A 122,030-nucleotide genomic window follows, 5' to 3' on the forward strand; every position below is an offset into this window, starting at 1 on the left:
ATACTTCAGTTTCAAAACCCTAAACCATTTTGTTTCAGAACCACCAGACCTCTGACGGGGAGTAGCATGGGGGACAGTGCTATCTAGTGGAATATAAATGAAACTATTATTCTAGATATTATTAAATGAAGAATATTGACTTTTCTATTAACTCCTTTTCAACTCATGTATATTTAACATGGTTGTTTAATACACATTTCAATGTTCACTTATAAGAATGATAACGTTTTTGAACATGTACTGATTGCATGATTTATTTCATTTACCCACCTTGGTAGAGTGAGTACCTATTTACAATTATAAACTGGGTAATTTGAGCCCTGAATGCTGATTGCCTGAAAGCGTGGTATATGAGACCGTATACCACAAGTATGAAAAAAAAACATTACTTTTGACTGTTCTAATTACTTTGGCGAGCAGCTGTGTTTGCACAAGAACAACCCTTAGCCGTGTTATATGGTCATACCACACCACCTCGTGCATTATTGCTTAAATAACCACTCGATCTGAACAATGAGCCCCAATACCTCCCCAAATAGCATGAACGGGGAGGGTAGGATCAGAAAAATAGAACGCATCTTGAAACAAACTCAATTTCAAGAAAATGGAGGACCTTTATTTTGAAGCTGTTTGCGCGATATCGGACCAGTTAATGTCGCTGATTTCACGGAGCTGGCGTGAAAAGAGTAGCTGTGTTCGAACACTCATACTAACATACTATGCCAAACATTCCCGGACGTCGTACTAAATTCGACAAAATACGAAGTATGCAAGCACTGGACACTATTTCCGTGTTTTTAGGGACCGTAATGCAATTCTTCAGAAAACGGGCGCGGCTTCACAACGTTTTCAGATTTGAGGAAAATATGCAGCCGATGTCCGACAAGAGCGGATACAAATGTATTGATTTAACTAGTTATGATACATTTTAAGACAATGTTGAGCAAGGTAATACATGAATGACTTTTCAATAATACATTTTAACTAACCAGAGAGTATATTAACTATATGCTATCTAACGAACTACCCAACATTTATTGACTTGATTATTCACATCCTTCTTAGCTAAGTGGTATAGTCGTGCGTTTTCAATGGACATAGTTCATTCTGGCTATCAACTCTGATTTCAGAGCACTCTGAATGTGCCAGAGCACAGAATAATACCCGTTGAAAATGGCTGTGTCAGTAAACGTTGGCAAACAGAAAGCTTAATTAAATTGGTGCCAGCAGCACAGTTACAGTCACCAATGCTTTAGTTAACATGAAAACAGCTCTGCCAGGGCAAGTAAAATGGTCAAAGTGAGATGTTCTCTCAGTTGTTTCTGGAAGTAGCAAGCCAACGTTAGCTTGGGTGCTTGACTGCTGTTGTGAGGTCAGAACGCTCAGATCAACCCTACTCCTCAGCCAGAGCGTCCAGTGTGCTGAAAGCTCCAAGAGCCAAACGACAATCTGACAACTCTTGATCTAGGAACGCCCAGAGTGCACACTGGCACTCCAGATTAAATGTACGAACACACCCAAAATCGTTAAATGTCTGGCTAGCAAGAGGTTGCATAGCAACAGCATCAACTTCCGGTAGAGAGGCGAAGCGCTCGTACGCTCAACTGAAACGATAACGTTCATTTACAGTATATTACAATGAACTAATAGTATATAGTATGTCGGATATACTTATAAATTATTTAGTATACAGTATGAAAGGAATGGGTATTTGAACACAGCTTGTGTTTCTCGTTCATTGCTAATCAGTTGCTTGTTCCACTTCCCACTCGCTTGAAGTCTCATGACAAAGTTACCAACACCCACTTCCGGAATATAGAAGTAATACAGATGGGTACAAGATTTAGAATATGGTTCTAAATTTCCCTCCCTAGCCCTACGAAAAAGCATAAAGTTATCTTCAAATGAAGCATGCTGATGTTGTGGTGAATATCTCTAATTATACATTAGCCTGTTATAACCAAGCAATGAATCTGTCTATGTGTCATATTTATCACTATCTCCCTCTCTTTTCTATGAATTCAGATTATGTGGTGGAAAATTTGCCCTCTCCCTTGCCAGAAACGGCTTTGTTCTGTTCCTTGGCTCACAAGTTGGCTTCTGTAAATCACAATTGAGTGACTTGAGTTTAGGCTATGTCGATGACTGAAGTTGGGATTGGAATGTGACGGAAGATGGCAGAACATGAGGTTTTGTTTGAAACTGCTAGTGAGTCTGGTGAAGCTAATAGTACAGAAAGTGAGAATGAATGGGTTACAATTGGTGAAGAAAAAGAGAAACGAGAATTAAAGCTATGTTGGAAAACAGGAAACCAGTAGACTCGTTTTAGTCGGTGTCAGGGTTTTGGATCAATGCTACAGGAAAGCAGTAGACTCGTTTTTAGTCGGAGTCAGGGTTTTGGATCAATGCTACTTATCTGTTTACCGTCTCCAGGAAAATCTGAGTTGGAGTTGGAGGAAAGTGGAGTCGGTGAGAGTCACAAGACATGGTCTTATTTTGATTTTTGTGGGTCTGCGGAGCGGAAGAAGCATGACTCAAAAAGATATTGGAGTGGAATCTTTCCTGCATGGATTTTCATAGCAGGGTGCCTATCAAGGTTTTTTTTTCTAGGGTGGCGCAAGAAGTAAAGGCAGAGGATATAACTGAATACATTGATAGAGTGGTTGGTGCACATCGACTGACCTGTATGGTGGATGGAGAAAATAAATTAACTTCATCCATGCTACTGTTCTTTGATGAAGAGTCTCTCCCTTAACATATAAAGTTAGGATTCATGAAATACCCTGTAAGAGCTTTTGTGCACAAGCCCCTTCAGTGTCATAAATGTAAAAGATTTGATCATGTGTCAAGTGTGTGCAGAAGGGAAAATAATCGTATGCCAGATGAAGGGAAATGCTGTAACTGCAGGTGAACATGCACCTGAATTCTTGGAGTGCCCTGAGGGAGAATGAGGTGGCAAGGTTAAGGAGTGTCCAGTATATCTTCTATCTGGAGGAGGTGAGAAGATTGGATGGGAACGAGTGGCAGGGAAGAAGCAATCGTGTTAGAATCACCACGACCAGTGAAAGGTTTCTCATCAACCGAGGGATAGTGGAATGCTACATGTTAAAAAGATGGACTTTGTGTTATGTATTGCAATGGTCATAAACTGTACGGCACAAGTAGAGAATAATTTTAAGAAAATTGGAATCATTGTGAATGCTGCTGGATGTTTTTTGGGTCTCCTTGATTTCACAGCTGAGGCCATGCAAAAAATCCTGTCGGTGAATGTACCCTCATCACAGGCCCCCGAGCCTGTGTAAGGATGTATTTTGTAGTGGGCTATGATTGAAGAAGTGTGATGGGTTTCCTTAGTTGACATGTTTATTTTGTATGATGTCGTTTTCCACCTTTCCCAAAATGTTTTTTTTTAAATTCAGTACCCCGTCCAGCTGGTGGCGGTAATGCACCATTAACATTGGATGCCAACCGCCGTTAACCCCATCAAAGAAGAAGACCGAAGTTGGGGACTCAATGCCATATTACTCTCTGTAGACTATGTGAAAAAGCCAAATGTGTTCTCAAATGGAGTGTGTTAGTCTGACTTTTCAATGTACTTTATGTTTTTGGCAATGTTCTACTCCTTACCCAGTTTTATATTTGGTGTGGGCCTATGTTCCAGATAAATGGCTTCATTCAGTAGGGCTTACTTACTGGCCTCATCTGATGCGGCAGTCCACCACTCTCCTTCTTGGTCAAATAGCCCTTACACAGCCTGGAGGTGTGTTGGGTCATTGTCCTGTTGAAAACAAATGATAGTCCCACTAGGCACAAACCAGATTGGATGGTGTATCACTGCAGAATGCTGTGGTAGCCATGCTGATTAAGTGTTCCTTGAATTCTAAATTAATCACTGACAGTATCAGGAGCGAAACACCCCCACATTATCACAACTCCTCCTCCATGCTTCACGGTGGGAACCACACATCAACCGTTCACCTACTCTGCGTCTCACAAAGACACTGTGGTTGGACCAAAAATCTCAAATTTGGACTCATCAGACCAAAGGATAGATTTCCACCAGTCTAATGTCCATTGCTCGTGTTTCTTGGCCAAAGCAAGTATCTTCTTATTATTGGTGTCCTTTAATAGTGGTTGCAGCAATTCAATCATGAAGGCCTGATTCACACAGTCTCCTCTGAACAGTTGATCTTGAGATGTGTCTGTTACTTGAACTCTTTGAAGCATTTATTTGGGCTGCAATTTCTGAGACAGTTACCAAACTCTAATTAACTTATTCTCTGCAGCAGTAACTCTGGGTCTTCCTTTCCTGTGATGGTCCTCATGAGAGCTAGTTTCATCATAGCGCTTGATTGTTTTTGTGACTGCACTTTGTGACTGCACTGTCAAAATTGACTGACCTTTTGGATTGACTGACCTTCATGTCTTCAAGTAATGATGGACTGTCGTTTCTCTTTGCTTATTTTAGCTGTTCTTGCCCTATTTGCCCTATTTGGTCTTGCCCTATTTGGTCTTTTACCAAATAGGGCTATCTTCTGTATACCACCCATACCTTTTCACAACACAACTGATTGGCTCAAACGCATTAAGAAGGAAAGAGATTTCACAAATTAACTTTTAATAAGGCACACCTGTTAATTGAAATACATTCAAGGTACCTCACCTTTCTGAGTTTGAGAGAATGCCAAGAGTGTGCAAAGCTGCCATCAAGGCAATGGGTGGCTACTTTGAAGAATCTCAAATATAAACTATATTTTGATTTGTTTAACACTTTTTTGGTTACCACGTGATTCCATATGTGTTATTTCAAATTGTTGATGTCTTCACTATTGTTCTACAATGTAGAAAATAGTATAAAAAAATAAAAACTGGAATGAGTAGGTGTGTCCAAATTTTTGACTGGTACTGTATTTGATAGACCCAAAGTATCAGATCACACCATGTAAAGGAACAACCTCTAATACTTTTTTTCTCTCAATAAAATGCAACTAACTGGATTTATGTAAACATTAGATTATTCAAATATGTAATACAAATCTCCAACTGATTTTTAATTTATATAGCGCTATATACAGTGCATTTGGAAAGTTTTCAGACCCCTTGACCTTTTCCACATTTTATTACATTACAGCCTTATTCATAAATTGATTAAATCGTTTTTTCCCCCTCATCAATCTACACACAATACCCCATAATTCAAAAGCGAAAACAGGCTTTTAGACATTTTGTGCAAATAAAATAAAAAATACAAAACGGAAATATCATATTTACATAAGTATTCAGACCCTTTGCTATTAGACTTGAAATTTAGCTCGGGTGCATCCTGTTTCTGTTGATCATCCTTGAGATGTTTCTACAACTTGATTGGAGTCCACCTGTGGTAATTTAATTGATTGAACATGATTTGTAAAGGCACACACATGTCTATATAAGGTCCCACAGTTGACAGTGCATGTCATAGCAAAAACCAAGCCATGAGGTCGAATGAATTGTCTGTAGAGCTCTGAGACAGGATTGTGTCGAGACACAGATCTGGGGAAGGGTACCAAAAAAACGTTGAAGGTCCCCAAGAACACAGTGGCCTTCCATTCTTAAATGGAAGAAGTTTGGAATCACCAAAGCTCTTCCTAGCCGCCCTGCCAATCTGAGCAATTGGGGGACAACGCAGGAGTGGCTTCGGGACAAGTCTCTGAACGTCCTTGAGTGGCCCAGCCAGAGTCCTGACTTGAACCCGATCGAACATCTCTGGAGAGACCTGAAAATAGCTGTGCAGCGACGCTCCCATCCAACCTGACAGAGCTTGAGAGAATGGGATAAACTCCCCAAATACAGGTGTGCCACACTTGTAGCGTCATACACAAGAAGAATCAAGGCTGTAATCTCTGCCAAAGGTTCTCTAATATCTGTTTCTCTGAATCTAGTAACCTTGACTATAACCTGCAGCCCACGTTATTGTCTTGAACAGATGTCTATGCCAGAGGTCAGAGGATGGATGACTGCCAGAAGAGGGCCATACACAGATTAAACAATGTCTCCGTCAGTGAAGTGAACATAATTTTCTATTTATCACCTCAATGACAACAGATTTTTCACATTCTGTTGGAAGAACTATTTTTGTATGTTTTTATTTAACCTTTATTTAACCAGGTAGGTCAGTTGAGAACAAGTTCTCATTTACAACTGCGACCTGGCCAAGATAAAGCAAAGCAGTGCAACAAAAACAACGACAGAGTTTCACATAAACAAACGTACAGTCAATAACACAACAGAAAAATCGATGTACAGTACAGTGTGTACAAATGTAGAAGAGTAGGGAGGTAAGGCAATAAATAGGCAATAGAGGTGAAATAATTACAATTTAGCATTAACACTGGAGTGATAGATGTGGAGATGATGATGTGCAAGTAAAGATACTGGGGTGCAAAAGAGCAAGAGGATAAATAATAATATGGGGATGAGGTAGTTGGGTGTGCTATTTACAGATTGTGTACAGGTACAGTTATCAGTAAGCTGCTCTGATAGCTAATGCTTAAAGTTAGAGAGGGCGATATAAGACTCCAGCTTCAGTGATTTTTGCAATTCGTTCCAGTCATTTTCAGCAGAGAACTAGAAGGAAAGGCGGACAAAGGAAGTGTTGGCTTTGGGGATGACCAGTGAAATATACCTGCTGGAGCATGTGCTACGGGTGGGTGTTGCTATGGTGACCAGTGAGCTGAGATAAGGCGGAGCTTTACCTAGCAAAGACTTATAGATGACCTGGAGCCAGTGGTGTTTGGCGACAAATATGTAGTGAGGGCCAGCCAACGAGATCATACAGGTTGCAGTGGTGGGTCGTATACGCAAAACGTGTGGCACTGTGATAGACTAAATCCAGTTTGCTGAGTAGAGTGTTGGAGGCTATTGTGTAAATGACATCGCCAAAGTCAAGGATCGGTAGGATAGTCAGTTTTACGAGGGTATGTTTGGCAGCATGAGTGAAGGAGGCTTGTTTGCGAAATAGTAAGCCGATTCTAGATTGAATTTTGGATTGCAGATGCTTAATGTGAGTCTGGAAGGAGAGTTTACAGTCTCACCAGACACCTAGGTATTTGTCGTTGTCCACATATTCTAAATCAGAACCGTCTAGAGTAGTGATGCTAGTCTGGCGGGCAGGTGCGGGCATACGGCACTAAGAAGTATGGCATTACCTCAGTGAGGATGCTCACTAAGAAAATTAACAAATAGCTGATGCTGTTTTATATGTACTGCAATAATAATTGCTTGACATAAGTATGGTATGTCATATGATACTTATTTAGTATTCGTCGAGCACTATCGCTTTGAAGGGGTCCCCTTACTATTGTAAATGTCTTATTTCATTTTGACATTTTGTTTGGGGATATGAATGACTTCAGCCTTGATTCACAAGTTGTCTGAAAAAACATCTAAGAAGCTCCTCAAGAAGAAAGTTCCTGAGAAAGATATTAAATGCAATTCCTGAACATGTATCACCAACTTCACACATTTTCATTTTAATAAGTTGAGAGGACACCAACTTAGGTTTCATAATAATGTCTGTTAAAACCATGTGAACTGATCTTAATGATTATATTTGTGTGTTTTGGTTTAACTTCAATAGTACTCCTGTAGATATGCTTTTCTCAGAGAAAAGTCAGTTGTCTTATCTTGCTATCTTTCTCACTCCCACTATTTGCCCTCTTATAGTCCATTCGAAGCCTGCCAAAGGTAACTGGAAGTACAGCACAAATGTAAATTCTATATGCAAAATGTTTCAATATGCTGCTGAGCTGAGGGTAGACAACCAATTTACCTCTATTTGCTGCATATTTTTTTGTTTTGTTTATTTAGTATTTTAACATTGTTTATTATAATTCAACACTGTTGATCAATTGTATTAATCCTGCTACATACCTGTGCGTTATAATTGTCCACCATCCACTGTGTTGAGCCAGTGGTCTTATTTGAAGGCTCAGGGCAAGCAGAGGGCAGTTTTGTCACCATAACTGGCATCTCTCCTCACCGTGGGAATTTGCAGAGGTTTTAGATGCACCTTTTCCATCACTTGTGACAGGACAAAGATCTGACTTGTATATGAACCCTGGGAAGTGAGGTGACCTGACCACAGCAGCTCGCACATCATTTGCTCTTCAACCTCTTGTGATAATCCGTCACCACAGCCCCTCAACTAACTAATGAAAATGCAGATAGAAAATGTTGTGTAATGGAACATGTAAAATTAGTGGTGCTGTGTGGAACAAGATTAATTAGTCTTATATTTATCCAATGACTATTAATATTAATCAGTCAAAAATATGAGCTCAACAACTTCTCGATTTTATAATGCTTAAGCCTTTGGGTGATGTAAATCATGCATTGTGCCTGTGCTTCTACAGAATGATGTGCTTTTTTCAGTTTGGGTGAGGTCATTAGGTTTATGACCTCCTGAACTTGTCAGACTGCAAGTGAAATGGCCACAGCACTATCTTCTCCTCTTCAGGATTTCGCTGAGACTCCTCATTCAGTCTGCTGCCCACCTCAGTGACCTAGCCACCCACTGGGGACTGACAACACACAGTCCCCATCCCCTCTCCCCTAGCCTGTCCCAGCCAACCCACCAGACGGGTCAGCCGGCCACCTCAGCCAGGCTGCACAGATAAACCATCATAAACAAACAAGAGGTTGGGATCAGATGGCTGGCCAGTGTTTAACCTCTGGAGGACCACCAGATCCTTCTGCCCTGTTCGAAAGCCAAGCTGGACCTGATGATGGAGAGCCCTGGAACTATACTGTTCCCTGTGTGCGTTCGTGTGTGTGTTTGGGGGGGGGGGGTCATGGATTAGGAGTAACTGATTACATGTAATCTGACTACAAAACAATTACTGCGATCAGTTACATTTACTATCAAAAAATATTGAAATCAGCTTACTGATTACTTTTAAATTCAGAAAGGATGTTTGCAAAAAAATATGACACCTTTCTGTTTTCTCAATGAAATTCAATTCAGCATTAAAAAAAGCCGCAAGTTTAAATTTGTTCCAGCTGAACGAGTCTGACCGCAAGTCAGACCACTATGATGACACACCAAATGGTTGGATGGATCCTTTTTGTCTTATTCTAATGCCTTTCGGAAAGTAATCCAAAAAATAACCGAAAGTAATCAGATTACATCATTGAGTTTGGATAATCAATGTGATTACAATTTTGGACAGGTAACTAGTAACTAACAGATTACATGTAGAAAATAACCTACCCAACCCTAGAGGGAAGGGATGGTGCCGGTTGTTTGAGGGCTAAATTTGCCCCCAGGCTCAACCTCAGCCCAGGCTTTGATCACTGGACCCAGTGTCATTAGGAGTGATTAGGAAGTGACCGATTCGACTTATTTCCAATGGTTTTCCAGCTGTTTTCTGATCTCTCTTGAGTTCCAGGGAAATATTCAATGGTGGACCATAATATTTAGAAGATCCCCTATAAGACCACAACTTTGGTCACCTTAAATGGATGAGGTTTGGGGTGCTTATACTATTTTTCTGCCATTGAAATTCACAATATGATTCATGAGAGAGATGTTCTTTTATATGTACTGAAAGAGTCAGTTGGTTTGCACTGACTTACAGTATGCCTGACCTTCATGATCTATTTTTCTTTTACTTGTCAGGGTTCATTGGGTCTGTCTCTTCCCCTTGCAGCATGAGCCTGTACTGGCGTGTCCTAGTGGTTAGCGCGGCCTTCTATGACCTCAAACCCTACATTTTGATAGGTTCATGCCATCTTATTCTATTTTCCCTTGTTTTGTATGCACTGTACTGTCACTTTCAAGCATTTTAGAGTATTGGTCAGCCAATATTAAATCATTTATATTCACTGTTGTTTTTGCTTAGGAGTGGGTTACTTACTAGTTTACTCCCAAATAGGAGTAATGTGAATAGCAAATACCTCAATGAACATGTGAATTGATCCTGAACAAAAGTATAAGTCCACATCCACAAGAAGGGTAGATTATGATTTTGAAATAAATGTTTATTACTTAACTAAAATGATATAAAATCAAATACTTTTACATTTCACTTGGCATCCATACCAACATATTCACTCACTAGCTAAGCCCATAACAGTAATATTCAATTATATGCACATACATTATTTACATTTCAACCAACAAACCATCTACACAGTAACTCATACGTCCAGTAATGTATTACACACACTTTGTCATACACACATAAAAAATTATTATAAATACAAAACATAGAAAGCATAGAAAATGTTTCACTACAAACAAAAAGAAGGGACCAGCACAAAGCCAACTTGAGTTTGCGTGACAAGGTCCTGAGAACATAGGACGTTGTCAAGGAAAATGGCCATATCCAGTTTAAAGGTCTGTTGACGCTGAACTGGTGTAAACAGAATCACCTCAGTGAGGCCACATGCAGCCAGTGACCTGGCCATCCCCGGGATTTCTGTGGCTGTCTCAGGTGAACACATTGGGTCCTACTGGACACTCACCATGGAAGTGACGTGTCTCCTGTGACCTGCTGCACTGTCCGTCTCCCTTGTCTAATCACACCTGCTTGTTTCCAAAACAGTAAAGACTTAGCTACCTCTCTGAATTCTCTCTGAGTGGATGGGACCTGTGATCCAAACTGTGTGAATGAACCTCCAGCTCTTCCTCCATATCTTCATCATCCTCAGAGCTGGAGTCATCGTTGTAGAAGTGGAGAGTGGCTTGGACAGGGAAACTGTCCAAGACCTTCTTCCCCAAATGAGACACATATTCCTCAGTCCTGGACTTGGGCATGAAGAGCCTACGGATCAGATTACTATATTAAGTATTTTAAAATACATCTGTTTTACTATTCGAAGAAATTAGCATACCGGTATACAAAAATGGTCTTCATGAAAGTGATAACATCAAATCATAAAATGTATTCACAACACAGGTCTTTTCCCCAAATTAGTCTAAATGTAGTAACTATTCCAATATACTATCTTCTCTCAACTGCTAACAGTCTACATACCTGACAGGGTGCTGGAATCCATGGGCACCTTTGGACATCTGTCTGGTTCTTGATGACACATTCCCTTGGACAAACTAAACAGGACAAGTAGGCATGTTCATTTTCAACTTAAATACCAAATACAGCATTTCTAAGGACCTGTGTCAGTAAAGTATTGAATAATCTTGTTAACTAGGTTACAGGTTTCTTGTGATGATAGGTTGGATCAAATTGAATTACTTCATAATCTAATAGTAGGCCTAAAGTAATTGCATAATGTCCTTACTTTTTCTAGACATCCAGTTTCTCTATGACAGGGAATCCATGGTCTCCATATCACTGGAAAACTGCAAAAGTAGAAATTTGTTGATTGAACTGGTTTTTATTTCCATATTCCAAACTAAATATAACATTCATACCTTAGGAGTGGGTCTTCAGACTGCCTGTATCTTCCCATGGATCTCATTAATTGGTCTTTCACTGCGAGCAACGGCAACTGCATATCCTGACCAAGAGGGAGCATCTTCTGTCTTCGACTGACTCACTACCTGCAAACTCCTAGACTGAGGGACACGGTCAGGTATGCTGTTTATCAAGGCTTTCCCATCTTGACTGTTCACTTGAATAAACAAAAGTGGATTTGGGTGGGGGGAGTCTTTGAGATCTGTCTTCGGCTGTCAAATTGCAGGTCCCCTTCCTCCACTGAATTTAAGCGTTTCAAAGATGGATCATGAAAAGTTAGTTATTCAGATAAACAATATTTTTTGTTATCTTTTTCATGTTGTTATGGAACTTTAAGGTCCTGGCTGTCCTTCCATTTATTTTACAGACCTATCCTATAGTTCTTGGTACGTTTACTGGTAATATGCATTTGTACTGGGTACATTTAGATTCAATTGAATATAATTAGTTTAATTCTCATTTAAGGAAGAAACTGTATAATAATTTGTATAACATTTGTCGAGTTAAGGGATATGCAAATAGCCTCTCACATTATGTTCTCCTAATAGATATTGAAGTTTTTCTTTCCCTGAGTGTTTCAAATTCTTTCACTCATATGGCCTCGGCCTCGCACAGTGAAAGTTTGTGCTGCAGTCTGCCCCAATGCCTGTATATACAGTATGTCTGTACTAGTGATGGATGGGTTGACTCATAACCCGTAGTCCCCGAGGTTATATCCGCCGGGCGCGTGGGTTTAAGGTCATGACATATTGTGTGGATGAAGGGCGGGTGGATAGCAGGCGGGCTGAATAAAGAGAATGCCTTTAAAAATCCATAAAAATATAATTATTGTGTAATTTATATCTATAGGCTACATTTTTTCCTTTCATTATTTTAAGCTCTCTGGCAATAGTGGGTAAGCCTAAACTTTAGGGCCTAACTTTATGCGTGCCAAATAGCCTACAGTCAATCACCAAACGCTTTTGAGAACAGGCAGAAAAAGTAAATCCACTGAGGCAAGAAGGACAATGTCTTGGTTTATTTCAATAAGAGAAAAGCTGCGATATGTTGACTTGAAAATAAAGACAAGGGACGGCCAGAAAAGTAATGTTTGGAAAAGGTTTGGTGAAGTGGTAAAAGAGGATGATAGCAGTGTGTGCAATGTTGTGCGATATGAGGCGCTATACAAAGTTGACAGTCACAAGACTGGACTTCAAATAGGCTTATGGAACATCAAGGGAACTACAGTTCAGATGGGTTCAATGGAAACTGAAATCTGGACACTGACTGAAGGTCTATAACCTCACACAGCCTTAATATTAACTCCTGCAGAATTAAGCATTTTTTGCAGTAAATTTATCCAAATGTAGGCTAAATTTTGACTCGGGAAGAGGAGTGGAGAAAGATGTCTTTCTTTCAGCATCTTGAGAGAATGGGAATGCACAGTTAGATACAGTCTGTAGAGGCGCTATCAGCATCATAAAATCAGTATTTAAACCACATAAAATAGGCTATGCATCCAAACTGAACTGAAATCTTATCAAACAATATTTATTTTAAGGCAAGTCAGTTAACAACAAATTATTTTTACAATGGCGGCCTACCAAAAGGCCACCTGCGGAGACGGGGGCTGGGATTAAAAATACAATTATAGGACAAAACATACATCACGACAAGAGACACCACATCCCTACATAAAGAGAGAGACCTAAGACAACATAGCATGGCGGCAAGACAACATGACAACATGGTACAGTAGCAACATATAGCAGCAGCACAAAACATGTTACAAACATTGGGCACAGGCAGCACAAAATGTTGGGTCGTTTTCACAGCTTTTTATTTCTTTACAACAAGTCAAACTGATGTCATTTGGACATTTTGATCAGAAAATCTTTCCAGTTTTTGATTGCATTTTCTCCCCGGTACGTAAACGTCTTTGCTCCACAAAAGCAGAGATTACAGAAAATCTAACCGATGTCAACCATTCATTCTATCGATTTATAACATTCTGGTGAGCAAGGGTTTATTTAGTCTTCTAGGAAAACATATGGACTAGGCTAATGACAGAAGATAAGCTGCATGTATTTGCACTGAACAAAAATATAAAACGCAACATGATCATTACAGAGGTGCACCTTGTGCGGGGGACAATAAAAGGACAATATAAAATGTGTAGTTTTGTCACACCACACACCATGCCACAGATATCTCAAGTTGAGGGAGCATGCAATTGGCATGCTGACTGAAGGAATGTCCACCAGAACTGTTGCCAGAGAATTTAAATGTTAATATTTTTACCATAAGCCACCTCCAACATAATTTTAGAGAATTTCACAGTACGTCTGTCACAGTTTAGTGTGAACCCCTTTTCTCGCCACCCAACACAGGATTTCATGTTTTCCAGCACACAACCAAGTTTTATTTTAAATTCATGGGTTAACATGGATCGGACCCCGTTTCCCCACCTCCCACAGCAGACTGCACGATTTCCCGGACTGTGACGAGACAATAAGGCCTCCCCTCAGGTAGGTTTCGCTCCTCCTGACTCTCTCAGGTATATTGGCCATGCAAAAGATCAGCTGCACACTGAATTATTTTAATATGTCACTGCAAATCTCACACCACTGAAGTATTATATGGCACTGCAACATGATAGTTATTCTAAGGGAAGGCACTGCAAACAATATGGTGAAAGGCACTACCATCCCACTCTGGAGCTGTAGACAATATGGGACCCACCCTTGGCCCTGCTCTAATCTGCCAACCCCTCTAACGGACGTTCTACTATAGGACAAAATAGGGAGGACAGACAAGACAACAGGGTGGGGATAGGTTCTTGATTTCTAGGGCCCGACAAGAAGCATATTCCCACAAAATAAACCTCTGTATGGTGATATCCAGATCCCAGTCCTGGAACGCGCCGTTCTGACACGGAACCCAAACCGGCTGCGCACGTGCGCCATCACGCATACTTTTATTTTGGCCCCCCACACCAAATGCGATAACGACACGCAGATTAAAATATCAAAACAAACACTGAACCAATTACATTATTTTGGGGACAGGCCAAAAAGCATTAAACGTTTATGGCAATTTAGCTAGCTAGCTTACACTTGCTAACTAATTTGTCCTATTTGGCTAGCTTGCATTTGCTAGCTAATTTGTCCTGGGATATAAACATTGAGTTGGTATTTTACCTGAAATGCACAAGGTCCTCTACTCTGACAATTAATCCACACATAAAACGAATCGTGTCTAGTCATCTCTCTTCCTAGGCTTTTTCTTCTCTTGACTTTATATTGCGATTGGCAACTTTCATAAATTAGGTGCATTACCCCCACTGACCTTGTTCGTCTTTCAGTCACCTACGTAGGTATAACCAATGAGGAGATGGCATGTGGGTACCTGCTTCTATAAACCAATGAGGAGATGGGAGAGGCAGGACTTGCAGCGCGATCTGCGTCAGAAATAGAACTGACTTCTATTTTAGCCCTTGGCAATGCAGACGCTCGTTGGCGCGGGCGAGCAGTGTGAGTGCAATTATTGAATAATATTTAGATTTCTACATCTAGTTATGCAACGCTCATGCATGCGATGCGACCGGTGAAGTCAGCCTGTAAGGGGAACACAGGAAGAATCACACCCCTTACTTAGAGGAGCTAAAGCTCCCAGATGTGTGTTGTTCCAATGCCTCTCTCGGTCCTCTGCTCTTGGATCACCATTTTAGCTCCAGTTCGTCGTCAGCGCAGCCACCCACTTCCTCACTCGAATTTGCCAGTAAGAATTTGCATTCCCCAGACACTGGTCCATTGCGATCACAGCAAACACCCAAACAGACTAGACATGGAAACTTGCATAGGGGACCACTCCCCACGGAGAGACATTCCCCCCTAAATTCCCAGGCCTGAATACTTCTACAATATCATGGCAGTCCGCAAACAATCGTTTAAGTGAATGCCGGGACCTACTGTGCTGGAATGTACGATCAATCATGATCTGCCCAATTCTGTACTACCATGAAAATAAAATTCAAAACCAAATATATATCTAACTTCTACCACACCAAAAACTACTTCTACTATGGTATATTTGCGATCGCACAATTTAATGTGCTTTACACCACCTAATGTGCAGGTTGGAATAAAATACAAAAAAATACAAATAAACTACTTTTCTGTTAAAAAATAAATAAAACAGATTTGACACAGGCTCAAGGGGAACCTGAAAGGTCAGGTCTTCCAGGGCCCTTGCAGGTCTTCAAATGTAAAATCCTTAAGTCACAAAAACCTTTCTGCCGCAGCCACAATAATGTCCAGTTTCTTAGATTTCTTTGAGACGTGCCGTACAGTTTAACTGTAGCAATGAACTCCACAAAATCCACCTTTTTAACACTAACATATCTTCCCTAGCATCAATGTTTTCTCAATTATTTTAATGGATCCGCATAGGAGATTCGATTCACTGCTCTAACTTGCCACCTCAATCTCCTTCACCCTTATAGCACACTCCAGGAATTGGGGATCATGATCCCCACCACAATTGCAACACTGTCGTCCTTCTACACATCATTCTTCAATACTCTGTCCATCTGCACACATTTGAAACATGGCCAAATCCTTTACAATTCTTACACTGCAATGGTTTGGGGACAAAAGCTCTAACGGCGTATCTTACTTAACCAAGCTTCACATGCGTAGTTATTTGCTCTTTATCAAAAAACAGGACCGACACTTTTTCACTCTGAGACTCCACTTTTCCCAGCGCAAACTTCACCATTTTCGACATATCAAATGGGTCTCCAACATATTCATCCTTACTCAACAAATGCATCCCAACAAGTGCCCCACCACCACAGAAAGCACTGAGCTAGGCTGAAACACCTGCATTTTGGGGCTGCCTGTTTGTATGCGGCTTTCCTCTTTAAACCTTTAGTTTAAGGTTTTAATACTTAAGTAATTGTAATATTTCAGCTGTATTTTTTATATATACATTTGCAAAATTTTCTAAAATCATGTAGATTGATAAGGGCAAACAACTATTTAATGCATTTTAGAATACAGCTGTAACATAACAACATTTGGAAAAGGTCAAGGGGTCTGAATATTTTCCAAATGCACTGTATCTGTGACCAACATATGCATATCTGTATTCTCAGTCATGTAATCCATAGATTAAGGCCTAATTAATTAATTTATGTTGACTAATTTCCAACTGAACTGGAACTGTAATTGTTGCATTTATATTTTTGTTCGGTACAATTATAGACAAGTTGACTAGCAAATAGTCTACCAAAAAAATCGGAAATTATAAGCAAAACATATCTAAATCAAGCAACCAAAAAAAATGCCCGCCATGTCAAAAAAATCGTTCCGCTGTCTCTGACTGTAGCCTACTGTGCACTTTCGATTTTAGCGGTTGGGTCTGTTGGGAGCTTCAGATTTTCACTGTCTCATTGGCCTAGTCGGGCGGTTGCGGGTGAGCAAACAGCTGACCCGAGCACCACGAGCAAAGACATTACAGTCCAAAGATAGACTAAAAGTGCTCGCTCCAAACTGCGCATGTGCAAACCGTCTAATCAAAGGCTCTCCTTCGATATAAAGTTGTTTTTACGAAACTGAATATCAGTTTGTTGTTCTCATGTGGTTGGAGTAATAACAAGATCATATACTTAAAAAATTGGTTTGAATCTAGGATATGCTTTTAATTTGAGAGAAAATTAATAACTAAAGAAGATGTGTTCACTTCTCAAACCACAAAACCCCAGGCAGGTCTGTTTAGCAAGTCTTGTTCTCTGAAGCCTCGCGAGGTTGTGCCTCTGGGTTTAGAAACTGTGCCACTCGCCTGCACAGACTGCGAGCATGCGTAATGACGATTTGTAGTGGGAAGAGCCATTCTGTCAACAACAGGGAAGCCACGGTCGGGTCGAATCTGAGCAGAGAGGCCATACCATATGGGCTCAAAAACGGCTTTCCAAATGTAAAGAAAATGCTAATAACGTTGTGCTACGTCTACCTTTGGGTGCGCTTTCAAAAGTGCTACACAGTGGTAATTCGGAGCACCCTGCACAAATTGTGCGGGGGGAGCAAAACCAATGCAAGTAACGTTAGCTTCACATTCTGTGCCTTGAATCCACTGGGGAAGCCTCGACTTCAGAAAGGACAACCAACCTGCCTGCAAAGTGTCAATAAGCAGCTCAGTCCACCTCTGCCTGAGGAGGACGTTTTTCTCAAGTTGGGCGACAAGGCTATTTACATAACCGAACCTCAGGTGACACGTTTGTTTGATATAGCTAGCTAGCGAGTATGTTAGCTACCATCCGAGGCCTTCACTTGTCAAAAAACATAAGCTACTCCGCTATCAATGAATGGGCAAGATCAGCTTGCCAGCTAATTGACAGGCGTGAAGGTAACGTTACGCATTCTGCTGCTCAGTTCCATTCAGAGCACGAAATGTGAAATAGGCCTCCTCCGTTATTAGCTTATCAGTTTGTGCATGCTCTAAGGTGAATAGCTAATCCGTCAAAAACCAGTCAATTTTGATGTGAATTTGTTATATATTTTTGGTGCACATTAACTTACATGATATGTTAGTCATTTTACATAGTTTTAGTATATGTAGTCTTACTAATGTCTAACGATCATACTAACTTTCAAAAACATGCTTTAATATCTATCCATACCATCAGTGTCCATACTGTAGATCAGTGTATATGTTGTCTGTATTATTGTTCCTAGGCATGTGAGGACCTCAGCAAGTGGACTCTTTTGTGGGGGTCCTCTCTGAGTTGTGGCCCACGGATAGAGAACATTTCTTTCATCATAGAGGCTACATCAGGACAAAGAGTGGGCAGCCAGGCTCATCACACTACAGAAAATAAAAAAGTATGGATCACAAGTATATTTAATCGAGAAGCAAAGAAACTGTCAGTTTTGTAGACTGTCAAGCATTTACAGTGGCTTGCGAAAGTATTCACCCACTTGGCATTTTTCCTATTTTGTTGCCTTACAACCTGGAATAAAAACAACAAAAAATGGGGGTTATCATTTGATTTGCACAACATGCCTACCATTTTGAATTTGCAAAATATTTTGTGAAATAAGACAAGAAAACAAACATGACTTGCGCATAACTAACCCCCCCCCCCAAAAAAAGAAAGTCAATACTTTGTACAGCTTGGCACATCTAGCCACTGGGATTTTTGCCCATTTTTCAAGGCAAAACTGCTCCAGCTCCTTCAAGTTGGATGGGTTCGCTGTTGTACAGCAATCTTTAAGTCATACCACAGATTCTCAATTGGATTGAGGTCTGGGCTTTGACTAGGCCATTCAACGACATTTAAAGGCTTTTCCTTATACCACTCAAGTGTTGCTTTAGCAGTATGCTTAGGGTAATTGTCCTGCTGGAAGGTGAACCTCAGTCCCAGTCTCAAACCTCTGGAAGACTGAAACAGGTTTCCCTCAAGAATTTGACATCCCCACAGCATGATGCTGCCACCACCATGCTTCACTCTGGGGATGGTGTTCTTGGGGTGATGAGGTGTTGGGTTTGCGCCAGACAGCGTATTCCTTGATGGCCAAAAAGCTCAGTTTTAGTGTCGTCTGACCAGAGTACCTTCTTCCATATGTTTGGGGAGTCTCCCACAAGCCTTTTGGCGAACACCAAACGTGTTTTCTTTAAGGAATGGCTTTTTCTGGCCACTCTTCCATAAAGCCCAGCTCTGTGGAGTGTATGGCTTAAAGTGGTCCTTTAGACAGATACTCCAATCTCCGCTGTGGAGCTTTGCAGCTCCTTCAGGGTCATCTTCAGTCTCTTTGTTGCCTCTGATTAATGTCATCCTTGCCTTGTCCGTGAGTTTTGGTGGGGGGCCCTCTTGGCAGGTTTGTTGTGGTGCCATATTCTTTCCATTTTTTAAATAAGGGATTTAATGGCGCTCCATGGGATGTTCAAAGTTTTGGATATTTCTTGACCTGTTTGGAGAGCTCCTTGGTCTTCATGGTGTTGCAGACTCTGGAGCCTTTCAGAACAGGTGTATATCTACACAGATCATGTGACACTTAGATTGCACACAGGTGGACTTTATTTAACTAATTATGTGACTTCTGAAGTTAATTGGTTGCACCAGATCTTATTTAGGGGCTTCATAGCAGAGGGTGTGAATACATATGCCCACACCACTTTTCCGTTTGTTATTTTTTGAAACAATTTCACTTCACCCATTTGGACTATTTTGTTTACATAAAATTACATAAAATCCAAATAAAAATCAATTTAAATTACAGGTTGTAATGCAACAAAATAGGAAAAATGCAAAGGGGGATGAATACATTTGCAAGGCACTGTATGTGATAAAACTAACACTGAACAAAAATATAAATGCAACAAGTAAAAAATGTAATGGGTGGGGATAGGTCACAGATACCTTAAAGGTAGTGGCGTGGATCAGAAAGCCAGTCAGTATCTGGTGTGACCACCATTTGTTTCCCCTCATGCAGTGTGACACATCTCTTTGGCATATAGTTGATCAGGCTGTAGATTGTGGCCTGTGGAATGTTGTATCACTCCTCTTCAACGGCTGTGCAAAGTTTCTGGATATTGGCCTGGAACTGGAACACACTCGTACACGTCGATCCAAAGCATCCCAGACATGCGCAATGGTTGACATGTATACAGGCCGTGGAAGAACTGAGACATTTTCAGCTTCCAGAAATTGTGTACAGATCTTTGCGACATGGGGCCGTGCATTATCATTAGAGGACGACCGATTATGATTTTCCGATACCGATGCAGATTATTGGAGGGCCAAAAAAGCAGATACTGATTAATCGACCAATTTTTTATTTTTTATTTTTTTTTTACATTTATTTGTAATAATGACAATTACAACAATACTGAATGAACACTTATTTTAACTTAATATAATACATCAATCAAATCAATTTAGCCTCAAATAAATAATGAAACATGTTCAATTTGGTTTAAATAATGCAAAAAGTAAAAGTGAAAGTAAAAGAAGGAACAAAGAATGTAAAAGTGCAATATGTGCCACGTAAGAAAGCTAACGCTTAAGTTCCTTGCTCAGAGCATGATGAACATGAACATATGAAAGCTGGTGGTTCCTTTTAACATGAGTCTTCAATATTCCCAGGTAAGAAGTTTTAGGTTGTATTTACACTGCGCAAAAAAATAAAGGGAACACTAAAATAACACATCCTTGATCTGAATGAAATATTCTTATGAAATACATTTTTCTTTACATAGTTGAATGTGCTGACAACAAAATCACACGAAACTTAGAAATGGAAATCAAATTTATCAACCCATGGAGGTCTGGATTTGGAGTCACACTCAAAATTAAAGTGGAAAACCACACTACAGGCTGATCCAACTTTGATGTAATGTCCTTAAAACAAGTCAAAATGAGGCTCGGTAGTGTGTGTGGCCTCCACGTGCCTGTATGAGCTCCCTACAACGCCTGGGCATGCTCCTGATGAGGTGGCAGATGGTCTCCTGAGGGATCTCCTCCCAGACCTGGACTAAAGCATCCTCCAACTCCTGGACAGTCTGCGGTGCAACGTGGCGTTGGTGGATGGAGCGAGACATGATGTCCCAGATGTGCTCAATTGGATTCAGGTCTGGGGAACGGGTGGGCCAGTCCATAGCATCAATGCCTTCCTCTTGCAGGAACTGCTGTGGCACTCCAGCCACATGAGGTCTAGCATTGTCTTGCATTAGGAGGAACCCAGGGCCAACCACACTAGCATATGGTCTCACAAGGGGTCTGAGGATCTCATCTCGGTACCTAATGGCAGTCAGGCTACCTCTGGCGAGCACATGGAGGGCTGTGCGGCCCCCCCAAAGAAATGACACCCCACAGCATGACTGACCCACCATGCTGGAGGATGTTGCAGGCAGCAGAACGTTCTCCACGGCATCTCCAGACTGTCACGTGCTCAGTGTGAACCTGCTTTCATTTGTGAAGAGCACAGGGCACCCATGGCGAATTTGCCAATCTTGATGTTCTCTGGCAAATGTCAAACGTCCTTCACGGTTTTGGACTGTAAGCACAACCCCCACCTGTGGATGTCGGGCCCTCATACCACCCTCATGGAGTCTGTTTCTGACCGTTTGAGCAGACACATGCACATTTGTGGCCTGCTGGAGGTAATTTTGCAGGGCTCTGGCAGTGCTCCTCCTTGCACAAAGGCAGAGGTAGCGAACCTGCTGCTGGGTTGTTGCCCTCTTACGGCGTCCTCCACGTCTCCTGATGTACTGGCCTGTTTCCTGGTAGCGCCTCCATGCTCTGGACACTACGCTGACAGACAGCAAACCTTCTTGCCACATCTCGCATTGATGTGCCATCCTGGATGAGCTGCACTACCTGAGCCACTTGTGTGGGTTGTAGACTCCGTCTCATGCTACCACTAGAGTGAAAGCACCGCCAGCATTCAAAAGTGACCAAAAACATCAGCCAGGAAGCATAGGAACTGAGAAGTGGTCTGTGGTTATCACCTGCAGAACCACTCCTTTATTTGGGGGGGTCTTGCTAATTGCCTATAATTTCCACCAGTTGTCTCTTACCATTTGCACAACAGCATGTGACATTTATTGTCAATCAGTGGTGCTTCCTAAGTGGACAGTTTGATTTCACAGAAGTGTGATTGACTTGGAGTTACATTGTGTTGTTTAAGTGTACGCTTTATTTTTTTGAGCAGTTTATTATAGGAATTATAGGACTATTTCTCTCTATATGATTTGTATTTCATATACCTTTGACTATTGTATGTTCTTATAGGCACTTTAGTATTGCCAGTGTAACAGTATAGCTTCCATCCCTCTCCTCGCCTCTACCTGGTCTTGAAACAGGAACACATCGACAACAGCCACCCTCGAAGCAGCGTTACCTATGCAGAGCAAGGGGAACAACTACTCCAAGTCTCAGAGCGAGTGACGTTTGAAACGCTATTAGCTCGCACCCCGCTAACTAGCTAGCCATTTCACATCGGTTACACCAGCCTAATCTCGGTAGTTGATAGGCTTGAAGTTATAAACAGCGCAATGCTTGAAGCATTGCGAAGAGTTGCTGGCAAAACGCACAAAAGTGCTGTTTGAATGAATGCTTACGAGCCTGCTGTTGCCTACCATCGCTCAGTCAGACTGCTCTATCAAATCATAGACTTAATTCTAACATAGTAATGCACAGAAATACGAGCCTTAGGTCATTAACATGGTCGAATCCGGAAACTATAATTTCGAAAACAAAACGTTTATTCTTTCAGTGAAATACGGAACCGTTCCGGATAGCACCCCTAAGTCTAAATATTGCTGTTACATTGCACAACCTTCAATGTTATGTCATAATTACGTAAAATTCTGACAAATTAGTTCGCAATGAACGCAAGAGAAGTGACACAATTTCACCTAGTTAATATTGCCTGCTAACCGTTCTTTTACCTTAATATGCAGGTTTAAAAATATATACTTCTGTGTATTTATTTTAAGAAAGGCATTGATGTTTATGGTTAGGTACACGTTGGAGCAACGACAGTCCTTTTTTGCGAATGCGCACCGCATCGATTATATGCAACGCAGAACACGCTAGATAAACTAGTAATATCATCAATCATGTGTAGTTATAACTAGTGATTATGATTGACTGATTGTTTTTTATAACATAAGCTTAATGCTAGCTAGCAACTTACCTTGGCTTCTTATTGCATTTGCGTAACAGGCAGGCTCCTCGTGAGGCAGGTGGTTAGAGCGTTGGACTAGTTAACCGTAAGGTTGCAAGATTGAATCCCTGAGCTGACAAGGTAAAAAATCTGTCGTTCTGCCCCTGAACAAGGCAGTTAACCCACCGTTCCTAGGCCGTCATTGAAAATAGAAGAATGTGTTCTTAACTGACTTGCCTCATTAAATAAAGTTGTAAAAAATCATTTTAAAAATAGGCAAAATCGGTGTCCAAAAATACAGATTTCCGATTGTTATGGAAACTTGAAATCGGCCCTAATTAATCGGTCGACCTCTAATTATCATGCTGAAACATGAGGTGATGGAGGCGGATGAATGGCATGACAATGGGCCTCAGGATCTCATCATGGTATCTTTGTGCATTCAAATTGCCATCAATAAAATGGGGCACTCTGTTCACAACGTTGACATCACAGCAAGCGCTCGCCCACACGACTCCGACTCCATACATGCTATCTGCCATCTGCCCGTTACAGTTGAAACTGATTCTTCCATGAAGAGCACACTTCTATGCCAGTGGCTATCGAAGGAGAGCATTTTCCCACTGAAGTCCGTGACAATGCTGAACTGCAGTCAGGTCAAGACCCTGGTGTGGATGACCAGCACACAGATGAGTTTCCCTGAGACGGTTTCTGACAGTTTGTGCAGAAATTCTTCAGTTGTGCTTATGGAACATTTCTAGGAAGTTTAATTTCATGAAACATGAGACCAACACTTTACATGTTGCATTTATGTTTTTGTTCACTGTAGCAAGTGAGGAATGTGCAGTCTAATGTTTTGCTGCTCGTTTCATAGCAAAGTTTGTAAATAATAGATGCAAATGATTTACTTCTGCCAGGTAAGTCTACTTTGCAGTTAACATTTTAATTGAGAAAGTTTTGGGGAAAGTATTTCAATCAACCCACAAGACGGTTATCACATTAACTTGGCTACACATAGAGTGATAGACAAACGCGTGCACCACACAGACAGACGGGCAATATTGCTGGAAATTAATTGGCAGATATTGTGTTTGGCTTTTAAGCCAGTGGTGCTTATTAACCAGGTGTGGCGGGATAATGTCACTGTTGCGTTGATTAGATAGTAGCTTGTGGTGTTGGATGCTTGTGAGATTTCTTTATGACAGTTTGCGGTGGAACAGGTGAAAATTGCACATACTTTTAGAATTGTTTGGCGAGCTACTCATAGGTGGGCTATCAGCTACTGGTACCTTGCAATCGACTGGTTGGAGACCCCTGCACTAGTCACTGTTGCCTAGGGTTGGGTTTTTGAGACTATGCTTGTATAGTTCAGGGGGATGCTCTCTTTTGCTGACTGGACAGAGGATTTGAACCTTAGACAGGTCACTTTCTTTCCTTCTGAGTGTTTGCTTCCGCTCCATTGTTCCTCACGTGTGGGTGGGACTGCACTGGGCAGTGAAACCCCACTCTGCTCGATTGGGCTGTTTTCCTTCAAAAGGCTCAAGGGAAGAGAAAGACTCTGGCCTTTTGGAAGTCATGCTTTAAAAAGCAGGTCTTTAATATGGAGGGTTAACTGACACTTGAGATGCCATGTTAAGATCCTGGAGCCAAAATGTTTTGGATGGAGAGGAAATCCTTAATTCCCCTTCAGCCATTTAAAGGTCCCTTTAAACACACAAATTGTTATTTTACTCTTGGGCAGCAGGTAGATTTTGCTTAGTGCAGTATCAGTATCTATGTTTTCTGTTGATTGTTGAACTAATCCCGATCCCAACTAATCTAGAAAACTAAGTCTGATATGATCCTCTTTTCCTTCCACCGTCCACTAACAGTTAAATCCTACTGACCTGTGTACTATGCTGTGTTGTCTAGGTGCTGAAGTGGTCAGACTACTGTCTCCCTCTGGCCTGTAGCCCATTGCATCCGTTCAGGGCCGTGGCTCAGGCCAGCGTTGACAACTTCAGCCGCCTTGGGGTGGCGTTTATGGAAGATCGCCTTCAGCTGGACAATGGACTAGTGCCTTCAAAGATAGTCTGTGAGTGTCGTTATTGCAAAAATGTCAATGGTTTCTCATCTCGTGTGTGTATATACAGTTTTATACCTATCCTCAACTTTATTGTAAACCTAGGATATTTAAAATAAAAATGTTAGTATTTTTAAGGCTATTTTAAAAAAAGAGGCCATTTGTTTCCTAACAGCAGATAAGTTTCAGTTCTTGGCCAATGCCATCTCAGAACTTCACTTAGCTAGGCTATATCCAAACACATGATACAAATCAGTTTTCCAAGTCTATTGTGACATTTTTTCACATTGCTTAAAACTGAGAGGGACATATTTTGCAATTCAAATATTGCCCTTTGTACTAATTTCCCCAGCTGTCCTGCTCCGAGAATCTGCGTTCAAAGAACTTTTGGAGAAAGGAAAGTTGGAAAAGCACATCACTTCCCTCTCCCTCAAAAAACAGACTGAGATCATACTCTCTGAGCCTTCTCCCTGCGAGTGTGAGCTACTCTCAGTGAGAGGCGACCTCCAGCTAACACAAAATAGGAAGTGCAGCCTGCTCCAACCGCCAGAGATCCAGAGAGCTTTAGTGGAAAGACAAGGCTCCGAGCACCTACGAGGAGCCAGCCCTGGGGTGGACAGCGGGGACAACTCACTTGGCATCAACCACCAGCACATGGAGGGCCACGGCCGCCACCTCCACCTCTCCAGCTGCCACGAGTGCCTGGAGCTGGAGAACAGCACCATCCTCTCCGTCAAGTACGCCTCGGTCGACAACATCCCTGACCTTCCCGACGACTACGCCACGTGCACGGACAGCGGGGACGAGACTCTGGACGAGTTTGAGGAGGATGAGGCAGAGAGCTTTGTTGGTCAAAGCCGGCGGGTCAATGTTACCGGGAAGCCCCCCAACGTGCTGGTGTTCACGGGTGGCTGCCAGGAGAAGTTCCAGAGGGTGCGTTCGCTGCTGGGCGAGTGCATCGACATGGACAGCTACACGGTGTACCCCCTGAGGCCCCAGCAAGCCCTCAGTGAACCCTGGCTGGAGAGTGCCACCCTGCTAGTGCTGGCCTCAGACGAACCCCTTACCCCCCAGCTCCAGGCCCGTTTCCTTGCATACCTGGAGCAGGGTGGCAGGGTCCTGGGGCTCTCCTCCACCCTCTGCCCCACGGGGCTGGCCCTGGTACCCAGGAAGAGCAGGAGGAGCCAGATCTGCAGGCTAAGCTTCACCAAGGCTGATACCACAGAGCTGGATCTAAGCGTGCTTGCCAGCGGGAGTGTGTTTGTCAGGGAGCTGCAGAGTGGTGGGGTCCCTGGAGAGACGGAAGTCTGGGGGGAGCTGAAGTGGGACGGAGATGGTGGAGACAAGGACATGGTCATCGTCAGGGTGACGCGTGGAGAGGACCGAGGGGAGGCTGTGCTGTGTCAGGTTTGCACTCCACTGTCTCGATCAGTCAAAGATGTCATTTCACATGTAAAGCACTAGATTTGTAAATAAAATGCTCTTTAAATGGAAAGTATTGCTGCTGCTCATGTTAACTAACTTATTTAGCAATTAATATACAGTATTCATTCATTTAGATGAATGTGCATTTTACAGCCACTTAACCTTTCAGCTGACCTTTGCCCTCTCACCACTGACCTCAGGTGCACCTGGAGACGGCCCCCAACTCTGAAGATATTGCGTCGTCTCAGGGTTTTGACGAACTGAAGATGAGCAATGCGCGGCGCTACGAGGTCCTGACGGAGATCATCACCTCCCTGGGCCTGAGCTGTGAGCAGAGTCAGGCCCCGTCTGCCAGCCCTGTCTACCTCCTCGCCACCTCTGAGGTACGTACCTGACTCCTCCCTTGCTACCTATCCGTTAAAGCTAAGGCCTCTCCCAGCCAGGGCCGTGTTCAGTATGCACAAGGTTTTTGGAATGTACAAATATTTATTCAGAAATCTATTGTGTGCACCTGACCAAACGTGACCTAGCCCCCCCCCCCCCCTACATTTGATCAGTAACAAATTCTATATTTCTACGTTGGCCTGTGGTGTGAACATGGCTGGCTAGCCTGCCCCACAATATCCAGACAATTGGGTATGGAAACCTTCAACTCTCTTGTCTTTTATTCGAGTTCTCACATTACTCCTGTCCTCAAGTTGGATAAAAAAAAATATCCTATTGCTTTAGCAATGTTAGCTCATCAGTCTCTCTAGATATGCCGTGAGGCTGACTGCTGATCAAAGGTCTGTCCTAGCTCTACTGTTTGTGTTCTTGTGGAGCCCTGCCCTCACTTATTTTGACTGGCCCTCTGGACACATAAACCTGCTCTAAGCCTGTTGCATATATTGGACATACATTTGCATGTATTAAGAATGAAAATGGTTTCCACATGTTCAGACCCGTCTGGGGCGTGTCTGGACTAGGGCTGCCACAATAAACATTTACCCAGGCAATTATGGTCTGGTGGGGGGGGTTTGTGTGTGGCCAAGAAAAGGCCTGACATGGACACAAGTCTCTCTCTCTCTCTCTCTCTCTCTCTCTCACTCACTCACTCACTCACTCACTCACTCACTCACTCACTCACTCACTCACTCTCACACACACACAATTGCTCAGTGCACAATGCAGTTTCTGTATGTGATGTCAGTGGTGACAGTTCAAAAAGTGCCACCAGTCTGTGTGCACCCAGTCGCTTACTAGCAGGCTGAGGCTATTAATGCTATTACCCCCAGTCAACTTGCTGCCTGGCAGGCTGAGGCTATTACCCCCAATCAACTTGCTGCCTGGCAGGCTGAGGCTATTAATGCTATTACTCCCAGTCAACTTGCTGCCTGGCAGGCTGAGGCTATTACTCCCAGTCAACTTGCTGCCTGGCAGGCTGAGGCTATTACTCCCAGTCAACTTGCTGCCTGGAAGGCTGAGGCTATTACTCCCAGTCAACTTGCTGCCTGGCAGGCTGAGGCTATTACTCCCAGTCAACTTGCTGCCTGGCAGGCTGAGGCTATTACTCCCAGTCAACTTGCTGCCTGGAAGGCTGAGGCTATTACTCCCAGTCAACTTGCTGCCTGGCAGGCTGAGGCTATTACTCCCAGTCAACTTGCTGCCTGGCAGGCTGAGGCTATTACTCCCAGTCAACTTGCTGCCTGGAAGGCTGAGGCTATTACTCCCAGTCAACTTGCTGCCTGGAAGGCTGAGGCTATTACTCCCAGTCAACTTGCTGCCTGGAAGGCTGAGGCTATTACTCCCAGTCAACTTGCTGCCTGGAAGGCTGAGGCTATTACTCCCAGTCAACTTGCTGCCTGGAAGGCTGAGGCTATTACTCCCAGTCAACTTGCTGCCTGGCAGGCTGAGGCTATTACTCCCAGTCAACTTGCTGCCTGGAAGGCTGAGGCTATTACTCCCAGTCAACTTGCTGCCTGGCAGGCTGAGGCTATTACTCCCAGTCAACTTGCTGCCTGGCAGGCTGAGGCTATTACTCCCAGTCAACTTGCTGCCTGGAAGGCTGAGGCTATTACTCCCAGTCAACTTGCTGCCTGGAAGGCTGAGGCTATTACTCCCAGTCAACTTGCTGCCTGGAAGGCTGAGGCTATTACTCCCAGTCAACTTGCTGCCTGGCAGGCTGTTTCATGATGAGGCCCCTGACTCTTTCATTGACATTTGAAAAGGCCTGCCAGCAAAGTGCTGTGCTCTGCTGTGGTATGTGGGGAATTAGCTCTGGGAGTTAATCAGTGTTTGAGATGGATCACTGACCGTTTACTCACCCACTTCAGAGGGTTATGCCAGGCTCTCGCCACTGATTGGCCTAACAGGCCTCTGAGAGCAGGAAGTGAAACGCCTCAGGACCACACACCAAGACGCCAGGGTTCCGGTCTAGAAGCATGGTTTCGACTGCAACTACAGTCTTGCTTCGGTACTGCAGTTTAACTGAGGCCTGGCCAAGAAACACAATTTCCATTGACGGCCACATAGAGAAGTCAGATTAGAAAATTCCTAATAAGACACTTTAGTCATCACCTTTGTGCACAAAACATCCATTGAATTATCCAAATGATTGTTGCTGAGGTTGATTATTTTATTTTCTCTATCGCTTACAGCCAAAGATATCAACATTATGTTGAAAACTATGGTCGGAAGTCTTGGATGCTGTTTACATTTCTATATACCTCCAAGCCACAGACTGCCAGGCTGTTTCTGGAGGCTTCAGCCTTAGCAGTTATGTGTAGTCTAGATACATTCACAATGGCTATAGAGTCTAGAGTAGGTCTGTCAGATAGGGAGAAGTGCTGAAATGCAGCACTTGAGTTGGGAAAATATTGTGAAAATGTCATTATTTCAGCCTGGGTCTAAAGACTGCAGCCCAGGTGTTATGTTACTCTAGTCTGTTGTACCCTCTTGGCAGGGGATACAAATGACAGCAAAGTTTTCCTATGCACCTGTGGTGAAATAACTCTCCACAAGGTGGCAGAAAATCTCTATTTTGCGCCTTATGAGTACTACAACTTCATCTCTGGTATTTCATAGTGTTTGTTGTGGTGATTCGTCTTAGCAAAAAGCAAATAATTCAGTCACTTTATCAAAGTGTACACTTACTGAAAAATAAATCAAAGAACGTAATACCCCAGTACAGTTGTACCTCAAAATAAAATTCACTTTGCCCGCGATTTGTGAGCCCCAAAACCAATGCATTATCTCATAATGCCAGATAAAGACCTCAATGTACCCTGGACAGGAGAGATGTCACACACCCGTTGCCCTCCACTTGGCAAATCTTATGGTCCCACTTGAACGACTCTGTTAAGTTACTTATTTAAGTTAAGTCACTGTTAAGTTACTTATTTATCCATACACTTGGCCCTAGTTGGCCTCCCTCTGCCCGACAATGCAAAAGTGTTTCCGAAAAGGCCTAAAATGTAGTTTAATTATGACTGTTTGGTGTGTTTGGACTGGGCTGTGACTTCTTCACCGCACTGCCCCAGCAATTTTAAAACATACACCAGGATGATGAAAGCGAGGGCATGCAGGATCGCTTCCAGATTGTTCTTGGAAAATGGAAGGTGCTTTGAGGAATTGGAGGGGATTAGATAGTGTACCACAGAAATAGAATGCACTCTATAGAGTGTATTCTGTGCACCTTGGCTAGACTGTGTGCATCTGTCAATGCTACCTCTGGAATTTGTAGTGGAGACCCTGGTGTTATTGTTATTACCCAGGTTCCTTTGCTCTAGCCCATCACATGGCATGGGCTTGCTCAGAGGAACTCTGTGCTCAGACAGATTCATCAAGGGAGCGTTTATTTCCCTTTACCCCTCTACTGCTCACTTCTTCCCTCCCTATCTCCTTACTCTCTCATCCCTCTCTGATTTCCCTGCTATTCTTTCTCTAATCTGACAAACCAATTATCAAAATCAAATTTTATTGGTCACATATTTAGCATATGTTATTGTGGGTGTAGCGAAATGCTTGTGTTCCTAGCTCCAACAGTACCGTAGTATATAACACTTCACAATAATACAATAATCTAATTAAGAAATATTTAAATATTAGTTCAAGCAATGTCGGAGTAGCATTGAATAGAATACAGTATATACATATGAGATGGGTTAAGCTGTATGTAAACATTATTTAAACATTATTAAAGTGACTAGTGTTTCATTATTAAAGTGGCCAGTGATTCCAAGTCTATGTATATAGGGCAGCAGCCTCTAAGGTGCAGGGTTATGTAACCGGGTAGAAGCCGGCTAGTGATGGCTATTTAACAGTCTGATGGCCTTGAGATAGAAGCTGTTTTTCAGTGTCTTGGTCCCAGCTTTGATGCACCTGACCTTGCCTTCTGGATGATAGTAGGGTGAACAGGCCGTGGCTCGGGTGGTTGATGTCCTTTATGATATTTTTGGCATTCCTGTGACATCGGGTGCTGTAGGTGTCCTGGAGGGCAGGTTTTCCCCCGGTGATGCGTTGGGCAGACCACATGATGATATGATCTTTAACTAGAAGTGAGTGCTATGGGGCGATAGTCATTTATTTCAGTTATCTTTGCTTTGTTGGGTACAGTAACAATGGTGGACATCTTGCAGTAAGTGGGGACAGCAGACTGGGATCGGGAGACATTGAATATCTCTGTAAACACTGCAGCCAGCTGGTCGGAGCATTCTCTGAAGACGCAGCTAGGGATGATGTCTGGGCCGGCAGCCTTGCGAGGGTTAACTTTCTTAAATGTCTCAACTCACATCGGCCACGGAGAAGGAGAACCCACAGTCCTTGGTAGCGGGCCATGTCTGTGTCACTGTGTTATTCTCAAAGCGGGAGGTGTTTAGCTTGTCCGGAAGCAAGACGTTGGTGTCTGCGACGTGGCTGGTTTTCCCTTTATAGTCCGTGATTGTCTGTAGAACCTGCCACATGCGTCTCGTGTCTGACCTGTTGAATTGCAACTCCACTTTGTCTCTGAACTGACGTTTTGCCTGTTTTGATTGCCTTACTGAGGGAATAACTACACTGTTTGTATTCGGCCATATTCCCAGTCACCTTGCCATGGTTGTATGTCGTGGTTCGAGCTTTCAGTTTTGTGTGAATGCTGCTATCTATCAACGGTTTCTGGTTTGGGTAGGTTTTAATAGTCACAGTGGGTACAACATCTTGTATACACTTTCTGATGAACTCAGTCAGCGTATCCGTTTATTTGTTGATGTTATTCTCAGAAGCTACCCGGGAACATATCCCAGTCCACGTGATTGAAACAATCTTGAAGCATGGATTCCGATTGGTCAGACCAGCATTGTATAGACCTTAGAACGGGTACTTCCTGTTTCTGCTTATAGGAATGGAGGAGCAAAATGGAGTTGTGCACCTACATTTCTTTTCTTTGTCTTAAATATTACTTAGATGTTTTCAGTTCGAACTAGTTAGGTTATGCCATTTTTAAGATACAACAGCAGACACACTGGCAGTGCTTTCAATAGAGAAACCTACTGAGCTCCCTGCTCCTTATCCCTGTAAGCCCAGAGATGTCAGACTTGTTAAGTGGCCCAACCAGTCTCCAGTGACCGCCCTCTCCTTTGTGATTGGCACAAAGCAGATAATTGAGGCATGCAGATCAGCGACTCTAATTGATTAACCATCACTGTATTTGCTAAATATGGATTTGGGCTAATTAGGCCGTCATCCTTGTCCTCTCTCATTGCCAAGGGGGTGCTAAACACATACATTTGCGTAGCAGATGGTGCCTTGAGAGGTTAAAAAATGACCTAATTTGAGGAGATGAAAGGAGCACCACGTATCCTCTTTACTAAACCGAGTATCTTCTGTGGGTGTGGGGTGGGAGAAATGACTATTAATCCACTCACTCAAAATTCTAGTAACTTTCCCCAAATTGGAGGATTAGCTGTCCATTTTCACTTCCCCTAGTTATTATATTATGAGGAAATATAAATAAATGAAAAGGAAACCTACAGAACACCACTAGAAATGTGCATGTATTCTTTTCATTTATTAGTAACATGGATACTGAATAATACTTGATGGGATACTTAAACTGCATTTAGCTGAAAATAAATAAGAATTAGTCAAATGTTTGAATGACCATAACATGATTAAATAGCAACATTATATACTTTAAATTGGTAGCTACCAGAGATGTGGACTTGAGTCACGTGACTTGGACTCAAGTACCACCCGAGTTGCAAATTTTGCGACTTGACTTTCACTTGAGCATCAATGACTCAGGATTTAACTTGGACTGGAACTATCAAAAGACTTGATACTTGGATTACCCCCTCCTAAAAGAGCAGCAATTCTGTTATTACACCGTGAACTTACATTTCTGGCAGTTATGTTGCTCAAAGCTGAGAATTGCATTGGGTTATATGGAAAATGACTGTTAAATTCTGTTCTGCCTAGCGCTGCTGTGCCGGCAGGTGGGGAAAGGCAAGGGGAAAAATAGAGTACTGTCCTATATTTTCAGCGCTTGTCACTTGAAAATATGTGCTCTTAGCAAGAGTTTCCTTTAATATTTATTCTGACCTCTCAATGTGGGCGGCAGGGTAGCCTAGTGGTTAGAGTGTTGGACTAGTAACCTGAAGGTTGCAAGTTCAATCCCCCGAGCTGACAAGGTACAAATCTGTCGTTCTGCCTCTGAACAGGCAGTTAACCCACTGTTCCTAGGCCGTCATTGAAAATAAGAATTTGTTCTTAACTGACTTGCCTAGTGAAAATAAAGGTAAAATAAAAAATTAATACAAATGTGCATGTAGTGGGCAGGCGGAAAACAACACTTGATTCTAATTGGAGATTTCAAAATGTCAGTCAAACTTTAGCTGTACTATTAACACGAGCTGTAAATTGTCATTTGGATGGCCTTTCGATTAGTAATGATTCAAAAAGCATTTATTTATTCATCTGTTAAGTTTATTATGTAGGCCTATGTACTGTACAAGTATGCCTAGTGTAAGGTAACCGGATAATATAGCCTGAATTAAAAAAATTGCATTAAAATTAGTATAACACTTAACAGAGTTCTCACCAAAGAATGTGCCACTATGCCTGTCATTTTTTTAATATACACTTTAAAATGAATAAAACCAACTTGAAACTGTGTATAAATGATAATGGACCTACTGAACATTCATGCAGTTTCTTGACTGTGTCCAGCTCGCTAATAGCCTGCTCACCCAAATGAAAGCTAGACAGTCAAGGCGCATCGACAGTTCCAAAAACGATGGATAGAGGAATATATATTTTTTAATTATACAAATTACAGCAAAGAAATATAGGCAATTTTCAGTGTAGTCTTCCGGACCTTGTTGAAGACGGAATGCTGCCCCTAGGGCAAAATGAGTTTGACACCCCTGATTTAAAGAGGCAATCAGCAGTAAAACAAAGTTCTGCCTGTTCCTGTTACGATAGAAAGCTGAGGGAAGAGGCTGGGGAAATGGAACCAAACTCAAATTCATAGACAGCTATGTAAGCAAGGACTGACCACCCCTAATAACATGGTTAAAACAATCATTTTGATATTAGTCTATATAGTGTTTGTTTACATCTACTTTGTTTACAAACATTGGCGTAAAACAAGCTTATTTTTGGGGTTCTGATGGGGGTATGACAGTTAAACAAAGCTACTGAGGCATAAGTTCTATCCTTTAAGAATCAATGGGTACATATCATATAAGTCCAAAAATGGATGTAGCAACTGCAGATTGGCCCTTTAAGGCTCTAGATTGCAGGAAATGTCACTTACAGGTGCTCAAAAATCTCTTAAGTCTCCCTCTGCCTTACCCATCAGCACCACCTTATTAAACAATCCTGGGGAGAACCTTGACTTAACCATATATTTGAAGACTCAAAACACAACACTTGTGACTTGACCTGAGCTCTGGGACTTAACTTAAGACTTGCCCATTATTACTTGGGAGTTGACTCGAGACTCAAAGGTTAAGACTTGCTTCGGACTTGCTAAATTGTGACTTTGTTTTAGTACCGTCTCAGATAGCTATTTCTTTCTTTTTTAACCCGTGTCTGATAAAATTCATCAAAGCAACAGATTACTTTTAATACAGACAATTCACTTTACTGTTCTTGGCTGAGTACAAATGATCTAGCCTGCGGCGAATGCAATGGAAGAATTCCCTGTCTGCGTAGCATTTGTGTACAGCATCATATTAGATGAGGATCATGTCAAATCCCTCTGTGGAGAAGGGGCTTCCTCTGACTTCTTCAGCAACATGTTTGTAGTGTTACGCATTGATCTAAAACACGGGGGAGATGGTTTCTGGTGGGAGTCAAAGTGTCTGATCCTTTTGATGGATGAGAAGTGACTGGAACAGAATGTTTCACTACTCTGGGAACCCGCGCCTAATTAAGCCATGTAATTGATTATCAGCAGCCGTTGATTATCTTATTTAGGCTGAACTTCGCCTTGGCTCTTTAACTCTATACTGTAAATGTATATAATTGAAAAAGATGCCATCATAATTGTCTGTTTTATACGTTTTCATGGAAGGATGGGAGCCATTAGGATATGAAGAAAAATATATTTCATTGAAATGAGTGAAGTGAATGGTAGTGAAATCACAGAGGATTTATTCAGTCTCTCATCACACCGGCCTTGTGTTCCTCTGTCCCCAGGAGCGCAGGGCCAGCTTCCTCAAGTGGCTGCACACCCAGTTGGACAAGGAAGGGCTGCTCAAGTGTTCCAAGGCATTCCTTAAAGTGGTCCCCAGCGCCGAGCTTCAGGCTGGCCCCCCCCTGCTGCCCAAGGGGACCCTGGCCCTGGTCACAGATGCCCCAGAGGCCCAGAGCTGGGAGCAGTTCAGCCTGCAGACCTACAGCCAGCACCTGGAGACCCGCACGCTGGGACGTACCCTTCTCTACACTCAGGTCACCCCTACCACCATGGACCTACTAGAGGGGTAAGTTAACATTACCTGCACTTGGCTCTGGGACAGGGAGGGAGTGGGGTAGTCTGTAAGTAAGGGCCAAATCCTAACCTACGAATTAGTCCAACTCAAAGTTTGACAGAACTCTCCATTGACATCGATGCATGACTTAAGCAGAAGTTTGAGTTGGCTGCACTCATATCTCCAGTTAGCATCTGGGGTTTATCGGGTGTGGGTGGTTTCAGAGGTAGATGTTCAGTTTACAGTCATTGTTAAAGTAACATGGACACATACGATGACATACGCACTGTGATACCCTTGTCAGCGTAGCGCCACGAGATGATTCCGGGTTTAGTAGTGGTGTCTAAATGAAATTGAAGTTGTCAGACACCAGTGCGGCGTGAGAGCGATAAAAAGAGAGGAAGCAAATTCGATTGAGAGTGAGTGGTTGGTCCACCAACCATGCTGTGGGGTGGGGGGGTGGGGGGGCATTCCGCTGGGCTGGAACTAATTTAATGGCTGAGTGACCTTACTGCAGCAGAGGCAGGCTGTACCTAATACAGGTCTTTGTCTATATCCCACATCTCATTGGGAACTTGCCAGTCAACAGGCGGATCCCAGGGACAGGTGGAAGCTATTAGAGCTGTCATTAAGTTTGAAAAATGGATTCTGGACCTGCGCAGAATTGATTGGAACTGACAGTGTTGTCATTAAGGTTGTAAGGTAACGAAAGAGGGAGGAAAGAAAAGGACGCGTGAAAAAAACAGTTCTTCAGTTGTGAGTTTTGATTTCGCTCCCTCTGATTTTTTGGCGGTTTAATTTCCAGATGGTCCCGTTAGTCTTGATTAAGTGGGATTATTCTAGATGAAAGCCTGTTGTTGGAGTCCTTTTCTTTGTTTTAGCCTATATTCCCTCAAGCACATGTAGTTATTTTTTATTTAACCAGGCAAGTCAGTTAAGAACAAACTTATTTTACAAAGACAGCCTACCCCGGCCAAATCCTCCCCTAGCCCGGACGACAATGGGCCAATTGTGCACCACCCTATGGGACTCTCGATCTCAGTGTCTAAGACACTGAGATGCAGTGTCTTAGACCGCTGCGCCACACGGGAGCCCGAGTCAAGCATAGTCATTATAGGATGACTATGGGAGGATTGTCATTGTTTATCTGGACTGCTCTTGCTCCTATAAAAAGGGAACACCTGGGTTGTGTTCATTAGGCACCAAAAGGAAGAAAATGCTCCGAAACGGGGAGGTATTATCTGTACTTGTTCAATAAGAAACTCTCATTTTCTTTTTCCATTCCAAAATGTTTTTCTACGCTGTGACCTAATGAACACGGTCCTGGTAATATCAATATAACTGACACTAACCATATAGGCAACTGTCTTCCTATTCAGTATTGAGTGTGTTTTGGCATTCTGATATGGACTGGTGGTGATAGTGAAACTACTGTAGGTATCAAGTATGTATGACTCTCATTTGTACTCAATAGGTCTTTATTTAGTCTGTACAACATGCTTTTCTCAATTTGTTTGCTGGCCTGTTCTTAGCTGTGGGGTCTGTTTTTGTGCAGATGGTAGTGGAATACCACGGCAGTTTAGGAGCTAGTCAAGTATAGCTTTTCAGTTTTCTTTGGAGGGCCACCAGTACAGTGGATTTAATAAGCATTTCCTTTATTTGAAACTATTTAATTCAAGAGGGACTATTTTTGATGCATGGAGAGAGAGAAAAGGACCCACAGTAAATGCAAAACCAATTATATAACTGTTATTCGTCCAAAAAGCAGATATTTTGTTTTTCTGTTATAAGCCAAAGTAAGACAGGAAGTGAAAATAGGCTGAATAATTCATGGTTATAATTGAACTGGCATAAAACAACAATTAGCTGCACATTCCTATGTAAATACTTTTTTATGGTGGTGTAGTGCTCAGTGTTGGCAAGGAAATGTAAATTCAAATGAGTTGCCGCGGGCAAGAAATGTTCTGACCAATGTATTACTCAAGCAAAAAATAAATAAATGATGGAGTGTATTCAAATGTTTAGTTTGACATATTTTACTTGAACTTATTGTTCAACAAAATGATGCTATTGTTGTCTGCATATCTTTTAGCATACAGTAAAATGTCAAAAACAATTTGTTGCACCTCTTCCTCAACTGAAGTTTATTTAATCTTAGGCTATCCATGTCACTTTCAATAGTATGTATAATTTCCAGATAAACTGTACAATCCGTTAGACATTTTTTGTACATTCTTAATCAATATTTTAGTTCACAAATAAATGAGTTAAAGCAGTGGGAAGACCAATCCTGAGGATGTAACAACCTGATTAATATACGAAAACTAATAATAATATACGAAGATATATATTTTTTATTTCACCTTTATTTAACCAGGTAGGCCAGTTATGAACAAGTTCTCATTTACAACTGCGACCTGGCCAAGATGAAGTAAAGCTGTGTGACAAAAACAACAACACAGAGTTACACATAAACAAACGTACAGTCAATAACAGAAAATAAACATTTTAAAATCTATGTACAGTGTGTTCAAATGTAGTGAGGTAGGCAATAAATAGGCCATATAGGTGAAAATAATTACAATTTAGCGCAATACTACTGTTCAAAAGTTTGGGGTCACTTAGAAATGTCCTTGTTTTTGAAAGAAAAGTAAAAAAAATCTGTCCATGAAAATAACATCAAATTGACCAGAAATACAGTGTAAACATTAATGTTGTAAATGACTATTGTAGCTGGAAACAGCTTTTTAAAATGTATTATTATTCATTTTTTTTAAATGGAATATCTACATAGGTGTACAGAGGCCCATTATCAGCAACCATCACTCCTGTGTTCCAATCAAATCAAATCAAATCAAATCAAATTTATTTATATAGCCCTTCGTACATCAGCTGATATCTCAAAGTGCTGTACAGAAACCCAGCCTAAAACCCCAAACAGCAAGCAATGCAGGTGTAGAAGCACGGTGGCTAGGAAAAACTCCCTAGAAAAGCCAAAACCTAGGAAGAAACCTAGAGAGGAACCAGGCTATGTGGGGTGGCCAGTCCTCTTCTGGCTGTGCCGGGTAGAGATTATAACAGAACATGGCCAAGATGTTCAAATGTTCATAAATGACCAGCATGGTCGAATAATAATAAGGCAGAACAGTTGAAACTGGAGCAGCAGCACGGCCAGGTGGACTGGGGACAGCAAGGAGTCATCATGTCAAGTAGTCCTGGGGCATGGTCCTAGGGCCGCGGTTCAGTTGAAACTGGAGCAGCAGCACGGCCAGGTGGACTGGGGACAGCAAGGAGTCATCATGTCAGGTAGTCCTGGGGCATGGTCCTAGGGCTCAGGTCCTCCGAGAGAGAGAAGGAGAGAATTAGAGAACGCACACTTAGATGGCACATTGTGTTGGCTAATCCAAGTTTATCATTTTAAAAGGCTAATCTATCATTAGAAAACCCTTTTGCAATTATGTTAGCACAGGTGAAAACTGTTGTTCTGATTTAAAGAAGCAATAATACTTGCTTTCTTGAGACTAGTTGAGTATCTGGAGCATCAGCATTTGTGGGTTTGACTACAGGCTCAAAATGGCCAGAAACAAAGACCTTTCTTCTGAAACTCGTCAGTCTATTCTTGTTCTCAGAAATTACGGCTATTCCATGTGAGAAATTGGCAAGAAATGGAATATCTCATACAACGCTGTGTACTGATCCCTTCACAGATTTGTGCAGGGTAAAAGGGATCTTGAAGGAAGGCTATCACTCCATTTTGCAACGCCATGCCATACCCTGTGGACGGCATTTAATAGGAGCCAATTTCCTCCTGCAACAAGACAATGTCCCAAAGTTCCAAACTATGCAATAACTATTTAGGGAAGAAGCAGTCAGCTGGTATTCTGTCTGTAATGGAGTGGCCAGCACAATTACCGGATCTCAAACCTATCAAGCTGTTGTGGGAGCAGCTTGACCGTATGGTACGTAAGAATTGCCCATCAAGCCAATCCAATTTGTGGTAGGTACTTCAGGAAGCATGTGGTGAAATCTCTTCAGATTACCTCCACAATCTGACAACTCGAACGCCAAAGCTCTGCAAGGATGTAAATGGAGGATTCTTTGACGAAAGCAAAGTTTGAAGGACACAATTTTTATTTCAATTAAAAATCATTATTTATATCCTTGTCAAAGCCTTGACAATATTTCCTATTCATTTTGCAACTGATTTCATGTATGTTTTCATGGAAAACAAGGACATTTCTAAGTGAACCCAAACTTTTGTGTGTGTGTGTGTATATATATAAACCTTTCCTCCAAATGCAGCTTTAATTATAGATCAGTTTTTCAACTCAATGGTGGAGCATTTCTTTTATAAGTAATAAGTAATAGGCCATTGAGGGGGAGCTTATTAAAAGGGGAATTGGTTGGGGGGTAAAGTGCCTGGCTCATTGGCTGGGGGAGCTGATGGAGGATTGGTATAGGGGGTGGGGGAATATATTGATGGCCAGGCTGGGTCTGAGCTCAGTGGGGAGGCGGTGTGTTTGTCCAGAGTATTAGTGCTTTGTTTGGCCAGTAGCAGCTAATAATAGGCTGGCCCCAAGACAGATCACAAGGTCACAACCAAGCTAGAATATCAATGCCCTTAGCCAGGACCGCTGGGTTGCGAGCAGGTTACACACTTCCTAACCCCTCCGTTTCACACTCCCTAACCCCGCCGCTTCACACTCCCTAACCCCGCCGCTTCACACTCCCTGACCCCGCCGCTTCACCCTCCCTAACCCCGCCGCTTCACACTCCCTGACCCCGCCGCTTCACACTCCCTGACCCCGCCGCTTCACACTCCCTGACCCCGCCGCTTCACACTCCCTGACCCCGCCGCTTCACACTCCCTGACCCTGCCGCTTCACACTCCCTAACCCTGCCGCTTCACACTCCCTAACCCCGCCGCTTCACACTCCCTAACCCTGCCGCTTCACACTCACTTTATTTATCTGTTATTTTACCAGGTCGGTTGACTGAGAACATGTACTCATTTGCAGCAACGGCCTGGGGAATAGGTACAGGGGAGAGGAGGGGGATGAATGAGCCAATTGTAAACTGGGGATTATTAGGTGACCGTGATGGTTTGAGGGCCAGATTGGGAATTTAGCCAGGACACCGGGGTTAACACCCCTACTCTTACGATAAGTGCCATGGGATCTTTAATGACCTCAGAGAGTCAGGACACCCGTTTAACGTCCCATCCGAAAGACAGCACCCTACACAGGGCAATGTCCCCAATCACTGCCCTGGGGCATTGGGAAACTAACCCCGCTGTTTCATACTCCCTAATCCCATCGCTAGGCAGCTACTCACACTTTCTAACGCTTCTCATACAGTCTGATAGATTACAGAGAGGCTAGATACCCATCACAGTCATATTGTATAATTATTATTCAATTGCTACTCAATTCGCTACTAAAACCCGTCTCATGACTTATCAAACCGAAGGCCTTTGAGACATTTTACAAGGACGCAGATATCTTGCACATACAGTTGAAGTCGGAAGTTTATATACACCTTAGCCAAATACAATTCAACACAGTTTTTCACAATTCCTGTGAAATGTGAGAATAATAGTAGATAATGATTTATTTAATGTTTTATTTCTTTCATCATATTCCCAGTGGGTCAGAAGTTTACATACACTCAATTAGTATTTGGTAGCATTGCCTTTCAATTGTTTAACTTCGGTCAAACGTTTCTGGTAACCTTCCACAAGCTTCCCACAACAAGTTGGGTGAATTTTGGCCCATTCCTCCTGACAGAGCTGGTATAACTGAGTCAGGTTTGTAAGGCCTCCTTGCTCGCACACGCTTTTTCAGTTCTGCCCACCAATTTTTCTATAGGATTGAGGTCCGGGTTTTGTGATGGCCACTCCAATACCTTGACTTTGTTGTTCTTAAGCCATTTTGCCACAACTTTGATAGTATGCTTGGGGTCATTGTCCATTTGGAAAGACCCATTTGCGACCAAGCTTTAACTTCCTGACTGATGTCTTGAGATGTTGCTTCAATATATCCACGTCATTTTCTTTCCTCATGATGCCATCTATTTTGTGAAGTGCACCAGTCCCTCCTGCAGCAAAGCACCCCCACAACATGATGCTGCCACCCCCGTGCTTCACGGTTGGGATGGTGTTCTTCGGCTTGCAAGCCTCCCCCTTTTTCCTCCAAATTTTGTACCTGTTTCATCCAGCATCTTCACAAGGTCCTTTGCTGTTGTTCTGGGTCTGATTTGCACTTTTCGCACCAAAGTACGTTCTCCATGAGACAGATATTGTTTCCTTCCTGAGCGGTATGACAGCTGCCTGGTCCCATAGTGTTTATACTTGTACTATTGTTTGTACAGGTGAACTTGGTACCTAATCTGTCTGTAAACAATTGTTGGAAAAATTACTTGTCTCATGCACAAAGTAGATGTCCTAACCGACTTGCAAAAACAAAAAAGTTTGTTAATTAACAAGAAATGTGTGGAGTGGTTGAAAAATGAGTTTTAATGACTCCAACCTAAGTGTATGTAAACTTCTGACTTCAACTGTGTCTTTGCCCCTCGTCGCATTTGTCATCTCTATTATTGTATATGTGTGATACTTTGGCCACAGTCAGACTGTGAAAACGGTGTCATAAAAGTGTCAGTTCATTAGTTTGCTGCAAAGTTTGATATTCCATAATAATTTCTCGTGGGAGTTGGTGGTGTGGGGCATCAAGACAGATCAGTAACAACCTATCACCCAGACAGACATTTTCCTCGCGGTACACCGGGTGGGAGCGCGTTCTCCGTCCGACTGACATTTAAACCCGACTGTTTTGTGGAAGTGTTTATTTGTGAACAAGGTGAGATAAGACCCTATGGTGTTCCTGAATGCTACTCCACTGGGTCCACTGAGCCATAATGATGCTTTTCCTGCTCAGGTGAACCTGATCCCAGCGCCCGGAGCGCTACGCTTCTTTTTGTCCCGGTTTCTCTCATTCTCTCTATCTGAGCCCAGGCGGCAGGTCCGTCAAGAAAAACCCCAGGGCCCACTTTTCCTCTCCTCTAACTTCTAATTTTTCTTTCATTAAGCAGAGAAGTTGGGCCTGGTGAGATGAACAAGTGATGGACGTAAAATGCAAATGACTTGAAAGATGACCATCAGCGGTGTAATTTAGCAGTGAAAACCCACGCCATATTTGGTTTGAGTTGCAGGGACATAAACAGGACCCTGTTAAGCTAATGGGAGCATAACACTTTCGTCCTCTGGAAGTGGGAATAAGACAAACACAGTGAATAAGGGGCTCTTCTGGTTAAAGCAGCCCCGTTGTCGGGCCAAAGCCCCGGCAATCAGTGTTTGTTTTGACAGGGAATCCAAAATCCAAACTGACACTGTATGGAATTAGGGTCGTGTTTCCTGTGCAAGATATGAACCGTGTACGGGTAGAAAACGAGAAAGGGGAGCGAGAAAGAGAGAAAATGGACGCCCCATAACTGCAGCAGCAGGTATGTACATAAAAATCGAATTGGTCCAATTGACCTTGCATGCTCTACCTGCAATTATCTAAAATTGTAAGCAGATGCCTAAAGTCCTCATTTCATATTCTGGTGAACATCTGGCTTGGCTGACCAGAGTTAAAGTTTACATCTCCAGCAAGTCGGTATGCTAAGGAGCTGGAGTCTGCAGGTCAGGCTTTGAGGAGAGGGCCCTGCAGGGCACAGGCCTCATAGAAGCGTTCAAGTGGAGAAGGAGAAAGAAAGAGAGAGAGAGACACACACTCGCACAAGTGGGAGAATAGAGAAACACCCTCCGGCACAGATGAACAATAGGATTTAAAATGATGAACATATTTTGTCATCGGAAATTCAATAGGCATCATCAGGGTGGAGGAGAATAGTTGCTCAACACTGTGTGATAAAGGTTCTACATATGTCATGAAAACACAAGCTCCAAGGAAAGACTGACATCCTGTCCAAGACATCGTTCATTAAACAAAGACATCACAGCTCTAAAGAAAGAAATCGAGTGGCGTTCCCCTGTATGTTCTGATGACAAGCGTTTGTGACTAAACCTCTAGGGCCATTTTGCAGGGTCCAGCAGAGTCAGGGAAAAGAGGGCGACCTGCCCTCGCCTGCCCTCAGTAATGGACGACGCCTCCCATTGATCACCTCTAAGGGTGCTATTTGAAAATGATCATTTGTGCCAACAGGATTACCTCAATTAATCACATTTACAGATTAGTTTTTCCTCTCCTATCGATCATCACCTTTGTTTCGGCTGATGATCAATGCAAACTAGTTTAGGCTAACCACGGCAAATCCAATTGTGAAAAAGAGCATCGACGGCAGAAATAATCTCTTAATTTAAGATATTTTGATCTGGGGGATTGGTTAGGGATTGGATGGGATGGGAGAGTGTTTTTATGATAAATGGCTTTCAGTGAAAGGTCCCCAAATTAGAGATTTAGGCCTATATCACTCTACCTGATGAGTTATGATTTGAATTGAAGTTTTATCAGAAAATAAAATCCAGTCAAGTCAATTAATTTTGTCATTGAAAATTACTATAATGACTTGGAGGCAGTCATCCACGTCAGTGTGGGCAAAATCGAGTTACTGTTTATTTGCCGTCACCCCAACAGCCATTCCCTGTGACAGGCTGCATGCTGTTGAGAAACATCTTCACCTGGCCTGTTTAAGAATCAACAGAGCATAGCTTCACCCCTAGGCCTAGGGCTAACCTTTGAGCTGAAAATCCTCTTTTTGTCTGCTATGTGTAATGTGTACCCCACACCATTCTCTCCTATACCCCCGAAAACAAGTTAAGTGACTGGGCCTTTACACTAATCCAGGACCGGCACACACACACACTATATGTCAGTCTAGGGAGGTATGAGTTAGTGCTCCTCCCCTCTTGTCCCTCTGACCTATTGGCGCTGAGTAAGTGACCCCTCTGGCTCAGCTGCCCCCCCCCCCCCCCCCCAAGACAAAGCTCTGGGAGCCTATCTCTGGTCCGGCCAGCCAAACAAAGGCCTGGCCGGACTTAAAAGGGCCCTGCTCTTCTGGGTGAGGTGGTCCCATCTTTCATACCCAGACGTGTTACTTTGTAATATCTTTTTCCTGGGCTTGTTGTAATTATGAGCTGGACAATGGTCCCAGCCTGGTCAGTAACTGCTGTTGGATGGGATGGTTGAGTAGAAGGGGTTACTGCTGCTGGATAGGGTGGTTGAGTAGTAGGGGTTACTGCTGCTGGATGGGGTGGTTGAGTAGAAGGGGTTACTGCTGCTGGATGGGATGGTTGAGTAGAAGGGGTTACTGCTGCTGGATAGGGTGGTTGAGTAGTAGGGGTTAATGCTGCTGGATGGGGTGGTTGAGTAGTAGGGGTTACTGCTGCTGGATGGGGTGGTTGAGTAGTAGGGGTTACTGCTGCTGGATAGGGTGGTTGAGTAGTAGGGGTTAATGCTGCTGGATGGGGTGGTTGAGTAGTAGGGGTTACTGCTGCTGGATGGGGTGGTTGAGTAGTAGGGGTTACTGCTGCTGGATGGGGTGGTTGAGTAGAAGGGGTTACTGCTGCTGGATGGGATGGTTGAGTAGAAGCTGTTACTGCTGATGGATGGGATGGTTGAGTAGAAGGTGTTACTGCTGCTGGATGGGGTGGTTGAGTAGTAGGGTTTACAGCTGCTGGATGGGGTGGTTGAGTAGTAGGGGTTACTGCTGCTGGATGGGGTGGTTGAGTAGTAGGGGTTACTGCTGCTGGATACGTTGTTGAGTAGAACGGGTTACTGCTGCTGGATAGGGTGGTTGAGTAATAGGGGTTAATGCTGCTGGCTGGGGTGGTTGAGTAGTAGGGGTTACTGCTGCTGGATGGGGTGGTTGAGTAGAAGGGGTTACTGTTGCTGGATATGGTGGTTGAGTAGTAGGGGTTAATGCTGCTGGATGGGGTGGTTGAGTAGAAGGGGTTACTGCTGCTGGATATGGTGGTTGAGTAGTAAGGGTTAATGCTGCTGGATGGGGTGGTTGAGTAGTAGGGGTTACTGCTGCTGGATGGGGTGGTTGAGTAGAAGGGGTTACTGCTGCTGGATAGGGTGGTTGAGTAGTAGGGGTTAATGCTGCTGGATGGGGTGGTTGAGTAGTAGGGGTTACTGCTGCTGGATGGGGTGGTTGAGTAGTAGGGGTTACTGCTGCTGGATGGGATGGTTGAGTAGAAGCTGTTACTGCTGCTGGATGGGATGGTTGAGTAGAAGGTGTTACTGCTGCTGGATGGGGTGGTTGAGTAGAAGGGGTTACTGCTGCTGGATGGGGATGGTGTGGTTGAGTAGAAGGGGTTACTGCTGCTGGATACGTTGTTGAGTAGAACGGGTTACTGCTGCTGGATAGGGTGGTTGAGTAATAGGGGTTAATGCTGCTGGCTGGGGTGGTTGAGTAGTAGGGGTTACTGCTGCTGGATGGGGTGGTTGAGTAATAGGGGTTAATGCTGCTGGCTGGGGTGGTTGAGTAGTAGGGGTTACTGCTGCTGGATGGGGTGGTTGAGTAGAAGGGGTTACTGCTGCTGGATATGGTGGTTGAGTAGTAGGGGTTAATGCTGCTGGATGGGGTGGTTGAGTAGTAGGGGTTACTGCTGCTGGATAGGGTGGTTGAGTAGAAGGGGTTACTGCTGCTGGATATGGTGGTTGAGTAGTAAGGGTCAATGCTGCTGGATGGGGTGGTTGAGTAGTAGGGGTTACTGCTGCTGGATGGGGTGGTTGAGTAGAAGGGGTTACTGCTGCTGGATAGGGTGGTTGAGTAGTAGGGGTTAATGCTGCTGGATGGGGTGGTTGAGTAGTAGGGGTTACTGCTGCTGGATGGGGTGGTTGAGTAGTAGGGGTTACTGCTGCTGGATGGGGTGGTTGAGTAGAATGGGTTACTGCTGCTGGATGGGATGGTTGAGTAGAAGCTGTTACTGCTGCTGGATGGGATGGTTGAGTAGAAGGTGTTAATGCTGCTGGATGGGGTGGTTGAGTAGAAGGGGTTACTGCTGCTGGATGGGGATGGTGTGGTTGAGTAGAAGGGGTTACTGCTGCTGGATACGTTGTTGAGTAGAACGGGTTACTGCTGCTGGATAGGGTGGTTGAGTAATAGGGGTTAATGCTGCTGGCTGGGGTGGTTGAGTAGTAGGGGTTACTGCTGCTGGATGGGGTGGTTGAGTAGAAGGGGTTACTGCTGCTGGATATGGTGGTTGAGTAGTAGGGGTTAATGCTGCTGGATGGGGTGGTTGAGTAGTAGGGGTTACTGCTGCTGGATAGGGTGGTTGAGTAGAAGGGGTTACTGCTGCTGGATATGGTGGTTGAGTAGTAAGGGTTAATGCTGCTGGATGGGGTGGTTGAGTAGTAGGGGTTACTGCTGCTGGATGGGGTGGTTGAGTAGAAGGGGTTACTGCTGCTGGATGGGGTGGTTGAGTAGTAGGGGTTACTGCTGCTGGATGGGGTGGTTGAGTAGAAGGGGTTACTGCTGCTGGATAGGGTGGTTGAGTAATAGGGGTTAATGCTGCTGGATGGGATGGTTGAGTAGAAGGGGTTACTGCTGCTGGATAGTGTGGTTGAGTAATAGGGGTTAATGCTGCTGGATGGGGTGGTTGAGTAGTAGGGGTTACTGCTGCTGGATGGGGTGGTTGAGTAGTAGGGGTTAATGCTGCTGGATGGGGTGGTTGAGTAATAGGGGTTACTGCTGCTGGATGGGGTGGTTGAGTAGAAGGGGTTACTGCTGCTAGATGGGGTGGTTGAGTAGTAGGGGTTACTGCTGCTGGATGGGGTGGTTGAGTAGAAGGTGTTACTGCTGCTGGATGGGGTGGTTGAGTAGTAGGGGTTACTGCTGCTGGATGGGGTGGTTGAGTAGTAGGGGTTACTGCTGCTGGATGGGGTGGTTGAGTAGTAGGGGTTACTGCTGCTGGATGGGGTGGTTGAGTAGAAGGGGTTACTGCTGCTAGATGGGGTGGTTGATTAGTAGGGGTTACTGCTGCTGGATGGGGTGGTTGAGTAGTAGGGGTTACTGCTGCTGGATGGGGTGGTTGAGTAGAAGGTGTTACTGCTGCTGGATGGGGTGGTTGAGTAGTAGGGGTTACTGCTGCTGGATGGGGTGGTTGAGTAGTAGGGGTTACTGCTGCTGGATGGGGTGGTTGAGTAGTAGGGGTTACTGCTGCTGGATGGGGTGGTTGAGTAGTAGGGGTTACTGCTGCTGGATGGGGTGGTTGAGTAGTAGGTGTTACTGCTGCTGGATGGGATGGGATGGTGTGGTTGAGTAGAAGGGGTTACTGCTGCTGGATAGGGTGGTTGAGTAGTAGGGGTTACTGCTGCTGGATAGGGTGGTTGAGTAATAGGGGTTACTGCTGCTGGATGGGGTGGTTGAGTAGTAGGGGTTACAGCTGCTGGATGGGGTGGTTGAGTAGAAGGGGTTACTGCTGCTGGATGGGGTGGTTGAGTAGTAGGGGTTAATGCTGCTGGATGGGGTGGTTGAGTAGTAGGGGTTACTGCTGCTGGATGGGGTGGTTGAGTAGAAGGGGTTACTGCTGCTGGATGGGGTGGTTGAGTAGAAGGGGTTACTGCTGCTGGATGGGGTGGTTGAGTAGTAGGGGTTACTGCTGCTGGATGGGGATGGGGTACTGCTGCTGCGGTGTTGGCACTCACTCTTCCTCCTCTCTCTCTCTCGCTCTCTTGCTCTACCCGTTTCTGCCTCTCTCCTAATCTTAATATAGCTGTACCTCTCCTTTCCCTACTTGAAGGTATTGATCATTCAGGTGTGGCAATAGTTGACCTGTAACTGTTCTGTCTTAAGACGTCAGTTCCTTGTTTTGAAAGTCACAGCATTGTTTTGATTTGAATAGGTTAAAGTGTACAGAGATAGAGGGGGAGAGTGAGAAATAAATAGAGAGAGGGAGGGAAAGGAGTGTGTGTCTGAGTGGGTGCACAGTGCAGGTTGAGGAGGTAGTCCCTGCACTTGTGGCCACTGCTGTTTCTAATCAGGGCCATGCTGCGGATTTTGAAGAGACCAACCTGGAGTAACACAGCTGTTTTGTGCTACTGGCCTTGGCTCAGGGAGAAGCAGGCCATATCTTTTGGCCGCCGCCAGCAACCCAGATAGATTGGAGGGAGGTGTGCAATCCGTCTTGTTTAAAGACAATCATTTTTTTCATATTTCGAATACAGTTTTTTGTCTGAGTCACGTTTTCCGGCTCAAGGGGACGTTGCAATCTTATTGCTGCAGTACACGGGGAGTTGGGGAGTTTTATATTTATGTTTTTGTAGTCCTGCATCCTACGTGTTTTATATTCCTACAGTATCAGTCAGAAGTTTGGACACACCTATGGGCTCCCAAGTGGCACAGAGGTCTGAGGTCTGTAAATAAGAGTTTGTTCTCAACTGACTTACCTAGTTAAATAAAGGTTCAATAAAAAATAAAAACCTACTCATTTAAGGGTTTTTCTTTATTTTTACTTTATTCTATATTGTATAATAATAGTGGATAAATCAAAACGATTAAATAACAGACATGGAATCATGTAGTAAGCAAAAAAGTGTTAAACAATTCAAAATGGTATATTTGAGATTCTTCAAAGTAGCCACCCTTTGCCTTTATGACAGCTTTGCACATTATTGGGGTTCTCTCAACCAGCTTCGTGAGATAGTCACCAGGAATGCATTTCAATTAACAGGTGTGCCTTTTTAATTTGTGGAATTTCTTTTCTTCTTAATACATTTGAGCCAATCAGCGGTTGTGACAAGGTAGGGGTGGTATACAGATGAAAGCCCTATTTCGTAAAAGACCAAGTCCATTATGGCAAAAACAGCTCAAATATACTTATAACAAATAACTTAACAAAATGTGTAAAAAGTGAAGGGATCTGAATACTTTCTGAATGCACTGTACATACAGTCAGGTCCATAATTATTGGCACTCTTGATAAAGATTAGCAAAACCTGGTTGCCTCTGTCAGGAGTGGATCTTCCAGCAAGACAGGAAACCCAAGCACTAATAAAATCCATAAAGATTTTTTGCAAAAAATACTTTGCTTTTTCATTGTAAGCTCAATTGCTTTCGTGGCTGCCAGTCAAATAGCGTTGCACTTCTGTTGTCATCTGATAAAAATGGAGCTATTTGAGGCGGAATATGTTGCACAAATGTATTTTCTTTATTTGGACACCCCTGATCACTCTATTGGGGGAAGAAGAAAATAACTTGACTTTCAGTATAAAAAGCTTTCTCCCATTGTGCTATTTACAAACAAACACATGACTGGCTCAACTGTTTTGGCGAACTACGGTAAGCTTCATAATGTAAAATAATGTGACCAGTGAAATGAACAACGTGATCTGCTTTATTTCCTCACTTCTGCTCTAGTTGACTGCAGGTATTTTACTTATAAAGTAAAGTAGCTACAAATAAAGTTGCTACAAATATAAAAAATGTATTAGTTAACTTCAAAGAAATAGTTGACGTATTGACAAACCATCCCGTGTCTATTTCCAAATACCCCTGTATACCGCCCAAGCTTAGTTTCCTTGTCCGTTTGTTTCACTTTAAGGTGAAAACCCTGCCATTGTAGCCGTCTAATTGTTAATTGTGGGCCTTTTCTTTCTGTTTTTTTTTATGGACGTTATTGAGAATTCTTCTAATGTGTTTGGGCTTTTCTGAGCCAGCGGCGACCTCTGTGGCACTCTGTGTATGTGCTTTCAAAATTAGATTGACTTTCTAGAGGAATGCATTAGCCCCCCAAGCTTTACAGCCCTGGACTGGCTGAGCTGGCCCTTATTAGAGATGGCTCTTCATTCAAACACACGCACACACACACACACACATGCACTTGCTTCTACACACACAGCACACACACAAACACCCATACCCCCCACCACCACCTTTATTGACAATCTCTTATTGAGCGTATAAGAGCATTACCATGTTTAGGACTGAGTTGTTTTGTGTGATCTCATATTTGCATTGTAGAAATGTATTTCACGCTGCTTTGCATGCTAAGCTGGCCCAGGGAGAAGAGGGGGAACTTATTTTAGATGTGACAAAGCCCAAGAAAAAAATACATGGGGGGGGGGAACACCCTCCACCCAGACACGGTTAATTTTGGTTCCCAGCTTTGGGACAATGCAGCTTTTCTCTCTCCTCTCTCTGTGGCTGGGCTCTGTTCTGACTCTATAATAGAGACCAGAGCAGTCTGGGAGGAGGAGACAGACTTGAAGTGGCTCTCCCTTTCTTTCTCTCCCTATGGCACTCTCTCACTCTTACTCCTAATATTCCACCATTCAGTAGGCCTATTTTGACTACAATTGTGTTTTTTAAAAGGTGCTTTTGAGACCTTGGACTAATAATGATGCTGGACTTTTTCCACATTTTGTTACGTTACAGCCTTATTGTAAAATTGATTAAATAATTTTTTCCCTCAATCTACACACACTACCCCATAATGAAAAAGCGAAAACAGGTTTTTAGAATTTTTTCCAAAAATACTGATACCTTATTTACATAACTATTCAGACCTTTTGTGAGGAGACTCGGAATTGAGCTCAGGTGCATCCTGTTTCCATTGATCATCCTTGATGTTTCTGCAACTTGATTGGAATCCATCTGTGGTAAATTCAAATGATTGGATATGATTTGGAAAGGCACACACCCGTCTATATAAGGTCCCACAGTTGACAGTACATTACAGAGCAAAAACCAAGCCATAAGGTTGAAGGAATTGTCAGTAGAGCTCCAAGACAGGATTGTGTCGAGGCACAGATCTGGGAAAGGGTACCAGTGGCCTTGGTCAGTCAGATGACCAAGAACCCAATGGTCACTCTAGAGTTCCTCTGTGGAGATGGGAGAACCTTCCAGAAGGACAACCATCTCTGCAGTTCTCCACCAATCAGGCCTTTGTGATAGTGGCCAGACGGAAGCCACTCAGTAAAAGGCTGAGGCCAATAATATCCCTATTTTGAAGCATGATGGTGGCAGAAACATGCTGTGGGGATGTTTTTCAGCAGCAGAGACGGGGAGACTAGTCAAGATTGAAGGAAAGATGAACGGAGCAAAGTACAGAGAGATCCTTGATGAAAACCTGCTCCAGAGCACTCAGGACCTCCGAGCGGGGCAAAGGTTCACCTTCCAACAGGACAACAAGCCTAAGCACACAGCCAAGACAATGCAGGAGTGGCTTCGGGACAAGTTTCTGAATGTCCTTGAGTGGCCCAGCCAGAGCCCGCATTTTAACCCAATCGAACATCTCTGGAGAGATCTAAAAATAGCTCTGCAGTGACTCTCCCCATCCAACTTGACAGAGCTTGAGAGGATATGCAGAGAAAAATGGAACAAACTCCCAAAATACAGGTGTGCCAAGCTTGTGGCATCATACCCAAGAAAACTTGAGGCTGTAATCACTGCCAAAAGTACTTCAACAAAGTACTTAGTAAAGTGTTGGAATAAATATGTAAATATGATATTTCAGTTTTTTATTTTGAATACATTAGCAAACATTTCTTAACCTGTTTATGCTTTGTCATTATGGGTTATTGTGTGTAGATTGATGGGACGGGGGGATGATTCAATCCATTTTAGAATAAGGTAGTAACGTAACAAAATGTAGAAAAAGTCAAGGGGTCGGAATACTCTCCGACTGCACTGTTTGAATCAGTGGCCCAAGATTTGGGGTGGAAATTGCCTATTCTGAAGGTTGACTTCCTTATGGATATTGCGAAAGTGCTTTGAGTATTCATCCAGATGATGTTTTCATGAAGTGCTTCAAACGTTCTACACTTCCACAGTAGTCAGTCGAGTATGTGTAGGCTGTTTCCTATTTACAAGGCATCTTTTCACATTACCAGTAGTATATCTCTTCATTCACCCACTTCCCATTGCATCTCAGACATTATCTTCCTCCTCGGCTGTAAACAACGGAAAAACACACTCACACACACACACCTCTTACACACAAATTGAAGAAAACATGCACACCCACACGCGACCCACACCCCCAGCTGTATCAGACACTTTATCAGACACTTAATGGTGGACAGCGGTACCCTGGCAACCTGGTGAGGAGGTCAGCGAAAGTCTTCCTAGCCTAGTTAAGGCACTGATGTTCTTATTAAAAGCAAATTTCTGTGGCTGAAGGACTCCAGAGAGCCAGCTGGGCCCCCTGTTCGCCTCACCTCACGCCTTGATTGGCGAGGGGGCGGCCGTCGTCACGGAGCGGCACACAGGGTTCTCCCTGGTCCTGCCAAACAGCGTCAGCGCTCAATTAGGGCACCTGCGCGGCGCTCCGAGCCTGGCCACCTCCTAACTGGCCTCAGATGCGGAGAGGTCATGCTCCTGCTAACATGGTTCACAGACATGACTCACACAGCTCACACTGCGGCACACAAATACTGTGTGCGTGTCTGTGTGAGGGAAGATTTGGAAGAGCAGTGCGAGATTTACTATGACATGGCAGTATACAGAATTTCATGCCTTTTTTAAACTAAACCATGCATGAAAGCTATTTTCTTAACACAGGTTCATAGCCATGCATTACTCAACATCATCATAATTGATTAACATAAATTGTATGTTGCTACATTTATTTTTATTAAGTCAACATTTTATTAGTTTGGCGAAGAAAGTACAGCAGAATATTTAATATTCAAGTTATTTAAAACATTTTCCCTGTGTCTAGAACTTTTTGAAGGCTTCAAAAAGCGTACAGGTTTTTGTTGAGCAATGGATGGCAGTTTTTTTTGCCATTGGGCCATTATACCACGTCCAATTGAATTACTATCAGTTTGAGATAACAAATTCCTACATCTGCTAATCAGCGTTTTTTAAGTTGTTTTTTTTTACATTTTCTCTCGTTTCTCTTTTTTTTGCTTCCACCACTCTCCACCATGCATATCTCTGACATATTTGCGTAGATCAAGGAATTTGCTGCAAACAATAGTAATTCCACCTCAAAAAGCACATGAAAACGGATTTCGACACCCACCATCTGATTGTTCTGAAATCGTTTCTGTAAGATTAGCATTCAGATAAGATTAGCATTCATGAAACATTAATTTGTTGAAATATACACTAAACCAAAAATTCCTTATATAAACTGTACAAAAATGTACAGTTTATATAAGGAAATCAGTCAATTGAAATAAATTCATTAGGCCCTAATCTATAGATTTCACATGACTGGGAATACAGATATGCCTTAATAAAAAGGAAGTGACGTAGATCGGAAAACCAGTCAGTATCTGGTGTGACCACCATTTGCCTCATGCAGTGCGTCACATGTCCTTCACATAGAGTTGATCAGGCTGTTGATTGTGGCCTGTGGAATGTTGTCCCACTCCTCTTCAATGTCTATGCGAAGTTGCTGGATATTTGCGGGAACTGGAACATACTGTCATACACGTCGATCCAAAGCATCCCAAACATTCTCAATGGGTGACATGTCTGGTGAGTATGCAGGCCAAGGAAGAACTGGGACATTTTCAGCTTCCAGGAATTGTGTACAGGTCCTTACAACATGGGGCAGTGCATTATCATGCTGAAACATGAGGTGATGGCGGCAGATGAACGGCACGACAATGGACCTCAAGATCTCGTCACGGTATGTCTGCATTCAAATTGCCATCGATAAAATGCAATTGTTTTTGTTGTCCGTAGCTTATGCCCGCACATACCATAACACCACCGCCACTATGGGCACTCTGTTCACAACGTTGACATCAGCAATCCGCTCGCACACACGACAACTGAACGATACAGTTCAAATTGGGATTCATCAGTGAAGAGCATACTTCTCCAGCATCGAAGGTGAGTATTTGCCCACTAAAGTCGGTTACGCCAAACTGCAGTCAGTTCGGCTTCAGTCACTCCTGCGTTATCTTGGCTGTGTGCTTAGGGTCGTTGTCCTGTTGGAAAGTGAACCTTCGCCCCAGTCTGAGGTCCTGAGCACTCTGAAGCAGGTTTTCATCAAGGATTTCTCTGTACTTTGTTCCGTTCATCTTTCCCTGGATCCTGACTGGTCTCCTAGTCCCTGCCACTAAAAACATCCCCACAGCATGTTTCTGCTGCCATCATGCTTCATGATAGGGATGTTATTGGCCTCTGCCTTTTACTGAGTGGCTTCCGTCTGGCCACTATCACAAAGGCCTGATTGGTGGAGAACTGCAGAGATGCTGCCACCACCATGCTTCACCTTAGGGAGGATGCCATGTTTCATCCAGACGTAACGCTTGGAATGCAGAGCAAAGAGTTCAATCTTGATTTCATCAGACCAGAGAATCTTGTTTCTCATGGTCTGAGAGTCTTTTAGGGGCCTTTTGGCAAACTCCAAGCGGGCTGTCGTGCCTTTTTACTGAGGAATGGCTTCCTTCTGGCCACTCTACCATAACGGCCTGATTGGTGGAGTGCTGCAGAGATGGTTGTCCTTCTGGAAGGTTCTCCCATCTCCACAGAGGAACTCTGGATCTCTGTCAGAGTGACCATCGGATTCTTGGTCACTTCCCTGACCAAGGCCCACCTCACCCGATTGTTCAGTTTGGCTGGGCGGCCAGACTCTTGGTGGTTCCAAACTTTTTCCATTTATGAATGATGGAGGCCACTGTGTTCTTGGGGACCTTCAATGCTGCAGACCTTGTTATGTACCCTCCCCCAGATCTGTGCCTCGACACAATCCTGTCTTGGAGCTCTACGGACAATTACTTCGAACTCATGTGTACTCCAATCAAGGATGATCAATGGAAACAGGATATACCTGAGCTCAATTTCGAGTCTCATAGCAAAGAGTCTGAATACTTATGTAAATAAGGTATTTCTGTTTTTATTTTTACTTTGTCATTATTGGGTATTGTGTGTAGATTGATGAAAATGTTTTTTCATTTAATACTTTTTTAGACTAAAGCTGTAGTGTACCAATGTGGTAAATCAAGGGGTCTGAATACTTTCCGAAGGCACTGTAACCTCCTTGTTTTTGTGTTACTGTTTTTTTGTTTTTTGTAGCTATTTTTTAAAAACTTTTTAACTCTGCATTGTTGATAAAGGGCTCGTAAGTAAGCATTTCATGGTAAAGTCCACACCTGTTTTATCCGGCATATGTGACAAGTAACATTTCATTTTAATTGATTAATTGCTGACCAAATGATTAGATAATAACAGGTAGGTAGCCTAGTGGTTAAGAGCTTTGGGCCCGTAACCAAAAGGTTGCTGGTTCAAATCCCCAGCCAACTACGTTAAGTCTGTTGATGTGCCCTTGAGCAAGTCACTTAACCGTAATTGCTCCTGTAAGTCACTCTGGATAAGAACGTCTGCTAAATGACTAAAATGTAAAACGATTGTGTTTAAAAAGCATTAGGTCCTGGGCCTGTGTGTGTTTGTGGTGTGTGTTTGGGGTTAAAGGAGAGGTGCAGAGTTAACATCACCGACCTGAGTAGTTTATCTTTAACTGAGTGTGATTAATGCAGGGTGGCCATCCAAAGTGACACTATTAGCTCTGGGCCTTCTAGAAAGGAAATATTAACTACCAGGCATCTGCAGCCAAGCTACTTGAGAGAGAGAAGAAAATATTAGAAAATGATTGATCAACAGGGTCCTTTTTTTACTCTCAGTGCAAAGGCAGTTTCTTGTGTTTTTGTGTTTGACTAATCACACATGAAATGGGCCTATGTTTTTGGTGAGTTGTTGAAGTAGACACGTCACACGCAGTGTAGCAGGGCTAAGGGCCCAGCACCTACGGGGGGGTGTGTGTGAGAGAAAGTGATGGAAGGACCGTCCTCCTCTGCTAGCTAATAGTTTGAGAAATTATTTCTGTGACACCAATGATTGAATGCAGAACTGAACTAGTGACTCAACTACTATTTTTCTCAAAGGGTGTCATTTACAGAGTGTTGTCAGTGTATGAATAATACTCTTATCACTATAATCAGTTATGTGAAGGCAACACTTTCCTATTCTGACACCTTCCTTCCCTCCTGTCCTTCAGGTTGATGCTCCAGCTGCCTGAGAGAATGGGGTTAACTGCTGTAGCGGCTCGACAGACCCAGGGTAGAGGTCAGTTTCCAACACAACGCTCTCTCACTCGCTTTTTTTCTTGCTCTCTCTCCCTCACTTAGCTACTACATTTCAATTCACCTACATTGGTACATTTTTGTACCTCGTTCCAATGAACAACCTAAAGGTGGATTGTTATATCATGTCGCCTCTTACTGTGTTTTTTGTTGCATTTTCCATATGTCAGGCCGTGGGGGGAATGCGTGGCTGAGTCCTCTGGGGTGTGCCATGTTTAGTGTGCATGTGCAAGTGGCTGTGAGTTCCAGACTGGGCCAGAGGATCCCCTTCCTGCAGCACCTGGCTGCCCTGGCTGTGGTGGAGGCCGTACGCACCCTTCCCGGTTACCAGGTACAAACACTACATACTACTGCTGCATGGTTACCACCAAGCTACACTATATGTACAAAAGTATGTGGACAACACTTCAATTAGTAGATTTGGGTATTTCAACCACACCCGTTGCTGACAGGTGTATAAAATTAAGCACACAGCCATGCAATCTCCATAGACAAATATTGGCTGTTGAATGGCCTTACTGAAGAGCTCAGTGACTTTCAAAGTGGCACCGTCATAGGATGCCACCTTTCCAACAAGTCAGTTCGTCAAATCTATTTTACCTTTATTTTACTAGGCAAGTCAGTTAAGAACAAATTCTTATTTTCAATGACGGCCTAGGAACAGTGGGTAAACTGCCTGTTCAGGGGCAGAATGACAGATTTGTACCTTGTCAGCTCGGGGATTCGAACTTGCAACCTTTCGGTTACTAGTCCAACGCTCTAACCACTAGGCTAACCACTAGGCTACCCTGCCGCCCCGCTAGAGCTGCCCCGGTCAACTGTAAGTGCTGGTATTGTGAAGTTGAAACGCCTATGAGCAACAACGGTTCAGCCGTGAAGTGGTAGGCCACAAAAGCTCACAGAATGGGACAGCCGAGTGCTGAAACGCGTAGCGCATAAAAATCGTATGTCCTCGGGTTGCAACACTCACTACGAAGTTCCAAACTGCCTCTGGAAGCAACGTCAGCACAATACCTGTTTGTCGGGAGTTTCATGAAATGGGTCTCCATGGCCGAGCAGCCGCACACAAGCCTAAGATCACCATGTGCAATGCAAAGTGTCGGCTTGAGTGGTGTAAGCTCGCCGCCATTGGAATCTGGAGCAGTAGAAGAGCGTTCTGTGGAGTGAGGTCTCACGCTTCACAATCTGGCAGTCAGATGGACGAATCTGGGTTTGGTGGATGCCAGGAGAACGCTACCTGCCTGAATGCAAAGTGCCAACTATAAAGTTTGGTGGAGAAGTAATGTTCTGGGGCTGTTTTTTATGTTTCGGGCTAGTCCCCTAAATTCCAGTGAAGGGAAATCTTAACGCTACAGCATACAATGACATTCTAGATGTGCCAACAGTTTGGGGGAGGCCCTATTCCTGATTCAACATGACAATGCCCCCGTGCACAAAGCAAGGTCCATACATAAATGGTTTGTCGAGATCGGGGTGGAAGAACTTGACTGGCCTGCACAGTGCCCTGACCTCAACCCCATCAAAAACCGCAAGCCAGGCCTGATCGCCCAACATCAGTGCCCAACCTCACTAATGCTCTTGTGGCTGAATGGAGGCAAGTCCCCGCAGCAGTGTTCCATCTAGTGGAAAGCCTTCCCAGAATAGTGGAGGCTGTTATAGCAGCAAAGGGGGGACCAACTCCATATTAAGACCTATGATTTTGGAATGAGATGTTCAACAAGCATGTCCACTTACTTTTGGACAAGTAGTGCATCTCCAAGCTACAGCCATAGACCTGCCCTATCCCAATCCATGTCACTGAGGTTAAGCCTGTCATCACTAGAATACTTTACTTACTGCACTGATACATTTACCATTGGGAGCACTCCTTATGCCGAATAAAGGGCTCCAGGTTTCACACAGCTGTTTATGGCCAGTCAGGTGTCCCTCCTCCTTGTTCTGTTCAACGCAATGCACTTCCCTCTCCAAATGGATGGTATGTCTAACTCACTGATCAAAGAGTTCTGTGCTAGAACTCCCCTTTCTCCCCCTCTCTCATTAAGCATCTATTTTACATGGTGTAATGGCCCGATTTTGCTTCCAGGAGTGTTTGTGTGTGTGTGAGAAAATATATGTGCTGCAGTGTGGGGGTCTGTGATGAGAAACACACTGGTGTCACACTGCCCAGTTGTTTATGGGCTCTGGCCAGTCAGCCAAAGTGTAGAACAAGCCTATGCATGGCACAGGAAATAGTACTGGACGTGAAGAAATAACAGCCAACATTTTGCCTAAATATTTCTCTCTTAATCAAGACTAGAGGCCAGGTTTACATGTAGCTGGATATGCCATTTTTGGAGGCAATGTAGGTCTGTCAAAGCCATTGTAGATGTGTGCCATGAGTTATGGTAAAATATAAACAGACATGGTGGCTGTTTTAAGGGATGTGCTGCAGATGGGGAGAACCTAACTTTCAAAGCAGGCCAGACTCAGAAGAGCTGTTCAGGTTGACAGACATACAGTATGGTATTTTGAACCTGTGTAGACGCTACATTTGCACAATTATGTCATGTAGTGTACAGATTGGTTTTACAGACAGGGCATGTAAAACAAATTATTTTGATCTCTGTCTTAGCTTGTTCTAGAACTAACTATTTCCATGTATAGCATGTCATGTCTTACATGTAATACTGCATATTTTAATTATTTAAGTAATAATGCCGAGAATCTGGTGTTTGGAGGACATATTGGCACGGTCCTCCAAACACCGGCTTGAAGGGCATTATCACTTTTATACAACAGGTTACCAACATATTCAAATAATGATTGACATATATCATGAAAAAAAATATTTTGATGAATTTATTCATACTATTTCATCCTTCCACAAGATATAGTTCCGACACAAATCTAGGGTTGCTACCCAAGCTGGCTGATTGTTTGTTCTATCGGTTCGGTTTCCAGAGACATGACCCAGTTGTTTAGTCTTTTAGTTCTGTATCTATGGACGCGACACAGTCCTTCGTTCTGAATGGTCCATTACCATACTGGCTGGTAATATTCTTATCCCTTGCTAGCTAGCCAACTACATCTAACTTACAGTCATGTCAAACAGTGCTGCCAGAATAACAGCAAAGTAGCTGGATTTGCGTTTGTTTGAACTGTTTTCTAATGACATTTATTTGGATACATACATAACAATGAGCTAATGATGCACAATTTTCCTGGCATAGAAATTGTGCTATCTCATAAGGACACTGTTGTTCAGAGGACCTAGCCAACAACACAACTAACACAATCACTTCAAACTGAATCTTGAAAGACCGCAAAGTAGCTGCACTTCATTTTGTTTTTACCTGTTTTCTATTGATAGTTCTTTGTATATATCCATAAAAGTTATGCTGATTCATGATTTTGACTGGCTGAGAAAAGCTGCCTGCCTGTCTGCCACATCCCTTCTCCTGACACGTTCATTACATTGGGACAGCTGGAGATCGATTTGAATATTGCAACAATGTTGCAGATGTTGGAGAGGCAGACAGCAAGGTTTATACAAATCTCCATGGTTGAAAACTACATGTTAGTGTAAAATAAATGTGAGAATGTCTTGATGCTGTTAATAGTGGAAATTAAGTTTATAAATTGCCTGGCTGGGCTGATGAGACAGTGGATTGCGCAGTCCGATGGAACAGAGTAAATAGGCATTTTAACGTCGTAGATTTAGCTGGTGGTAACTTGTGGAATAGACACTGGCTGGAATGCGGTTTTAACTAATCATCATTCAGGATTAGACCCACCCGTTGTATAAAAATGGATACGGTATAGTGTACTATCTCCATATTTAATAGTACTTTCATGTATTGATGTGTTACACCAAAAAGTATTTTACCTCTATTTAACTAGGCAAGTCAGTTAAGAGCAAATTCTTATTTTCAATGAAGGCATAGGAACATTGGGTTAACTGCCTTGTTCAGGGGCAGAACAACATATTTTTTTACGTTGTCAGCTCAGGTATTCTATATTACAACCTTTCATTCACTAGTCCAATGCTCTAACCACTAGGCTACCTGCCGCCCCAGTGTATATGTGATATAGGAGTGTATCTCAACGTCAGTTTTGGTCTCGTTGTAGGACATCGACCTAAGGGTGAAGTGGCCTAATGACATTTACTACGGTAACCTGATGAAGCTAGGAGGAGTGTTGGTGACATCAACAGTCATGGGACCAACCTTCCATCTCCTCATTGGTCAGAATCCTCTTCTACTTACGTTTATCCAAGTGCAGTATAATGGAGCTTCTGTTGAGGACTTAACCTGTTAACTTATAGAAAAAAACAGTGCTTGAATAAAATACCATTTGTTATTCTTGGTGAAGTGTCTTCTCAATGAATGTCTTTAAACAATCTGTTTCTCCAGGCTGTGGCTTTAACGTCAGCAACAGCAACCCCACCATTGCCATCAACGACCTGGTGATGCAGCACAACCGAGAGCATGGCACAAGCCTGGTGGCCCTTAGCTCAGCCCAGCTCATCGGCCGCACCCTCACCTGCCTGGAGCAGCTCATCTCTGACTTCCAAGAACGGGGGTCAGAGGCCGTCCTACCCCTCTACTACAAGAGATGGATGCACAAGTAAGAACTTGGATGGATATTATTTTATACTCTGTAGGCTACCTGTAAAATCTACTCCCGCTGCTGCAGTTGCTACTGCTGATCATAATATTAATTGTCATTCAAGAGGAACTTCTTGCCCACACAGACTTATTAATAAACACCTCTCACTCTTCAGACATAACATCTAAACATGGAAATTGTGTTTACACTACATTGACCTTGCTGTGCCCTCCGTCCTGACTCAGTGGGACCCAGGTGCGTCTGTGGAGTGAGGATGGCCCCCAGGCTGTCGTGGTGGGCCTCGATGACAACGGCTTCCTGCAGGTGCGCTCCGAGGAGCAGGGCGTGGTCTCCGTGCAGCCTGACGGCAACTCCTTTGACATGCTAAGGAACCTGGTGGTCACCAAGCAACGCTAGGATCCTGTATGGATCCCTATAGAGTAGCCCCACCTGGTTGCCTGAAGGGCATTTTAGCCAGGGGCATCATGAAAGAAGATTAGTCAGCTCCTACGTAGCTTGAGTTGGAGATACTCTTAACTATTTGTGAGATCTCACACAACTAATCTGCTAGGGAAAAATACTTAATTTTTTCTTGTTTTTTACTTGAGAAAATAACTAATTGACCTATCAATTACTTATCTGCAAGTATAAATACAAATGTTTGCTTATTTTACTTGATAGATTGGCTGAAACCTATTGGGAACTAAAGCATCTGAAATCGTTTGTTAGGATACCATCCCATGGTATTTGGGTAGCTGTTTTTAAAAGTTGGCCTGTTTAGTGTAGTGCGGTGGTAGTGGAATTACTTGACTAGTTCATGTATTACATCAGGGTTTCCTAACAGCATACATTTTTGTTGTAGCCCCAGACAAGCACATCTTTATTACATGATCAAATTATAGTTGGCAGCTACAGGATTTCTAAAATACAGTAGTTTATGAAGAATACAAAATTAGTTATTCACCGAACTCACTTATATTCAATTGTACAATAGCATGGTTTAAGTGTAATTTACCAGTAATTTTGTGCAAAGGTTGTGAAGTCAAATTGTCAACACTGATTATTTCCTTTTGTAATGTAGTATTCCAAGTAATATCTTTAGTTACAACACTCAAAGGCTCTCGAGAAAGTGCTAGAGGTCGAAACAGTCTTCTTTTCCAGAGGTGTTGACGCGAGTCCTATTAACATGTTAAAACACGTCTTTAGCTTATCACTTGGAAATGTACCAAATCTGCTTTGCGTAAAGACGTTGTGATGCTATATTGACATGGGAGGTCACACTTAGATGCAAATGTATTCACTGAGTGCAAACACAATGTGATAGACTGCCCGAAGGCTGGCACCTAATCCCAATTGCTGGACTGTTTATTATTGGTTGCTACTGAGCTACGGGATAACCCAAGCCTGTTGCGCTGTGTCATGTATTAACTTATGTTATCTTAGAACTCCATCAATTTAAGAACTGTAAGTTCATATCACTTACTTTAAGCATTGCATTTGATGTTTTGGAGGTTAGAGTGAGATGTTTTTGTTACTCTTTAGGACAGGCATGCTGGATTGCATTTCTTACTTTAAGTTTCAGAGACTATAACTGATACTCAATGTCTAACAATAGATAGATATTTGTAAGATAAAGAGGTGATCTGTATATTTTGATAACACACACAATTGATGTAAAACATCAGCACTCTATAACTATGTAATTATGTAATAAACGAATACTGGTTGCAGTTGTATGATGAAAAACTGTTTGGTAAACATATATAAATATGAATTATCTTGTCATTCCAATAAGAGCTATTATTAAAAACCTATACTGAAATAAATGGCCTTGGATATATCATTTTTCTGACTTGCAATAGTTTGTAGACCATGATACCTTTGCATGGGTATTAGGCATAAGGTGTAGACACATAAACGAATCCCCTAGAGCGGAATTGGCTTTCAAGTCTGCCTCAAAATAATGTTGTTTGCAACAACCCAATCTCCCATCTAAAGACGTGTCATTGGACAACAAGAAGGGGCCTCTTAAACGAAGGTAGGTAGTTTTCCTGTTGCTTTCTTTGCTCTGCTCTCCTTTCTCCATGACCCTTAAACTGTAGTAAAGAGAAAGACACTGTTGATTGAGTCCACAGCGTTGCCCAGCAGTGGCTGTAGAGTGGGAGAGGGAGGGGGGAAGTAGATTCCCTCCCTCTTCCGGTGGGGGAGTGATGAGGTGTGGGTGAGCCCCTTGGTGCAGGTGACCAGGAGGGAGTGAGGATTGGGGAGGGGGGGATGCTGGATAAGGAGAAAATATGCATGCAAGCTCCACAAACGGGATGCAGCCCTCAGCTCCATTACAAGCTCATTCCCACCTTCTCGGATTTTAATAAATGTACCCAATATGGTTTCATCAAAGTTTAGCAGTGCGCTAACAATGTATTCAATGGCAACATTGAGGTATTTACAGTGCCTGGTTTTGAGTACTGTTACTTTTTGAGGAAACAACATAGACCTCTGAACTCTGGTGAAAACAACTGGCTTCCAATGTAGCGATTTTGATCAATGAAGATTTAGGTCTTCGCTGCACCGTTCTGATGTAGCTGATGGTGTGTACACTCTGGAGCATCAGCTACAAAGACTCCGGAGTTTCTCAAGCCTAAAGTTCATTAAGCAAATAGCTTACCTCTGGATCCATAAATGGCGCCTCCTCAATATCCTGTTTAACAATCTCAGTGCCAGGTCTCAAGGGTCAAAAGGGATCTATCCTCTTTAATATTGGCTGCATAATACCACATCTCAATCCAGCCTCCCCAGAGAGACAGCAGAGCCCTTTGGCTCACCTTCAAATATCAGCTTTTCTTCAAGAAAATCTAGACATGTTGTTTTAAAGGGTAGTTAGATGGGAATCCTTGGCTTCTATGTTTACGCTAACTCTATTCTTTAAGTTATAGAAAACAGAATGAAGTGAAGGATGTAAGATTGAGGAAATAATGGTTGAGAGCTGATATGTTTGCTGAACTTTGTTTGACAAGCATTCTGACGTGTACCAGTTAGATAGGGAATGGTTGACTGACTTCATATCCCATCGTGATGAAACGTAAAAGAATAGCAGGGAAAACAAGCATATGGAGAGGACATACAGTATTTACATCAACTTTGAAGAGGCTTTGAAAACTAGTGAAAGGTGCATTATTGTATTTGAATGTTTTTATGCTCAATTTGAAACATACAAATACCCAGTGGTTACCTATAATGTTTATTTGGTGTTACATTGTACATTTTCTGAAATTCATAAAGCACAAATTACACTGTGGCTCTTTTAGGAATAAATGGGACCATTGTTGATATACTGTACATAACACTGATATGAGAATAAGACCGTTTTTATGGAAGTGCCTAATACTTTCAGAGCTTCTGCTGATTTGTGTTTGAGTTTAGGTGTTAACATGGAGTGTCTCCAGTGGTCCTTGGCTGTCATCGGACTGTGGAGATGTGGACCCCTGGATGTGTGACGGGCTTGTCCAAATAACCCCCTGACTGTCTATATGTGTCCCAAGGGGAATGTGGAGGGGTGTATGGATACAGAAGACCACAGTGGATGGACAGTTACACACTCCCACATACATATATGTGTAGGGCCCATTTTAACAGGTTGATGGGATACAGGCAGGAGAACGGACGTAAGGTGTACTTCAAGATGACCTCATAGAAAGAAAGTAAGAAGGTTATATGTAACTATTATATAAAAGTGCTCCATATTTGGACATTTGACGTGATTGATATCACAGCAATGTCCACAGACCTCTTCAATAACCAGATGATATTCACAATGCATTCTGAGGAATAAACAAGAGCTGAAAATAGAAACGGACAATGACTGTCTGGCATGACATTTCATTTGAATTGTTTATTCAGAATGAAAGCAAACTACCTTGTTTTATTTCATTTAATTTCCCCCAATGCAGTATATATTTTTTTCATTGTACTTGTTAGACCCTAGTTTCCTTCATAAATAAGCAAGCTGCTTTGTGTTGCACAATAATAAATAAACACAGTACGTTTCCAATCTCTGCCATGGGTAGAATATACCAAATTAATTCCAACTTCAAAAGAGGATGAAGGATATTTTCCCTCATTACTGTGTGCAAGACATTGTCCACGTTCAATACTTTTGCAACTGTAATTTTTCTGTTGGCATAATTTATACGCGCATTGGAAACAGTTTGCACTTGAACTAGCTTGCGAATTGGGTTGAACTCATGCTACATTCTATAGTCTCTTCTTGTTCAGGTCTGTAGGATAGGTACCTCTATGAGTTACAACATTAGAGGGGTGCAATTTGTACCTCAAATTATGTACTGTATGGCTCAAAGGTGATTGAGGTCTTATCAAAAGAAATGGCTTTGAACTAGAATGTGGCAATCCATTACATATGCTATTGGCTAAACTGTATGCCAAAAATATAATGTATTCAAGAAACCTGAAATTCCTGGCTGCTCCTTACAGAAGTCTGACGTTGGTTTATCTGTGTAGAAAGCATCGGGAAAAACAAATGGGGGTCCCCAGAAAGTGACTCGACTTATGTCTGACACAGTAACATAGTCACTGATACAGCTTTTGGTCATGGCCAAAAAGGCTGAAGTCTAAGGGTGTCTGTCCCTTCTTGACCTTCAATCCCAGGCTGTGTCACCTCTCGTTGGTGATGATGACGGACGTGCCGATGTAATGAGGGATCTCCCTGTGGGTCTCAGGGGAGGAGCCAGAGGCGGGGCTTTGGCTCTTGTAGCCATAAGAACCCATTTCATCACCACGGTAACCGTAGCTGTCCGACAAATGGCCGAGGGCAGCGTAGGGCGGGGCCTGGAAGGAGCTGTGTTTGGCCAAGACGTGGTGGAGGTTCAAAGACATGTACGGAGCCTGGGCCGGCAGGCCTGCCCCAACTCCCACCCCCATCCCAACCCCAACTTCAACTCCCACCCCCATCCCAACCCCAACTTCAACTCCAACCCCCATCCACATCCTCCTCTCCCCCGCCTCAGGCTCCAGCAGCTTGGGGGTCCTCCGCTCCCAATTGCTGTCCGTGTGCTCCAAGGGGCCAGTGGCACTGTGGCTGTAGGGGGACTCCATCATACACAGCCTCCTGTGCTGCTCCAGCACCACCTGCATGGGGAAGGGCTGGCCCAGGCCGTGGAGAGACCCGGACTGCTTATAGCTCGCCTTCTCCAGCACAGAGCTACTCAGCAGAGGACAGGACAAAGGCTTCTCCCCTACTATGCAACCACCTCCCTCTGAGACCTTGTGGAGGTGGTCTCGGTTGAACGGCAGCTTGCTGTCCTCTTTCATGGCCTGTGACTGAGAGGGCAGGCGGTCCTCTGTGGTCTTCCTCTGGCCAAGTGTGTGATGCTCGTAGGGCTCTTCCTTGTACCTGCTGATAGGGCGCAGGGTCGCGCAGCTGGAGAGGACACCATTGAGGGGTTCGCTGGGGGGGTACCCCCTGCTCGCTGTAGGGCCTGTGAAGAAATTAAATGCTCCATGAGATTCAGACTAAAATGCTATAGAGGCTATAGCCAGACACCTCTAGAAGTTTGGTAAGTCGCTGGTTTAAGACTTGCTGCCACACCAATCTGTCCCTTATACATTTTTAAATGATGGGGCACTACTACCACATAGCAATTCAATTGGTACAGCACTTTCATAAATGGTGCAACAAATATAGCCTCTTACAAGGCACGTCTCAAAATATGTTAATGAGCCAGAAACAATAATACCATGCATCCACTAGTGGTCAAAAGGTTTTTGGCGCTCAAAAAATACGGTACGGTACTGTATTCTATGAGACTGAATTACAGTATCATTTGAAATATAGCAATTCATTCCCCGCCCACAAATGTTCCCAGAATGCAACCTCATTTACAGTATGCTGCAGTAAAATGTTTCTCAGTATTTGACTGTTGATAATACCCCAAATTTCCGTATCAATTACAGTTTTCAGTTACAGTGTACCATTTCTGGTTAAATGTAGCATTGCTAGTGTAAACTGATTATATCAGTTAGTGGTGCATTTAAAAGCTTGTGGAAAGAGCTCTGCGTTCCTCAGCACTGATTGGGAGCCTGCCTTTCCCCATGCTTTTGAGCCAGAGCCATACCGGAATACGCTGCTGCAGTGGCAGTGGTGATGGCACACGATGCAACAGAGCGCCTCGGGGTGTGACCGGGATGGCTTTTGACATTGGCACAGCTCCAGCGCTCCTCGCCCCCTCGATCCTGCAGGGAGCTGAGCAGCTGCCGGGCGGCCAGGCTGGGGGAAGCCGGGGAGGGCGAGGTGGAAGAGGAACCCTGGGTGGGTCGCACCCTCCTCTGGGAATCCATGTGGGGTAGGTGCCCATATGGGTTGGGGAAGGAGAGGCCATACGGGGCGCTGATGCTAAACAGGACCTCTTCAGCTTCTGGGCCTCCAGAGGGGCCAGAGCTCTGCCCCTGGCAGGGGGTCAGGGTGTACGGGGGGCTCTCCTTCCAGGCCTCTCCTTGGGGGGAGCAGTTCAGCTTGTCTGGATGGTAGGTGATGTTGGGCTGGAGGTGGAGGTAATAGACAGCAGGTTATGGTGGTGTTGTTATTTTCTATCAAGACAGGCAATGAAGACAGTGCTGAGTACAGCTCATTTGTTGAGCTATGACAAAGACTCAAGTCACTTTGTTATATTTTCCTTTTCAAGAGGAAAGTTACTGATTGTGAATAGTGTCTGCTCTTTTTCCAAACTGGCAAAAGCTATTCATCCTAATATTGGCTACTGTATGTGCATATGAACAGTATTAGTAACTTGGTGTGAGGAGCAGTAGTACCTGAGGGTAGGGGGCTGTTTTGAGTTTGCTCTTGATCTTGACTGCTTTGGCCTTATGTTGTTTGCGGGGGTCCTGAGAGGAGGCCGGGCCACTCTTAAAGACCAAGCTGGATTTGGCCGCTCGACTCTGCTCCTGAGACAGCTGCATATCTTTATACTCTACGTCCCTGTGGCGAGACATATACATACAGCACAGAACAGCTTGGATTAGCATAACACACACACACACACACACACACACACACACACCGGGTGCACCACCTTACAAACCCAGACTTTCTTCCCCAAAATGTCCAAGACTATTAAATGGATGTTTTTTTTAGGACATGATTCACCTGTCACAGCACCACTCAGGTCGAAAGGTGAAAGTGTTGACTCACGTGAGAACATAGTTGACGCTGACGATGCAGTGGGGTCTGGAGGAGCGGCTGTTGTGGACGATGGTGGCGTAGCTCTGCACCCACACCCAGCCCCCGTGCTTGGACAACATACGGTAGTACTTAGTGGTGACCTGCCCTTTCACCAACACTGCAGAAGAGGGAGGGGTGAGAGAGAAAGATGGGGGTGAGAGATCAAATCCCAGACTGCACTGTGCCTGGGTAAAAGACTGAGGGGGAGAAAGAGAAGTGCACATAGCTATAGAATGCAGACAGAATGCTTGGGAGAGAGTGACTGTAAAAGGCTCAGTTCCATTGACATACTCATGAATACCTTGAGTCATGAATACTGTATCATTTTTATTTTCCTCTTAAACCTGCATGCATATTCTGTGAGAAACTCCACAGTTGCCACTTACAGAAACCCTAACCCTCTCAAGGAGAGTGTGGGTTGTTTAGTTAGAAGTGTCACAATGTGGCCACAGAGGGGGACTGACTCACAGAGGTGGTGAGCGAAGCGTAGATGGAATGCGTCACAGCCGTGCACGTGGTGGTATAATGTCTTCTCGATCAGGTCCTGGGGTTCGTGTCCCGTCAACTCAGCCACCCTTGAATCCAGAGTTCAGGAGTCAAAAGCAAAACATTTTAAATCATGATGTTCACATCCTTTGTTGTGTTTGTTTTTTATTTTAATTATATTTTTCTCTCATTTTACATAGGGTATGTTTTTTCCCTCCCTCCCTCCCTCCCTCCCTCCCTCCCTCCCTCCCTCCCTCCCTCCCTCCCTCCCTCCCTCCCTCCCTCCCTCCCTCCCTCCCTCCCTCCCTCCCTCCCTCCCTCCCTCCCTCCCTCATATTAATACAACAGTAGCTAAAACGGGGAGAAGTCTGTCCATAATAAAGCTCTGCTCTACCTTCTTAACAGCGCTATCAACAGGGCAGGTCCTACAGGCCATAGTTTTTTCGCACCTGGACTACTGTTCAGTCGTGTGGTCAGGTGCTACAAAGAGGGACTTAGGAAAATTGCAATTTGCTCAGAACAGGGCAGCAATGCTGGCCCTTGGATGTACACAGAGAGCTAATATTAATAATGTGCATATCAATCTCTCCTGGCTCAAAGTGGAGGAGAGATTGACTTCATCAGTACTTGTATTTGTGAGAGGTATTGGCATGTTGAATGCACTGGGCTGTCTGTTTGAACTACTGGCGCACAGCTCAGACACCCATGCATACCCCACAAGACATGCCATAAGAGACTGTATAAACTGCCTTCATTTCACAGGACCCCAGGAAGAGTAGCTGCTGCCCACTCACTCCCATACCTAGAGTCCAGGAAGATGAGCTTGAGGTCCAGGCTGGCCCTGAACATGAACATGTTACTATGGAGCTTGATCTCTGTGATACCACTGGGAGGCAGGGAGTGGCCCACCGCCACCAGACCCACAATCTGATAACACGAGTCAAATAGCGCCATGTCCATCACGTACTGACGGATCTTCAAATACCCACTGCAGTGGATCACCTGCAGAGCAGAGAGATGAGAGGGGCTTTACACAGCAATATAGAGATAGATACAGACATAGATATAGCTAGACAGAGAGGCTTTACACCTTGCCTTATGTGTCCAAAATGTGGTTTTGTGTCCACATTTAGGTGGAGCAGAGAGTTAGATACGGTAGATTGAGATACAACATTGTTGGTAATGCAGCAAACTTGCTCTCACTAACTCCATGAAAGCAAGAGCAGGCTCAAACTCAGCCTGCACCCCACTAAGTGCCCCTCTCCACTCCCCCCTCCTCCACTGCTCCCCTCCAGCCCTCCCTCCCTGGAACAGCCACGTGCCTAGATGCTAATGGCTCTATTTATCTTCCTCGCTTCCTGTTAACCTATACTTGTCCGGCCATTCAGTAGCGGCCGCCCAGTTCACACAGATGATTTATTCTACTACTTAACATAAACGGCTTGCTTATTGGCAATGTACAGTTGAAGTCGGAAGATTACATACACTTAGGTTGGAGTCATTAAAACTCGCTTTTCAACCACCACAAATTTCGTTAACAAACTATAGTTTTGGCAAGTCGGTTAGGACATCTACTTAGTGCATGACACAAGTAATTTTTCCAACAATTGTTTACAGACAGATTATTTCACTTATAATTCACTGTATCACAATTCCAGTGGGTCAGAAGTTTACATACACTAAGTTGACTGTGCCTTTAAACAGCTTGGAAAATTCCAGAAAATTATGTCATGGCTTTAGAAGCTTCTAATAGGCTAATTGACATAATTTGAGTCAATTGGAGGTGTACCTGTGGATGTATTTCAAGGCCTACCTTCAAACTCAGTGCCTCTTTGCTTGACATCATGGGAAAATCTAAAGAAATCAGCCAAGACCTCAGAAAAAAACATTGTAGACCTCCACAAGTCTGGTTCATCCTTGGGAGCAATTTCCAAACCCCTGAAGGTACCACATACTTTGGTGCGAAAAGTTAAAACCAATCCCAGAACAACAGCAAAGGACCTTGTGAAGATGCTGGAGGAAACAGTTACAAAAGTATATATATCCACAGTAAAACGAGTCCTATCTCAACATAACCTGAAAGGCCGCTCAGCAAGGAAGAAGCCACTGCTCCAAAACCGCCATAAAAAAGCCAGACAAAGGTTTGCAACTGCACATGGGGATAAAGATTGTACTTTTGGAGAAATGTTCTCTGGCCTGATGAAACAAAAATAGAACTGTTTGAAATTGCTTAAGGACAACAAAGTCAAGGCATTGGAGTGGCCATCACAAAGCCCTGACCTCAATCCCATAGAACATTTGTGGGCAGAACTGAAAAAGAGTGTGCGAGCAAGGAGGCCTACAAACCTGATTCAGTTACACCATCTCTGTCAGGAGGAATGGGCAAAAATTCATCCAACTCCATCAAGGACTACCTGACATGATGACTCCTTGCTGTCCCCAGTCCACCTGACCATGCTGCTGCTCCAGTTTCAACTGTTCTGCCTTATTATTATTCGACCATGCTGGTCATTTATGAACATTTGAACATCTTGGCCATGTTCTGTTATAATCTCCACCTGGCACAGCCAGAAGAGGACTGGCCACCCCACATAGCCTGGTTCCTCTCTAGGTTTCTTCCTAGGTTTTGGCCTTTCTAGGGAGTTTTTCCTAGCCACCGTGCTTCTACACCTGCATTGCTTGCTGTTTGGGGGTTTAGGCTGGGTTTCTGTACAGCACTTTGAGATATCAGCTGATGTACGAAGGGCTATATAAATTATTTTGATTTGATTTTGATTTGATTTTGACTTATTGTGGGAAGCTTATGGAAGGCTACCCAAAACGTTTGACCCAAGTTAAACAATTTAAAGGCAACGCTACCAAATACTAATTGAGTGTATGTAAAATTCTGACCCACTGGGAATGTGATGAAAGAAATAAAAGCTGAAATAAATAATTCTCTCTACTATTATTCTGACATTTCACATCCTTAAAATAAAGCGGTGATCCTAACTGACCTAAGAGGACATTTTTACTCTGATTAAATGTCAGGTATTGTGAAACTGATTTTAAATATATTTGGCTAAAGTGTATGTAAACTTCAGACTTCAACTGTAAATTTACAACAGATCTCAATTGCAATCTGCTAGGCGATGTATATTATAGGGGACGAGAGGAAGAGAGGGAAGAAGTAGGGAGTGAAGAATATTGCCGTTGCATCCAGAGAGGAGGGTTTTAGAAGAGGTAGTTGTTGGAGATTTGAGTGAGTCAAGTAGAAAAGCTGCAGCTGCTGAGACTCTCAGACAAACAATATGCAGTTTCAAATAACCTGTTAACACTGTAACACTATAAAAACATTATAGCCTCAATTGAACAACAACATTTTCATCTCAAAATAGAAGAAAGAAGAAATATTTGTTTTGAACAGACACATTTCAATTGTAGGTGTTTCATTTTAATTAGTTACTTTCTCTCTTATATTTCTCTCTTATATTGATATTCATGTTTACTACTTCCAGAGACGCAGATTATCATGGAATACAGTATCTAGGAAATGTGATTTCAAATATTTAATTTCATTATAGTAGTACCTTATATCCTCCACACGTCAGTCCTGCATTACGCTTGGCCAATACACACTTCATCCTCAGGAAAAAAGAGCGCTCAATTTCGTACTCTGTAACACACACACACACACACACACACAGGCAGGCACAGGCAGAGAGAGGAGACATAGACAAAATAAAATCATTTCACCACCACAGTCACACACACAAACCCTGGTTAAATGTCCTTGAGCTGTTCTTGTCTATTAATATTCTGTATTATGTCATGTTTTGTGTGGACCCCAGGAAGAGTAGCTGCTGCCTTCGCAAACAGCTAATGGGGATCCTAATCAAATACCAAAACCAAATAAAGCAGCAAATGCAGATGTGTGTGTGTGTGTGTGTGTGTGTGTGTGTGTGTGTGTGTGTGTGTGTGTGTGTGTGTGTGTGTGTGTGTGTGTGTGTGTGTGTGTGTGTGTGTGTGTGTGTGTGTGTGTGTGGGGGGGGGGAATGTCGAGTGCTGAGGGAGAGAGAGAGAGAGATAGAGGCTGACTGAGTATTATCTTGTATTATGCATCATGGTGCTACACATTGTACTTTGTGTACTATGTTGTTATAGTTGCCTTCCTTCTTACGTTTAGAGGTAGACCTCATTGAAGTAGCAACACTGTTACTTAGAAACGTACAGAGAGTTGAGTACATTTTGCATGAGGGAAAATCGTGATCAACTGACTTGGTTCGGAGAGAGAGACAGAAGTAGAAAGGGAAAGGAAATGGAAAGAAAGACAGAGACAGAGAAAGAATAAGAAAGACAGAAAGAGAGGAAGAAAAAAGGAGAATGAGAAAATAGAAAAGAAGAGTGAATGAATCTAGCACGTTCGGCACCTTGCAGGAAGTGATGGTGGAGCGGCTGATGGGCGCTGAGCACGGCCGTCATCTCATCATGGTCTGATTGGTGGATGTACTCAAATATACTGTTGCCCGTCAGCTCCACCTGACAGAAACAAATCAATCAAATCAAATGTTATTTGTCACATGAGCCGAATACAACAGGTGAAATGCTTACTTACAAGCCCTAAACGAACCATGCTTAAGAAGTTTTAAGAAAAATAAGTGTTAAGTGAAAAATAGATGTATAAAAAATAGAAAAGAAAATAACAAATAATTAAACGGCAGCAGTAAAATAAAAATAGCGAGGCTACATACAGGGGGTACCGGTACAGAGTCAATGTGTGGGGGCTATATACAGGGGGTACCAGTACAGAGTCAATGTGGAGGCTATACAGGGGGTACCGGTACAGAGTCAATGTGGAGGCTATACAGGGGGTACCGGTACAGAGTCAATGTGTGGGGGCTATATACAGGGGGTACCGGTACAGAGTCAATGTGTGGGGGCACCGGTTAATCACATCACATCAAGTTTTATCAGCCTGAAATTTGAGAAAATGACAAGTTACATTATATACAGTGCCTTGCGAAAGTATTCGGCCCCCTTGAACTTTGCGACCTTTTGCCACATTTCAGGCTTCAAACATAAAGATATAAAACTGTATTTTTTTGTGAAGAATCAACAACAAGTGGGACACAATCATGAAGTGGAACGACATTTATTGGATATTTCAAACTTTTTTAACAAATCAAAAACTGAAAAATTGGGCGTGAAAAATTATTCAGCCCCCTTAAGTTAATACTTTGTAGCGCCACCTTTTGCTGCGATTACAGCTGTAAGTCGCTTGGGGTATGTCTCTATCAGTTTTGCACATCGAGAGACTGAAATTTTTTCCCATTCCTCCTTGCAAAACAGCTCGAGCTCAGTGAGGTTGGATGGAGAGCATTTGTGAACAGCAGTTTTCAGTTCTTTCCACAGATTCTCGATTGGATTCAGGTCTGGAATTTGACTTGGCCATTCTAACACCTGGATATGTTTATTTTTTAACCATTCCATTGTAGATTTTGCTTTATGTTTTGGATCATTGTCTTGTTGGAAGACAAATCTCCGTCCCAGTCTCAGGTCTTTTGCAGACTCCATCAGGTTTTCTTCCAGAATGGTCCTGTATTTGGCTCCATCCATCTTCCCATCAATTTTAACCATCTTCCCTGTCCCTGCTGAAGAAAAGCAGGCCCAAACCATGATGCTGCCACCACCATGTTTGACAGTGGGTATGGTGTGTTCAGGGTGATGAGCTGTGTTGCTTTTACGCCAAACATAACGTTTTGCATTGTTGCCAAAAAGTTCAATTTTGGTTTCATCTGACCAGAGCACCTTCTTCCACATGTTTGGTGTGTCTCCCAGGTGGCTTGTGGCAAACTTTAAACAACACTTTTTATGGATATCTTTAAGAAATGGCTTTCTTCTTGCCACTCTTCCATAAAGGCCAGATTTGTGCAATGTACGACTGATTGTTGTCCTATGGACAGAGTCTCCCACCTCAGCTGTAGATCTCTGCAGTTCATCCAGAGTGATCATGGGTCTCTTGGCTGCATCTCTGATCAGTCTTCTCCTTGTATGAGCTGAAAGTTTAGAGGGACGGCCAGGTCTTGGTAGATTTGCAGTGGTCTGATACTCCTTCCATTTCAATATTATCGCTTGCACAGTGCTCCTTGGGATGTTTGAAGCTTGGGAAATCTTTTTGTATCCAAATCCGGCTTTAAACTTCTTCACAACAGTATCTCGGACCTGCCTGGTGTGTTCCTTGTTCTTCATGATGCTCTCTGCGCTTTTAACGGACCTCTGAGACTATCACAGTGCAGGTGCATTTATACGGAGACTTGATTATACACAGGTGGATTGTATTTATCATCATTAGTCATTTAGGTCAACATTGGATCATTCAGAGATCCTCACTGAACTTCTGGAGAGAGTTTGCTGCACTGAAAGTAAAGGGGCTGAATAATTTTGCACGCCCAATTTTTCAGTTTTTGATTTGTTAAAAAAGTTTGAAATATCCAATAAATGTCGTTCCACTTCATGATTGTGTCCCACTTGTTGTTTATTCTTCACAAGAAAATACAGTTTTATATCTTTATGTTTGAAGCCTGAAATGTGGCAAAAGGTCGCAAAGTTCAAGGGGGCCGAATACTTTCGTAAGGCACTGTACGTTAGAGACCAGCATATCATTTCTTCAGTGACATGTCACCCCTAACAAATCAAATCAAATGTTAGTCACATGTGCCGAATACAACAGGTTACAGTGAAATACTTACTAACCAACAACGCAGTTTAAAAAAAATATGGATAAGAATAAGAAGAAAAAAAGTTATAAACAACGCAAACAAACAAACAAGAAAACACAATCGGTTGGGGGCACGTAAAATGTCTGCCTTCTTCTCTGGTTCCATCTTAAAACAACAGTGAAGAAGACAGAGTCTTTCTGAATGGTGTTTTGAGGTCTTTTGATCATTTAGCAGGATGATACTCTGTCATTACAAGGGATTACATTATCAAAGAGAAATGCCTATTGAAGGGGGACACTGACTTTTGTGTGTGTGTTTGTGTGTGCTTGCGTGCGTACATGTGAGTGTGTGTGTGAGTGCCTGTGCCTGCATGCGTACATGCATATGTGTGTGTGTTGGAAGTGAGGAAGGGGGCAAAAATCGATCTCTGCATCACTTTCAGCTCCGCCTCAAAGGCGGATGATTGTCAGGGAACACTCGGGTTAATTTATGAAAGAACCAATCATTTGCATGAGAACACAGAACACCGTCTTGGCTCCTCTCTGATCTATTTTACCTCTCAAATTTGGGGGCTGGGTCACTCAGCGAGCGGGTCACTGCTCCCCACTTCAACAACAAATTGGTTTCTTCAGTTAGGCTCGGGTAATCCATGCTTTGTAGTGAGAGAGCATTGGGACTGAGCATAGAGGACTGGAAAATTTGAGTATCATGTAGTAGCCTAAACCTATCGCTGTTACATTGAACTGGGTGAATGGAATGTGAATGAGAGCCATACAATATGATGTAATAGAAATAAGGCCATGGTCATGAAAAAAGAAAATCGGACCTCATCTTAAACGGCACTGACCGCCACTGGTGTGTAAAAGCACCAATGTAAGTTAAGATATGTGGGTTACAGGCATCTAGATTTTACAATGGAAGATGGGTTAACCTCAGTGTTTCAACAGAGGCATTCTCAACATACTGTTTTGTCTTTCACAGTTAATTTTAAAATGACACTAATCTTAGCCCACTAAACACACACACACACACACACACACACACACATACACACACACACACACACACAAGATATCATCAACAACAATGGATGGTCCATTTGAATAAGCTTGACAGCGTACACAGGTGTGCACAAGCATAATTTACATCAGGTCTGCGTGCAAGAGTGCTACATTCAGAGTGGGTGGTTGGGCTGTTTTTATTGGATTGAGTTATTGCTGTTGCTCAGCCCCCCCTGTTCTCTCGAATGCTTTCTGAGCACAGCCGTCAATGTGTCTGTCCAAGTTTGCTTAGGGGAGGTACATTCAAGACATCAGCATTTCTGTTTGCTATCCACAGCTCAGTACACAATCTCTTAACATGAGTGCAGTGTTAGGATGACAGCGGTTCCATACTTTAGGTTCTTGCCACTTTTGTAAGCAGAACACCCCTATACTGTAAGTAGCTCAACTCAAATCAATGTGGGCACCTCCATTTAAAAAAACTGATTCATAAAATAGTTGCTTTGGTCAGGACTACTTCTAGGGCACCCCCAAATGTCTATATTCCACTTTTCTGGAAAGTGAACCAGACAGAATGACGGTATGCTGAAAGTGGATGCCAAGAGTATAACACATCAGAGACAGTACTTTAAGGATAAACCTCTGTTTTGAGGGAGGCTGCCGCTGACTCCATTTCGCTATTCTCAGTCACCGCGTGTGAATAATGAGATGATTTAGTGGGAGTCCACGTGTGGAGAGTGGGTTAGATAGACAGAGCATCCTCTCTCTGGGGGAACACCAATACTGATGAAGTGGGCATGTCAAGCAGCAAAGAATGCTGATCACACTTTCCTAATGGAATATATATATAAGCCAAACCAGCAATGATACATTGCTTCTCAGTCAAACTGCCTGGACCTCAGTTAAGGCAGGGTAAACAGAATCAAATATAGTATACAAAAGTATGTAGACACCCCATTCAAATTAGCGGATTCAGCTATTTCAGCCACACCTGTTGCTGACAGGTGTATAAAATTGAGCACACCGCCATGCAATCTCCATTGACAAACATTGAATGACCTTACTGAAAAGCTCAGTGACTTTCAACGTGGCACCGTCATAAGATGCCACCTTTCCAACAAGCAATTTGTCAGCTGTTATTGTGAAGTGGAAAGGTATAGGAGCAACAATGGCTCAGCCACGAATTGGTAGGCCACACAAGCTCACAGAATGGGACTGCTGAGTGCTGAAGCGGTTAAAATCGTCCTCAAAACTTGAGACATCTGTGGCTTTGTGTTGTGTGACAAACTGCATATTTTAGAGTGGCCTTTTATTGTCCTCAGCACAAGCTGCACCTGTGTAATGATCCTGCTGTTTAATCAGATTCTTGATAGGCCACACCTGTCAGGTGGATGGATTATCTTGGTAAAGGAGAAAGGTCACTAACAGAGATGTAAACACATTTGTGCAGAAAAATTGAGAGAAATAAGCTTTTTGTGCGTATGGGCAATTTCTGGGATCTTTTATTTCAGTTCATGAAACATGGGACCAACACTTTACATGTTGTGTTTATATTTTTGTTCAGTATAATCGTGTAGATACTCCGCTAAGAAAAACTGATGGTCCACACCAAATTTCTCTATCATAATCTGTTCAAAAGTTATTTGTTTTTTTACCCTTGTAGGATGGCCAAGATCAAAGTGGTCAAAAATCTGGAAAATAACATTGTGTCAGCTAGGCTGGATGCTGTGTGAGAATTAAGGCAAACTAACAGGCTCATGGTTGAACTCGTCATCTTTCTTATAATCCAGAGAACATAAAACAATATAGAGGTAAGATAGATATTGATTTTGAGATATGACATGTATTGTTTTCATATGTTAGTATACACTTTTCATATTAATGCAAAATTTTTGCAGAAGACCACCACAACAATGAAAAACCTCAAAAGTCACTGCGAGAAGTGGCACCACTCTGTCAACAGAGTTTGGTGCTTCTTATCGGACATATTAGGTTACGGAATCCGACTTTTTGGATTGGTAATGATATTTTAGAGAAAGACCCCACTGATAGATTCAGAACATGAAGAATCATATTTGTCTGGGTAAAATGTAAAGTGAAATTTCATCACCAAAGCCTGTTTTCACCCTCTTTTGGGCAGAGTTGGTGGACTGCCTACAAATTGTGAAATGAACAGCGCCCAAACACAAAGGAAAATAACTCAACACCTAGAATAGACTGACAGATCATATTCTGTGTCCACCCTATACCTTCTCAATTATCTGTGCTAGGTGAACTTAGGCAAACTTTGCGTAACATTCTGCAGTCTGTTTTACTGACTGTCAAATCAATGGTTGAACAGGCATATCAGGAGGCAGATGCCCCTTAGTTGACCTTGGTTGTGTTGAGGGAGGCAGACACAAAGCTTGTGGCATACGCAATGGCCCAGGACCAAAATGGAGGCAGAGTGATGTCTTACCTGGGAAAGGCCGAGGTGGACTGATGCAGTCTCAGAGATGTACATGATTTTGCCGTCTGAAGCGACAACGAATACGAAGCCGTCCAGAGTCTGGGGAACAAAACGTGTTAGACCCAAAAATATACCATCCATTTTGGATAATAACATACATAGAAGGTCAGTTGAATTGTAGATATTAGACATTGCATTGTGCATAAATCAGCATATGGGAGTATGCTTAAGAGTGCCTTCTATGCCTACTCTTTTGTAGTCTTTCAAAAACCACACTCTGTTCTATCACATCTGGCTCTAATCATGGCATGAAATCCACTACAAATTCTTGGCAAAGCCTACAAATTCCATAGCAAAAACATTGTAACATCAATGGCATTTTCTCTTCAGAACACTACAATTGTCCTAAATACATACAGTACCATACAAATCAGGCTGTCTTCTGTATACCACCATCACCTTGTCACAACACAACTGATTGGCTCAAATGCATTAACCTCTTGGCCTTTCCTTTAAGCTGTTGAAGGAAAGACCAAGAGTGTGCAAAGCTGTCATCAAGGCAAAGGGTGGCTACTTTTCTCAAATATAAAATATAATTTGATTTGTTTAACACTTTTGTGGTTACCACATGATTCCATATGTGTTATTTCGTAGTTTTGATGTCTTCACTATTATTCTACAATGTAGAAAATAATAAAAACTAAAGAAAAACCCTTGAATGAGTAGGTGTGTCCAAACTTTTGACTGGTACTGTATATTGTGTATATATAGTACTGAAATATTGTGTTACATATTTGTGTTGTGTATATTGGGTCATATATCTGTGTTGAAAATATCCCACCTGCAGTAGATGGGATCCCAGTTCTTTTGCCATGTTGTCCAGAGGGCTGATTCTGGTAGGCTGGCCCCAGGCCTCCCCCAGCCCTGTAGATGAAACACACAATAGGTGTAGCATACATGACAGAGCTGCTTCCAGGAGAAGAGGACACTATGAAGAGGACCCAATATATAGCCTTACATTATTTTTTGACTGGTCTGGTCAGATACTGCAATCTCAATGGTACGGGTTAATGACACAATGTCTTCTACGCCAAATGAAAAGATGGACACCAGCCAGCGTTAAAGGGGACATCAATCACAACAACTGTCCCTTGAGATGCTGCTCATAAAGGTTTGAGAAATATTGAACCATGGTAATACTAAAGGATTTCAAGCTGCTCCATCCTGTCTCATTATGTTGTGTGTATTTGTTTTAAATCACATAGGTTGAAAGTAGTGTATGTATTTGCAGCTGATGCAAAGTGAGTGCACATAATCCTACAAGCACACATGTCCACCAGTCCGGGTATAAGGTTGGACTAATGAGAGATGTCATATATGAGAGTAGATTTCAGAAACACACCCTTATGCAGTACTTTTGCTGTATTTAAATATTTTATTTTAGTTTGTGCTTGACTCAGATCCCATTATTTGCTCATGCCCACATCCATAATCCCCTATGTCACTAAGAACAAGATATATTTTTCCTACAGTCACTCTCACTTGCTGTGATATTATTTGTCTATTATGCTGGACACTGGGACATGCAAACAACCTACTGGGCACAAACAGGTTGAATAAACGTTGTTTCAATGTCATTTGTCCTTTGGAAAATACATTGATTTCAAAAAATTAATCAACTGTTGTTTGAGGGTGACACTTCAACCACAAGATTGTCATCATGGTAACCAAATTTCAACATAGGCAAATATTGTATAAAACATGTTGAATTTGTACCTTTAAACAATGTCAGATCTTCAACATACAGTAGCTTTGATATTTGTTACTGACTACTATTGTGCTTTTGTTAGAATGATTGATAAGAGAGCTCCACTTTTTTTTTAACTAAATAGATTCACTAAATAGTCATTCCAAAGGGTAGGTTTAACAGAGCAAATGAAGTGTGACCATACCTTATCACTCGATGATGCTATTTAGCCCGATATAGCATTTATAATGTCAACAACAGTTATTGTTTCAATTCAACCCAGAATTGAACTTAAAATAAACAATACAATAGGCCTTGGGTTTCAAGCTCTGGTTGATATCAAATATAGCGATATATAGTGATGTTGACTTGTGTTCGGTTGTCAGCGCAACCAAATATCAACGTTTGAAGGAGATGTATCTTCTGCTTCAATCGTTCCATCACTAATAATTAATATATTGGATTCACGTCTCCATTTCAGCTGAAAATCTAAGTTAAAGAATAGGACTAAATCAAATCAAACTTTGTTTAAAGTGAATTTAAAGTTTTATTGGATTCAGTCTTATTCTTTAACTTATATGTTTGGTTGAGATGGAGACGTGAATCCAACATATCAATTATTAATTTGTAGACAAACTAGAATTAAAGCCAGACTAAATCAGTAGCACAGATATAACTATCCAAGCAGAAGATACATCTCCTTCAAATGTTGATATTTGGTTGCATTGACAACTAAACACAATTCAATATCACTTTTGCAATACAATAAATAGCCTATTAACTTGTTGACAAGTTAAGAAATGATATGTTGGATTCACGTCTCCAACTCAACCAAAAGTTGAAGAATGAGATTAATCTATTGGTTCAGATGGAACTATCCAAGGAGTAGATACATCTCCTTTAAATGCTGATATTTGGTTGCTCTGTCAACCAAACACAATTCGATATATAACTTTTTAAATACAGTAAATAGCCTAAAGTTTAACAAAGGGATACTTCAGTATTATGGCAATGAAGCCCACTATTTACTTCCCCAGAGTTAGATGAACTCATGGATACCATTTTTATGTCTGCATACTGTATGAAGGACGTTATAGGTAGTTTCGCTAGCCAATGCTAACTAGTGTTAGCACAGTGACTGGAAGTCTATGGTATCTACTTGCATGATAGCAGTTACCATATACTTCCAGTCATTACGCTTACGCTAGTTAGCAATTGAGCTAATGCTAGTTAGCAACTTCCTTCAAACTGCAAACTGGGACATAAAAATTGTATCCACGAGTGTATCTTACTCTGGGGAAGAGAAAGATAAACCCAAATCCTGAAGTATCCCTTTAAATGAGTAACACATCCATGGCCATATTTTGAGGTTACTGTAACTATACATTTATTCTTATCATATTCAGTGCATTTGGAAAGTATTCAGACCCCTTGACTTTTTCCACATTTTGTAATGTTGCAGCCTTATTCTAAAATTGATTAAACTGATGTTTTCCCTCATCAATCTACTCACAATACCCCATAAAGACAAAGCTAAAACAGTTTTTAGAAAAAAGATTAAATATCACATTTACATAAGCTAACTTCCTGCATTTCAACACATTTTACAGTTTTATGAAGTGCAGTTTTATAATGCTATTTTACAAATGTTGTCATGAGTCTGAGAAAATGTTGCCATTTTAAAGCTCATTTCCTGCAATTCTACACATTTTGCCATGGGGCAGGATGACAAGTGTGCTGTTTTATAGCTCATCTCATGCTATTATTCACATTTTCCCATGAGGCTGAGAGAAAATGTTGCAGTTTTAAAGTAACTGTCCAGTGAAAATAAAACTTTAAAAAGTTCATATATTGTTAACTTATACCCAAATAACGTTGTTGACTCATCCTATACTCATTTCTGTGACCAAAGCATTAATTGAAGAAAAAAAACACTTCAAAAACCCCACTTCAAGCTTGTATCTCAAACAGATCATTTAAAAAAATGCTTGCTATTTCCTCCTAGAGGTAATGAGCTGGCATTAATATTTGGAATGACTGGTATACACCCACACCATTCCAACACAGAGAAGCTGCTTTTTAACACACTTAATTGACATTTTTTGGAAGGAAAACTATTTCACTCATATTGTAATGTATCAAAGGTCATATTTCATACAAATCTGGAAACACTGGACAGTTACTTTAAAGATTGACTTTCGGCAAAAGCTCAAAGTTACGGCTTTAAACTGTAACCAAAAACAAATCCTGTGAAATGACATCAACACATACTAGAGGAGTTACTGGCTAGCTACAAGTGGCTTGCTTAGCTAACAAACTAGCTATGTAAATCGTGACCAGAATAACACATCAATGAATTGGAATTTGGTTGTGCTTTTAGATGGTTGAAACATAATGATAACACATTGCAAATGTAACTAACTTTTGGCTTTCTTTTTGAGTGGTGGATATTTGAGTGAATTTAGGTTTTAATCTCATTGATCAACATCTCAACCAAATATTTCCCAAATATCCACATTGAAATGACATGGTGTGCTCAGTGGGACCTTTGTGTGTTTATAATCAATAACTCGGTTTGCAAATTAAGACTTGACAAAATCACAAGAAAAAAATAAAAGAAAAATAAACGTGTGAAACATGTTTTAAAAGAAAGTGTTACATTCACAGAAATGTCACAACTGCCATCTGAAAATATAAAACCTAAATTTGAAATGTATTATGATGTGTGATGAAGTTTAATATTAGCATGCCAGGTTGTCCATCTTATTAATTTGTAGAAGGGTGAAATTCATGATTTGGAAAGGCACACATATGTCTATATGAGGTCCCACAGTTGACAGTGCATGTCAGAGCAAAAACCAAACCATGAGGTCTAGGGAATTGTCTGTAGAGCTCAGAGACAGGATTGTGTCGATGCACAGATCTGGGGAAGGGTACCAGAAAATCTCTGCGGCATTGAAGGTCCCCAAGAACACAGTGGCCTCCATCATTCTTAAATGGAAGAAGTTTGGAAACACCAAGACTCTTTCTAGAGCTGGCTGCCCAGCCAAACTGAGCAATTGGGGGAGAAGAGGCCTTTGTCAGGGAGGCAACCAACAACCATGTCTGCAGCACTCCACCAATCAGGCCTTTATGGTAGAGTGGCCAGACGGCAGCCACTCCTCAGTAAAAGGCACATGACAGCCAGCTTTGAGTTTACCAAAAGGCACCTAAAGGACTCTCAGACTATGAGAAACAAGATTTTCTGGTCTGATGAAAACGAGATTGAACTCTTTGGCCTGAATGCCAAGCGTCACGTCTGGAGGAAACCCTACGGTGAAGCATGGTGGTGGCAGCATGATGCTGTGAGGATGTTTTTCAGTGGCAGGGACTGGGAGACTCAGGGTCAAGGAATAGATGAACGGAGCAAAGTACAGAGAGATCCTTGATGAAAACATGCTCCTGAGTGCTCAGGACCTCAGACCTTCCAACAGGACAACTATGCTAAGCACACAGCCAAGTCAACGCATGAGTGGCTTCAGGACAAGTCTCTGAATGTCCTTGAGTGGTCCAGCCAGAGCCCAGACTTGAACCCGATCAAACATCTCTGGAGCGACCTGAAAGTAGGATTTGCAGAGAAGAATGGGAGAAACTCCCCAAATACAGGTGTGCCAAGCTTGTAGCATAATAGCCAAGACGACTCGGGGCTGTAATTGCTGCCAAAGGTGCTTCAACAAATGACTGAGTAAAGGGTCTTAATACTTATGTAAATGTGATATTTCAGTAGTTTAAAAAAATTGACTTGCAAACATTTCTAAAAATCTGTTTTTGCTTCATCATTATTATGGAGTATTGTGAGTAGATTGATGAGGGGGAAAAAATATTTAATCCATTAAAGAATAAGGCTGTAATGTAATAAAATGGTGAAAAAGTCAAGGGGTCTGAATACTTTCTGAATGCACTGTATAGTATGGGTTCTCAGAAAAACATATGAGCATTGAGCACCCTACATTTTCTCCATTTAACTTTGCTTTGAGTGCTTTGATTTGACTGAGTTGCAAAACTGGGGAAAATATGCAAAATAGTGGCTATTGCACAATATGTTTTGGACAAACATTCAGGGTTAATAGGTCACAGTTTTAACTCTTATATTTTCATACTTTTCACCATCAATATCCGTTTAATTCCCTGTGTCTTGGTTTGATAGACGGAATTAGGGATTATGTGCTGTGCAGGACAGGCCTTTTACGGATCTATAGACCCAAATCACGTAAGTGGCTGCAACAGACGTTGCACTTGCACCCCCGCTATAGGCATAAATGGAAGCAATTTGAGGTGATGTGAAAAAAAATGTGTTTGCTTATTTATTACTCTTTTTAAAGAACTGCCTCAAACTAAAATAAATTAGGCCTATATTTGCGTAATTTGCACACTTTCCACATGGAATGCACGAGATAAACATGCATAATTTGCGTGAGGTGATAGGCCTATATTTCACAAACTTTTGCGCATCATATTGAAATCTGCCTCGGGTCCAAGTTTCTGAATCCCCAGAATAGTTATTTGCAGTGCTTGACTTGGACTGAAATAGGTGCCGGTACTCAATTTGGATTCCGGTAGGCCTACTGTTTATATTTAGGTGCAGGTGCCCCACAATACGTTTGATTTACTATTCTAGAATCGGAACAGGAGCTCGCTCAACCAGTAGAAAATGATGGTGCCGGTACTCAGCTCCGATGAGGTCATCCCCAAGTCAAGCATTGGTTACTTGCAAAATAAGCCTACACATTTGACAATGTGAGGGACAGTGGCCATTAATAGACTCGTTGGACGGAGGTCACATCTCTCTCAGTACCAGGATGTCGTGAATTACATGTAAACCCAAAAAGTATTCAATACATCTGATGTTAGAATAATCAATATGTCAAACGAGAAAGTAAAAACAAAAATGTTACGGCAGGCTGTAGTTTGGCCTAGCCTTGGTCTATTTATTAATTTGAAGTGACTGTTAATTTCTACAGTTAATTAAAAACGAAGGCCTATATTTCGTGTGAAACATTGTAATTAAGATTAAACAATCCTATCTTATCATATTTGCTATAACTTGGAGTGCTTAAATAATATTTCACCTGTAAGTTAATGTAATTTAAAACGGAGGCCTATGGTCTGTACTTTTGAAAGAGGCAGCATAATCATTTTCTCGAAGTAGGTTCTTAGCTTATTAATTAGTTCATAAATCCATTTCTGTTTTGTCATGGAAGTTGCGTTTATTTTAAATTACAATAGTAATGCTATTTAGTTGTTTTAGGGTAGTGTCGGATTTTGCTCCATAAAAAAACAACGAATTGGCCTAATCATTTAAGAGAATATTAGTTTAATTGATTTCCAAATATTTGAAATTACATCAATCACATTTTTGATTACTATACTTAAATATGATCAAGACTATAATAGATGTAGGATTACACTTTTTATTTTAGTAATATTGTTATACAGGTTAATTATTTATAGATTCCACAAGATTTGAATGGTGAAATGGTCATACATTATGCTACTATTATCCAGAACTAACGGGTGGCCCTTTTAGTCCGTGCCTAAAGGTTTCTGGGACTTTATGAGTGATGACAGATCAAGGGAGGAAGAGGGCTGTTTTCCTCAGGTTTAGCCTGTCGAAGTGTTCCTTTTATTGACCATAATTGGATGATTTATTATAACTCCAAATCTAGAGCCACATGTATAGCAGTGAAACATTATTATTGTGAAGTTATAAACTTGTAAAATTAGTATTTTTTTTCAATTGTATGACCAGGTGGGAACGAGGAAAGTTGGTGACAATTATAAAGGCACTTTTAGGCATGCATGGTCATATCCCACTGGGCAAACACTGGGTGAATCAACGCTGTTTCCTGGCCAAAAAAATCTATCTGATGAAGTTGAATCAATATGGAAAATTGGTTGGATTTGCAAAAAGTCATCAATGTAAAGGAATGTCGTAATTGGGTACCCAACATATAATATAAATCCATTAACATGTTGACATTTTTTTGATTTCACATTGAATTCACATTAGTTGACAACTCATCCAAATGTAAATCACAACTAGACGTTGAACTGATGTCTGTGCTCAGTGGGATGCATATCTTTTAGATATTTATAATTGGCAAATTCTACTGGAGATTCATTTCCAACAAAATCGCTCTCCTTGTCCATAGAAACATTAACTAGGGGAAGTGACAATGGTAACCTACATGACCCCGAAAATGTACATATATTTCAAAATTAACACAATGAAAAGGCATACATTGTCTTATATTTTCTGGCCCTTTCTAATATGTATTTGTTAAAAGTACAATACAAAGACTAATATTATGTTTTAAAACCTAACATGTGCCTCTTCTCCTGAAGACATAGGCCTAATTATGATTAATCATAATTGATAGTGGTAGCATAACTTACCATCCGGAAACACGGCTCTCATCTTCAAGTAACTGGTTGTCAGGCGAATTATTGAAGCCTTATCCAGTTGTGAGGTGATGGCTGAAGGTAAAGGCAGTAATTTCGCCAGTTCATAAAATTCTCCATTTTCTTTCTCTCGTCTCGTCTTCGCCGCATTCTTGGACTTTTCCTTCATCTCTGACTGCTGTAAATTAATGCCTGTTGCAACACAGAACACCTTCCTCTTCGCCCTCAAAACGTAGATTTTTCCTTTTTAGCTTTGAATCAGAAAATGCACTTACCAATTACATCATAACGATATTGTAACATATTTTTTACAATATCTTGAACGATCTAGTGAAAAATAAGCACTCTCCTGTCTCCTTATAGATTGCAGAAACTTGCATGTTCACTAAAAACAACCTGTTGCATGTAATTAATTCCAATTAAATATTACAACCATTAGCCTACATGTTGATATGTATTGAATGTTCGAAATGTTGGTCTCCAAAACATTGCTTTCCGACGCCTGTGCATAACACAATTTAGGTGGTAAACAACGTTAAAGTTACCAGAGCCCTGTAATAATTTTAAAAGCTTTTTCTTCGACTAGGCTACTTTTTATTCAAAAGAGTCTGTGAGGACAAATCTTGGGTAGGCTCCCTTCAGTCTCCAAGTGGTGGCATGAGAAACAGTTTGCTCTCTACTGAGCAAGTAAACTCCGGAATATGTAGACTGTCAAATATCACACGGATGAACGCCCCGTTTAAACAGAAAAGACTCCCTTGAAGTATCAGAAAACCTCTCAAGTTCAGGCACACCATCAAAAGACGATTTGGTTGGATTCGCTATACCTCATCGGTGCGAAGGTGTAGGCCTATTCATTTGCGTAAATAAAAGGCTAATTTTAATCTTTTGATTAACGAAAACAAACCCATATAAACAGTATAGAATACTGTTAACGTTTGTAAAGAATTGGAATATAAATAAATATTCGTGCGTAATGGCAATGTGTAGGCTATCCAACTATTCAACTTGTCGAATAATTACAACATCCATGCCCAAGACACATTTAAAGACATCCATGATGCAGATGTTTTGCAGCATATCAATTTGAAGTTACCTGCGCCTGGAATGTTATTTTTCACATTTCATTCCAGAGTGTTTGCTGCCATAACCACCAGAAACCTGTCTTCGATGACGCACTGGCACTGCAGTTATGATGATTAGTGAATAACGAGTATATGTCCTTCCCATGTAATGTCCACCTTGTGTAATCGACTCAGGAAGACATCAACTGAGTTCTCCATTTCCTTATTTCAACGCCAGGATAAGGATACATATCTAGGCTACCAATGGAGAGCATGCGAAGTTGTCTCAGACAGTACTAGGAATAATAAAGCAACCTTTTCGTCTTCAAGAAGTCTTGTTTTTTGGCTTCAGTAATCCTTAAAGACAGACCGATTTTCCAAACAGCACCCGTCAATTCCTTTTGCAGAACCAAATGCGGACTGAGGGAGAGGGGCGGTGCGCAGGCAAGAGGGCACAGTTACATCACGGAATCTCTACCGCCTGGATCAAAGCAAGGTAGCTTCAGTGCAAATCAATTGTACAAAAAAATAATAATACTATATCAACTCTAGTGTGGGGCTGACTACATGACAATAGACTGCATGTCTCCTCCTAATTCATCTGGTCACATGTAGGCTCCTGGGCACAAACTGGATGAGTCAACGTTGTTTCAACGTAATTTCTCAAAATATTGTGATGTGGAATCTACATTGAAAATACATTGAATTTGAAAAAAGTAATAAAGGTAAACTGTTGTTTTGAGAGTGAAACCTCATACACAGGATCATGTCATCATGGTAACCACATTTCAACAAAGACAACCCGTGTATAAACTATATTGCATTTGTATCTTTAGAACAACGTCAGATCTTAAATGTTATACCCACTATATATTGTTATATATATATATAGGCTGGGTAGCGCATCTTACTGGAGAGTGAATATATCAACTGCTACCCTTTGGTCTCCCACCCAGGGTTGTACCCAGGCTCAGCCCTGCTTAGCTTTGATATGTGTCACTGACTATTACCAATGTTCTATCATGAGAATGATTGTTGTTTGCTTTCCACTTAAAAACGAAATATATTCACTGTTGCTGTCGAAGTAATTCCTAAGGGTAGGTTTAACAAATGTGACCATACTTGATCACTTATACAGTAGGCTTTATCACCAATTATGTTATTTAGGCTTATATAGCATTTGCAAAGACATCAAGAGTTAGCTTCAATTCAAACCAGAATTTAAAAAAATAAATAGACAATACAATATGCCAAGGGTTTCAAGCTTTCAAATGTTATGATATTTTGTGATCTTGAATTGTGTTTGGTTGCCAACAACCAAATATCAACCTTTGAAGGAGATTCATATTCTGCTTGGATAGTTACACCTGTGCCACTGACATAGCTTTAATTCCATTTTGTCTGCAAATGAATCATTGATATGTTGAATCAAGGTCTGCATCTCAACCAAAAATCTAAGTTAAAGAAAAGGACTGAATCAAATCAAACTGATTAAAGCACATTTATAGTTTGATTTGATTTGGTCCTATTCTTTAACTTAGATGTTTGGTTGAGATGGAGACTTGAAAAAAACATAGGCCTATCAATGATTAATTTGTAGACAAATTGGAATTAAAGCCAGACTAAGTCAGTGGTACAGATGGAACTATCCAAGCAGGAGATTAATGTCCTTCAAATGTTGATGTTTTGTTGCTTTTGACAACCAAACACACTTCAATGTCACTTTTGAAATGCAATAAATAGCCTATTAACTTGTTAACAAATTATATGTTGGATTCACTTCTCCAACTCAACCAAAAATGTAAATTGAAGAATGGGATTAAGCCAGTAGCTCAAATGGAACAATGCAAACAGTAGATACAACTCCTTTAATTAAATGTTTATATGTTGTCACATTGTCAACCAAATTCAACATTGCTTTTATAGTAGGCCTCAATAGCCTAGAGTTAAGGCAATCTTACAAACTAATGTAACATTCAACATTAAAATGAGTAACACATCCATGGCCACAATTTGAGGTTACTGTAACTATACATTTCTTCTGTAGGCTAATTATATAAATTGTTCATGTTCAAGATAGCATGTATAGGTTGTCGCAGGTCTGTGAAATCGTCTCAATTGCTGTAATAATCTGCTCAGAATCTTGAACTGCACACTCCCTCATCCAAACAGTTCACCGTGCACCCACCATTTGATGAATGGAAATAGACTGTTACGAAACACCAAAAAGTGATATGCCATTCTGTGATTGTCATTAGGCCTACGGTCTTGTAGCCTGAATTGATTGATGTGTCTTGCTGACAAGTGGACCTTTCTTGTAAAAAGAAAAGTTGGGACACCTGAAAAGGGTCTGGAATAGCCTATGGGACACAAATACAGCTGTGTCTGTCTGGAGGTCATTGGTGCGGGGAAGAGAGTAGAATGTGATTGAAAGACACAGAGCCAACTATCCCTGGTTTAAACCATGAGAGAGAGGTGAGGGGGTTGGTTTAATTTGGAATACGCTTTTGTTTGAATATTTACCACTGTAGCATTACCACATTGTATTTTAAACATATAGGAGAATAGGAGAACCTCTTCCACATTGTGTCAATTCTAATGCGATGTAAGAAGCAGGAAAACCATTACCTAGGCTATAGATCTAGGTCAGTCATTCATTTTCTATTCTGTTGTTAGCCTGTAATTTCTGTTTTGCAGGCCTACTGTGTACCCTGATTAAAAATGTAATTAACTTTGTAATGTACTAAAATAAGCATTATGAGAGTTCATTATTTAGCACCAAACATAATACTTTGTATTCAGGACAAAAAGTGAATTGCTTTGCAACATTTTTTGCAGTATTACTTTAGTTATTTGTTGCAAACAGGATGCATTCTTTGGAATATGTTTTATTCTGTACAGCCTTCCTTCTTTTCACTCTGTCAATTAGGTTAGTATTGTGAAGAAACATCCTCAGTTTTCTCCTGTCATAGCCATTACACTCGGTAACTGTTTTAAAGTACCCATTGGCCTCATGTACTTCTACATCTGCCTTGCTTGTTGTTTGGGGTTTTAGGTTGGGTATCTGTATAGGACTTTGTGACATCTGCTGATGTAGAAAGGGCTTTGTTAAAAAATTGATTGATTGATGGTGAAATCCCTGAGTGGTTTTCCTCCTCTCCGGCAACTGAGTTAGAAAGGACACCTGTATCTTTCTAGTGACTGGGTGTATTGATACAATATCCAAAGTGCAATTAATAACTTCACAATGCTCCAAGGGATATTAAATGTCTGTTTTTTTCCTTGTCTTTTTACCCATCTACCAATAGGTGCCATTCTTTGCGAGGCATTCGAAAACCTCCCTGGTCTTTGGTTGAATCTGAGTTTTAAATTCACTGCTCGACTGAGGGACTTTACAGATAATTGTATGTGTGAGGTACAGAGATGAGGTAGTAATTTAAAAATCACGTTAAAAACTGTTATTGCACACAGAGTGAGTCCATTTTGACTCAATAGTAAACTTTGTGATAAAAGCACTAAATATTGGCACAGATGTAGATGTAAGTACCCTGATAATATATACAGTTGAAGTCGGAAGTTTACATACACCTTAGCCAAATACATTTGAACTAAGTTTTTCACAATTCCTGACATTTAATCCTAGTAAAAATTCAAGGTCACCACTTGATTTTAAGAATGTGAAATGTCAGTCTAATAGTAGAGAGAATGATTTATTTCAGCTTTTATGTCTTTCATCACATTCCCAGTGGGTCAGAAGTTTACATACACTCAATTACTATTTGGTAGCATTGCCTATAAATTGTTTAACTTGTGTCAAACATTTCGGGTAACCTTCCACAAGCTTCCCACAATATATTGGGTGAATTTTGGCCCATTCCTCCTGACAGAGCTGGTGTAAATGAGTCAGGTTTGTAGGCCTCCTTGCTCGCACACGCTTTTTCAGTTCTGCCCACAAATTTGCCATAGGACTGAAGTCAGGGCTTTGTTATGGTCACTCCAATACCTTGACTTTGTTGTCCTTAAGCCATTTTTCCACAACTTTGGAAGTATGCTTGGGGTCATTGTCCATTTGGAAGACCCATTTGTGACCAAGCTTTAATTTCCTCACTGAAGTATTGAGATGTTGCTTCAATATATCCATATAATTTTCCTTCCTGTTTTCTTTCCTGCCTGTAAACAATCGTTGGAAAGATTACTTGTGTCATGCAAAAAGTAGATGTCCTAACCGACTTGCCAAAACTATAGTTTGTTAACAAGAAATTTGTGGAGTGGTTGAAAAACGAGTTTTAATGACTCCAACCTAAGTGTATGTAAACGTCTGACTTCAACTGTAGATATGGAGCCAACCCCAAAAAATTAAATTGTAAATAAATATTTAGCTTTCAGCCAATGCTTCTATACCAAGTTGAGAGTCTCATCTTTCAGATGATATTGGAACTGAGTTGATAGCCTATAGCGTTCCAAAATTAGAGATAAAAGATTGATGGCACCGGTGCCCATATTGCCTATATCGCCCACATGGGCGGTCATCTTAGGTCATACCGGTATATCAGATGAGCTCAATCACCAATTTCTCAGCCTCTAAATATCACAGAAACACAACACTTTCAATAAATAACAGAAAAATGTTCATGACAAGTTGCTATGGATGAAATATATTAAAAAAATAACTGTTCAAAACCTTTTAAAATATATATATATTATATACATCAAAGGTCTCTATAAATATGTGAACATTTAAAAATATATGCTTATTTGGGGAATTAAAACCATTTACTTGTGTTACCAAAGATTAATCCAAGAAAAAGTGTTACTGCTTGACAGACAGTATCTCTGCAATCATTACCAATATGGGGTAAACAATGACCCTTGTTGCCACTTTTAGGGTCATAAATATAATGGCGCTTTTAGGGTCATAATAAACATGAAAATGTTAATGCAACTAATTTGCCACTAGATCTCTTCTCATTAGGATAGCCTACATCTATTCCGGATCCATAGGCCTAAAAGAAAACTGAATTCCGTTTTAATAGGCTTGTAGTTTGGTGAACTGGAAAAGTTCTTAAATGCTCAATATTTAATCAACAAATTAAATTAATTATTTAGATATATTTTCAAATGGCATTGGCTTTATATTTTTGGTTCATACATATTTAAATTCTAAGTTCATGTTTACGGTTGCCAAAATAATTCACATATGCCAACCACTATTTATGCAATTAATGATCCAATAGAAATCTATTGTAGTCTACAACTAAATACACCAAGATTATGTTTACGGAACATCACATAATTCTAAAGCATGCAAGTTGTATTGATGCTCTAGCTTGATATCAAATAGAACATGTTTAGTATTTGGTCAACTTGCAGCTGTACACGTGAAAATAGCCCAAACGTTTGACAAGAAGTCCCTTGGCAAAAGATAATGCAAAAAAATAAAAATAAAAATAAGGATGAAATCAAAGTAACTGTGGTAGGCTAATATAAAATACTTTTAAAAAATCTGTACATTTATTAAAAATCCATTCAGCAAACAAATAATCTTTCAAACATAGCTTAGGTTAAAGATCAGGGTAGCCTAGTGATTAGAGTGTTGGACTAATAACTGGAAGGTTGTGAGTTCAAACCCCTGAGCTGACAAGGTACAAATCTGTTGTTCTGCCCTTGAACAGGCAGTTAACCCACTGTTCCCAGGCTGTCATTGAAAATAAGAATTTGTTCTTAACTGACTTGCCTGGTTAAATAAAGGTAAAAAAGCAAATTTTAATCTGATACTGACCAAAAGGCTCATTAACAGCTTCTACCCCCAAGCCATAATCAAATTGCTGTCTTAACTATTTGCATTGACCCCCTATTTATTTGCACTGAATCTCTTGCACTGGCTCTATCCACACACTCACACATACCTACACTGACAATCCAACACACACACACACACACACATTCATTCATTCCATATGACTACACACACATAAACACTCTTTCACACTCTTCACATACGCTGCTGCTACTTTGTTTATTATCTATTCTTATTACCTAGTCACTTTTACCCCTACCTACATCTACATATGACCTCAATTAACTAAACTACCTCGTATACCAACACGTTGACTCTGTAACCACCAACCCTGTGTCCTCACCAATGTGCCAGCTTCAACAAAAATGCTGAATATGGTTTTCATACCTGGCACACTACTGTACCGCTCACACGAAAGAGCTGTGCGAACTGGAAGCAGTCATGTTGCAGGACTGTGTGTGTGTATTTTTTTAAATGTACCTTTATTTTATCAGGCAGGTCAATTTAAAAAAAAATCCAATGCACATAGAAGACTCCGCAACGCCTCTCATCTTTTCCCTAACCTTACATTTAACACATTATCACACATATGGCACTATAACATGAGATGGATAATTGCTCCTTGAGAAAAGAAAACATGGGAGTCCTTCATCCCTTCAGTTCTTCACAGTGTGAAGTGTAGCCTTTTGAAAAGGGCCTAATCAGCTCATTTATTTATGTTCCAGTGTTGGCTGTGATACTCAGGCTATCGCTTTCTGCCTGGCTGTCACCGCTGATGGATTAACAGAGCGCTGTGCCGATATGGAAAATCCTGCTGGAAGAGGAACTTGGAGTAGACGCTAAAGGCCAATACTTGTGGTTTCCCCCATCTGCCCACACGATCGTCTCGCCCTCCCCATCCAATACATCCATCTATGTTCCTGGACTGGCCAATGTGGATCTATTGGACTCTAGAATAACTGTGAATGGAGGATAGTGAGTTTTACGGCTTGGAGCTGGGATTGGCAACCCCTTTTTGAAGGTCCTTGGATTTATTTGGATTTTTTCTTTAGGAACTCAGTCGCAGTCTCAACTTACTGTTGCGAGTTAGAATAGTAGAATTGTAGAATACACTAAGGCTGAATTGTTTTATTTTGTTTTGCATCATCAGTTTTTCTCTTGTTATGTCAGTCATTGATAGTCACTAAATTAGCCTATTTCAGCTAAATAAAATTGATTGGTAAATTAGTCTAGTGGTCAGATATCCTAATTTAGTAATCGTGGTTGAATTACCAGCTGGGGCCCCCACTGATTTTGTTAGTTAGTTTCACTCAGATATCATATGTATAGAATTGCAGCAAACTTGCTTTAAAACGGCAACATTTTCTCTATGTCCCATGGCAAAATGTGTAGAATTGCACAAAACTAACTCTAAAACTTCAAATATTTTCTCACCGCTGTCAAGAGGGGGGAAGCTAAAATGTGTTGCTCTCAATGTGGGGGGAGGTGGGGTATGGATGCGGGTACACAGACCAGCGAGCAACTGCTGCCCCTCATGATGAGCTCAGATTTTGTGTGGTCACCAGCTCCGTAAAAGTTGCCCATCCCCGGCCTGGAGGGTGTGTTTCAAGATAAAATGTGATCCCAGTAGTCATCACCCTACATGTTGTACTAAGACACTAACTTGAATAAAAGTCTGATAAGTAGGTGTGTGTGTGTGTGTGTGTGTGTGTGTGTGTGTGTGTGTGTGTGTGTGTGTGTGTGTGTGTGTGTGTGTGTGTGTGTGTGTGTGTGTGTGTGTGTCACGCCCTGATCCATTTCACCTGTCCTTGTGATTGTCTCCACCCCCTCCAGGTGTCACTTATTTTCCCTGGTGTATTTATCCCTGTGTTTCCTGTCTCTTTGTGGCAGTTTGTCTTGTAATGTCAAATCAACCAGTGTGGTTTTCCCATGATCCTGTTTGTCTATTCTCTTTTACTAGTCCTCCCAGTTTTGACCCTTGTCTGTTTTTCTGGACTCCATTCCCACCTGCCTGACCATTCTGCCTGCAATTCTGGAACTCTGAACTGGTTTTGTCCTTTTGCCTGTCCACAACCATTCTCTTGCCTACCCCTTTTGGATTGTTAATAAACATCCTGGACTCTAACCATCTGCCTCCTGTGTCTGTATCTGGGTCTCACCTTGTGCCCTTATAGTGTGTGTGTAAGAGGGAGCGAGTAACAGAGGAAGCTTGAAGAGTGCTGGAGAATGAAATGGAGCATAGACTGTGAGTAGTTTAACCCCTTATTAACCTGTGTTTGGGGAATTTTATACACTAATTTAACTTTCACACTTCCATGTGTGCAGCTCCTGCCTAGGTCATTGTGTTCACAGCAGCCTCTGAGCTTAGCCTCACTTCACCTCAACCTGATATCACACAGACATTCACAAGTACAGCCAATATGAACCACAGTACTGCAGCCCTTGTATCAGCAGAATATCATTCTATATAAATTAGATATGCGATGTTACAGAAATGTGGATTGTCCACATGCTGTAACACCCGTCGGAAGAATTGGACCAAGGTGCAGCGTGGTACGTGCTCATGATTCTTTATTTCTCAGAACACCAAACAAAACAACAAAAGAATAACGAACGTCACGTTCTGTAGGCTTCACAGAGCTAAACAAAAACAACATCCCACAAAACTAAGGTGTCAAAACAGGCTGCCTAAGTATGATTCCCAATCAGAGACAACGATAGACAGCTGTCTCTGATTGAGAACCATACCCTGCCAAAACATAGAAATAAAGAACATAGAGTTTCCCACCCAAACAGAGAATAAAAAGATCTCTACGGTCAGGGCGTGACACACGCTCCTATTCCATACTACATCATTTTCCGACTACAGTTAATAATGAGCATTCAAGTTGAAGGATATGTTTGGGACTACAGAAAAATTATTACGTTCTAATGTCACTCACTGTGGTAGCAGATTGTTACAAAGAAGCACATTACAATATTTGGAGCAGCTCAATAAATTGAAACGTGTGGAGAAATGGCCATGGAAATGTACATGTAATTTTACATTATTTAATACCATATCACTTTTATAAAAGAGTGAATTCATTTGGATTCTCCCGCTCACATGAGATGTTTTTTTCTCTCGAGGGTTTCCATGCTGTCAATGTTTATCTCATTGACATTCAGATTAATTGAGGTGGAACACATTGCTTATTATTTAGTTTAGGCTGGTGGGGAATAATATAAAATAGATTATGAAAATAAATAGTGCATGAAAAGAAACAGCCGGGGAGGGATGAGTGATGAGGATACAAAATGGGGCTCAATGCAAAATGGTATTAGTATGCACTTTGCTTTCCCCTAGTCAGTCTTCTCTCAGATTGCATTTTAGGCTGCATACACTCACTAATGCAGAAAGGTTGTTTTTCACCGGTAAGTAAAGTAAAATCCAATTCTGGCAAGAAGAACATGATCTCTTGAGACTTGGTTCGTACATCATTGAGTTCTGGGCATATAGTCTCTACTGCAGGAAACTGTTGCTGCTGTAGTTTGAAGGAACAAAGATTGGCTACTTATGGAGTTTAACTACAAAGGAAACATTTAAACAGTTCTGCTCAGTCAGTTTCACTAAAGACAGTGCTGGAGTGCAAAGATGAATTGGAAAGTGTGCAATTCCCAACATTTTAAATGAGAGAACTTTACAAGTTTGACTCTGACTGCAGTAAATGTTGTTGAAGCTTTATAGTGAACACCGGCAACACAGGAATCTCCATCATACAATAGCAAAACAGTTTTTTCTCACATCTTGTCTTATCTTCAGGTGAATGATAATGGAAAGAAGTCATCAACATTCAACAGTAATCAAAATGAATAGATTTGGTAGATCATTTTATAATTATTTTGACCTCCCAACACTATAACATAGCCTATTAGCTAGAAATGTAACTCCAAACACATTTTCAATAAGAGCGGCTGTTTAGCTGGTTAAACAAAGGTTAGCCTTTTTGTGTTAGCAAAAATGTATGTCCAAGTAAAAAAAAATGCTTACCAGCAGCCAGCGGCACTTGCCACATTTGTAGCCTATTCACAGCTGCTTTTTCAAAGTCTGTCAGATACTCCAGTGAGTGTAATTTGTTCCAATGACTGTAATTGGCTCAATATTACACGATTAGATAAAAAGGTGCTATCTTGAAACTTAATAAAGGGTTCTTCGGCTGTCCCCATAGGAGAACCCTTTGAAGAACCCTTTTGGATTCCAGGTAGAACCATTTTGGATTCCAGGTAGAACCCCTTTTTTGATTCCAGGTAGAACCCTTTTGAAAGAAGATACACACTGTGCATGGACTTCATTTCATAGTGTAGTTTTGGTTTAAATTTGATTGAGTTGTCAACTAACATAAATGTAAAAAAAAATATGGAATTCCCTAACTTTTTGAAAATCCAATCAGTTTTCCATGTTGATTCAACGTCATCAAATTCCTTTTTTTGGTTGAAATGACGTGGAGACAACATTAATTCAAACAGTTTTTACCCCGTGGGTATTCTCATCTTTTCTACTGTAGGTACAGTACCCGTCAAAAGTTTAGACACACCTACTCATTCAAGGGTTTTTCTTTATTTTTTTTATATATTTTTTTACATTGTAGAATAATAGTGAAGATAACAAAACTGAAATAACACATGGAATCATTTCGTAACCAAAACCATGTTAAACAATCAAAATATATTTTAGATTTTAGATTCTTCGAAGTAGCCACCCTTTGCCTTGATGATCAACTTCACCTGGAATGCTTTTGCAACAGTCTTGGAGTTCCCACATATGCTGAGCACTTGTTGGCTGCTTTTCCTTCACTCTGCGGTCCAACTCATCCCAAACCATCTCATTTGGGTTGAGGTCGGGTGATTGTGGAGGCCAGGTCATCTGATGCAGCACACCATCGCTCTCCTTCTTGGTCAAATAGCCCTAACAGAGCCATCCGTTCACCTACTCAGTGTATCACAAAGACAAGGTGGTTAGAACAGTAAATCTCAAATTTGGACTCATCAGACCAAAGGACATATTTCCATTGGTCTAATGTCCATTGCTCGTGTTTCTTGACCCAAGCAAGTCTCTTCTTCTTATTGGTGTCCTTTAGTAGTGGTTTCTTCTTCTTCGACCATGAAGGCCAGATTCACGCAGTCTCCTCTTGAACAGTTGATGTTGAGATGTGTCTGTTACTTGAACTCTGTGAAGCATTTATTTGGGCTGCAATTTCTGAGGCTGGTAACTCTAATGAACTTATTCTCTGCAGCAGAGGTAACTCTGGGTCTTCCATTCCTGTGGCGGTCCTCATGAGAGACAGTTTCATCATAGTGCTTGATGTTTTTTTCGACTGCACTTGAAGAAACTTTCAAAGTTCTTGAAATGTTCTGTATTGACTGACCTTCATGTCTTAAAGTAATTTCTCTTTTCTTATTTGAGCTGTTCTTGCCATAATATGGACTTGGTCTTCTACCAAATTGGGCTATATTCTGTATAGCAACCCTACCTTGTCACAACACAACTGATTGGCTAAAATGCATTAAGAAGGAAAGAAATTCCACAAATAAACTTTTTAAAAGGCTCCAGAGTGGCGCAAGCCACTGCATTTCAGTTCTCATTGCTAGAGGCTTCACTACAGACCCTGATTCGATCTCGGGCTGTATCACAACCGGCTGTGATTGGGAGTCCCATAGGGCAGCGCACAATTGGCCCAGCGTCGTTATGGTTGGGCCGGGGTAGACCGTCATTGTAAAATAACAACATTCCTAGTTTAATAAAAATAAAAATAAACCTGTTAATTGAAATGCATTCCAGGTGACTACCACATGAAGCTGGTTGAGAGAATGCCAAGAGTGTGCAAAGCTGTCATCAAGGCAAGGGGTGGCTACTTTGAAGAATCTCAAATTTGAAATATATTTTGATTTGATTAACACCTTTTTTAGTTACTAGTTGATTCCATATGTGTTATTTCATAGTTTGATGTCTTCACTATTATTCTACAATGTAGAAAATAGTAAAAATAAAGGAAAACCCTTGAATGAGTAGATGTGTCCAAACGTTTGACTTGTACTGTATGTAATTCAAAAACATTTTATTATTTTGTTGCTTGTGATATTCATAAAAGCATTGAAATATATATATATTTTTCACGGACCACCTGCAGTACCTCAGGGCCGAGGACCTCCTGTTGAATACTCCTGATGTACACTGCTCAAAAAAATAAAGGGAACACCTAAACAACACAATGTAACTCCAAGTCAATCACACTTCTGTGAAATCAAACTGTCCACTTAGGAAGCAACAATGATTGACAATAAATGTCACATGCTGTTGTGCAAATGGAATAGACAACAGGAGGAAATTACAGGCACTTAGCAAGACACCCCCAATAAAGGAGTGGTTCTGCAGGTGGTGACAACAGACTTCTCAGTTCCTATGCTTCCTGGCTGATGTTTTGGTCACTTTTGAATGCTGGCGGTGCTTTCACTCTAGTGGTAGCATGAGACAGAGTCTACAACCCACACAAGTGGCTCAGGTAGTGCAGCTCATCCAGGATGGCACATCAATGCGAGCTGTGGCAAGAAGTTTTGCTGTGTCTGTCAGCGTAGTGTCCAGAGCATGGAGGCGCTACCATGAGACAGGCCAGCACATCAGGAGATGTGGAGGAGGCCGTAGGAGGGCAACAACCCAGCAGCAGGACCGCTACCTCCGCCTTTGTGCAAGGAGGAGCAGGAGGAGCACTGCCAGAGCCCTGCAAAATGACCTCCAGCAGGACACAAATATGCATGTGTCTGCTCAAACGGTCAGAAACAGAATCCCTTGTGAGACCATATGCTGGTACGGTTGGCCCTGGATTCCTCCTAATGCAAGACAATGCTAGACCTCATGTGGCTGGAGTGTGTCAGCAGTTCCTGCAAGAGGAAGGCATTGATGCTATGGACTGGCCCGCCCGTTCCCCAGACCTGAATCCATTTGAGCGCATCTGGGACATCATGTCTCGCTCCATCCACCAACGCCACGTTGCACCACAGACTGTCCAGGAGTTGGCGGATGCTTTAGTCCAGGTCTGGGAGGAGATCCCTCAGGAGACCATCCGCCACCTCATCAGGAGCATGCCCAGGCGTTGTAGGGAGGTCATACAGGCACGTGGAGGCCACACACACTTCTGAGCCTCATTTTGACTTGTTCTAAGGACATTACATCAAAGCTGGATCAGCCTGTAGTGTGGTTTTCCACTTTAATTTTGAGTGTGACTCCAAATCCAGACCTCCATGGGTTGATAAATTTGATTTCCATTGATAATTTTTGTGTGATTTTGTTGTCAGCACATTCAACTATGTAAAGAAAAAATTATTTAATAATATTTCATTCATTCAGATCTAGGATGTGTTATTTTAGTGTTCCCTTTATTTTTTTGAGCAGTGTACATACGATAGTTAATGTAGTAAGCCTAAATGTCTTTAGACTTTTAATACCGTACGTTTATTTCCTACATTTTTTTGTTGCCTAAAAACCTTTTGAATACAGCAAAACAACTTCCATCTTGGTCAAAGTAAGCAGTGGGTTAAACACGCATAGGCCCAGTTCGATCAGGACGTCTCTCTGGTTCTCGGGTGAATTTGTTTGAAAAACGAAATATACGAGCCATCGGGGAGAGAGATGATTGATGATATATGACTGGGTTTGATTCCCAAATGAACATCTGGAGATCATTCTCCCCCCATCAACACTTTATTTCCTGTTATGCTTATCTTGCAATAATGGAGCATGTGCGCCCAGCTGAGCCATAGGGTCCATGGGAGCCGAGCACTCCTATAATTACACTCTACAGTGCCTGTTGTGGATTCCGAAGGAGCTTGTTTTAGAATGGTGGATCTTTAGACTAGGCCTAAGGTATGCAAAGACAGCCTGGGTATAGCCTACTGTAGCATGTGGAGCTGCAGAGAATTACTCGAGAATTATGAGCAAATTCCGTGTTCATTTTACCAGAAATTGAATTCAACTGACTGTACATTTGCTATGGAATTGTGTATGGTTTATTAGGTACATGGCCAGAAGATTAGTGCTGCTCATTTCCCCCCCCCCCCCCCACCCAGGTAAGCTAGTTGAGAACAAGTTCTCATTTGCAACTGCGACCTGGCCAAGATAAAGCATAGCAGTTTGACACATACAACAACACAGAGTTACACATGGAATGAACAACATACAGTCAATAATACAGTAGAAAAAAAAGAAAACAAAGTCTATATACAGTGAGTGCAAATTAGGTCAAATAAGGGAGTTAAGGCAATAAATAGGCCATGGTGGCGAAGTAATTACAATTAAACACTGGAATGGTAGATGTGCAAAAGATGGATGTGCAAGTAGAGATACTGTGGTGCAAAAGGAGCAAAATAAATACAGTATGGGGATGAGGTAGATAGTGTATGGTGATGGTTAGTGTATGGTGATGGTTAGTGTATGGTGATGATTAGTGTATGGTGATGGTTAGTGTATGGTGATGGTTAGTGTATGGTGATGGTTAATTGGTTTTTAGCACAGATGGCTGGAGAGGGGGAGAGATCAGAGATGGAGAATAGCACAGTGTGTGACAGCAGGCAGGTCACCCATGATACAAATCAGTATTTGACATCCATCCCTTTCAGAGGACATCAGGAGATGACGTGGAACCTGACCACTGGGGGCAACAGTGAGCACTGTTACCTTCGTGTAGACTTTGGTTTTCGCTAGGGACGGGATGGAGAATGAGAGGAAGCACTTGCCACTGGTTCCAAAGATTGCATGTTTGAATCTTGCGATAGAAAGTTATTTTTGTTTTCAAGCCTTTCCCAAACCTTAACCCTGATCTTTACCATTCAGAGTTAATGACTAAACTTGTCCTTGGAACGATACAGAGAAGGAACCAAACACTTAGAAATTTGACGTTTGGAATACATGACAAACAGACTGTGGTAGCTTGTTAGTGATAACTGAAGAATAAAATCCATCAATTTAAAAAACACATACACACAGTACACACATTTTAAAAACGTGACAGGGATATCTCAAAATAGTTAGACTTATTTCCATTGTGGTCCCTAAATGAAAAGTGGTCCTCTGATGGTGAGGAGGCTTGAAAAGTCATTCTAGCAGTCAGTTCCGGTTGATGTAAATTGAGTTGGAAAAAGGGGCTGGAAAAGCAGTATAGCTTGAGTGGAAGGGGCATCGATGGTACAGCCAGAGAGAAACATAGACAGTCTAACAAACAGGCCCTGAGCTCTTTGTCAGTGCACCACACCTGCTTCTCCGACATTCAGTTCCTGCACAGGTACTGGTCATCCATTTCTGAAAATGTGGCACCCACTTGGGTGATGCCATCACGCATCGACAGTGGTTAGGAACAGTCCCTTCTGTCACGGTTTTCTGTAGGCAAAGGAGAGTCAGACCAAAATGCAGCGTGGCTATTGCGATCCATGTTTAATGAAAACAAAGTGAACACGAATCAAATACAAAAACAATAAACGTAATACGAAAACCGCAACAGCCTAACACTGGTGCTAAGTAACACACAACAGAAAAAGGACATAAGGACAATCACCCACAAAACCCAACACCAAACAGGCTACCTAAATATGGTTCCCAATCAGAGACAATGACTAACACCTGCCTCTGATTGAGAACCATATCAGGCCAAACACAGAAACAGACAAACTAGACACATAACATAGAATGCCCACTCAGATCACACCCTGACCAAACAAAACATAGAAACATACAAAGCAAACTATGGTCAGGGTGTGACACCTTCTCTGCTATCCCCAGACACTGCATGCATTTGTTGTTGTCATTCTCAGCAAATGAAACAAAAAAAGCCAGTGCTGCATTATTTAAATCCAAATACCCTAGCTAGCTATCAAGCCAAACAAATAGGCTCTCTCGCTCTCTCGCTCTCTCTCGCCCTCTTGCTCGCTCTCTCTCTCACTTTTTGCCCAGCTAAGTCTTGCTGTAGATCTCGTTTTAAGGTTATAAGAGTGGTTTGGAGTGGTAATAGGAATGTTTTTGGGTGGTTGTAGGGGGTTGACTTGACTCACCGTCCTGCTGGTGATGGGACAGAGAAAAGTAGAAAGATTTCAGGTACCCTGGCCATCGCACAGCCTGTAAACTTAGACGCGCCACTAATTATGAAAACAGACATAAGCCTATTGCTGGATAACTGATGTTATATTCCTACGCAAGATCTTGTGAGACACTTTACATAGCTAATTCTGAGGTGCTTGATTTGCCATCACAAACTTCTCACAAATGCTTGTCTGAGGATAGGTCAACCAAATAAATCAATAACTTGTCAGTTATAAAAGACTGATGTTTCCTGAAGAACTGGTGGTTTCGTGGAATGGAATTGTACTGTAATTTGAAAGAGTTCGTATTTTGAAGGTGTTGAGTGTTTGTTAGTTTGTTAGTTTGTATAACACCATTGCATCCTATGAGGGGACACAATTCCGTCCAATAGTTTCAAAAGTGCAAAGTTCTTCTAACATCTAGAGTTGGACTGGTTCAGATACAGAACATCAGCAGGCAGAGATAAGATGTTGCTATTGTAGGAAAATAAGTTTATGTATGTTTTCCACTATTAGAAACAAGAAATCTGTAGCCTAAGATAATATTTCTACAAGGCCATAAAGTACCTTGAGAAAACAGTACAGTCCCACCGCCACAGATACCAGTTCAACGTCTAGTTTTGATTTACATTTTGTTGAGTTGTCAACTAATGTGAATTCAATGTGAAGTCAATAGAACATTTCACCATGTCATTGGATTTAGGTTAAAAATTGGGTGAAAAAAAATAATAAAATAATTTTACGTTGATGTTTTCCTCATTGATTTAACGACATCCCATTACATTTTTTGGTTGCAATGATGTGGAAACAATGTTGATTGAACCATTTTTTGCCCAGTGGTGTAAGATTGCTGTATTACTGCTAGTCTCTTCCATTGAAGAAATTCATTCCTCAAGTCATTCTGAAGGCGAGGGCAGAAACTGAATATGACGCAGACTATCTGGAAAGTCTCTATGTGTTCCCCTCCATGATGTAAAGACCCCAAAGTATCAGGCAGCCCTGACTGGCCACATCCACAGACACATAGAGCCATCTGCACCCGCATGACATTGGGGGCATCTGTAACCTCTCCAAGGGGCCTCCCTTTAAATACTCAACGTTGCCGAACAGCCGAAAACTCACTTTTTGACTAAATATTCTTATGCCCCTCTAGTTGCATGTGTGGCATTTCTCAGTCACACATTATCAGCAAGACTGGAAATTGGGGCTTATGTGTGTCAGATTTCCCTGAGGAAACAACTTCACAGTCCTGTGAAAAAGAAAAGGCCTTCGTACACTCACTCACTCATTCCTGCTGCATGCAGCCCACCCCATTCATACTGTACGGACCAACTGGCCTAATAGAAAAACAGAAAGTTCCTTGAGCAAGGATCAATAAAGAATACCTGAGTGAATTAAATTATTTTGAAAACGCAATTAAGGGAATTAACTGGAATGATCTCTTGGCCTACACAGATGTGGAAGCTGATAGTCAGATTTTTCTATCCTCAATCCAGACTACAATAAATGGCTTCCTAAAGAAAATCAAATCCAAACCTGGCCAAAAGAGCACTCTTCCTTGGCTAAATGGAGAAATCTGGAAATTTATGAAAGAACGAGATTATGCTCTAAAAACAGACCTACAATCCAAATTAGAGCATGACAGACGTAGGTTTACCATGTTGAGAAATAAGGTGATGAAGGAAATCAGACGGGCCAAGGCAAACTTTTTTTATTAACATAATTGGGAAGGGAAATTCTTAATTGATCTGGGAGAATCTAAAAAAGTGAACAGGGAAAGACCACAGTAACACTGCAAAAAGACTAGAAATCATGGTGAATAACAATCTAACACAGGATACAGTCGAAATAGCAATAGCCTTCAATTTCTACTTTATTGACTCTGTCTGGGTACTGACACAGAACCCCTCCACTGGTTTCTTGGGCTCAGTGCTAGCGAGCCCACATCATAAGGGAGGTTTCTGAGTCAAAGGTGAATGAGTTGATTAGCTCACTAAAGAACTCTAAAGCCAAAGATGTGTTTGGGCTGGATTCTACCTTTCTTAAAAACTACAAAGTCACTCATTGGCACCATTACTAAGGTCATCAACAAATCTATTGGTCAGGGGGTGTTTCCAAGGGTATGGAAGTCGGCCATAATGACGGCCATCTTTAAATCGGTTGACCCTGCTGAAGTGAGTAACTACAGGTCCATTAGTATACTACCTGTGGTGTCGCAGGTTGTTGAAAAGTGTGTAGCAGAGCATCTGATTACCCACCTCAACAACAGCCCCTTCACATTACACTCCATGCAGTTTGGCTTCAGAGCGAAACACTCCACAGAAACGGCCAACTGCTTTCTTCTGGAAAATGTGAAGTCCAAAATGGACAAAGGGGGCGTTGTTGGGGCTGTGTTTCTAGACCTAAGGAAGGATTTTGATACTGCTAACCATGAGGTTCTCATCACAAAATTGTCAAAGCTCAACTTTTCCCCCGATGCCTTGAGATGGATGAAATCATACCTTGAAGGCAGAACTCAGTGTGTCAGAGTGAGCAATGAGCTGTCACCCACTCTTAGCTATGATGTGAGTGTGCCCCAAGGGTCAATACTGGGGCCCCTCCTGTTCAGCCTGTACATTAATGATCTGCCTTCTGTCTGTCCTGGGTCTGACAGTCAAATGTATGCAGACGATAGTGCATGCAAAGAGCAAACAACAAGCTGCACAAGAACTCACTACTGTATTGGTTCAGGTTACAAAGTGGCTCAGTGACCCGTGTTTGCATCTCAATGTGAAAAAAACTGTCTGCATGTTCTTCACAAAGAGGGCAACAGATGCTACTGAGCCAGATGTCTATGTGTCAGGGGAGAAGCTCCAGGTGGTATCTTATTTTAAGTACCTTTACATCATACTTGATTCCAACCTCTCTTATAAAAAGCAGGTGAAAAAGTTATTTCAAATAACCAAATTCAACCTAGCTAATTTCGATTTATATGAAATTGTTTGACTACAGACGTAGCAAAAATGTACTTCAAATCTACGATACTCCTCCACTTAACATACTGCTTGACTAGTTTGGGTCAAGCTTGCTGTACAACATTATAGCCCATTCAGTCTGTCTACAAACAGGCTCTCAAAGTGCTTGATAGGAAGCCCAATAGCCATCCTCACCGTTACATCCTCAGAAAGCATGAGCTCCTGAGTTGGGGAAATCTTGTGCAATACACCGACGCATGTCTTGTATTCAAGATCCTAAAAGGTTTGGCTCCCCCTCCACTCAGTACTTTTGTTAAACAGAAAACCCAAACATGTGGCAGCAGATCCACAAGGTCTGCCATGAGAGGTGACTGTATAGTTCCCTTAAGGAAAAACACCTTTAGTCAATCTGCTTTCTCTGTGAGAGCTTCCCATGTCTGGAATGCACTACCATCAGACACACAACTGCACCACCTACCACACTTTCACAAAAAACATGAAGACATGGCTAAAGGTCAATCAGATTTGTGAACCTAATCCATAGCTGTGTATTGCCGCTTTCCATGTTGTCTGTTGTCTGCTCTGTCTGCATGCTACGTCTTGCTTGTCCTATGTTGCTCTGCATGTGCTCACTGCTCAATGATTGTCTGTATTGTAATTGTTTTTAATAACCTGCCCAGGGACTGCGGTTGAAAATTAGCCGGCTGACTAAAACCGTCACTTTTACTAAAACGTTAATTCATGTGCACCGTCTCTGTAAAAATAAACTCAAACTCAAAGGATGAAATACAGGCAGTCCAATGACAAACAGTTAGAAGAAAACGCAATACTCTAACTTTCCTAAGCAGGATTTTTTGAAAGACCTTTTTTGAGTCTTCGGGGTCCAAGAGTTGAGTCCATTAACAATGTCCATTCCTGCTGTAATGCAGCCCACAGGGTATGAGTATGTAATTTAGCTTGTGTGAAGTCTTGGAGGAATCATACGTACAGCTCTGGCAAGTCAGGGATGTCAAAACGCTTCCTGGTGATAGTGGGGAATGTTCCTCTATACTTGAACTTGACTGATTACACACAGTTGGCCCTTCCTGTGGTTGAATACCAAGGAAATAGCCCCATGACAGTACCAGAAAGTTAAGTCAATATTTGATTTGAAAGGTTATAATATTTGTCATCCGGCAACTGAAAACATTTTTAAAGTAAAGATTGATGTATATGTTTTTTTGTATTCTGGGACTGTTCACATGATTTGTATCTGTCCAATAGCTCCTGTAAATTTAGGGGCATGGCATTTGATAAGGGTAACGGTTTAGTGTGTGGCAATATTATAAATAGCCTTCAAGCATCCTCCTCTGTTTCAATGGATGATGATCCATGTGGAATTAATGAATGAAAAGAATTAGACATAACAAGAAAGATTGGAGATATGTTTCAGTTCTAAAGGGAGAAAATATCTCTCTTTCTAAACACACACACACACACACACACACACACACACACACACACACACACACGGTGATCCATCCCCAGGGTAGTTTTATTAAAACCTTTTGAAAATTAGCCAAGTTTATATAGATAATAATTGCACAGCTGCAATCCCAGTTTGCAAGGAAGATTCCTCCATAAATTACCTCAAAGCATATTAAGGCGAACAGAGACACTATGCTCTCCTGTAAACATGGATATTGGACAAACAATAATCAGTCTTTCTCATTGAAAGGTTCAATTTACCAAAGTAATGCAAAGGTATTTAACGCATAGAGGGTATTCGGCTTTAATGAACTTTTCTCTAATTTGAAATGTAATTTCTAGGTTACATGAAATCATGCACCACATGATTTAAACTTTTGCGCCTCAGTTGACTTTTGTTTGAATGTGTCCATATATAACTCTTAAATGTAAACTGTGCTGAAATGTAGTGACAACGTCTTTGCACACCTGTGGACACAGGAGTAGCCTACTTCAGAGAGAGGTCAAATTATCTATGTGAACTGTAAACTTTTCCGTAGTCTGCTGTGTCAGCTAGGCAAGGCCTACATTGCGCAGTAATACATCAGTGCGATTTTACAACAGTCATTATGTCGGAAATTATGTAGGCCTTGTTGACGTATAAATTCCGATGTTGCCCTGTGGAGCGAGGCTATATTTTGGCGAACATTGACTTTGACCATGCACTCAAGCATCGACTTTGACCATACACTCAAACATTGACTTTGACCATACACTCAAGGAATGTCCTCTTATGTATATAATTTCACACACAATGGGCCTGTATTAATTAATACTTTAAAATAATAAATTTCTAGATTAGAAAAAAAATAAATATATATAGTCCATTTAAGCTATAAAAAGTCACAAATCCGATGCAGAATTTAAATGTTTGCATAATTTAGGCCACTTTTTGGAGCTACTGATTTTACACAAAGGATATAACTTCACATAAACTGAATATTAACTTAAAGGGTTGAAAATAATGCATGCATTTATGCCTAGATATTTTTTCACATCACATAAATCCATGGTTTTACTTGTGGAAAAAGTATTTTTCTGTATTACATTGACTAAATTGTTCAACTTTAACAATTACATGAATAATAAATAGTGATGGTAAAATAATAACAAACAATGATGCTGATGATTTAGACTAATCTACTATTATTATTGTTATTATTAATAGTGTTATTATTATTATTATAATATCTTACTAATAATATTGGTAATATAGCCCAATGCTTCTGTAATAGTGCTGATGTAGGCTACTATAGCCTTGTTAATAATCCACATTCTTGTGTCTAACTTTTGATATCCATTTTTATTGAGCTTAGATTAGAGACAGCCTTCAGTTCCATCTCAGCCTCTGGCCAACCCTGACAGTGCAACACAGTAGCCCACTTACTCACACTACACCAATTCACATATGCTCATCAATAAGGTAAGATAAAGAAAATAAATAAATGCTTGCTCAAGTGTTCTTACTCAGGATTCTGACTACATGGTGGGTAGGCTATAGATTTGTACCTCTTTGGATAGTCCTAAATCAGTGATTGAACGGGATCAGTGAGGTCAAATTGAGCATTAGGCCACTGATAAGTGGCCACTGATTAGGCCACTGATAAGCCTTGTGGCAGTATTTCTGGTGCTTTTCAAAGATGCCCATTCAAGTTTTATCAAATGTGCTGTCAGTTATGAAACATTGTGAGTGATGGTATATAACTGGCTACTGCACACGCACATGCATACACTGACACTTTTCTTGAAGTTTTTATTTAAAAAAATACAAATGTAAAAGCAATATTCCAAGTATAAAGTATTGTACTCACACTAAAGGTAAAAAAATCTATATGTTTTGAGAAAAATAGCGTTTTTTAGACACACCTGCAAACTTCAAGGAGTAGGGCATTCAAGGAGTTGGTCTGATGGTGACTAATGTCATCGGCTTGAGGAACGATAAAGGAGCAATAGAGAAGAAAAGAGGAAAGGTCCACCCCCCCACGTCATGACATACCTGGACCACCTGTTGAGATGTGCCTTTTGTTATGTAAATCAGGTGTTAAATGAGGTGAAAAGGAGACTGGAGTAGGACTTTAAACAGTACTTTAAGCAAGGGTTCCCCCTAGTGGATACAACGTTCATAATAGCCTCTTCTGAAATACATTTTACTGTATTTGGGCATTGTCAATAAATCCACTACTCTTTTAGGTAAATGTTTGGAGATCAACATAACATGTTCAACTGCACACAATATCATAATTGTGGCCTGGAAATCTGATAATGATCCTCATTGAATTGTTACAGAATCGTATGACTTGAACTGAGTAATTCCACAAGAGCCAACTTTTGCTGTTTTCCTACGCGAAACTCATACCACCCTTTTATACCCCTTACACCAGGGGTAGGCAGCCCTGTTCCTGGAGTGTCGCAAGTACAGTACTGAAGGATTTTCTTCCAACTAGGCACCACGCCTGACTAACTGAGCTAATTGATCAGTTCAGTGATTGGCTAAATTCAACACACCTGGTCTTCCAGGTCGGTTCAATCAAAAACAAGAACTGGCACTCCAGGACAAGGGTTGCCTACCCATGACTTATACCCTTTTCACATTACTGCTCCAAACCTAGCCAACCCAAGTTGAGCTACTGAGCTGGCCTGGTTAAGCATCTGCCATAATTGCTGTAATCATGCTGGGAAGAACAATGTGAAAATATGGCCTATGAGTGACGAACACGTCTGATTGTCTATAGACTCTTTTTGTTTCAGTTTCAACCTCTATATTGCCTAGAGGGGGTTGTTAGGTCACCATGCCTCACCTTAGTGTCTCATCAGATAAAACAACTCTCTCGCTCTCTTGGAATGAGTTGGCTGCCTTAATGGTTTTGTCGTCCACCATGTTGCTTTTGCCGCCCTCCAGACCCGTGAACACATAAAATAAGCAAAACATGGCTATGTAATGTGGTTATTACAAGCTGTGTTAGTGATGCATTTACCCATCTATTAATCCTAATGATTAGCTAATGGACTGTGCCATGCCTTCCAGGGCCTCAGTGCTAAAGAGCTCCATTGGCTGTTTACGCAGCCATACAAGTGGTCACGGTTTGTTTTTGAACCATTACACTGGTCATTTAGGGTCGTTTGATGAACCTTAAGTGGTTTGCGCCTAATGTTGCAACGCACGCGTTCGTGACCGATTCCTAGGTGCTTGGTCGATTTTTCCAATGATGCGGTATTATTTCTCCATAAAGAGTGTCATTTAATTGAAGTCATTAATTCACTAAAGGGATGTAATGAGTAGAAATGTATGGCAGGTCAGGTTTGCACCTGTGCCGTATTATAGGCCCTTTCATGTGCGTGTTGAGACATGCCTGCAGGCTGCAGTGAGGGTTGGGTTTATTGGGGCTGGCCAGCTGGCTTGTGTTGGGTGTTACAGGGTGGACCTCTTTCTCTCTCTCCCTCGCACTCTTTTTCTCTCAAACACACAACCTCTCTCCCTCTCTTACACAAAACACATTCTCTTGTGTCTTTCTCTCACACAAGTTCTCTTTCTCTCAGGGAGGTCGATGTCCCTCATCTCACAATGTTAGAAGTGGTAGCCCATCTGTGGAGCATGTGGAACACATTTAGAGCTCAGGCCGTGGAAATCCTGTGTGAATCCAGAACCAGCGCTTTGCCTCTGAACCAACCCATGTGCAAAGCCCTGTCTAATTAGCCTTACTTAACCTCGCCGACAGGGAGTGTGTTTTCACAGACCACAGGCTATTAACGCACACAGAGACACACACAGACACACCATCACACAGGTACACCCAAATCCACAGGCCAGTGTCCAAATGACTCAGGCACTGATCAGAGAGCAGACGACGGCAGCCAGAGCTGAATAAATTGTTCCCCGAATCAGAAGAGAAAATAAGGGAAAAGGAGAAAGACAAATCCTGAAATGAAAGAATGTTTTCATTAGCCCTGCCTCACACACACACACACACACACACACACACACACACACACACACACACACACACACACACACACACACACACACACACACACACACACACACACACACACACACACACACACACACACACACACACACACTCTGATTGCTGAAGAAAAAATAGTCACTGGTAACTAATTGTCACTGGTATAACATTTAACAAGTGGTCCTTTCTCTGTGAAGAGCTGGAGAGCTATTAGTTCTGATGAAATCCAGACCCTCCTATCAATACTCTACGGAATGGAAGACTTGCTCTGGAAGATGAAGTTCTGCATCTATAATTTTGTGGCCTCTGTTTGATCCTGGGGCCCATACACCCTGGGGAATAATAGTTCTTAGTCAGTTAGGGGGCCCCTAGACCCTGCTTTCCTCCCGATGGCAGACATAGGGCTTCCAGTTTTTTGTGCGCCATACAACAGATGTCATCTTTGGGCAAAGCAGCCCATAAATGAACTCACAGACATCCATGATGTCTTCATCACTGAAATAGATAAACTCTTGCGCTTATAAACAGGTTTATCAGACTGTTTTAGGATTTACAGAAGAGAAAAAAACAAATTCCTTTCGAGCTTATCAATTTAGAAAACGCACAAACTCAAATTTATTTTATGTTCATAAACTGTACCTTTAAAAAAAGTAGGTGTGTGGATCAGAAAACCAGTCAGTTTCTGGTGTGACCACTATTTGCCTCATGCAATGCGACACATCTCCTTTCCATAAAGTTGATCAGGCTGTTGATTGTGGCCTGTGGAATGTTGTCCGACACCTCTTCAATGGCTGTGCGAAGTTGCTGGATATTGTTGGGAACTGGAACACGCTGTCATACACATCAACCCTGAGCATCCCAAACATTATCAATGGGTGACATGTCTAGTGAGTATTCAGCCCATGGAAAAACTGGTAAATGTTCAGCTTTTAGGAATTGTGTGCAAATCCTTGAGACATGGAGCCGTGCATTATTATCCTCAAACATGAGGTGACGGTGGCAGATGAATGGCACGTCAATGAACCTCAGGATCTCGTCACAGTGTCTCTGTGCATTGAAATTGCCATCAATAAAATGCAATTGTGTTTGTTGTCCGTAGCTTATGCCTGCCCATACCATAACCCCTACGCCACTATGGGCACTCTGTTCACAACATTGACAGCAGCAAACCGCTCACCCACACAACACCATACATGCTGTCTGCCATCTACCCAGTACAGTTGAAACTGGGATTCATCGGTGAAGAGAACACTTCTCCAGCGTGCCAATGGCATTCCAAGGTGAGCTTTTGCTGCAATCAGGTCAAGACCCCGGTGAGGACGAGGCAGATGAGCTTCCCTGAGACGGTTTCTGACAGTTTGTGCAGAAATTCTTTGATTTGGCTGGTCTCAGATGATCCTGCAGGTGAAGAAGCTTGATGTGGAGGTCCTGTGCTGGTGTGGTTACACCTGGTCTGCAGTTGTGAGGCTGGTTGGACATACTGCCAAATTCTTTAAAATGACATTGTTAACAGCTCGGGTTAACATCCCTGCAGTCAGCGTGCCAATTCCATGCACCCTCAAAACTTGACACATCTGTGACATTGTGTTGTGTGACAAAAGTGCACATTTTAGTGGCATTTATTGTCCCCAGCACAAGATTCACCTGGGTAATTATCATGCTGTTTAATCCGCATCTTGATAGGCCACACTTGTCAGGTGGATGGATTATTTTGGTGAAATGCTCACTAACAGGGATGTAAACACATTTGTGCACAAAATTTGAGATAAAAAATAATTTTGTGCAGTTCAATTTAAATGTTAATGGTGTACCAGCTGGGTCATTCCTATTAGGAGGTGCCTTTTCTGTCCCCAGGAAATATCACTTCTTATTTAGAGTAAAATAGTGTCAAATGTGGATTCCAAAAGGCATTAAACATAAAGGACACCTGACCTTATATCTTAAAAACACAAAAATATGGATATTGAAAAGGAATTTTCTGCATTTATCACTTTTTTTCAGTGGATGTAGGTGTTTTAGCCATGTACCCAGGTGTTATTTATCAACTTCAACAAGAAATATAAGCCATAAAATTCCTTCATTATTCTATAGTTGTGGTTAAAATCTCTTTAATGGATTTTTTTTTCATGATTATTGTATTTATTGTTATTGTATTTACCATTTTCTGTGTGTCTCTAATATCACTTTCCACCCAGACTGACCAGATAAATCCAGGTGAAAGCTATGATCCCTTATTAATGCTGTTGAATCCACTTCAATCAGTGTAGATGAAGGGGAGGAGACCTGTTAAAGAAGGATTTTTAAGCCTTGAGACAATTGAGACATGTTTTGGGTATGGTAGTAGATGCCAGGCAGACTGGTTTGTGTCAAGAACTGCAAACTGTAAGGTTTGGCTATGTTAAAAAATGGTTACCGTGATGACATAATCCTGTGGTTGAAATGTCACCCTCAAAACAAATTTTTTTCAAATCCAATGTATTTTCCACGTAGTTCTACGTCACAATACATTGACAAATTACATTGAAACAATGCTGATTCAATCAGTTTAATTGAGCCACAGCTAGCTAAAAAATAAATGGAATTGATTTGGGTAGCCATGCAATCAAAACATTTTTTCCAAATGTAGCTTTAATTAAGTCAGTTGAAACGTTTTGTTGAAACTGTAACGTTTGTGTTCGGAATAGAATGATTCCTTTCCTTCTTTACCTCACTTGTTTTGCTTCTCATTTCGACCACCTGCAAATAGTACTTTGGGTTAGCACTGATGAAGACCAACAGTGTATTATCTGTCAGAAGACTCCTAGCACAAAGCAGATGTCCAGATGGAGGGATTTGTCATTGCTCAGACTAGACCACCAACAGGTAAAGATAACAATAACAGGTCTATAGCCGTACTCAAGCCCTCTCCACCCTCCTCTCAACTGCACTAGCTCTCGCCCTAATTTGGGTCCTCTCGCCCATTTACAATAAACACACAGTGCCTGCTGCTCAGCCTCCCAGATTAGAGAACAAGCCCAGGCATTAAGATTTATTAAGGTTAAAATAAACAGATCATTAAATTACACCAGATCTATTTCCTATAGCCGTAAGTGTGTGTGTGTGTGGGGGGGGGGGATATAGCTGTCAGGCTCATTTTCTGGTTCCTATTAATAAATGTGAGTCCAATTACACGCTGTTCAAAACTGTCCAAAACAGACTTTATTTTTTTGAAACATTTTGACGCCAATTAAAAAGAATGTCTGCAAGAAATTACAGTGATTATCTGCGTAGAATCTGTGTAGTATTTCAGCCCCGGCTATTCACTGTGACTTGACCTGTTCAACAGCCATGTCTAGGGCATTTTGCCATCTAACTCAACCTGGTCTCATTGCATTTACTATTATTCTGTACGTAAATCCGAGACACTACATTTAGTGTGATATGTTACGTAACGTATGTATTAATTTGTGGATGTCCATGATGCATTTCATATATTTTACGAATAACAATTCATATGATATGTTACAAATTTGCAAAACATAGAATTTTTTTTATTATTTTTTATTTATTTTACCTTTATTTAACCAGGCAAGTCAGTTAAGAACACATTCTTATTTTCAATGACGGCCTGGGAACAGTGGGTTAATAAGTGAGAACCGAATGTGAGAACCGTATAATGTGTTACGAATTCCAAATTGTTGTGGCTAATGTTAGCTAGGTGGCTAACGTTAGCTATGCTAGGGGCTAGCGTTAAGGTTAGGAGTTAGGTTAAACGTTTAAGTTTACATTATATAGACTGACCAGGTGAATCTACGGTGAAAGCTATAATCCCTTATTAATGCCACCTATTAAATCCACTTCAATAAATGTAGATGAAGGGGAGGTTAAATAATGATGTTTTGAGACAATTGATACATGGATTGTGTATGTGTGCCATTCAGAGGCTGAATGGCCAAAAAAAGATGTACATGCCTTTGAACGGGGTATGGTTGTCGGTTCCAGGAGCACCGGTTTGTGTCAAGAACTGCAATGGTGCTGGGTTTTTCCACACTCAACAGTTTCCAGTGTGCATCAAGAATGGTCCACCACTCAAAGGACATCCAGCCAACTTGACACAACTGTGGGAAGCATTGGAGTCAACATGGGATGCATTGGATTGAACATGGGCCAGCATTGGAACACATTCTTTAAGTAATGCCATATCAATTGTAAGTCTGCATGGAAGGCAGCAGAGGGAGCTCTTCTCTAAAAATATGTTTCTAGTCAACACCATAGCTTGAAAAGTAAGTCAGACTGCAGTTTCTTCTAAAATTAGGATTAGTTTACCCTCCCCAATGTATAACATTAACCGTTAGGTGGAGTGGAGGGAATAAGGACTGCCTTTTAAAAACCCCGATAGCAGTGATATCACGAACTGATGGTATGCACTATTCAGGGCCAGTGCTAATGAGAGAATGCATTGCTACAGGCAAGCCGGGCCTTAAAAGTAGGTAAGAGATCTTGATCAATAACCGCCTTCTATTAAATGATGACTTGCAGGAATAATCCTCTCTTGTCCCAAGACTTTAACGTTCATAAGACACTATTCAACAATACCACTTTACCCTCTAATGTTGCACATTATGTAATTATGTACCATCAGACAGGGGGGAGAGAAAGGATTATGCTGCTCATATTCCATTCTTGGAACTGAAAAGTGATGCAATGGAGTAAGCGGTCAGCAGCTTACATTTGTGTTCAAGTGTCTGTCACTTCAGAAGTAAAGACCAAACAACACAAGTTGGTCTACCCAGTAACGCATGACAGTCATCACCCACTCTATTTAATGGCAAAGATAAAGACAGTATTTGCGGATTCATAGGCCTATGCTGCTCTCCGTCAAGGGTTAAATGACCCTACCAAGTGGTGGGTACAGTAGAATGCCTCACTTTACTACTGGATAATGCTGGAGCGTGATGCAGTATGGAGGTTATTAATGGCCGTTGTGACATTAGAGAGCACATCAAATCAAAATTAATTTTATTTGTCACATGCGCTGAAAACAACAGACCTCACAGTGAAATTCTTACTTACAAGCCCTTAGCCCTCTTCACGACTGTCTTGGTGTATTTGGACCATGTTAGTTTGTTGGTGATGTGGACGCCAAGGAATTGAAACTCTCAACCTGTTGCACTACAGCTCTGTCAATAAGAATTTTGAGGGGGGGGTTGTTGTTGAAGGAGATGTTTTTCTCCTTGCACCACAAGGTCAGTTCTCTGACCTCCTCCCTATAGGCTGTCTCATCGTTGTCGGTTATCAGGCCTACCACTGTTGTGTTGTCAGCGAACTTAATGATGGTGTTGGAGTGGTGCCTGGCCGTGCAGTCATGAGTGAACAAGGAGTACAGGAGGGGACTGAGCATGCACCCCTGAGGGGCCCCCGTCTTGAGGATCAGTGTGGCGGATGTTACCTACCCTTATCACTTTGATGGCAGGTAGCCATATGCGGGGCAGCTGGCATAGAAACCCCCCGCTGAGAAAAAGGAGTTCCAATGACGGCCTTAGCCGGTGGTGGTGAGGAGGTGGACGGTTGTTGGGTACCTTTTTCCATAACACAGCAAGTAAGAGAACATGGGTAACATATAAATGCATCCCAAGACTTATGCCCATTGGTTGAAAGAGGGGAAGGTGATAACTGCAGGAGTGTGCCCATAGGTTAAACGGCAAGCTTGAGGAATATGCATTATTGTGCCGTGCTGATAGGCTATAAGGTAAATAGATGAATGACATTCCACGTGTTGCTAATAGAAAAGAGGAAAAACATTAAGCAATGCTGATTATGGTAACTTTTGTAATCACTAATATATATACAGTGCCTTGCGAAAGTATTCGGCCCCCTTGAACTTTGCGACCTTTTGCCACATTTCAGGCTTCAAACATAAAGATATAAAACTGTATTTTTTTGTGAAGAATCAACAACAAGTGGGACACAATCATGAAGTGGAACGACATTTATTGGATATTTCAAACTTTTTTAACAAATCAAAAATCAGCCCCCTTAAGTTAATACTTTGTAGCGCCACCTTTTGCTGCGATTACAGCTGTAAGTCGCTTGGGGTATGTCTCTATCAGTTTTGCACATCGAGAGACTGAAATTTTTTCCCATTCCTTCTTGCAAAACAGCTCGAGCTCAGTGAGGTTGGATGGAGAGCATTTGTGAACAGCAGTTTTCAGTTCTTTCCACAGATTCTCGATTGGATTCAGGTCTGGACTTTGACTTTGACACCTGGATATGTTTATTTTTGAACCATTCCATTGTAGATTTTGCTTTATGTTTTGGATCATTGTCTTGTTGGAAGACAAATCTCCGTCCCAGTCTCAGTTCTTTTACAGACTCCATCAGGTTTTCTTCCAGAATGGTCCTGTATTTGGCTCCATCCATCTTCCCATCAATTTTAACCATCTTCCCTGTCCCTGCTGAAGAAAAGCAGGCCCAAACCATGATGCTGCCACCACCATGTTTGACAGTGGAGATGGTGTGTTCAGGGTGATGAGCTGTGTTGCTTTTACGCCAAACATAACGTTTTGCATTATTGCCAAAAAGTTCAATTTTGGTTTCATCTGACCAGAGCACCTTCTTCCACATGTTTGGTGTGTCTCCGAGGTGGCTTGTGGCAAACTTTAAACGACATGTTTTATGGATATCTTTAAGAAATGGCTTTCTTCTTGCCACTCTTCCATAAAGGCCAGATTTGTGCAATGTACGACTGATTGTTGTCCTATGGACAGAGTCTCCCACCTCAGCTGTAGATCTCTGCAGTTCATCCAGAGCGATCATGGGCCTCTTGGCTGCATCTCTGATCAGTCTTCTCCTTGTATGAGCTGAAAGTTTAGAGGGACGGCCAGGTCTTGGTAGATTTGCAGTGGTCTGATACTCCTTCCATTTCAATATTATCGCTTGCACAGTGCTCCTTGGGATGTTTAAAGCTTGGGAAATCTTTTTGTATCCAAATCCGGCTTTAAACTTCTTCACAACAGTATCTCGGACCTGCCTGGTGTGTTCCTTGTTCTTCATGATGCTCTCTGCGCTTTTAACGGACCTCTGAGACTATCACAGTGCAGGTGCATTTATACGGAGACTTGATTACACACAGGTGGATTGTATTTATCATCATTAGTCATTTAGGTCAACATTGGATCATTCAGAGATCCTCACTGAACTTCTGGAGAGAGTTTGCTGCACTGAAAGTAAAGGGGCTGAATAATTTTGCACGCCCAATTTTTCAGTTTTTGATTTGTTAAAAAAGTTTTAAATATCCAATAAATGTCTTCCACTTCATGATTGTGTCCCACTTGTTGTTGATTCTTCACCAAAAAATACAGTTTTATATCTTTATGTTTGAAGCCTGAAATGTGGCAAAAGGTCACAAAGTTCAAGGGGGCCGAATACTTTCGCAAGGCACTGTATATATATATCTATATATATATCTATATATATATATATAGATAGAGAGAGAATAGGAAACTGTTAATTATAGTATGCTTACTGTATTAGGATAAAGCGAGCTAACCATTCAGACCAGCCTTACTGATTGAACCATCGTAAACTACATAACACTACCTGTTATGAAAAATACTTGGCTTGATAGAAATGTATTCTAGAGGGTATCCTATATTCAATACATTAGTAGGCCTTGTATGCATGTGTCCCAAAATAGCAAATGTACCTTGGTCCAGGGTCAGCTCCAGCGAGATTCCTGGGTTGTCCAGCCTAAGCAGTTCAGGTATTATATTTGTGACAAAAATAAATATACATGGGCTCCCGATTGGCACAGAGGTCTAAGGCACTGCAACGCAGTGCTAGAGGTGTCACTACGGACCCTGATTTGATCCTTGGCTGTATCACGACTCAGAGAAAGTCCAAGAGGCCTAGGTTTTCCATGCAAGCCAGAAAGTACCGTACTCCAGTCTTGTGCAAGTGCCTTTGGTCCCAAGCAAACAAATCTTGATTGTCACACAGAGATCCGCATTTTAAAAGTTGATTAATAACACTTTCATGTGGATATTTGGTTTAAAATGTTTAAAAAACCAACACAACAGACAATCGGCAGAGCAAGTTCAAATTAAGTTTATTCAACATTCTGACTTGTAAAGGGACTGTTTGGATTTTCCTTACATAAATGTGTGTGGTGTTGCCTAAATAATTTGAAGGTATCGCCACGTTTTGTGCCTATAACCACATGTAGGCCTAGTCAGTCACTAATAATCACTAGAGGATTGTCTGGGAGTATGTTGGGAATATTGACATATCTCATTTAATACTCAAATGGGGCATAGCCTTTCCTGCCCCAGTATCTGTGCATTAGACATGTCGAAGATGAGTATGACGTGTCTCCTCTCGAACAACCAGGAAGCTCTTATTCAAACTCCCATTAGAGCTCTGCAAGCATTATGGAGTTTTGCTGAGCAACTATCTTAATTTACGGACGTGTGTACTTCCAAAATAGGATTTAATACAAATGTACAAGCAAGCGAATTGCACAGGTCGGAAGTCTACAAAAGCTCAATATATTGGAGGTACCAAAGAGGCATTTATCAGTTGCTTGTACATTTTTATTGAGATACTATTTTGGAAGTACATAGTGCCACATATTATGCATTAAATTGATCAGATACTCAAGATGCTGCTCTGACAATGAAAAGAAATGTCTTAAAAATGGAAGACAGTCGGGAGGAGGCAAGATCAGGTGGGACCATTCTAGCCAATGAGAGGGCAGATACGAGTGTGAAGACCAGGCACAACTCCAAGATAAGATGTTTTTTCTCAAAGTTGCAGGGATGTCACGTGTCCTACTTATATCAGTACACTAGTAACAACCTAAGCATTACGAAACTTATATTCGATCAAATAAGCCACACTAGAAAATAAGCCATTACATTTTTTGTTAACGAAATTCGACACACTCTCATTGACGTCTATACAACAACTTCTCGCTCGCTTGGTGAGCAAAAAAACTAAACATCTACTGGAGAAGACGGATTTTAGGCCCAGTTATCCCTCGTGCTTCGCCTCTACCTCTCTGACACTGCGGTCTAAAATACCATTTATGCTTTGTCTGAAAATGTGGTCAGAGGCTCCGTATGACGGGTGTGACGCAATCGCAGAGACTCTAGACGTATGCAGAGGCCAAATTGAGCTCCATACTGCATCGCCGTCCGCCTCCCAAATGTTGTAACAATGTGGACAGGGTTCCGTATTGCTCCGTAATGACGTGATTGGTTGATCGTAGGTGGGGCAGGAGATCCTGTATAAACACAAACTCACTTCATTGACAAAAGCTATGCGCTGCACCGCAAGAAGTATGAATGCATTGATTTCTGCAGAGGCCACATCACTGCACGGTAACAGATTGACCATGTAACGCATTTTTTATTTAACTAGGCAAGTCAGTTAAAAACATTATGTTTATTT

At 41.9% G+C, this 122,030-nt stretch overlaps 2 protein-coding genes across 3 annotated transcripts; one reads left to right on the forward strand and one right to left on the reverse strand.

The window, feature by feature from the left end:
• Positions 1-17,313: 17,313 nt before the first annotated feature.
• LOC135548695 (biotin--protein ligase-like) lies at positions 17,314-62,987 on the forward strand. 2 transcript variants are annotated; one of them, XM_064978543.1, is made up of 11 exons: positions 17,314-17,708; positions 18,176-18,322; positions 25,022-25,184; positions 25,525-26,579; positions 26,798-26,980; positions 35,259-35,542; positions 56,490-56,557; positions 56,745-56,905; positions 60,682-60,796; positions 60,966-61,179; positions 61,407-62,987. In XM_064978543.1, exons 1-11 carry the CDS (start codon positions 17,427-17,429, stop codon positions 61,576-61,578), a joined length of 2,844 nt encoding a protein of 947 aa, XP_064834615.1. In that variant the 5' UTR covers positions 17,314-17,426; the 3' UTR covers positions 61,579-62,987. The 2 variants fall into 2 exon arrangements, with proteins under 2 accessions (XP_064834615.1, XP_064834614.1); XM_064978542.1 differs by lacking the exon at positions 18,176-18,322 and having other exon boundaries at positions 17,327-17,708.
• A 2,316-nt stretch (positions 62,988-65,303) lies between these two features.
• On the reverse strand, positions 65,304-87,383 carry LOC135547978 (single-minded homolog 2-like). The gene is made up of 11 exons (XM_064977180.1): positions 87,209-87,383; positions 79,868-79,950; positions 79,036-79,125; positions 73,288-73,396; positions 72,448-72,533; positions 69,681-69,880; positions 68,861-68,967; positions 68,363-68,510; positions 67,984-68,149; positions 67,290-67,713; positions 65,304-66,671 (listed from the first exon to the last, which is right to left on the reverse strand). The coding sequence occupies exons 1-11, from the start codon at positions 87,381-87,383 to the stop codon at positions 65,830-65,832; spliced, it is 2,430 nt and encodes an 809-aa protein (XP_064833252.1). The 3' UTR covers positions 65,304-65,829.
• Between the last annotated feature and the right edge of the window lie 34,647 nt (positions 87,384-122,030).

This window comes from Oncorhynchus masou, chromosome 11 (genome assembly GCF_036934945.1).
Source record: "Oncorhynchus masou masou isolate Uvic2021 chromosome 11, UVic_Omas_1.1, whole genome shotgun sequence".
Taxonomy (NCBI): domain Eukaryota; kingdom Metazoa; phylum Chordata; class Actinopteri; order Salmoniformes; family Salmonidae; genus Oncorhynchus; species Oncorhynchus masou.

Excerpts from the sequence above, each read along its gene's own strand:
- LOC135548695 (XM_064978543.1), top strand. The coding sequence starts at position 17,427 with ATGCTAATAACGTTGTGCTACGTCTACCTTTGGGTGCGCTTTCAAAAG. Across the intron at positions 17,709-18,175 it reads TTTACATAACCGAACCTCAG|GCATGTGAGGACCTCAGCAA; the intron begins GTGACACGTTTG and ends TATTGTTCCTAG. Across the intron at positions 18,323-25,021 it reads ACACTACAGAAAATAAAAAA|GTGCTGAAGTGGTCAGACTA; the intron begins GTATGGATCACA and ends TGTGTTGTCTAG.
- LOC135547978 (XM_064977180.1), bottom strand. The coding sequence starts at position 87,383 with ATGAAGGAAAAGTCCAAGAATGCGGCGAAGACGAGACGAGAGAAAGAA. Across the intron at positions 72,534-73,287 it reads CCACCATCACTTCCTGCAAG|AGTACGAAATTGAGCGCTCT; the intron begins GTGCCGAACGTG and ends TGTGTGTTACAG. Across the intron at positions 68,968-69,680 it reads CTCATCTTCCTGGACTCTAG|GGTGGCTGAGTTGACGGGAC; the intron begins GTATGGGAGTGA and ends TCTGGATTCAAG.